This window comes from Psittacula echo (genome assembly GCF_963264785.1).
Source record: "Psittacula echo genome assembly, chromosome: 6".
In the NCBI taxonomy this organism is placed as follows: Eukaryota; Metazoa; Chordata; class Aves; order Psittaciformes; family Psittacidae; genus Psittacula; species Psittacula echo.
Window position 1 is genome coordinate 15,316,410 of NC_137743.1, and position 143,754 is coordinate 15,460,163.

A 143,754-nucleotide genomic window follows, 5' to 3' on the forward strand; every position below is an offset into this window, starting at 1 on the left:
CAGGCTCTGTGTTGTCTTCATTTGTATTACCTTAATTTAATGTTAATTATGTTCTTCATTTACAAAGAACAAGCATTTACACTCCCTGTCTGGGGATTTTCCACGCTCGCGGTCTCCACAGACGGGGAGGAGAAGCGGAGCAGCGGAGGCAGTGGTGCTGGGGAGGAGGCTGTTAGCAGGGCCGTGGGGATGGGGGGAGCAGGGGTGCCACCCCCCGAATGGACTGGTAATGATGAGCACTACTGCCATTCGATTTATGGAACCCTATCACCGACCGTGCTTAAATCCCCCCTAATAAATCCTTTTTAAAAGGTCCTCGGCCAATGGAGGGCAGTGATTGATGGGGTGGAGGGAGGGGTTAGCGGCAGGGTTTGCTGCTGGGGGTGGCTGGTGACCTGGCCAGGGATGTCATAGGGGTGGGAGCCCGGACACCTTTTCTCTGTTGTCTGCAGACTTCTCGGATGCTGTTGGTGATGGGATGACAGCATGGATGAGGACTGCAATTCCCTGCTCTGTTCCTCAATTTCACCTGGAGATAATTTCACCTCAGTCAGCACCTGGAGGTAATTTCCCGCTTCCCAGCTCTTCCCATCCCAGAAACTCCCAACCTGGGTGACACCTCCAGGCACTGGCTGGGGAGCCAAACTTCTGAGTGCAGGCACAGAAATGACTTGGGTGATGTGGGTGTCTGTGTGTGCGTGAGTGTGTATCCATGTGCACACGCGTAAGGTGCATGGGTCTCTAAAACTCCATTCACCTCCTGCAAGCCTGATTCTCCTGTGCACAGACCCAGTGTGTGGAACAAGGAAGGACATAAAAAGAGGAAGAAAAATATGAAGAGCAATGAAAGTGCTGGGACCCTTCCTGGGACATGAGACACTTGGCCTCCTTCACAGCCTGTCCCTGCCATTCCCTGGTATGGTAGATGTTGGAGTGAAGGCTCTGTGCTGCACACCCCCCTTCTGCAATAAGCAGGGTTTGAATGCTGACCATGGCTGCCCGCTCCCTGCCAGTGCCAGATCTTCTGGCACCGTGTCCAGCCACAGGTCAGGAACATCAAGGACTTCTAAGGGACCTGCAGATTGGATGTGGGCAGAGGAAGGAGCATTTCCGCACTTCTCTGTGCTGCACGAGCTCCTGGAGTCACATTTTACTGTGCCAATAGGGGTTGTACCAGCACACTGTGGGATCTGGAGGGCAGCAGGTAGAGCTGGGTGGAGACATCCACCCAAAACCATCCCAAACACCCCAAAAGATAATTAAAAAGGGAAAGAAAGGAAAAATCCCCAAACCTTCTTGTTCTGTTTGATAACGGGAACCCCAGAAAAGCACAGAAAACAGACTCCCCCATTGTGGAAACTGAGGGTGTCCATGCTCCTCCCCATCACTATTACCCATTTCAGTGGCAACAGCCAAATATTATGGGGTGTGAACCTGAACCCCTTGCTGCTGAGCCAGCCTCACGGCCTGGGGCAGGTCTCCTCAGTGGCTGCTTATGGGGGTGTCACAGGTTTGGACCTCCAGACTTCTGTCTACATGCCCAGCTTGCAGCTGTAAAGCCCTGTTTGTGGGGTGCTCAGCCCTCTCTGCCTTGACCCCACTGCACCCCAATCCTGTCCTTTCCCAGTTAAGGGGCAACCCCACTGCAATGTCACCTCCACACACACTCCCCATTCCTGCTGCCATGTAGGGCTGAGGCTGCTCATTTCAGGACACCAGTGGCTCAAATACACCCCATGAGACAAACAACCTCCCCAGGGGTGGGGGGGACCATCTCCACCATCATCCACCAGCCATGCCTGCTCCCTCCTGCACGCTCTCCCTTATTAACAATGACCTTTCCACCGTGCTCGCCGCTGATTCCCCAGCCCCAAATATCCTTTAAATGGGTTTCAGGAGCTGATGCACGCTCTGTTAAAAGGCCACTGCATTGCACCCACGTCCTCCTGTGCTGCAGCCCCATCCCCATCCCCATCCCTATCCCCATCCTCATCCCCATGCAGCGCCACCCGCACATGCTCACACTAACATTTTAATTAATGACAACGGCTTTCTTTCCCCCTCTTTTTTTCCTCTCCCCTCCCCTCATAAGCACTTTAATGTGTGTTCGCAGCCCGGCTGATCCCCACAGCCATGGAAATATTAGGTTGACGGATGTGGTCTGTCGCCAGTGCTCCCTCAATGGGTCTGCCTGTCAGCTCGCCGATGATGACATTAACACGGGAAGAAAGTGATGACAAATGCCCGTTATCAGGGAACGAGGCCTGTGACAAATCGCACGGCGCCTCGCGAGCAGCCCCATTACGCTGTAATAAAAAAAGATGGATGGCTCAGCGCACCGGGGCCCCGCGCTAATGCGATTTTGCCTGGTCTCTCCGGGTTCTAATTAAGGCAGAAAACGGAGAATGAACAGGAGTCCCCGGTGCCCGGCCCCTCCTCGAGTACCCCGTGGTGATGGGTGCTTGCCCTCAGGGATGATGTCCCCCAGCCCCTTGGGAAATGGGTTTTGATGGGGATGCGAGCGGACAAGATGTGCAGATGTTGGAGGGTGGCTCATGGTAGAGGTGAGGGAGCCCCCCCCCGGCCTGTCCCTGCCCATCCCGCCTCCGCTGGGTGGGCTCAAGGCTCCTCCATCCAGGGTGAAGGGAGGAGGGGGGCACATGGCCACCACCAAGTGTGTCACTCGCAGGCAAATGTCACCTCCACCATCTGCTGCAGCATGTGAAGTGGTGGGGGGAGCGCTGCGTGATGGAGAGGGGCTGGGACAGCATCAGCCTGGGAGGAGGCTCAGTGCTGCGGTGTGGGGACACCAACACTGGCCTCTGGGTCCTGTGAGGACAGGGAGTTGGTGGCCATCGTGAGGGGAAGAGGTGGGTGAACAGTGCATCAGGGTTCCTGGGGTGCTTGTGGGAAGCAGTGATTTGCTTTATGACAGGAATGGGAGGAGGCAGCTGCAGGGTTGCAGGGGGGGGGAGTCAGACCACTCCCCACCTGGGAAATGGGCATCTCCTTGTAACCAAGGGCACAGCCATTGGTGTGCTCAGTGGGTACCAACATCATTGTCTCCCAATGGACCACCACATAAAAGTCCCCTCTGTCGCCCACCCACCTGCCTGTGCATCCATCCATGTCATTTCCCCAGGGACCTAAAGAGCATCCATAGATGTGGTCGGAGTTGAGGGGATGTCTCAGTGGGATTTACATACCCCCCACATCCTTCAGTACAGGTGCTGTGAGAACAGCATTGTGCTTCCATGGGGTCTGTCTATGTGGCTGGATCTGGCCCTGCAGACACCTTGCAGACACACTGAGAGGCCACACTGGTGGGGTTTTGCCATCTTCTGCATCTGGGCAGCACCCAGCCCTTGCCAGACCTGATGTGCGTGATGCCAAGTGGACACAGCCCCCATGTGCACTCTGCACCCCGCAGGCCAGCATGGAGCAGCCATCTCCTGCTGTGGGTTATGGATGGATCCAGTGTGTGTTATTGACCTTATGCCAGGCAGTCTGTGTGCTCAGACTCCATTTCTTTTGCTTTGCAGTGAAAACTCCCACAGCCGCAGGCAGGACACAGCAAGGCATAGGAACCTGCCAGGGAATGTCGCTGTCTTTGGGTGATGGAGGAGTTCTCAGGTGCAGGCTGCTTCCTGCCCAAGCACTACATTGTGCTGCTCTGGCAGTGCTTCTGAAGGTACTTTTCAGTGCAGAACTGTGTTCTCTTCAGGAGAGACCCATGAGTGATTCCTGTCATGTTCTGAGGGATTTATTGGTCTCTTCAGGGAGTTTTTTATAGCTCCCACTTATTTACAGCTCCCCATGCTCTTTCTACCTGCCCAGGTCTTTAAAGGGGGTTTGACAAACTTGAAATATTGCTGGAGCAAAACTGACTCCGAATGGCAACCGTGTTCAGTAGGAGCATCCCAGCTCTGTAGTAGAAGCCGCTAATCTAGATCCGGACACACCTATCTGAATGCATCAACTTTTACATCCCAGATCTATTTTTAGGCTTGTTTAGAGTGAGAGCTGAGCAACATCGTCCAACAGCTTCTTCCGAAGGAAGCTTGGCCTCTGGTGCTGTCCAGCAGCACAGATTCAACCTCCTCTCTTGCAGCCAAAGGAAGGGCAGAGGCCATGGAATTTATTTCAAGCAAATCACTTTTGCTGAGAGCCAGCTGGGAATGCACTGAGCTCCTGCTGCTGCAGCGGGTTCACACCAGAGGCCATGCTTCCCTAGCTGGGATCAGCTTTGGATGCTGCACATGGACCTGTCAGTGGGTGATGCTCCAGGCTGGTGCAAGCCACTTGAATCTGCTTGAATCTGGCTTAGATCTAAGAAGGAGCCTACAACAAAACAAAATCACCCACATAATGTTGCAAAATGACCTGTAATGGGATCATGTGAGAGACTTGGTAAACTTGTTAGGGAGGGCTGCATGCAAGGGTGCGAGCTTTCACCGCAGCCTTGTAAAGTTAACACTTCTTGGTTGAGAAATGGGGAGCAGAAATAAGTGTTATCAGCTGGAAAGAGCAATGTATCAGCCTGGACTCCTCAGTCTGCAAACTGCAGCAGGGAGCCTGATGGACTGCACCAGGCCCATTCATCTGTGGGGTGGCCCCATGGCACCAGGAGAGGCTTGCAGCCAGGACAGCCCAGCCCTTCTCAATACAGCCCAGCAGAAAAGAGCCCTTCCCACCACAGACAGATGGATATTGCTTATCTCTGGGAAAGTCCTAATGTCTTACATGATATGGTTTGCTACCTTCTCATCCTTCCCCAGCAGAGAGCACAGGCAGGGTGTCAGCAAGGCTGCACCACACATGCAGCATCGACCTGAAATTTGGGTAAGACCAGAGGTGTTTAGCTGCAGTCAACAGCAGCACAAACATAGCCAAAACCCTGGCACCATCCCTGTCTAGAGGTGACCTGAATGAAGAGCTGAGTTTGTGCGGACATCTTGTGGGGATGCAATTTTCACCCCAGGGACCATCTCAGCCTCAGGACCCTGCTCTGCCCCTGGGATCACACATGCCACCCTGTGGGTGAGTCCCCAGCCAAAACAGCACATGCTGGGTGCAAAATGCACTGGAGAGAGGAGGACTTGTGGCGAAATAAAGCCAAATCAGGAGGATCAGGAGACTGGGCAAGCAGGGAGCTCCTGCAGTGCAGCCCACGGGTGGGAGCCCTCCAAAGAATGGGACTGTGGTTGGGTTTGTTTCTGCTTTTGCCTGGGCAAAGCTGGGTTCCTGCTGGGGCAGGAAAACCCCAGCCTGGGGCATACCAGTGACATTAGCCATGGCACTGCTACTCCTGGGGGACACACAGGTGCAAGCACAGGACAGCGAGAATGTCACTGTGTTGTGCAAGTGCTCCTGCAGAGCTTCAGGAGCCAGAAACCTTGTTCACAGAGTCACAGAATCAGGTGGATTGGAAAAGACCTTTAAGATCAAGTCCAGCCTTTACCCCAGCACTGCCAAGGCCACACTAAACCATGTCACTGAGGGCCTCATCTACAAGGCTTTTGCACACATCCAGGGATGGTGATTTTACCACTGCCCTGGGCAGCCCGTTCCAATGCCCTTTTGGTGAAGAAATTTTTCCTATTATCCAGTCTAAACCTCTCCTGGCATGGCTTGAGGCCGTTACCTCTTGTCCTATCACTTGTTACTTGGGAAAAGAGATCAGCCAGCTCCTCTCTCCATCCTCTTTTCAGATCGCTGTAGAGAGTTGCTCTTGTGCTCGTCCATTTAAATTTAAAGCATCACCAGATAGTGAGAAGCTCTCAGTGTCCAGACAGCCTCCTTCAACACACTCATGCCAACTATGCTTTCATCATCCCAGCATGGGGAGCAGCTGCTTGGTGGGTACATGAATATCAAGGTTTCCAGCTGTGCTGAGGTCCCACCTCTGCAGTTGCTCGGGCAGGGACTGGGGTGGCAGCTGATATAGCTGTCCCCAGAGCTCAGCTCCCTTAGTCTGGCTGTGTTGCTGGGCTGGTTATCCAGACCAGCTGGGAAAACAAACAGGGCTTACTGCTGAATCACAAGGAGCCACCCCTCCAGCATTGATGCTGCTGACCCAGGACCTCCTGTGGTTGAAAAAGGAGAACAGTCAGGAAAAGCCCTCAGGAGTGTGGAACAGGGACAGCGTGGAGGGGAACAGGCTGGGAGCTCTGTCTGCGCCAGCCCTGCTAGCCCTGGCTCTGGGTAGCTGTTTCATTGCATCCAGGTGCCTTGGTAGGCCCCCTGCCCTGCGTCCTCCCTCCTCCACTCCCCTACCAGCCACTTCACTTTCGCTGTAGCTCTGCTGACCTGCCATTAGTTATAATGCCTGAGCCAAAGTAGGAGGTCAGCATAGGCTGACCCAGACATAAATCAGCTCCCTATGGGCAAGACAACTCGTGGATGGCCAGTGACAAGCACCCAGAACTGCAGGACTCCCCCTTGGCCCTGGGATGCTTCCCAGGGATGGAGGCTTATACCTTTTTATATCCAGCCAGGCTCCCTGGGGACCCTGCTGTCCCCCCAGCAAGTCCTCAGGCTGATGGGAAGCACTGTGCCACCCTCCCTGGCTGGTTAGGGGCAGGGGGGAACAAGGAACAAAGCGTACTACAGCCAGAGAGAAGCTGCCTGATCCCCCCAGACGAAGCAGGAGGGCTGAGCCCCTGAAAGCCCAGCGAGGGAACTGAGGACCAGCTCAGGAGGCATCTGCAGCAGCGCTGGGAGGTGGGTCAGAGCCAGAGGGGTGGCACCACGGGGCAGAGGGGACGGTTCGCAGGCTGGGGGAAGCTTGACTGAAGGGAGGGGGTGTCCCCCACACGAGGCCGGCTGCGTTGCTCAGCCCAGGGACTCAGAGCAGGCCCTGGATGCCTGCAGCCCGCCCATCCCTGCCCATACCCGGTCCTCCAGCTCCCTCTGCTGCCCGCGAGGGTGCCAGCGGCCCGAGCACACGGCGCCGAGGCTGCCTGGGCCAGCCGGGAGCAGCCTCTCAGCCGTCCAGGGTCCACAGTGAGGTCCCCCGAGACAGGGCGGCTGCGCCAGCACCCCCACCACCCCGGACCACTGCCCTGGAGAAGGAGTGCGGGCAGGGGATGCTGCGGGGGACACGGGGCACCTGCCCCTGAGTAGCCCCCGGTGCAGTGGGCAGACCCTGGTGACCCTAAGGAGGGACAGACCGCGGCGAGAGCTCAGCCTCAGGACTAGACACTGGAGACTCTACACAGGGAGTGCAGCTTCAGGGTCCAGGCATTTGTAAACCTCTCCTTTCAGCTTAGGTGATCTTTTCTTTCCGGATAGACATGTGTGTCCGTGCACACACTCTGTGAGTGTCAGAAGCCGCAGAGCAGCCAGTCTATTTCTTTTTAAAACTTGACATAAGTAGGTAAATTATCCCCAAGTAACACATTTACCACGAGAGGAGAAACGTCAGCGCTGCTGCCGGAGAGGGAGCTCCTGCCTCCCATTCCCCGCAGTGACGGGAGCCTGAGTTATGGTCCTGTTGGAGAGACAGCGGGTTTGTAAATGTCTCTCTGCCGTTTTCCAGCCTGACCGGAGCCCATTGATCACTGGGAGCAGGAGTAAAGCCAGTGAAGAGAAACAGGAGTGGGAAAAGCAGAGGCATGTGGCCGGAGCCGTGCCAGGAGGTGGACATATGCAGGGGTGCTCAGATCTGGCCTTCTCCAGGACCTCGGTGTCCTTTCTCCTCTGGGATATCCCTGGTCAGAGGACAGAGTCGGCATCTTTCATCCCTTGAACAAGCTGGTTTGCTTGGATCCAGACAGCGATTGCAAAAGGATTTAGATTAGAACCCCATGGTGCTATAGGGGAAGGGCCCTGTTCTAGGGTGGTACAAGCAAGCAGGGAGCTTTATGGCACATACATACATTCAATGTGAAAAAAGACCAGTTTAGAAGTGAGGACTGAGCCTTTGTTTGGCCACATCTCGAAGTCCCTTGATGCTACCAGGAACTGGTGGCATCCTCGCTGGATCCTCAAGAACTGGGATGCTGTTTGTACACAGTGAAAACCAGACCCTGACCAAAGGTTCGAGGCCAGGTTGGACAGGCCCTTGAGCAGCCTAGTCTAGTTTGAGGCGTTCCTGCCCATGGCATGGCGGTTGGAACTGGATGATCTTAAAGTCCTTTCCAACCCAAACCATTCTATAATTCCAGGATTCTAAAGAGCAAACAGCCTTAGGAAATGCAAGAAAGGGAGAAACTGAGGCAGAGGGTATCACTGGAGCAAGTGGAGATGTCAGGACCCTTTTACAACTTTACAACTCACTCAGGACCCTTTTACAACTTCAAGCACTCACTGGAGAACAGACAGTGTTGAAAGACTTCTCTGAGCAACATATAACCTGCTTTGAGTGAACATAATCAGAGACAGGCAAAGGAAGGGTTGTTTGCCCAGTGTCTGACATGAACCTGAGCAGCCTGGGGACTCGCGTCTCCCAGTCTGCAGCAGCTCCAGAGCAGCATCCCAGATGTGAGCACAGAGGTGGCATCTCCGCAGCATGGGGCAGGGCAGACATGGGGGTCATGCTGTATCTTCCCCAAAAGCTGTTCATTGGGAGGGGTGGAGCAGAACATGGCTGCTCCAGGCACAGGAGCTGTCCCATAAGAGCTGGCTTTAGGCACGTGGTGGCTCCACCACCGTGAAACCACCCATCCTCTTCCTGAGCCCTGCACAGAGCTGGGCTGCTTCACACAAAGGTAAAGGATGGCCAAGGGGCTGTGTTGAACCAGGTCACTCAGGAGATCTTACCTGTGAGTTACAGACAGGTTGTTTCCCATTGTCCAAGTAGGGAAACTGAGGCAGGGAGGGCTGCTAGGACATGGTGAGCAGGGTAAGATGCAGTGTGCCTGTCCTTGCTGCACCATCACTGCTAAGCCATACAGAAAGTCACTTGTCTACCAAGCGTGAAGCCCCTTGTGCAGACCATCCCCACAACATTGGGGTCAGCTAGGGAGATGATACTGGCATGCTCAGACGGCACCAGCTGCAGGCTTTGCTCCTCCAGACACAGGCTCATGCTGACCACCATCCTCTGATGTGGTGTCCACCATAGGCATGGCACAGCATCCTGCTGATATCCATTCCCCATCTCCATCAGGGCATCCCTGCCACCACCCAGGCACACCTTCCTCCAGCTAGAGAGGGACTTGCCACACAGAGCACTGATGTGAGATCTGGTGCGTTCCTTGCTTCATCCCACACACCTCCTGCCCTCTGGCTGCCCGGGCAGGGCTCTCACTCTGCATCCAGTGGCCCTGAGGATGCCCCACAGGGAGGTCTGCCCCCAGCCAGGCCCCCTCAGCAGCACCCCAGCAGCCCTTCCCTTGCGCTCCACACCGCGCCGACATTGCCCCGGCCATCAATAGCGCTTGGTTAATTAATTTGATGGGAACAGCAGGGACCGCACTTTGCATTTAGTGAACTTCCGAGAACTTCCAACCTCATCTTCATAATTGGCCTCATAAATTTGAGGAAAGAGAGAAATCAGCAAAGCCGGAGGAGCGCGGGGGGTGGCAGAGGCCCCGCTTGTGGGAGGGCGGGCGCCTGAGCAGTGACTCTATCTGGTGTCCTTATTTAATTTTATTGCAGAGATCCATCTTCGCCCACCCCTCCCTGCCGAGCCCTCCCTCTCCCACTCTCCCTGCTGGGTTCACCTAATCATGATAAATTCATATTCATTTCCCTGCCTGCTCCGGCGGGGGGAGAAGCTCCCTCGCATTCACCCGGCTCTGCTGCCATTAGCAAATATTTACTCATGAACACGAAGCACCAGTGTTAGGAGGCAAACGTGCCACTCTGCACCCCTCTTCCCCCATCCCTGCATGAGAACAAGTGTGATGGCTAACGATGGGTCAGTATAGGGAGCAGGGGGGAAAAGCTGCCTAATGCTCAGAGCTGCAGTGATTTGTCTTGGGGTTTTTCTTCCTTTCACCCCACAGGCACAGATGGCTGGGAGGGTGGAGGGCAGACAGGAATTGCCTAAGCCCCCAGTCTGAAACACCTTGGGGATGCAGAGATGATGGGGCTCTGCAACAGGATCCAAGTGTCCATCCGAGCTCCCTGACTTTCCACTTGCTCTCTAAGTGCTGCTGTGTTTGGGTTTATGTTTAATTTTCAGGATGATCAGACTCACAGCCAGGGAGGGGATGTGCTGCGGAGAAGGAATAGCCAAAGCCCCTTCCTGGGCAGCAGGAACCAGGCAACACCTCATTAGCGATGCCAAAAACCATCTTTGCTCAGCCTCACCCTGCCCCTATCCTGGGAGCTCGGCTCCCACCTCCTGCCAGGTACCCCAGGAGCCCATCCCTTGTACCTTCATCACAAGTGTGGCATCCCAGGGTTTAGAAGACGCAGAAGGTGTGCTGAGGTGGAAGGGTGGCCAGGGCCTGCCCTGCTGCAAAGGCAAAAGAGAGGTCTCAGTGGAGACCCCTGGCTTGGGGTCTGCAGGTGACTGGGAGAATGGAGGGCAGGATTAGGGGCACAAAGAGGAAACTGTGTGGGAAAGCTCTGTCCCCTCTGTCCAGCACAGGAGGCACTGCCCAGCCCAGGGCTGACTCATGGTGTGCAGCACAGTCCAGTCCCTCACATTTCTTCCCTTGCACTAGGACGAGGGAGAAATGGGAGACTTCAGCATCCACGAATGTCACCTCCATGGACCATGTGCTTGTCGTGCTCCTTCATCTCTTGCCCTCTGCCTCCAGAGATCGTCCCCATACATCCTTAACTCACCTGGCTGCTCTTGGCCACAGGAGGGCACTCTGCCCCCTCCAAAGCTCTCGGGCGGGGATTTGTGGGGTTGGAGGGAACAGACATCAGGCCCCTTCTCTCATAGAGCAAGAGGCTGGCAGTACTTAGCCCCAGCAGCTTCCACAAAACATATATGCACCAGGCCCCCCCTCACTGCCATTTCCCAAGGGATTGGTCAAAGAATCCTGCTCCTGAGCAGCCCCACACATCCCTATGTCCCTCCCCACTGAGTAAAAGCAGCACAAACAGCAGTCTTTGATGCGCTGCTGCAGCACCCACTTGACACCAGGGTGTGAACTGTGGCCCTGGAAAAGTGGGGTGACAAAGGGAAAGGAGTGAGGGGCAAGCAGTGCCACATCTCCCATATCTCCAGTGATGTCTCCAGCATGTGGTCCTGGTGAAAGGGGCAGTCCCAGCCCTCCAGGAACAGCTTCTACACCCCAGTCCCTGGCCCCAGACTAGGCAGAAATAGGCCCATGCCCAGGGCTGCCAGTCATAAAGCTCTAGGACAAGTCCTTCAGGACCATCCCAGCACCACTGGAAGGAGAGGGAGCTCCCATCCAACCTCCCTTTGGGACAGCAGTATCCCCAGTCCTGGACAAGGCCAGCTGTGGCCCTGCCTGGCTGATCCCAAGGATGGGGACCCCCTTCTCTCTGGGGCTGGTCCCTGGGCTGCAGAGCCCTCCTTGGCAGAGCATGCTCCCCTTGGACCTCCCAGGCCGTGGGCTGAGGCTGACATTGGTTTGCTCCTGGATAACCCAGTCCAGTCCCCACTGGCTCTTCCCCAGCAGTCTCTGGCCATCTCCAGCTTCTCCATCTCCCTGTTGAGCCAATCATCCTTGCTGCTCACCTCCAGGTGCTCCCTTGGCTTCCAGGCTGTTCAGATTCCCCTTGGACCAACCAAAGCAATTCCATGCTCAGGAGGCTGAGCTGTGTTCCAGGTACAGGACGAGAGACAGAGCAGCAGCCAACTCTCCTATACCCTACTGTTTGATGAATACGGAAAAGCTGACAGCAATCCCTTGTTGACTCCACACCTGAAGTAAGAGCTCAGCTCAAGGCTCAGAGCTTGGGAATCGCTCTTTGTTCTGGGCACAGCCAGCCCCAGCTCAGCCATGTGGCCAGCTGGATGCCAGAACAGAGCCAGGTCCTGCTCTGCCATGGGAGAATGGTGGTCAGCAACTCCCTGCCCCAAGAGCCAGAAGTGGCCATCCAATAGCATGAAGATCTCCACTGCCTTCTCCCTGCCCCTACTCAAAACAGGGAAACTAGACAGCACAGAGTCCCAATCACTGCAGGGCAGAGAGCAAGACAACAGAGATGCCAAGGAAAAAGAGAGCAGGGATTTATTATACTTCAAATTTCCAAGCACCAAGACATGCCAGAAGACATTCATTTCCACTGTGTGTTCAGTAAAGGCTGGGATGACAAACGACACTGCTGGGGTCAAGGCCTCCCCAGCCCCACTGCTAGTGCCCAGCACCAACAGCTGAAAGTGCAGCAAGAAACCGTGGAAACCCAATGCGTTCAATGCCCTTGTGCCTGCCCTAGCAGCAAACACACAGCTTGTCACAGCAAGAGAAGGAAGCAGGACGCCAGGCCCAGAGAACAGCCAGAGGCTGGGGTCCTGGCACAGAAATGCCCACCATGGTGTTCTGGCAGCCCATGCCACAGTGCAGTGCTTCTGCCAGGAGGCATCACTGCAATACCCATAATGCAAACAGAGCACTGAAAGGCTCTGGGAAATTCATCTCCAGAATATAAAATAGTTGAGGTTTCCTGAGAAATAAAACCTACTCCCATGGAACTGATGGGGCCAGCCACATCCACATGCACGTACAAACACACTTGCTTTGATTGAAGACCAGATGACTCCATGGCTTCCACACAAACACAATGGGAAAACTTCACCCAAATTAGAACTAAACTATCTCCTTGTGTTTCTCTCTGCCACCTTGCCTTCCATGCACACACAGCCCAGCTGGGTTACATTCTATGCCATTACATTCAAACCCTTCCTGAGCTGTGAGGTCTGCTCTTCTCCACTGAAAGGAAATGAACCCTTAGGGCCAAACCAGGGAGATCACAACTCTCTGCACTGGAGGATTCTTGGCACATGACAAGCTGAGAGCCAGCAAGAACACCATACTGGGTCCCTACACCTCCTTCAAAGCTTACTGGGCACAAGGGAAAACTGGTGGCACTCACAGCAGCCTGGCCCTGTGCAGTGAGATCCACCAGAGGACACAAGTCAGCTCAGATGGAGGAAGGACACAGCAGCAGCACAGGGGAACCCTTTGTGATTCCTGTGGTAGTGAGAAGGGGAAAGGCCTGTCCCAGGGCCAAGCTAGACCCCTGCCGCCTTCATGCACAGCTCAGGACGGAGCATTTGGGGTGTCTGTGCTCAGACACAGAGGAAGATACATCCCACTTCTCCCATTCACAAGCACTGGGAGGGGCTACATCACAAGGCTCTGCAGCCCAGCCTTCTGAAGCTTTCCCAAGGAGAGGAGGGCCAGGATAAGTGATGGGCAGCAAGCCCTTTTGGTAGGCAGTGAGGGGCTCCCGTGGCATTGGGTAGTGATCCAGCATGGCTCCAGCCCACAGCCTCCTCTGGGTGAAGCCACACAGTTCAGCCAGCAGCAAGGCCCCATGTTTGCAATGAACCCCACTTTACTGGGGTATGTCCTCCAGTTTGCAGTCACCACAAAGCAGCACTGGGGAGACCAGCACCCTTCAAAACAGCAGCACAGCAATGGGCCCATGGTGCTGGGTGACAACCAGGTGTCACCAGTCCCGTTCGGAGGGCTCCCGGTAAGGCAGCCCCAGCTGAATGAAGACATCTTTCTCAGTGGGAGTGGGCAAAGTATGACCAGACGTCACTCTGACACCTCCAGGGCCCCGCACCACAGCCGAGCTGAGGGCATGCTCAGACAGGCTCATGCCCTTGGTCTTGGCCAGGGCCCGCATGGAGCGGTTGAAGTGAGCCGAGCCAGTGAAGTAGAGCAGGGCACAGGCAAACTCTCTGTAGGGCACCACGATGATGTCGAGCCGGCGGTGACGCCGGGCTGGCCCAGGCAGCCGACACACTCCCAAGTACTTCTTCTGATCACCATTGTCCTCCTGACTCAACAGGTCATCTGTAAGGAAGCCTGGGGAGAGAGAACAGGCAGAGAGGAGCTGAATGGTAGAGACTGACATTCCCACCCTGAACTCCCCACTGCCCACACAGCAGCTGAGGTGTCTCATAATCTGCTGTGAGATCCCAGCCTCAGCCCTGACAGCCTCACACAGACAGAAGCCATGTTGAGCTGCAGCAGTACTCCCTCCTTAACAGTGGGTGTGGAGCTGTCACTGCAGCAGGGCCAGGACCAGGGGCAGTACTCTTAAGGACTTACAAGAATTCCAGTCCTTCAGAAAAGTATTCACTCGCCCTTCAATGAATGCCATTCACCTCATCACCTCCTCAGCCTGGCCTTGCTAAGAACAGCTTTGAGCAGAATATGCCAGCCCTCAGCCTCCTTACCGCTCCTGTGGAGGCTGTCAAGCAGCTTGCTGAACACCCCACGGTGAGACTGCCCATCTGGGTGAGTGACCAGCACATCCACGTCTCCACAGGTGGGCTTCCCCCGGCGGTAGGAGCCACATGCCACACACACAAGCCCAGGTTTCAGGGCCAGGGCAGCTTGTCTGACCTCCAAAAAGAGAAAAAGGGATGTATAGTCAGAGACTTGTGTCTTCATGCTCTTTCCAACAAGACAGCAAAGGATCTTGTGCCTGCCTTGTGGCCTGTCCTGCATCTCCTGGGTCTGATACAGAGCAGACACTTAGCAGACATGGCAAACTGTACCACCCAGGAGCTGGCCTGCTGTCAGGAGCCACAGGAGTCAGGGTGATCACCCTCCTGCAAATGCCCAGCACACTGCCACACAATACAATCATCTGCTACAGTGCTACCTGCCATCGGTTATCAGCTCTTGGGGGCACTGGGCTAGAGCCGGGTTGGGACAAGAAGCAAGATGCAGCAATGCTGAGAAGGGAAAGTACAGCACAACCTTTCAGGGCCTTTGGTTTCTGAGAGAGCAGGAGTGAAGAGGTTTATCAGCTCTTGTGGGCAGAGTAGGCAAAGCTAAGTAGCCCACAAAGAGGATCAGTTCAACATGGTCACAGGTCATGTTTCAGAAGCAGAGATGGGTTCATGAAGAGCCTCCCCAGCAGGGCCCAACACAGCAGAAAATCTGCAAGTGTCCCTTGCAGTTCACTCCTGCCAGGAGCTCTGCCCCTGCAGGTGAGCTGGGCTTCCTGACCCAGGAAAAACACAAATGTCCCAACATTTTAGACTCAATGGATGCCAACAATCATGATGCTGCCAGCAATCAGACACATATAATCAGAACTTTCCCTAATGCAGCCACCTCCAGGCTGGACCCCAGCTCCTGTTTTGTGCAGGATTCTGATACTTCAGTGCTAATTCTGATGGCTTAATTCATTAAATGCTTAAGAAAGGCTCCCAAGTCCTTGGACAGGAGTATTCTTAGTGTGATTGTGCCAATCACCCTGCTGGCAGCAAATAATTAGGGTCTCAGCAATCCCCAGTGACAAGGCCATCAGATGCTGGGGTTCAGGAAGGTAGCATCCATGCCCACAGCCTCTTGTCACTCTTGCGGATCATCCTTCATTAGCAAGAGCTAAACCCATTAACCTTTGCCCCAAAGGTGCTCCAAGAAGCCACAAGCCTTTCTCATGCGGAGCAAGCCCTCCTCTGGTGTCCTTGCCCCCCTTCTGGCTTTAAATGAAGATTTCTAGAAAACTCCCAGCCCCACCCGAGAGCCTAAAAGCTCCTCAGATCTCACTGTGACAGGCAGCACAGACAGTGACTAATCCCTCATTCTCTCTCTTGGGCCTGGATCAGAGGTGTGTGCCTGTGTATGGAGGGGAGTGCAGTAATCCCATCAAGATAACAATAGACCCACCCCCAAGAGCCTGCTCCTCTACCCAGCCTGCCTGGGAAAGGGCCCACTCACCACCAGGATGGCTAATCCAGCACACGGGACTGACACCCCAGCAGGAGCCTGGCAGCAGTGTATTCTTCGTGGCCAGGCCCTGTGGCCGAGTGACAGGGTCATGCTGGCTGCTGCTTCCATGGTGATCAGAGAGCACAGGGGTAGCAATGACACTGTGTTCCCCAAGCTCTCTGCTCACATTAGGGTACACTGACTTAGCACCCCATAATCCTTGAGCACCATGGCTTACTAGAACAAGCAAAACCCATCTGCAACATAGATCCCCTTTGCTTCCAGCAATGATATCCATGGAATCTGTCCCCCCACTGACAACCAGATCATAGTGGGCTCATGGCTTCCTTTGGAGAAGCAGTACCAGGGAGATATCTCAGGGGCCTTGGCTGAAAGCACACATCTCAGAGAAGATGAGAGGCAGGAAAGAAGACCTAGGAACCTACTCATTCCACCATGTCACATGCAGCCTTTTTCAAAGCAGTGTGTAGAACTGACACCTGTGAAGTATTCTCCTCGCCAGGCATTCAAACTGAACCTTCCTAAGGGGCAAAGTAGGCATCTCATGTGCCCATGGCCAAAAAGGATCCCCCAGGCACTGACCCTGCTCAAGAGGAGAGGCTGAAGAGCTCAGCTACAGCAGTAAGGGATGTTTCCACAGCACACACCCTCCTGCCAGGTCCCAGCAGGTACAGGTACTCCACGCTGAGGTACTCACAGTGTGTTCTATTTCTGCAGCCTCCTCCCGAGGCATACGCTCCTGGAAATCTGTGTAGTGCTTCAGCCCCACAGCCTGCTGGTGGGTGAGGGTCGCCTTTGTGCGGATATCATCCAGTGTCCGGAAACCCTAGTGCAGAACATGTGGTGATATGCAAACACCTACCAAGGCTTTGCTCTTCAAATACTTCCAACGAAGACTTGGGCAGAATGTGTTTAACCTGACCCAAGTCCAGGCCAGTCACAGCTTCTGAGATCACATGCAGATCCATTTCTTTTGGAACCAGATGTACTGCCTGGTTCCACAAGAAGGGATTTAGGCAATCCCACTACTCACACACACCTCTAGTTCCCACCCTGCAATGACTAGGAATCTTAACTAAACCAGACAGAAGGCTACTGTTCTTAAGGCACTGTGTTCCTACAGCTTGAAGGAAAACAGTAACACAGGGAAATGAACAACACCCAGAATATCCCAATGAAGGAAAGCCTACAGCATGAACACAATCCTATTTCTAAGACAGCAAAGAATCCAGTCACAAACCAAGCACTACAGGAAACCAGGCTCCATCAGCTGTGTGCTCAGAAGACAAATTGTTTTTAAAGAAGGAATCCACTCAGTGGGATGGGTTGCTCCTGTTGGCACCATTACGTCAATCCTATTTTTACAACTTCCAGATAAGGTGGATGGCTGCTCTGACAGCTACAAGAGCCAGCTGGGCCAACAGGACAGCAACTGAATCAGGAGCTTTCATGGCCAGGATGCCCTGATTCAAGCCTGGCTCTTAGCAGCATCATTGCCATAAGAAGTGTGAGAAGAGCTCCAAGCAGTGATGCTAAGGGAAAAGTCAGTGTGTCCCCCACTCCTCCAATCATTCAACTTTGTCCTCAATGCCCACTCAAACTCAAGTCTTAGCTGGGTGCACTCCATTCACCCTAAACACACAACAGGTGCCAGCTTCATAGCTCCTCCCATAAAATCAGATTCAAATCCCATCCATGGATATTGGAACTGGAAACTATTTGCGCAAGTAAGCCTCCTACACTGAGCAGCAGTCTTCAAACCACAGCCTGAGAACCTCTTGTATAAGGCACTAAACTTACCTGCTGGTACCACATCTGAGCTGTCTTAGCCCCTGCTCCCCAGATGTTGGAAAACAACTCCAGCACTGGCACACTCTCACTGATGTGATCCAGTTTGCGCAGATGCCCACTCTCCAAGATCTCCAGGATCTTCTCTGCCATCCGCTTCCCAATTCCAGGGATTTTACAGGCTTCCTAGCAAGAAACCAGAGCCGCTACTGGAAAAGTGAAGATCACAGACAAGCTGGGAAGCTGCTATCCACTCAGAGCCTGGTATAGCCATTTGATTAGTGACTGGTAAACAGCAGGATTAGCTCTGCCTGATGGTCTCCTCCTAGCCCAAGCTTACATAGGTTACATTGATTCAATGCTAAATGGAAAAGGACATGCATGCAGAACAGGACTGAAACACTAATACACTCAGTGGCTGGACTGTCACAGTCAGTAAGACTCACATCCAGTTAATTTGATATATTATCTCGAATGGTGGCTAGCTGCTGATTTATCTCATGAGTGCTCAGGTCTGGCCCTAAAAGAAAAGGCTTAGACTGCACTTTTCTGCTGCTCTGAAAACACTGCAAGTGGTCAGTGAATCCCAACTCACACTTGCTACACATCTTACATCGAAGTCACCACACAGGAAGAAATTCCCAAGACAAGCCATTCCATGTACAGAAAGAGGAAGAGATCTGGCGCATAACTGAGCTAGGATGCTGAGTTTCTCTCCCTGCTCAATCACTCTGGGAAGGCGTTTTACCTGGTAGGAGGTGACTGGTTTGTGGTAGCTCTTGAGTGCATTGATGGCTTTGGAGTAACCCAGAGATCTCCACTTGTCCCCCTGCACAGTGTAGGCCTTTGCCAGCACTTCCAGCTTCTCTGTGATGCACTGGTTGTGATTCTCCTTCTTGCTGTTGGAAGACTGGGCACAAACCCACTTGCTGGAAGGCTGGACCACTGTGGAAGAGCTGTCACTGGTCTCCTCTGACGATTTCACAGGGTAATGGCCAGAAATCAATGCCTCCAGATCTCCCTGGGTGACACCAGCATCTTCTCCTTCACTGTCTTCATCATCAGAGTCTTTCTTTAGGGAGAGGTAGAAAATCAGCCATGTGAGAATAAGTACATGCCTCACATATGTCCCCTTGGCACAGGCTGCTCCTGAGAGTATGAAGTCAGAGCATAACCAGCCTCCCAGGCATGCAGTGCTCCAACTGCCATCTCTGGAAGTGGCTGGCTATACGCACACCATAGCTCTTCACATCTCAAGCTATACATGCACATCTCACAGAGCGTAGGAGACAAGACACTGCTGTCCACCTGTGATCCAAGCTCACATGGATCATCTAAGTTAAGCCCCTGAGACCTAACTGAGGTAAGACACTGCTTAAGCGAGCAACTGCTGCCAGCAGCATGGTATAACAATGCTGAAATGCCTAGCTAGGATTGATCCTGACTCCTTGCTCGCCCGGGAAACCTTTTGCTGGTCTGGTGGCTGCATAGACACCTCTCATATTCAGACTCCGTGCCTTCCACCCCATGATGCAGATGACAGGAGATAGGCACTGAACTGTTTTCACATTACAGACACAAAAATCTTAAGAGGGTAGTAAATTACAACCCCCTCATTTTCCCCATGGCTATCTGCAAGAGAAAAGGGGGAGGAAGGAAAGACACAAAGGACTCCACATTCCTCAGTGACAGAAGAAAGAACCAATGTATACATTTGCTGATACCCTCAGCATTAGGATGCCTCTGTGTAGACTTAAGAAACAATGAGCCTTGGCTTCAGGTAACGAACAAAAGGGGATAGAAGTGGCAAGCTGCACAGAAGCTTTCCTCACTGGGGTCCTCCTCTCTCCTGATGTATAAACACAGGAGCCCACAATGATCCAAAGCTTCTGTGTTGTGGAAGTAACCCTGAATGGCACAGGGCTGTTTGGGATCAGTCCAGCAATTATATCCAGCACACTAAGACCTGCTGTGAGTTTCTGCAGTGCATCAGCCTAACATCAGAGCCATTTCCTTAGAACCTGTGGTTCTGCTGGCTAAGCAGGTCTGCAGACACAATTCCTGCAAGATACAGAGCTGAGCCTTTAGGAAGAAGAGGCGGGATGTTTCCCTGTAATCTTGTTTTGTAACTGAAAACTGGGTCAGACTGAGGATTTGATAGACTAAAGTAGTTTTATTCTCTCTGAAACCCTTGAAACACAACTCCCTTAAGACACTGTTCCCTCTAAGGGCAGCAAAGCCTCAGAGTGTTGTTGGTTAGTAAGCCCCTTAAAAGCATCTAAGTAGCATGTTATCCAACAACGACAAAAAGAACTCTGCAGCTGGAGCATGCAATTCCCATCCTCTTGGTCAGCATTGTCACATAAGGTGAAAGAGCACATAAAAGGCTGACTCTCTAAGCTTCATCAACAAAGCTGATGGACTCTTTACAACCACGTGTGCCAAACCAACTAGTCCCATTAGCTTCTAAGATACTTCAGCACCCTACAGACACTGACTTACTAGAGCTGAGTGAGACTGGGATGTGCATGGTTTATCCGGAGCACAGCACAGGAGCCAGGATAGCAGCTGAAGCCCAGTAACTGAGACAATATGAGAGGAAGGCAGGTAGCCTGGGATAACAGCCAAGGGCTCAGCCAGTGAGGAACTGGCACTGCTTGCAAAAGCTGCCCTGCATAAAGCTACTGCATCCAGATGCCAGTCACAAAGCAGTTGCTGCAGTCTGGTAACAAGGTTTCCTTACAGGAGTTTACATTCAAACACAGAACTCCCAGAGGAGCCCCTGTTCACTATGAAACACGGGCACACTCATCACCTCATAGTGAAAAAGCATCCACCCAAGCTAGAAATGACTCTGCTTAAATGGAGGCTACTTCTAAGCTGAGATTTCAGCTTCACTGTTGTAGCTGGGTTTCAAGAGTGGTTGGAACTGTTTTTAAAGCATATTCCATGAGTTTTCCTCTCCTCCCCAAACTCACATAGTCCTAAGCTTGGGACAAGGGATTTTACTGAAATGTCTACAGATATTGCTTCTGTGCACTGACTAACAGAAAATATCATTGCTTGAGGGGGTTTAAAAGAAAAAAAGGCAACAAGGCTTCAGACTAGCGGCTGTCTGACCATCCAACATAAATGTGAGCAGAAAGCAGGCCAGATACCACAGGATCCACAGCAGTACAAAAGATCCTTTCTCCCATTAAGTCTGAGATTTGATAATAACAATTGCCACGAAATTAAGAGTTAGAAGAAACAGCAAAGATGGGGTAACTGCAAAGGCGATGGAGTTAAGAGGCAGCCAGCTCTGCCTATAGCACACTGGATAGTAAGTCTGGGGAGAAAACATCCTCCCCACACACATATTCAAGCAAACACCTAAATCAAAGGAGCCCTCAGTGGGCTGCCAGCTAGTGAGTAACCACAGGGGTTTGTGATACAAGATTTGGGACTGTGTTAGAAAACAGATGCCAGCATTACACAGCTGCTGCTGCTCTAAGAGGTCTGGTGTAACTTTGCTGCAGATAGATTTGAAGCCAATGCCCAAAAAGAATTCAGCAAACTTGAGTAAAAGTACAGAGAAAAGCAAGCTAACAGTAGGCTGGAGAAGCTGACTCACAGCACAGGTCACTAATAACCCAACACAGATATTTTAAGCACACCACCACAATTGCTCAAGTGGGAACCTGATCCACTGCACATGTGTCTGAACAGGGTGCTGGGAGTGGAGAATGGGTCAGCATGGCTCAGGCAGGCACACAGGATGAAATATCAGAGACAGCTTCCTGAAAAGGAGATATTCTCGAGCAGGGAATATTCCTCAAAAAAATGCAGGGAAAACATGATCACCAGAGTGAGCCTTGGCTACTTCAGCTGGAAATATTCTGATGGGGACAGGAATTTAAGGGATGTTTTTTTCTACTTTTATCATCTAAAAGTGACAAAGAGAAGCAGTACCCATGTGTACAGCCCAAGTCTACCAGCACCAACCCACTGAAACATCCCAAAACCTTCCATTTGCTGAGAAAATCTGGCATTGGATCCCTGCAGGGATGCTCTTAGCTAGGAAAAACTGCATGCAGGATCTGTTCACAAGCAGAAGGGTCTGTGTGGGAAGCCTCACCTCAGCCAGCTGCTGTCCAAGGGTGCCCAGGCCTTGCTGCGATGAATCCTCCAACTGTGCTTCAGTATTTGGTTTCACTGCTCCCTCCACTGCTGGGGGCTGGATCTCTTCACTGCCCAGGACCTGCTGCTGCTCCTTTTTTTGCAGTTCTCCTTCCTCCAGGTACCTGCCATGAATCAGATGTGTTAGTACAGGAGAACTTCTCAGCCCTCAGAAAACTGACTGAGAGATAGTTCTGAATGTTTTGGAATGGAGCAAACAACTCATATGAACTGGGTCACAGATTAATTGCTCTGGTTTTGGGTCAATTCCCCAATTTTCATCCACTTCACTGGCCTGCAACTTCCACTCTTATCTACCTCACTCTTAGACTCTTCCTCCAAAACTCTGCCAAAACATTTTAAGCCTAACCTGTGGCTGCCTGCTGCTCCATTCCTTATTTCCTCTTGTGACTAGATGTCAATCCTCTCTCTGCAATTAGTAAGAAACAACATTTAATTCGCAACATTTTTTAAACAAATCTCCTTGTGTCACTGATGGATTAGGAAGAGGCGCCTTTAGCACTTGTAGCAAGTGACAGGACTCCTGTTAGCACTTCTGGGATATATTCCATGTTTTGCTACCTCACAGAATGGCAACTGGTCACAAAGTCACTAAATTTCATGCTCTGTATGGGGAAAAGTGACTTTGAGTCATTCCCACAGGAGCTGCAAGGAGTTGCACTCTGAGATTTTGAGCAGAGGTCAAATTTTACTACTGTTCAGTTTAGGACAGAAGTACTGTAGTGAGGAATGACACGTGGCATTTGCGTACCTGCGAGGGATAAAGACACGGTAGCCAGCAGTACTCAGCAGCTTCTGGTCTCTAATACAAGCACTCAGCCAGGATGCCTTCACTAGCTGCAACCCTGAAGGTAGCTTGGTTAATTTAAGGAGCCGAAAAGCCCGATCACAGTCCATGTCTTCAGCCACAATGACATGTGTCACCTCCCAGGAGAGCCGGTTGTGTACAGTACCCCCATTCTGGATAATCTGCTTGTGGAAGATCTCCGCCCTGGCTTGGCCAATGCCAGCTTGCAGCACATAAACAGTAACTGGATTCAGCCACTCTGCTGAGGAAAACACAGGAGCAGGAGCTCAGTGACAAGAGAAACAGTGTCCCAGACCGGTGGGGCTACATATCTCACACAGGACTTGATGGCATCCACAGTGGCAGGCAGTCTTTTGGGGGGCACCAGTTGGTCACACCAAAGCAGGCTGGCCACGACCTCTACAGAAAATACACTCAGAGGCCAGAAAAAGCCTTTGAGGGTATAGCACATGGTTAACAACCTGGGGTAGGAGTATTATATTCCATGTTATGGGCATGCAGGACTTACCATCAGGTATTTCCGTTCCTTCCTCTTTTGGGATCTTTGAAGGGATGCTTTTCCCTAAGTCATCTCTCACTTTCTTCCTCTTGGGAAAGGCTTTGACAATCCCCTGTGGCTCCATAGGCCTGGTGGGAAGCTTAGCTGCAACTCCTGAATACCAATAAGAAAGAGAGAGGTTGCTTAGACCAGTGTTACACAAGCACAACTTAAGCTTCACTCATTTTGCTCACTCTATTTGCTGGTTTGGAGGTTTGGGTTTTTTTTTGCTCTTGCTTTCCCAAAACACTTGCTCTGAGGGAGATACCTGGAAACAAGAACCGCAGCCCCCAAGGTCAGAAAAATCAAAGTTAGAAATCACCAAAAAGCCATTTAAGAAGATCCCTGCTAAGATGACTAATGCTGAGTTCTTACAATAGAAAGTATTCAATTACTTTAGCATTGTGGAGCTCCTTCCCGCCCAGCCAAAAGCAGCAACTTAATTTCTCTGATAGTTCTTAAGCATGTTCCCAGGAGGGAAATGCCTCTCCTGCCAAGGCTGAAATCCAGTCACTGATGAGAAGGGATAAACCAGCTGATTGACATCAAGTGTTTTATACAGCCACGGGAGGAAACCCCCAATGTGGCTTCAGCTGGAAACAGCAGACTAATGAAGATTAACTGGCCAAGTTCAACATAGGTACAACTGTACTTTTACCACCACAAGCTTTGCAAAGGCAAACTTTGGAGCTTTAACTACCATCCCAGGCTATGGGAAATTCAGTTTTCCATAGCCTAAACTACCCCCTGAATCACTGTATATGCCAACAGCACCTTCCACCCGGCTGCAGCATCAAGTTAATGCCAACCTGGCTTCCTCTCTCTGCAGCACCTTGCGTTTTGCTTTGAGGTTTCTCACACACACAGGTCAGCACAAACGTATCACATTAAACCTGGAAGAGCTGAAAATCATCCCACCTGACTGTGTTTTCTCCCTGTGGTCTCCTCCTCTCCCCAGCATTAAGTCCCTGGAATACTAACACAGAATTGGACTCAAGTGCTTGCTTCTGCAAGGAAGATTTTAACCTTCAAGGGAGAAGAAACCCCACTATATTTCTAAATCAGAGCTTCACACAGATGTTCCTGTTTTCAGAACATTCTAACTAAAAAACTGCTCTGAAAATAGTAATATTTAAAGAAAAACACCCCACAGTAAACTCCCCCAAGCTTCTATGTGCCCCAGTCATTTTTAGGGCTTAGAAGAGCACTTTTCCAGTGTTACTAAGTATTACTACTTAACTGCCTAAGACCAAACACACGTGAGGTTACCAAGCTTGCCTTGCCAGCACCCTCAGGCCGCGAAGGCTTCAACACCTCCAACCCAGCGGCACCCAGAGCCTCGGGGGCAGGAAACGATTCCCTGGAACCCCGCGGCTGTGCCCAGGGAACCGAGGGCCAGGGAGGGAAACGGGACCCCCCGCGCCCCGGCCTGAGAAGGGCGGAAAGAGGGCGAGACCCCCCCCACCAACAGGAAAGCAGCCGGAGCTCCCCACGACCGAGAAGGGAAAGATCCCCCCCAAACGAGACGCGGGGCGAAGTGGGAGCTAGGCCCTAGGGCAGGACCCGCGCTCACCTACGGGCCGGGCCGGGGCGGTGGGAAGTACTTCCAGGTGGCGGCCGGAAGTGTCCGCGTTGCCGTGGCGACAGGGCCCAGTCGCCATGGCGGTGCGGAGCTGGCTGGAGAGGCTGCGGGCTGCCAGCAAGACAGCGCTGGTGCAAGACGGTAACCGCGGAGGGAGAGACCCCTTCTGCCCCAAGGCGTGCTTTGGGGTGACCCAAAGCTGGCGGAAAGGGGTGGGGTGGAAGCTCCTGGGGACTGCCCGGCCCCCGGAACAGGGCACCCGGAGAGGACACAGGGCCATCAGCACAGGGACGCGGTTCTAGTCAGCGGGACGGGGCGCCAGACAGTGGGATAGGGCCATACATCCGGGGCAGGTGTATTCCTGCTTAGCCTCACCACCCACCTTGCCTCTAGGGAAGCGGAAGATCCACTACCTGTTCGAGGATGGGAAGGAGATGGCTGAGGAGTACGATGTGAAGACCGGTCAGTTACTGAGTAAGTTGCTCATAGCTGGCCCCAGCAGACGTGGATCTGCACTCCTGGGACTCATCAGGAACAAATTGCCCCTGAATATTCTGGACATACGCATGCCTGCAGCTGAATGTTGTAGGGACATAAGTATGGTTCAGTTTGGACCCAGGGAGCTTTAACTTCCATGGCTTAGCAAAGCTTGGTTTATGCCAGCATCTCTCCTAAACAGCTCATCTGACCGCTGAGAGAACTGAGGTTGTTTAGTCTGGAGAACAGAAGGGTAGGGGGGACCTTATCGCTCTCTACAACTACCTGAAAGGAGGTTGTAGTGAGGTGGGGGTAGGTCTCTTCTCCCAAGTAACCAGTGATAGGACAAGAGGTAATGGCCTCAAGCTGCACCAGGGGAGGTTGAGATTGGATATTAGGAAAAATTTCTTCACAGAGAGGGCAGTGAGGCATTGGAACAGGCTGCCCAGGGCAGTGGTGGAATCACCGTCCCTGGCAGTGCTCACAAACCATGTAGATGAGGCCCTCAGTGACATGGTTTAGTGGTGGACTTGGCAGTGCTGGGATAATGGTTAAACTTGATCTTAAAGGTCTTTTCCAGCTGAGTTGATTCTCTGATTCTGTCACAACAGACTTGAATATAATAAATGGGATTGCCATCTTCTCTGTGCATAGCCAGGCACAGAATCTGTAGCACATGCTGGGATGAAATAGTCTTTTTGGTGCCTTCTGCAACCACAAACAAATAAGGTGTCAGTTATAGCTCTTGTCCAAAACTACATCATCTACAGCATGAACCCCATCATGGCTTCAGCACAAAGTAGAAAAAAAAAGCACTCTTCAGGAACAGGCCAGCTAACAGATCCACTCACACCAAAGGGGAAATGGCTGGAATTAAAATTCTTATCACCTCAGTGCGCTGCACAGCTTTGCCAGTCATCTGCTAGAGGAGTTCTTATAAAGCAGAATAATGAAAACCCTTCTTCTCCCTTCCACAGGTAGAAGATGGCGAGAGAAGAACACCCTCGGGGGCTCTGGCAAGTGGCAGGTTGAAGTGGGAGAGCCAACCTCGCTGCTCTTGGGAGCACTGGAATCAGAGCTCATAAAGGAAAGCAGCTCCAATGTATGTAGGGTCTGCAAGCACGACTGCATCAAAAGCTACCTAGCATTTTGATTACATCAGTAGTAGCAGTAGTTGGTAGAATGCAGATCACTCAAAGCCCAAAAGACAGCCTTAACCTGCCCAGCACTCTACTACAGATCATCCCAAAGCTGTGGGGCTGGGAGAAAAAAAGGCACAGCTTAGGCTTTTTTAGGGTCTTGAAGAGGTTTGTAGTTTCCTTAAGTAGAGAATCTATACTGCTGTGTCGGCCAGCTGCTATTCTGGCTTCTGAAAGAGCAGGCTGAAAGGAAGGCCAGTGCCAGGATAAGTCAGTGGATGGAAAGCAGAGGTCATGACAATGAAAGGCCGACAACAGGTGGTACGTAGCAGGCTGCTCCTTAGCATAGCATGGCTTGTTTCATCTTCACATCCCAATAGAGCTTAGGAGACAGAGGTTTTAGTCTCTCACCACCTTTTCTACAGACCTGAAATGAGAGCACAGCCCTGGACACCAAACTGGGGGAGAGCCAGGATTGAATCCAGCAGGTCCCTAGGTAGGCAGAGCTTAGTATTCATTTACTTGGGAGGGAGAGGCCTGGTTTATCTGTAAGCCTGTACTTAAAGACACACTCACTGAATACTTTCAGCCTGCTACAAGCAGGGCAGGCAATGCCCTGGGTAAAGGCAGAGCAGTGCTAGCTCTGGAATAGTGATGCTCAGGCAGTTTATAGTTACTCCCTAATGCTGCTGTGTGAAAGAAGAGCTACTCCCATGTGGTGCCTCTCAAGGTAGTACAGGAAGAAGGGGACAGGGAGGAAAGGAGACAGCTGGAGGGGCCTTGTGTCCTGGGTTCAGCAATAGCAGTCATTTTTCTCCTTCTTAGTAGCTGGTGCAGTGCTGTGGTTTTGACTTTCAGCCTTATAGCGCTGAATAGCACTGATAACACCGATGTTTTTAGTTGTTGCTTAGTAATGTTTACTCTGACCAAGGACCTTCTGAGTTTCATGCTCTGCCAGGGAGGAGGGAAAGCTGGGAGGAAGCAGAGACAGGACACCTGACCCAAACTAGCCAAAGGAGTATGCCATACCTCAGCACATCATGCCCAGTATATAAACTGGGGGCAGTTACCCAGAAGGGCTAGATCACTGCTCGGGTCAGGCTGGGTATTGGTCGGTGGGTGGTGAGCAGTTGTATTCTCTTCCCTTGTTATTTCCCTTATCATTATTATTATTGGTGGTAGCAGTAGTGGTTTGTGTTACACCTTAATTACTGGACTGTTCTTATCTCAGCCTGTGGGAGTTACATTCTTTCCATTCTCCTCCCCATCCCTCCGGGAGTGCAGGAAGAAAGAGGGGAGGGGAGGGGGGAGTGAGCAAGTGGCTGCATGGTTCTGAGTTATCAGCTGGGCTTAAATCACAACACCTTGCTAAAGGTACTTGTTTGCTGTAGCCTGTCTTTGTGAGGAAGGATACCCTGAGCAGCTTCCAGTGGCGGATCCGTAACCTGCCTTACCCCAAGGAAGTCTACAGCGTCTCTGTGGAGAAGGAGCAGCGCTGCTGTGTCATCCGGACCACTAACAAGAAGTCAGTAAGGACAGCACTGCCAGTGCTGACAGTCCCTTGGGATGGGCTGGCACAGAGGGCAGGCCAGTGGTTACACAGGGGGTGTCCTCTCTTGTCTTCTATCCCCAGTGTATCCCTCAGCAAGGGCTGAGGGGCCCCACCTTGCAGCTGTGTGTCTCCTGACATCCAATTTCCACTCCCCACTTCCCCAGATGTGTTTACAGTAGAGTCCCTCAAGCTCTGTGCTGGTCTTTGCAAACTTACCTCACAGCTCCAGTACCATGGTGTTTGCTCTGTTCTTTCTCTGTCAGATATTGCTCCCTTAGAAAAATAAAGTAAGAGCCTTGCAGACCTTTTGAAGCTAGGCCATCCCATCCTCTCCCTCTGATATGATACTTTGATCTAGTCATTGTATCTGTAGGATTCACCAGGTTGTAGGCACTCATTCCGACAGCTCTCCCTGCATAAACCTGCCCTGTAGTCGCAGTGCCAATGACCTGGAGGTAGCGAAAAAAAGGTTGAATCTGGAAAGGAAGCGCCACAATATTCTGCCAAAAGAAATTTGAGATGAGAGGGAAAAAAAAAAAAGTAAGGAAAATGGCTTTTAAGTATTATCTTATTCTGTGTCAGTACATGGCATCTCTCATGGCACGAGACACACTGTGCCCCAAAGCATTTACAGGTTCTGTGAGATAAGGCTGAATGAGCAGTATTATTGGGAAAAGATAGCAAGGAGCAAGTATTAGGAGAACAAGGGAGGATATTGGAAGAGAGATGAAAGCTATTTACAGACTGAGATGATACACCAGTATGGAAAGCTGGGCAGGATGCTCTCTGTTCACCTTCCCTCCCGGCATTGCTGCGGAACAGAGAATGATCAGATCCGTGGGTAAACGCAACTCGTGTTTCCCACCCTGCCCTCTTTGTAGCTGGCTGTAGGTGGTGCTGTTGGCAAAGAACTCCTCCTCTTTGGCTGCTAAACGCTTTTCAGATCGCAGCACCCGCAAGTCTTCAGGCAGAGCGATGTGTGAGCTCTGCACATGAGCACACCTGGATGCTCTAAAGCAGGAGGCTAGACAGGAGGAAGAGAGAGCCTACTATACGAAAACAGCAAGAAGTTACAGCTCTAAATCAGAAAGATTCTGACCTAAATGCATACAAAGGGATTCACAGGACGAGTGTTGCTTTAGTAGGGAGACCAGTGCAGAAAAGATGAAGGAGATTGCCATCAGCCACACATGGATACACATGGAGCTAGGACAGGAAGGGAGTATGTTAACTGAAGTCCAACCACATACTATCACAGACAGGCTTAGCTACTCCCAGTCCTACTAATAGTAGTGTGTATGTGGGAACTTCCTTGCCCAAATAAGTGCTGTAAGGTTAAAATGTAGTACTAAGGCTTCACCCACATCCTACCTGACTTAAAGCTTTTTTGTATCCCTCTCAGGAAAACAGAGTCCCCCGCAATCAGTTGGCACCTACACACTTGTAGACTAGTTTCAGAGAGAGTTGAAGGACCTGACGGGCTTGGGGCCTGCATATGAAAGTTAAGGACTTCTGGAAATAAAGCTGAAAGTCACCTCACTGGGGACAAGAATGACTTTGCTGTCACTAAGGGGCAGGGACAGATTCCAGCACCAGAACACTTAGTACCGGCTCCAGGATATCTTACACAATTTCTCCTGGGTCTTGGCCAGGGTAAGACACCACTCAGCAACTAATTCCAAGATAGCAACAAAGGCATGGAGTTCAGAAAGAGCATGCAGATCACTACGGGAGAGGAAGGAAACCTCGGAGTGTCTCCAGCCCTTGGAAGTCGGCCACACTGCTTCTGAGCAGCAGAGCTATGCTGACCGCCAGCCAGAGGCACAGCAACGGGGTGGGTTGCCAAGTCACTACTGAGTAGCTCAGCTCTAAATTCTCAGCATACCAGTAGCAGTTTTCCCTACAGGCTGACAAAAAGTGGGTTTCCAGTAGGAAAAATAGTAGAGGTGACTTCACACACGCACTGTGGATCTTGGGCCAGGAACTATGCTCAGAGTGCAGTACTGCCCTTGGCCATGAGGTGAGAGGCGAGGGCAGAGAATCCGCCTGCCTCGGCAGGGATAACCCATCTACTACCTCCACAGCCCAGACAGGAGCTCTTCATTTCTACCAGTCACTCCCGTTCCCTCTGGCCACGGCAAGGGCTGCTCAAGTGGGATTTGCTTAAAACCTCTTGCTGTAAAATAAATCCATTAAACTAAACTCTAAAAACAAACCCAGAAAGCCACCTCCCTGAACACCAAACTTGATTCAATTATTGTAGCGAGAGGCAGTGGTAATGTTAGGAGGAGGAGGGGGTGGCCAGGCAGATCTGGTTTCCTTTGATCTTGTCACAGATTTTAGTTTGAGGCCAGCCATTCTTCTCCCCTTCTCCTTAGTCCTGGGGCAGCAGAATGCTGCTGTTTCATTGATGACTCCCAAGGCCCTTTGAAACAGTGGGGTTTTTTCTGTGTACTGTTTTTTTTTCCTTTTTTTTTTTTTTTTTTTGTCTAATCGGTAAGAAGTTAACACTTCCTTAACATGTCTTTGTGTTCATCTAATCTCTGCTGTTTAACCTTTGACATCTCCCTTATTATCCATGTCTGCCACCTTTTCCAAATACCGACAGCAGTGACAACACAGAAAGGTTTGAGCCCTGCGGTAACAAGCTGCGTACATTCCTCCCACTGCACCAGGAGAGCCATTTGCCCTTTGTAGCTGTTTCCACCGTGACTTGGAAAATAAACTGCAATTTGGGCAGAGGTAGCTAGAGAAGCCAAGCCTTACAGTCAGCTGAATGCAGAACAGCCCTTCATGGTATGACAGCAGCCGCTGCCTGTTCGCACTCTGCTCTGGGCACCTTGGTACCAGCTACAGGCCAAGTTCTTGCAGAAGATTGCCCATGAGAGTGCTGTAAGAGAGAAATTTAGAACACAGCTATGCCTCTAGGTGGGAATAGGACCACCAGTGTATTTGGTGCAGCCCCAGAGAGAAGCAGCAGATGCAGAGCAAGCAATGCCAAGCAAGAAAGGTCTCAGGCAAACAGATTCAGGCCTACAAGGTTCTGGTCCCCAGGTCTTAGGAAATCTTTTAGCTAAGACACACAGCAAATAACTCCTCCCATTCTGAGACATATTCCCTTTCTGTCATACTGAGCAAAGCCCAAGATTTGGCTGGTGAAAAGGCACAGGCTGGATAGGTAGGTGGCAAAAACCTCTCTGTCCTCTACTTGGATGTGAGAGGTAACCAGGATACTGGGATAGAGACCAGGAAAAGAACTACTAGGAGAGCATGGAGTGAAGAGGAGCACTACAGCCACCACGGAGGCTGCATGGAGATGTTGCAGAGCAGAGGCTCAGGTAACTGTGGGCAGCTACACCTGGAGCTCTGTGCCCAGGGGTATGCCTGAGAACCACCATGTCACCAAGGCAGGAAATCATTGAAGAAGCATAGGAAGAGGGAAGAAAAAAAGGGTTTAGAAAGGGTTGCAACACAAAATGGTGCATCACACAGAAAAGTTACTGCCCTGTGTCACAGGGCACAAGGGCTTTAACAGCTGTTTGGACGAGAGCTAATGGGAGCTGATACTTAGAGGGAATGAGAGGCCATCAGCAGGGACAAAGACAAGGGACACCTGTCCCTAACCATGTCTGGCACTACTCAAGGACAAGCTGGAGGGACCAAGCTTACTCTCACACACCACAACCCTTCAGGAGTTTGCCAGCTCTGATTTCCACTTTGGAGGTTTTTTCCTAGTGCTTCTGCCAGCCTCGGGGCACCAGAAGGCACACAACATGGCACAAGGTCTTCTTGCCAACTTGAGAGGTCTGTTGTCCTCATCTACACCTTGTAGAACAGCATTCTGTAGTTCAGCACTGCTAACAGGGAATAGGAACCCTACCGTCCTCATTTCTGTCTGATCTTTCATTTGTAGGTACTACAAGAAGTTCTCTATTCCTGACCTGGACCGATACCAGCTCCCCTTGGATGCAGCTGCTCTGAGCTTCACCCATGCCAACAACACCCTGATCATCACGGTGAGGTTTTACCATGCAGAACAGCATTTTGCCCTTATCTTTATGGACAAAAGAAGTTAAAAGTCTTACATGTGGGGAAATGAGGCAGAGCAGGGTGATGTGCTGAACACTGACGAGTCCCCTTCTCTGTACATGGTCAGTGGGAGCTTCAGATTACACTGGGCATGCTGACACTAGCCAGGACAGCCCAGGCTGCAGGAGGGGCCCTGCTTGCTGCTCAAGGTGACTTGCAGATGGAGATGTGTCGGCCATGGCCCCTTTTCCATGTATTCCCTTGCTCAGACCTGAGCAAGCATCCACTCTCAGTGACAGGAAGTTTCTTTTGCCTCAGAGCATAATAAGGGTTGAGTCCAAGGATCTGCTGCATGTAGAGGTCTCAGTCTTAAAGTTTAAAATCACCTGCTGCTTTGTGTCAGAGAGGACACACTTCCACACACGTAGTGGAAGTGAGAGACTAGCAAAGCGGGCAGTTCCTTCTTGTTGCAAGGAGCAGACAGACGCTTTTGAGCAGCAGGTGCTCATCTTAAATGTAGAAGTCAGTTATCCAGAGAGCATCCCCTCTGAGGGAAACCTTGCAGCAGAGCTGGGGGTGCACATGCAGGGGAAATAGGCCAAGAGGAGCACCTTGAGTCTATCCAAGCTTCTGTTTGCTACTGGCCAAACCCTTGCCAAAAAGCACCTGCATCCACCACTAAACTGCAGCTGGATGAGGGCCCTCTGAGGACAGAGGAACTGCAACTCTTACTTCTCTATCTGCCTTTAAAAAGCAGGCATATTTTAGATATATATTTATACACACACACACATATATATTACACATGTAAGCATACAGTCAGTGAGCACACCAAGGAACTGCATGACACAGGTTGCCAGGAGATTCCAGAGGGGTTGGTGGGGGCCAGGACTCCACATCTGATTGGAAGTTTTACTTGCATTGTAAGACACCCCAGATTTGGAAAATATGCCTAGCTTGATGATACCACCTCTCCAAAGGGGCTTTGGAGGCAGCCGGTGGCAGCAGGGCCCCAGCAGTGCTGGCAGCACATGGCTCCAGTTGGTCTGCTTGAAGCAGAGGCTCAAGAGGAGTTCTAAAGACATTTCTCTCTGTCCCACAGTACCAGAAGCCGAAGGAGATCCTGGCTGCAGAAGAGCAGCTGCAGAAAGAGCTGAAGAAGGTAAAGGCAGCTAACAGTGGGGATGGCGACTGTAAGACCCAGTAGGAAAAGGCTGCTAAGAGGCTGAGGTGGGGAGCAGCTCTCTGGCACGCCTTCATGGTATTTATTTTGCCTTTTCTAATAAAAATTAGTCCTGTTGTTAATAGAGCCATTTGGAGGAATCTCTGTAGGCCCAGGGAGATGACAAGGAGGTCAATCTCTTTACTGCATGGTCTGCTGATTTACACAGACATTTATGATCCTTCTATGAGTTGTGGGAAACTGCAGCATGCAAAGGGAGAGCACCACATCCACAGCCAGCAGCAGACCTCTCCCCATCCTCCACGAGAAGTGCATGAAAGCTGGGTAGTTCCCCTTGGGAATTCCCTCTGCCACCATCGATGAGGGCAGTAACATTTGGGAAACAAGACACACCCCCCTCACCCTGTTACCTGTGTGGGATGTGCTTGGCAGCAACTCCCTCCTGCACTGTTGTGCAAGGTCCTCAATACAGTGAGAAGGATGCTCTGGTATCTCTGCACACAGCATCAATGCTTAGACCTGACTGGGCACAGGCTATAAAACAGCGTTTTGAGGAGGACACCCAACTGCTTCCTTACCACCAGTGGTAAGGACACCACAGTGTGCTGTGCAGCATGCAGGCGCTATGCAAAGCTGCCTTCATTTGCATGGCATGGAGGAGAAAGCAGCGACAGGGACTGCTGAGCAGAGCAGGAACTGAAATGCAGCTGCCTTCATCTGCATGGCATGGAGGGAAAAGCAGTGACAGGGGCTGCTGGCCAGCTCCCGAGTAGCAGGAGCACACCCCTTCCATGAAGGCACAAACAAGCCTTGCCACACAGACCCCATGCACAGCAGAGAGACAACCCCTGCAGTGCTGCTTTAGTGACTAGCCCTCCAACCAGCTGCTGTCCCTACCCTGCACCAGCATCCTGTGCTTTGATTTCTGCATGTCCTTACATCCCGGTTCATATTTGAACAGCTCCTACCCAAACAAACACTACTTTTAAGTGATCCAGTCACAGGTTCCTAGTGTAGCTGCCCTGATGAGGACTGCTTTCAGACAATGAAAGCTTAATGCCTGGGTGGCATCCCCAGTTAGAGCCTCACTGCTGGGTGGCTCCAGGACCCAACAAATGACATGGTCTTCCCAAGACAACGGAGGCACCATCAACTGGCAGAGCTCATCAGAGCCAGTGCACTAGCCCCACTTGCAGCTTCCCCCTTCCCCAATGTCACCCAAGATGTGAGGGTGCATCCTTCTACCCACCAGCGCTGGCACCACCACTGCACTGCAGCTCTGCTCCAGGCTTCAGCCAGGAAACACCTAAAAGCAGCTAGGAGAGCAAAGGACCCACCAACGTAGGCTGCAGGAAAGAAATGGCAGGACTAGCAACAGCAGTGTTGCGGGCAGGCCTGTCATGGGAGGAGTCTCCTGCAGCACTGATACTTGTTCACATCCTCAGCTGACATGCTCATTCCTACTCTGGGCCTTACCCAAGTCCCAGTGTAATAAAGAACGTCTCCTCCCACCCCACAGTTACTCTGGTTCCTTCACAGCCTCTCCCTGGGGACACTGCCAAAGACATTTAATATCTCCATCCCTCTCCCTCAGTTTTATTAAAGGACCTGTAACGCACCAGTACATGAGAAAAGCCAGACTTCCCCCACTCCCAATCTCTGCCAGCTCTCCCTCTAATCTTCTATCTCCTGCCTAATCACTTACCTAAAGCTCTCCTCACATGCACAGCCCAAGGTACTCCAAGCAATAGAGCAGCACTATTTTGCAACCTTGGATGCAAAGCACCATCTTTTCAGCATCAGTATTACCAATAACCCAGAGACTCCCCCAGGATCATTATCTTTGGGATCTACGGCTTTGAGCTGATGGAAGATTGTTCCAGCCATAGCATCTTTTTACAGCAGTAGATCATTGCTTGGGGCACTTACACATCAATTCTGCTACTTAGACAAGGAGAATATGTAGCACTGTGGTAGCTACAAGGGAGCTGGCAGCAAGCAGGCACAAGTGGCAGCAGAGGAACAGGCACAGATCAGGAACCGTGACAGGGAGCTGTGCTGGAAAGATCCTTGTGAGCATATAATCCTGCAGGAAGGCCATGCTTTTAAATTACTTTGCACCCTGAGATGATGTCTCACATCCACTGGGAATGGAGGACTCCCTTCAAGAAGGTGAGGATCTGGTTCCACTCCCTCCCTGCTCTTGCAGGGACTCCAGCAAACATCTTATTCCAATTTTTGTGCATCACAAGAGAAAGGCAGCCTCTTGACACTGGAAATTACCTATTAAGTTCCAACAAACCACCATGCTGGCTGCTTTGCCCTAGAAGTGCTCCCCCACAAAACCTCTCCTTCTACCTACCCAAGATACCCAAACTCACAGGTAAGTAGGGTTCACACACGTCCTTCCACCCAAAAAGGACCAGATCTCAAACATCGCTGCATTCACCTACAGCACATCCGTCCACAGACATCCCCATTCATCCAGACAGAACGGAGCACACTAAAAGCTACAGTTGTTCCAAAATCCAATTTGGATTGAGATGGCTAACACAAAGAGGAGTGGAGCCCACTTGCGTGTGCCTACAGGATCCTTCAAGGTCTCAGTGTTTGCTGCTTCATCATGCAGGCAGCAAGCGAGATGCAGATCCTAATTTTGGATTCTTGTTTGGAAAAGTGACATGAAATCCAGGATCCCAGGAACTGCCTTCAATGCAGCAGTGTCACAGGATCTAGTTAGGGAGAGAGATCTGTAAGACAGCATCTGAAAATAGGCCCAACCTCCTCCACCCAGCCAGGCCTCTGCAATCAGCCCCTTCTGAACTTGAAACAAAACATACAGTCTCTTCTGTTTCCCTTCAGACTTTTTATTTAGCAAAACGTGAACACTTCAGCCCTGCCAAGTGCACAGCCTGACCTGACGGCCAGCTTGGGGAGGCATACACTGAAAGCAGGGCTGGCTCTGCCTTTTAGTTCAATTCTTGCTCTTAGTTGCAAAAGACAACACAAGCAGCTCTCAGGAGAGCAAGCACAGGTGAAAGTAGGGCCTGGCTTCAGGCAACTTTCCCTTCCACCAAATCCATCCACCCCACACACAGCCTAGACTTCCTTCACATGGCTTAGAGCTTGGCTGATCCTAGCCTGACCAGCACACACAGCTGATAGGGCATCCCAACTCAACTGCCCCTCAAATGCTGTATCCCCAGAAAAAAAAAGAATAAAAAAGAAAAATAAAAATGTTAAGAAACCAAACCCTGACTTACACAAAATAAAAAGGTTAAAAGGTAAAGGACAACAGGCTGTTATTTCCACTAACAGGCAGGTGAGGTTGAGAAAGTCTGGCCCTTTGTGCACTCTTCATTGTAGCTTTCTGGTAGGCAAAAAAATAGATCCCTTCAGAAGCCTTGGAGGCCATTCTCACCTCTCCTGCCCTGTGGTTCCCTGAGCCAAGTGTTAACTCTGCTTTGAGGTGACCAGAAGCAGCTGTGGTGTCCTTTCATGGGGCCGTGAAGTCTAGAACGTGTAGGGCTGATGCCAGGGCAGCATACAGACAGGTGGTACTGAAACGGAGGCAGTACACTGGGCTGCTGGTGGGTGAAGATAGGTGAAAACTCTGCAAGAAAACAGGAGAAACAACCTTTCAAAGAAAGGTCAGCACAAAGACCACAACCAGTATTACAGAACCAATAGCTGAGATGCCAGAGGCTTTTCCCTGCATATAAGTTAGGTTCTCCACAGTGGGCTTGCCACAAAGACAGCCCAGCAGCCCCTCTCCCTTCTTCTAGAGAGACATCAGCACTGGGCTGCCAGAGAACAATACAGAAGCTCTGCTGCTGCCCGGCCTCCAGCCAGCTCTCACCTGCAGGCACCGAGTCTGCCGCTTGTCCCAGAGGCGCACCACGCCGTAGTAAGAAGAGCCACTGGCAATCATATGGTTCTTATCACTCCTTATGCAGTACAGGGCGCTGTCATGGGGCTCTTCCCACTCTTGGACGCACTTCCTGCATGGGCAACACAAATCGGAACTGAAACTCCACTCCTCCCCCACTGCAGCTAAGCCCTGGTTTACCTGAAGGAGCTAATTCAGCTGCAGGTGAGTCCCCAGATACTGCACAAGGAGAGCCTCAGATGCCAGCAGGGTATGCTCACCTGGTGCTGGTCCTTAGGTCCCAGTAGCGGATGTAGGTGTCATACCCACAAGAAAGTAGAAGGGAGGGTGTTTCGTAGAAGACATCAAGGACTCCAGCTCCACGGTGGAAGTCAGTCCCTAAACAGGTCATCAGCTGACCACTGCAATTAAACACAACAGGGGAAGAGTCATTCAGAGCAAAGTGCCCTTCCAATTCAGCTGGCCACAGCAGAGGTGGCATCACAAGAGTCTCCTAGATCTTATTTCTGTGATTTAACAGAATGCAGAAGCTTGCACAGTCTTCCCCTCCCTCCCCCAGCTTCTGCTGCTGGTTGGGCCACTAATCGTCACGAAGGGTGACCAGCAGGAGCCACAACTGTAAGAGGACAGGCACAGCTGACCCCCAGCAGAACAGGATCATTCTCCTTGGGAGAACTGACCAGTACTCCATGGAAGACAATTATCAACTTAGTCAAACTCCAGGACTTTTGCGCAACAGCCACTAACCTGGTTAGTCCCAATCCATCTCAGACTCCGTCCTTCAAAATACTGCCTGCTGGGCTTTTTCCCCACATCTTTGACACACAGCTCAGACCCACAGGCAAGTCAGACTCTCCTGGCCCAGTCTGCTATGGTTGCTCTCCTCAATTCCCTCCAGTTACACTGGCTACTGCAACCACTGTTCTCTGGGGTTGAACATGACAGGTCAAGAGTAACCACTGCAGGACTGCTCTGGAGATGACTTTCCAAAGACTAGCTTTTCTTTTATGACCCCCTTCTCCTTTTTAATTCCCCCCTTGCTGTGAAGAGCAAAAGCAAGATCTCCATGAAGCTCTAAGCCAGATGCTTTCTCACCATACCACTCTGCTGCTTGTTCATGTGCAGAACCAGCAGCAAACCAGATGGATGATGCCTGGTGAGGGCGACCCCTGCTAGACTGCAAGAAGGAGCTTGAAACCCTTCCCTGGGCCATACGAAATTGCATTGGGCACATGGCACAGCCCGTCCCCAGTATCACTTCACTTGCTCAGCAGCCAGCAACACTCAGCCATAGCAGGCTTTTGGAGGGGACAATCTGCCCAGCTGCTTGAAAGGGCCACCTATTGCAAACCCTCCATTCCTTCCTCCTCATACCCTCCAAATCAAAAATGCTGGACACAATAAACCTTGAAGCGCCTGCTTTTCAAACCCTGCTGCATGGCCACCCCTGTCCAAGAGCCTCTTGGTTCTCAGGACAATGAAGCGGTCCTGAAAGCCGACAGCACGGATCCCGCAGTGGGGTCACTCCCAGCATCTCCCCCCATTATTTTGTTACTTTCTGCTCCTTGATCCAGCATCACACAGTTCTGAGGCACATCGCCAAATGCCTTAATTCTGTCTGTAATCTGGGCTAAAGCCCTCGTCGGGGGATAAAGACCACACAAAAGGAGAAATAGAGTCCCGGGAGATGTTAAAACAAGTAAACACCTTTGTGTCAGGAGAGAGAAATCGCTGATAAAGCAGATTAGCGCCTCAAGCCCTGGTGTCCCCAGATCAGAAGGCGAGCCCTGGCCGATCTTTGCAGCCAGCACGCTTCTATGATCACAGAGCTGGCGGCATGCTGGGGCCAGCCTGTTTCCCCACAGTCACTCTCCAAAGAGCAGATTATGTAGAATAACAATTTCTTTGTGGCTGTGTAATTCCCTCCGTGACCGTGGCTGTGGGCAGCTACATTGGCCCTTGATGCCAGGGCCCTAGCAACCATTTAGAGAGGCCAACCAGCCCTAGCGATGGCCCCCCCGTGCAAACCTCTCGGACAAGCTTTAACATCAAGTGCATGAATTAATCCCCCCCAACACGAATCCAGGGGTGCTGGCTTATTGGACTTTGTGTTTCTTCAGGCAAAGGATCGAGGGGATTCCAGGCTTCAGCCCTTTGCAACCTTCTCACAATACATTAACCCTTGGAAGGTTACTTACAAACCAATCCAGCAGCAACTCTGCACCTGTGTGCAGGTCGAGAGGTTGAAGCATTTGCAGTTTGAGTGCTGGAAGCAAGAACTGTGGGGTTTGCCTGCGGGAGATGGGTCCTCAGCTCCACTATGAGAGAGGCATGGATGGGCATCTCTGAGCTCTGGCACTTCCCTGCTCCTCCAAGCACACAGATCTCCTCCACCTGCCATTCTGCAAAGCCAACAGAACAGATGGACATGCACACAACCCTTCTCAAGGCTTCCACAAAGCTTTCTTCACCTAATAGGTTATATGTGTGATCCAGAGTTGTAAGATATACAACAGAAGTATGAGGAGTCAGCTGTTCTCCTAAACAATCACTACCTGTGAGATGCTTAAGAGGCCAGACAGTCCAACAAGCCATTGCTCAGGCAGGAGCAGGGAGTTACAGGTGATAAGCAGCCTCAGTGAGCTTAGACCCCTCTCTCCCCACTTCTGCATACTACTTGCATTTGTTTTGTTTTGCAGGGTAGCTCCTGGACTGATGCTCTGAACAGGATGGTAAGCTGCACATGGGCCGTGCAGATGCAGCACATCTGGTATCTTCTGCTCACTAGCTGAAGCCTATTGATGTTACTTCCCCTCCACCATTTTCCCTGCTAATACACCTTTAATAAGTAAAGGACTAAGTGAGCTCAGGGAGAGAGGAGCATTATGCTGGGGAAAGGTAGCACAACCTCCCACCTCTAAAAAAGCAGCCATCACACCCAGAGTGAGCCTGGCCATACTAAAGCTTGTCTTCCATCTCCCATACCAGATCAGACCTTGTAATGCTGCAAGATGGCAGCAATTTTTAATGGCAGCTTGGTGATGTCTCCAAGCGAGACATTTCAGCAACAAATGGACAGGAGAAACCAGATTCTGGATTCCCACTTCCAGAGTTCCTGTGCAATACTGAACACCACCCAGGTGCCTCGCTCCCAGCGTTTCTCCATGCCTTCACACCTCACTGCAGTGGTACCCAAGTATCCCAGAGTCACTCCTGTTTTCCTTCCTTCACTTCCCTTTCCAGCCTAGGCCACAAAAAAGAAGGAAAAAAATAAAGGGGGGGAGCATTAGTTTTTCTTTATAGGCAGGAAAACCACACAGATACTTGCAAGTTACTGCAGCAAAGCAAACCTTGCTTAGCTGGTTTGTTCATCAGTTCGTCTTCTGCTCCAAAGAAGAATTGGTCCGCCAAATTTTGGTCAGCCAAAGCAGCTTTCAACGGGGAGGTCCAGCCCCCGCACGCAGTAGCGGTACTTCAACAGTTTACAGAAACAACCCATTAGTTGCTACAGTGAAGCACTTACAATCTGACACCGGGGAAAATCATACTGTGCTGTACACTGGGCACACATACCAAAAGACCCGAGTGTTCTAGCACAGGCACACTTAAATTGATGAAGATGCAGAACACGATTAATATTTCCCTCATGTTTCAGCAGATTAAGTTGTCTCTGGACCAGCTACCACCACGCCAGGCTAGATCCATGTCCCTGCAGCATACATGGCCATGCTGAGCCCATGCTGGGAAGGGAACTCTGCTACCACAACTCTCACAGCCTTGGGATCTCAAGTTAGTACTCACAAATTGTCCAGTCTTCATTATCCCAACTACTCTCTGCCATCAAACCCCAGTCCCCAACAGGTTCCACATCCTAGGGAGCAAAGCCCACAGCTAATCCTTAATAATCCATAAAGGATCAAGATAAGCCATCAAGGAGCAACAGAGAAGCAGCAGACACACAAGCACATCACCCATTGTTTTCCAACTTACATGGGCAGAAAACATCTACTCAATGAGGGATAGAAAGAGATGTGATAGTTAACTTGAACCTTAGTTCTCACTAGGATCACAAACATGACTGGTTTCCTGGAAAGACCAGTCTAGAGCCAGAGCTCTTGGCTTCAGCACCTTAACCACAAAGCACCTGGGCCAACACACTGCCTACAGACATACAGGTCCTGCTGAGCCCCCAGTGCTCAGCAGGAAACTCACAGATATTCCCAGTATCTTCCACTTTCTCTTAAGCATCTAGACAGACTGAAATCATACTGGCAGTAATCCAGTACCAGCCCACAGGGAACAGAGCCAGAGCAAATGCAGCAGCCTGTTTTGTCCCTAGCACAGGAAAGCTGTGTTAGCACCAGGCTTTGGACTTGTTGCTGATAGAACAAGATGTTTAAACAAAGTCCCTGTGCCTGGGAAATGTATCAAACCAATGAGTCCAAAAATGAAAGGCATTTTGTTCAAGCACTATAGAGAATCCTTTGATTCATCTCCACCAATTCCCACGTTCTTCAGAAAACAAGACTTAAAAAAATTACTTTCCAAATAAGCTATTTGTTCAGGATTTCCACATTTCACTCTTTTAATGCCGGAAATCCAGCAATAAGCACTGCTATCATGATACCCCCAGAAGACAGAAGTCTTCTAGGGCTCTATTTCTCCTCATCCCAGCAATATGCAGACAAAATAAGATTGGTCATGGCAGAACCCAGATGGTTAGTTTCCAGATGACCCATTGGATGCTGCTGTCACCACGTTAAAGCCATCTACAGCCTCCCAAGCTGCTGCAATTATTTGTGTTACCATAAAAGCTCAGATTTCCCCAAGACCTTGCTGATAGCTGGAGTCCAAAAGAAGTCTGCACCTTCCTCTCTGTACCCTGCCCATTTTCTGCAGGTCTTGGCCAGCTGTCTCGAATACACATGAACTACACTCCAAAAGCTGGGATGAAACAATAAACACATTTCTCCCTACCCTCAATTTCTGGTGACCCCAATTCACTAAAACTGATATTACACAAATATGCAAATTCTAGGAAACTGCTGAATCCAGAACATCTGCTGAAAACAGATGTGTGAAATTAAGGACATACTCATTTGCTCTGGAAGCCTCATCTTACTGTAAACTGTGATCATCTGCTGAAGACAAGTCATTGCACATGAGGTGACTGTTCAGAAACTGAGCAGAGCTCTAAACCAGTATTTTAGCTCCAACAACTACTTGCAACAAGCCAGGTGAGAAGCATATACTTTTAAAAAAGTGGAAAGAGCACCATTCAGTTCAAAACACTGGGATATCCACACTGAGTATCAAGCAGAGGAAGGAAACAAAATCCATTTAAAAACCATTATCCAGAGTGCAGCATTTGCACAACTTCCGTCATTCAAGTTGGAGAGTTCACCAAAACCAAAGGGAAGAGCTGAGCTCTTGACTCTTCCAAGTCATTGCAACAGCAGCTGGGGCACCCAGGGAATGCAGCATCTTACGCTAAGAAGGGAAAGGCTTGGTTAAAAATAATGTCTTTAACGTAAATAGGGCAAAGCACAGATCCTTGGCAAATACATTCTTCATAGAGTTATCCTATGCCAAGGTTGCTCCTGCACTTAGCCAAGGCTACTAATTCCTGAAAGGAGATGTGAGATTGGCTTGGGGAATTTTGAAGAAGCACCTCGATGTGAAATGGCTCAGAGATGCTTTTGTAAGTGATTTTCAGAAGAAATGCCTCTCTCCGCTTCCCCAGCACAGCTGAAGGGACTCGAGGCAGTAGGGGGGAATGACACCAACGATGGTTTGAGATTGTGTCAAGAGGAGACAGAAGAGGGAGTTTTGCCTTCTTTTCTTCTGCTTTCTCTGAATTGGCCCACACACGCTTTAAATGGTCCAATAAAAAGATACAATTTCTTTACCTTTCCAGCTTTGGGACCCTGTGAGTTTTTGTTGTTCAGGTTCCCGTAAGGTTAAGTTCAGAGGATAAACTGACACGCTGGGCTATGGGAAAAAGCCAGTTTCTTCAAATAAAGCCACAACGGTGCAAAAGAGACCCTGCTGGGGCTTTTATTTGGGAAAACAAACAGAAATGGCACCAAGCCCTTCTGCTTTACGAACCAATTTAACTATAAAACCAATGTTCTCCCTCTTGGGGGTGAGGAGGGGAGAGAGACAGGACATGACAATAGTCCAAAACCTTGGGGGGAAAAAAGAAACTAAAAAAAAAAAGAAGACAAGACAAAAAAAGGTTGTCTGTCCTCTTTTCTTTCTTGTCCATGGCTCCTTTTCTTAGCACACGTGTGTTCTTGTAAAAACGATTAGATTGCAATTTGTATAACATGGTGACCCCCAAATTCAGACATTTAACCCCTTTTCTCTGCAAAGAATGTCAAGAATGTCTTCTCTGTCTTTCTTTCCAACAGGAGGAGTAGGGGGGAATTCTCTCAAACTGTGATTTCTTGGGGGAAGAGAGAAAGAGGGAGGCGAGGAAAAGAAGCAGGGAATTCTCAAAGCCTCTCGCCTTTCGCCCCACTTGTGTGGGAACAGGCGGCTGTATTGCTCCCTTTCTGGACAGAACTCTGCAGGTCTCCTTTAGTGGGGAGACAAAAAAATGGAGAGTCCAAATCAAAACAAAGCCATCTGTTTAAATGAGCCACTGCTAGCCAGTGGCAGAGGGGGTTCCTCATTCACTCCTTCCCATTCTTCTCTCATGCCACTGTTGATTCTCTCTCAACCCAGGGAAAAATAAAGATTGCTTTTGCTTTGGCTCAGAGGGATGAAACTGATTGATGTGCTTGGAGTGTCCAGCCCCCACCCCACACTCTCCGATTGTTCAAGGCCTTGTAAAGTTGTCATAAATACGCCTGAACAGGAGTGCAAAGGCCACAGCATGCCCTGGACATGCACACATCCAAAGGGCAGTAGCTAGCCTCATGCTCATCTCTAATGAGACAGGGCCAGACTGCCATAAGGAGAAAAGGACTTGGGATAAACACCTGTATGTTCTTCCTTTTTATGATGGCTTTACATTTAGGTTAAGATGCACCAGAGCCCTCTTAACGGAAGGAAAGCAGAAGATGTCCAGCTTATGTGAGAAGGTTCAGAAAGACGATGTCAAAAAAACCTCCAGGAATTACTAAAGAACCACAAGGCCCCAAATAGTTTTGTGAACACATGCATACCATGGGAAATACATTACACATAAGATTGGAGCTATCCATTTATAGTTAAGAGACAGAGCTCTGAACACAACAAAGTCTGTTAAAAGGAACAGTCATCCGAGATACCACCACTTAAGAGGCTCCCTGCAGCACCAAGCTTTCTGCAGCATTGGCTCAGTTTGTCATAGGTCTGATACTCTGCCTCCAACAACGCCCAAGAACTCAGAGCAAGGGAATCAAACCCTATAGTTCAGAGTTGTAGAACTGGACTAGGAATTTCCTCCTGGCCTTTTCAAGTGACTAGTTCATGCCTGAAGGCAGGAGACCTATTTATATCTAGTCTTGCTGCTCAAGTCACAAGTGGGATTGTTAGCTCCATGAAGAAGGACCTGCTTTTCCCTTTGCCTAGATCTACATCCAAAGTCTCCATCCTATCTACCTTACTGCAGAGGGAATGGTTCTCAAGGACCAAATTAGAAATACAAAGACAGCCATTGTGCAAAACTGATTTAACATGAACAGACCAAGAAAGAGTTTGCCTGAAGACAAGAATTTTTCCCCTATGACCAACTCCAGACTGTCATTTTACCAACCCTTTTTCCTTTGAATTTCAGTAAGAAGGCATGACATTTGTGTTCCTGATTAACCCAAGGACATATAAATGGGAATAGCCAGAACTGATGCTTTAAAAAGAGTAACCAAAGCCATCTGTGGACAGGATGGGGAAACAGCAGGGCAAGAAAAAAAAAGCAAGAGAACCTCAGAAACAGAGAACAAGCAGCCATCTGAGGAAGGGCAACTATCTGTGGATCATCACACTGCAGTGAGCAGAGGCAGCACAAGGCACCCATCTGTATTCACTTACCTGATGTAAGTACAGCCCAGGAAGCTGTTTAGCTTACTGTTAGACAAGTTTTGGATTGGTTATTGTGATTTAAAACGGTGTTCAGCTAAGATAGAGATGCTGAGGAAGAAACCCAAGCCTGAAAAGAGTAGGGAGCCTCTTTCCCACAAAGCCTGGAGAGAACTTCCTTGGCAAAAAAAAGATATTTGGCATAATTAATCTACAGAAAAGGAGGGTAGGAGAGGGGATTCTGCATGTACAACATGGTATTATGATTCTTCTGCCCCCCAAATCCTGTGAAACTGTTATCAGTGCCAGGGTAATATTTGCTATTGCTTGTCTCTCCTGCTACCAGAGATAAGCACCCATGTCTCTGTGCCTGGATAAATCCAGTTTAAATACCTGGGTGAAGCAGACTTCCCACAACTCTAAGTGTAACTTCCATTTTCTTTCAATTTAGCAACTCTAGTTCGGAATCCATTGTCTCCCTTCATCCAACAAACTCCTTTTGTTATTAAATTAGAGAGTCTCAAACTTGTTTAAACCTTGGAGTTCCAAGCTGTGGAGAGAACGACCTTCTACAGAGCTTGTTTTAGAACACAATGTTAAGAAGTCTGCTTGTGCATCCTGGGCCAAGCTTCTACATTAAAAGCTTTAGTTGAAAACACTCTGCAAGCTTTATAGCAAAGAACTAGACCTGCAGATTCTCATTTTATTTATCCACTTCCCCATATAAAAATATCTGAGCATGGCAAGTTGCAAAGCCAAGAAGGACTGGATTTAAACAAGAAAGCATCAGTAGTGACCAGCTAATACAGTACTATATATTGCAACTGTCAGACTGCACTTGCCGCTTAAGAATATCACAGAGAACTCAGGTTTTATAGCTGTCCCTCTCTGTTGACAACTGTTCATGTTCACTCACTCAATGGCTCTAAGAGCCACCAAAGTGGATGCACATCAACATACACTGAAATCTGAAAGACAGCAACTAATTCTTGCCCACCCCACTGCACAGACAGATGGAACCTAAGAAGGGTCCCATGGAAGCACATACCAGAGATCAAGCAGCAGAAAGTTAGCAAGCTTCAGCTGCTTATGATGGCAATGCTCATGCTAGCTCTTGGAAAGAAAGAGCACAATGTGATAGCACTAAAAGTAAACACGGATTACTAACCTGCTCCACAGCTGCCTGGCTACCCTGGAAGACTCATCCCCTCCCCTCTACTGAGGGCATCAGTCACACACCTGAATCTCCCTTCTCCTCCACTCCCAAGCCACTGTCATGAATCCTCTACCTCCCACCTCCCCAAAACTTGCAGACATCAAAGGCACCTGCCTTGAACACCTGAAGAGCAGAGGGGCCTGACGGTCAAGAAACGCAACTATCTTCCCCTTCCATCCACTATTTTTTTTCTCCCTCATCCCTTTGAAAAAGGTGGCAGAGATAAATGGAGAACAAAGAAACAAGAAAAAGCCACAGCTTTGGCCCACACCCTGCCTATTACTTAAGGGGGAAGGAACTCTTCCGAAAGAGGAGGAAAAAAATGTGCTCAGACACAATGGCTCAAAAGGCCAGGCAGCAAACCGGGCCACTTTGTACTGCTAACAAGGGAAACCTAATTACAGGAAGAGGGCAAAGAGGGACAGATAAAAGGGATACAAAATTTCAACATCTGTTGCCATAAAGGGATAAGAAGTGGGGAAACGCAAAGTGTCAGTTTGGTGTCAGTGACGGCGTAAAGCCACTTTCAAAGGGCTCAGGAGAGGGAGAAAAACCGAACAAGAAATTAGAGGGTTCTTAAAAAAACCCCAACAAAATACAAAAAAAACCCACTCTGCCAAAAATGCTTTCAAAAGGGGAGAGGAGATGGACAAAGACTGGGTATTTAAAAGGTGGAGGATCTGGGTGGCTTGCAGGGCACAGCTAACTTTGGCTCAGTTTTCACAACAGCTCTTGTGCCCTGCATCTGTCACGTTGTGTCACAGGAAAGGACAATATAGGACTTGTGCATTTAAAGTGTTTACAGCATAAGGACTACCATGCTAGACAGATCACTGGTCCATTTCAAACATCAGGCTTGGCAGAGTTGCTGCAAAGAGACCTCTGGAATATCCTACTTTATGGAGAAGCATCCTTAAGGCAGGGGCATGTGTCACCTAAAGACATGCAGACCACCATGACAGGCTAGGGAGCATCAATTCTCTGCAGGCAAATGACAAATGCTGACCTTGGAGCTGTTCTCAGTGGTGCATCACCCTCATCTCCCAGGGAGATACACTCCCAAAGGAGACAGGAGGCGGGAAAAAAAAGAAAGAACATGATCTGAAGAAAGTATCCTTTTCTCTTTCTTGCCATTAGCTGGCTGTTCTGCTGAGCAAACACTAGCACTGGCAGACACGACAGGATGGTCTGAGAGAGAAAGGGAGCAGAGGTGCCTGACCTGCATGAGGCAGCTGCCATCATATTCTTCATTGGCACTGAAGAGCAAGAGGACTGCCAGGTGTCAGCAAGGCCTGATACTAGATGCAAAGACAAAGGTTAGTATCTAGTACTTCATACTGCTAATTGTTCTCCTTTTCTGTGCAGACCCCTAATCACCAAAGCTATTCGTAGCCCCCCTCCATGAACACACCTTGATCCTGAATGGCAATAAGTGCACAGCAACTTCCCCACATCTAAAAGCAATCAGATGGCATAATGTAGCATGTGTGGGATGAGGTATGTCCTACAGAGGTGCAGCTAGCCAGCTTCAAAAGCATAAGAAGAAAAAAAACCCTCATTCATTACAGGAGAAAGGGCCAGGTGTAGCAGCAGCTGGAATTTCAGCCATCAGAGACAGTGTCTTGGCATTATGCGGTCATTCCCCTCCTTTAGACTCCTCTTGACGATTGCTTGTTGCTGCCTGTTGCGGCTTTGATCCAACACCATCATCTCAGCAGAGTCAGAAATGAAAGACAGTTGTGGGGGTGGGATGCAGCAAGAGGCGTTTCCTTTCCCCAATAAAAATTTCCTCACTGCCAAGCCCAACCAAGCCCTTTTCAAAGCCCAGGACATATTTCCAGGTGAAGACTTTATCCCTTTCCTCTTGGAGGGATGAGAATGGCTGCCCCAGGGTCAGGGAACTGCAAAGGTCATAAATACGAAACATACCATGACCAACAGCTACAAGCACCAGCCAAGGACTTATCTGGCCTGGAACTAAGATGATCAGTACACAAAAGGTTATTTAAGCTTTAAATCCTTTTGTAGCACGTTCCAGCTCTCAGCTATTGGGGAAAAAGACCACCTACACCAAAGGAACAGAACGCCACAGAAACTGCTGCAATGTTACACAAACACCCATGGATAAAACAACCAGCTAACTGCACTAACTGTTCTTGGACAGCATTAAACATCTAAGTGGTTCTAAGGATCCTGCAGTTTTAAAGAACATGTCTTAAGCACTACTCTACCCTGCCTCATTTCTTTGACAGAGCAGTTGCCTGGATTCTGCTCTTGGAGATAATGTCCTTGCCATGTTCAGGATCTGCAGGTTATACTCTGGCCCTTAGTGGCCACAGGAAAGGGTAAGCAACAAATGCAAGAGGCCTGGCTCTGTCTTCCAGATGTTATTAGGACACACTGGGCACAGGAGAATCTCTTCAGTCCTGGCAGCTTTAAGATTTTGAGTTTCCATGCCATGCAACCACTTCTGGAGTCTGACCAGGGAGACAACATGCATAAACTTCAAAGGAAGAAATAGCATTTCCCTATGAGATCTCTCCTGGAAACTACTGGAGCCTTTGAAAATCAATCCAAAGCTCTTCTGGGAAGAATGGTTTATGGAGAATTCAAGACCTGGAAGGACAAGTCTGTACTTCCTCACTATAAGTGACCACAGCAAACTTCATGTGCTAGTTTCCCAGCCATGCTTCCTACTCAGCCTCCTGCCCTGCACGTGCTGATGAGACTTCCAGCTCACACACAGGCCCCCAGAGAGGAAAAGACCCAGTGGCACGGTGCATTCCAGCTGTGACAGGTGAAGAGGGAAGAATAAGTTTGACACTTCAGCCATTGCAACAGAGGCCCAGTGGCCTAGGTTGCCTTGGCTTTTTTATTTGCCTGTCAGTCAGGCTTTGACGTTATTGAAAGATCAAACTTCGTTGTGCCTGTTCATTACCTTAATCCTATTTTCTACACAGCTTTATTATCTCTTCAGGATTCCTTGGGAAAGGCTGTCAGAGAGGCTGAGGCAGGGGGGAGCGGGTTGCCTATCTCCTCACCCCTGTCAGATGCCTCTATTCAAGAACAGCCAGAAGACTTGATGGGCAGGGGTATCACAGCACAGCCCTCATCCTTCTGGGTTACTCCAAAGGCACCATCAGACTAGGTCACCAAGAAACATGCACCATAGCTGAATGTGCTGGTGCTGCTTTTCCTACTTTAATTTGTCCTTTGTGGGATGCATCCTTTGCAAAGTCTCTTTTTGTTACACTTCAAAGAAAACCAAGTTGGTTTGTATTGGATGCACCTGACTCAGACAATCTGATCTAAACTATAGATTAGAAGGCAAATTGGCCTCAGATGAGCCCTGCACACACACCGATCCTTCTCTACTTCCTTTCCCCAAACACAGCTCTGCTGACACCTCTCAGGCCCCTTCTGCCATTTCCCCCCTTCTCTCCCCTTCCCAAGCCCACCAGCTCACCTCAGTCCTGATGACCCTCCATTGATAATCTGTGCTGTGCCACTCCTACTCAGAGCATACCAGTCCTGGAAAGCTGAGCTGCCATTCAATAATCCTGCCAAATATTTGCTATCTTTCCATCACTACACAAAGACCCCCAGGCTGAGAGTTTCAAATTTGTCAGCAGTTGAGTCTCATGTCAGGATTTGAGCTCAACATTTCCCCAGTTGCTAAGGTCAGCACCTTCAGCAAACAGGAACTACTCAAAGGCCCCAAATCAGAGGCCACAGCAATTAACCTCCTCAATGCTTATTAAGACAAGGAGAAGACAACATCAAGACAGGGAGAAGACAGCACTTCCATAGACAACCTGTTGCCACCACTCACCTCCCTGAGCTACTAGAAACACCAGTCAAGACGTCTACAGAGCCTGTGTTTGCCTCTGACTTCTGAGCATCACAGACAAGTGAGTGAATGGGAAGATGAAAACAACCTTCCTCACCCCTCTGGCTCAGGCTAAAGCACCAACTCATAGATCAATGAAAAGGAAGGTGGCATGTGCATATTCTGATTGTACATGGGTAATGGGAAGAAACCAGGGTAGCTGTGGAGAACTGGAAATGTTGGGAAGAAAAGTCGAGCTGCTCCCTACTGAACCAGAACAACACACTCCCCCCCTCCCTGTCATCTTTCCACACCAGTTTGTTCCGTCCCCCACTCCATCCTACATCTCATATTTAAACATAGAATCATAGAATAGTTAGGGTTGGAAAAGACCTTAAGATCATCTAGTTCCAACCCCCCTGCCATGGGCAGGGACACCCCTTGCCTTCATGGACAAAAGGAATGATTTTACACCATCTCCAATATTGCATCTCTCAACGTTACTTACTTTCCCCATCAAGTCTCTGCTCATAACCTGGAAGCTCACTTACCTCTCCAGGTCCCAGATTCTCAGAGGTGAGGTGTGTCCACAGCAGGCTGTCCCCGTCACAAATGAGCTGTTTAAAGAACACAAGCAAACAAAAAAACCTTACTAATCCTTGTGTTCTGAAGAAATAGTGCATAAACAAGACAGAAAACAGGCTACAAGACAGACTGAATTTTGGTCCAAGACTATGTCAGCATGTTCCACCACATTTCACGAGGAGCAGGCAGCAGCAAAGGGAGAAGTGCTCCAGAGCTCTCAGTAGTTGAGCTTCCCAAATGCAGCAAGTCACAACTGCAGAGAATTGGCAGGGCATAAAAATGTATTTGCATATGCAAGGAGAAAACCTAAAATAGGAGCAGCTGTAAATTGCAGTGACATTTTCTAAACAGTTAGCACAGTGCTCAGCACGTTTCATGTGAGTGAATACATGTCAGGGAGGTAAGCTCCAGAAAGACCTCATGGAAAATTCCCTGTTACTTCCTACTCATGTCTCGGCTTCTGTTTGTTGGCAACTTCTGAGCACAGTCATGAACTGGCTGCAGCATCACAGGCCTAACCAATCACAGGAAAGAAGTCTCCAGTTCAGGTTGCTCAAAGCAGGGCCAATTTCCAAGCTGGATCTGGTTGCCCTCCCCAGCACTCAAGCACTGTTAGAGGCTGGACAGTCCTCCTGCAGCAACATCTGGCTCAGCAACATTTGGCTCAGCTCACACTCTCCAGCAGGGTCCATTCCAAAGTCCTCTGGTGATGCTATGTCCCTCCTGCACGTGCTGGCTCCAGAGGCTGCCTGACAGCCAATGGCCTAAAGCTAGTTGATAAGACAGGAACAAATCTTCAAAATCAAGCAGCAGGAACATGGGTGCTGTGGCTCTCCACATGACACTGCTGGTTTTATGCCAACTTCCTATCCTCAGTCCAAATAAGAGAAAGCAGCTTACACAAAGGTTTCTAAATAAGCTATAAATGACCTCTCACAAAGCCACATTTATTGCAGTAACCAAGAATAAAATGTCAAAACTATGTTTAAGACATTGCAACAAGGATAGCACGAATGCAGGAAACGGAACCTGCTTTAAATAAAAGCCAGTTCTATGCTTTGCCTAAACATCTTTTGCAGCATGACATGGAGCTAGCAGCTAAAAGAGGAAAGCAAATTAAGGAAACAATGTCACATCTCTAAGAATAGCATTTTTAAACATTTCTTTGATCCTCTCAAACATCCTTTCTTTGGAAATCAGGTGTCTCCAAACTTGTACTGTACCAGGAATGGATTCTTGCAGCATTCTTGACTTCTGTAAGAAGCACTACTGCTGGTGTTACAAGACACCCAGCAGCAAAGTAGTGAATATGCACTCACTCACTCAAAGCCAGAAAAGAGCCATGTGGAAGCAGGACCAGAAGTCAGGACTTCTAGCTCTGTGATTTAGGTGAACAATTGGTTTCTCCAAATCATAAGGCCAAAGCAGCACTGCCAATACGCTCTGCAAGAGAGGCAAACGGATATGTCAAGCTACCTCAAAGAGCTAATGGAAACCAAGGAAGACCTCCAGCTATGAAAACTTTCACTTTTGTTGGCTTTATCCCTTCTATCTACACTCACATAACTGGAGGAGTCCCCAAGTCCTGTGATCCTTAACTGCCCTTTAGGCCTAGTCAAGGCCTGCAGCACCAGAGCTATTTCAAAGTCTCCTCAACAAGGCTGTCTTACATGCAAAATCCCAGGTTCATTAGCAGTGCACATGCAATTGGCCCAGTGCACCTATAGCACAGGGCTCTCTGCTGCAGGGTGTACACATTCTTCTCCATGGATGTCTGACCAAAGTCTGACAGTCTAAGGAAAAGCCAAAGGCAACAGCCATGAGGACCAACTAAGAAAGCTTGCAGCATTTCACATTTGGAAACAGGGTTTCTGCCCCATACCTGCTCCACCATAATGCAGGACAAGAGGGAAGATATCCCTTTGGCCAATGTGTCCTATCTCCGAGGAAAACAAGCAAAAGACACCCACTCTGACAGCTCACCAGTCAAACCCCATGTCTGGAAAACAGCACTTTGGTCAGGGAGTCCCTCAGCTACAAAGCTAGGTGTTTGGTTCTGTCCCTCCCTCCCCAAACATAATCCATTAATAAGTACTAAAGCCAATTACCGTGGTTAGAAACATAATAGCAGCCAAGGAGTCAGTCAAGCAGGCAATTGGGTGCTTAAGATTTTTCTTTTGGGGGACAAACTGACTGTCCCAGCAGAGAACGCCCTCACGTGGGAGACAGGCCCCTTTGTGCAGAAGGTATGCACAATGCTTTGATGGTTGCCACAGGTTTAAATTAGCATGGAGGCACACCAACAGGGAGAAAAAGGTGGGAGGAACAGCAAGGTCTAATCCCTGCTCATGCTGTCAATTCTGGACTTCAGCTTTCCCTCCTCAGTTCTTACCCCCCACCCCTCCAAAGAAAGAAGAAAAATAGCATTAGATGGAGAGATTTGTCTCCAGGATCACATACGGGCCTCAGGGCCACAAACAAGTTTCTTCTAAGTAAAGCTGACTCCATTCAGTCAACAGGAATTTTGTCTCATACTTCAGCAGGATCAGGTTTGCAGGTCTTATCTTTAACAGGCTGGAGCCCATTAGCAAGCAAAGATAAGACTTCTCCCAGAAGAGCAGGGCACCTTCACTGCCTGGATTAGAAAGCAGCATTCACAAGACATACACAAGAAGTGGTGCCAATGAGAAATTTCTAAAGCCTTGGAGCAAACTGACCTGGAAGTCTGGATCCCCAGGGCCCCTCACCTTGAGCCTCGTTTGCAGGAATACACCTTCCACCTCCAGGCCTCTCATAACTGGGAACCTCTCAGAGGTGACAGTTTCATTCCAAGCAAAAGTGCAACACATGTCAGCTTTGGTTATGTCTAAAACAATATTCAAACTGGAACTAAGCATGTAAAGTTTGGCTCCAAATCTTCTGCAACATTGCTAAGCCACTGGCCATCATATATGAAAAATCATGGCAGTCAGGTGAAGTTCCCGACAACTGGAAAAAAGGGAAATATAACCCCCATTTTCAAGAAGGGGAAAATGGATGACCCAGGGAATTACAGACCAGTCAGTCTCACCTCTGTGCCTGGCAAAATCTTGGAGCAGATTCTCCTGGAAGGCATGCTAAGGCACATGAAAAAAAAGGAGGTGGTTGGTGACAGCCAGCATGGCTTCACTAAGGGGAAATCCTGCCTGACCAATTTGGTGGCCTTCTATGATGGGGCTACGAAACTGACGGACAGGGGCAGAGCAGTTGACGAGTTGACGTCATCTACCTGGACTTGTGCAAAGCCTTTGACACTGTCCCACAGGACATCCTTGTCTCTAAATTGGAGAGACATCAATTTGATGGGTGGACCACTCGGTGGATAAAGAACTGGCTGGATGGCCGCACGCAAAGAGTTGTGGTCAATGGCTCGATGTCCGGCTGGAGAGCAGTAACGAGTGGTGTCCCTCAGGGATTGGTGTTGGGATTGGTCTTGTTCAACATCTTTGTCTGTGACACGGACAGTGGGATCGAGTGCGCCCTCAGCAAGTTTGCCGATGGCACCAAGCTGTGTGGTTCGGTTGATACGCCGGAGGGAAGGGATGCCATCCAGAGGGACCTCGACACGCTTGTGAGGTGGGCTGATGCCAACCTGATGAAGTTTAACCATGCCGAGTGCAAGGTCCTACACCTGGGTCGGAGCAATCCCAGGCACAGCTACAAGTTGGGCAGAGAAGAGATTCAGAGCAGCCTTGCAGAGAAGGACTTGGGGGTGTTGGTCGATGAAAAAATGAACATGAGCCGGCAGTGTGCGCTCGCAGCCCAGAAAGCCAACCGTATCCTGGGCTGCATCAAGAGGAGCGTGACCAGCAGGTCGAAGGAGGTGATCCTGCCCCTCTACTCTGCTCTCATGAGACCTCACTTGGAGTATTGTGTGCAGTTCTGGTGTTCTCAACATAAAAAGGACATGGAACTGTTGGAACAAGTCCAGAGGAGGGCCACAAGGATGATCAGGGGACTGGAGCACCTCCCGTATGGAGACAGGCTGAGAAAGTTGGGGCTGTTCAGCCTGGAGAAGAGAAGGCTGCGTGGAGACCTCATAGCAGTCTTCCAGTATCTGAAGGGGGCCTACAAGGATGCTGGGGAGGGACTATTCATCAGGGACTGTAGTGACAGGACAAGGGGTAACGGGTTCAAACTTAAACAGGGGAAGTTTAGATTGGATATAAGGAAGAAATTCTTTAGTGAGAGGGTGGTGAGGCACTGGAATGGGTTGCCCAGGGAGGTTGTGAATGCTCTGTCCTTGGCGGTGTTCAAGGCCAGGTTGGACGAGGCCTAGGGTGGCATGGTTTAGTGTGGGTTGTCCCTGCCCATGGCAGGGGGGTTGGAACTAGATGATCTTAAGGTCCTTTCCAACCCTAACTATTCTATGATTCTATGATTGTTCAGCAGAACTGAGGCCTTCTACCAGGCTTGCTTCTTCTAGTTTACCTTCAGCAAGCTTTTTGTCTTAGAAAGCACAGAGCACACACCAACACCCTGTGACCTAGAGAAGTGCAACCTCTTCACAACTGTTTTTGCCAGCTGCCCAAGAGAAGCAACTCAAGCTGAGCTACTGGTTTACCGGATGTCATTTATTTTGCCTACAATGATCTCAGGAGTAAGAACCACTGAGGAGAGATGAGACTGGTAAAAAGAGAGCAGAAGATACCCTAAATATATTACTGTAGGGATGACCCATCTCTCTGATGTATATATGATACTACTGATGTACACAGACACTACCCAGATGTATCTACATGCTACATAAAAAATGCTATGTCCAAGCTTCAGATGGCCTTGGAAGTGCAAAGTCCTCTCCTCACTAAGCTTTCCTCTGCCCTGTGAAAGCTGTTGGGTATCATGACTACAAACTCCCTCCAAAAGATTCCTCTAACAGGAAAATGAGCACCACTGCAGAACTTCTGTAACATGGCATGTTGTCTTCACTGGGATCTTCTAGGAGGTAAACCAAAACAAGCCAACATACCATTTCCACCTCTGGTGTACCAGGAAGATGAGGATTCTGCAGACCATTGAGACACACATACTTCATATACAACATGGTTCTGTTGTCCAAAGTAAGGCATTTTCCAACTGATCTGATAGTTTGATGTTCTCTCTCCCATTTGAAACTCCCTACTGAGAAGGGAGAGGGGGAATAAACCCGCACAAAATCAAAAAAAAATCCCTGCTTCTCCTGAAGCCAGACCTTCTCTATGCTGTACAGGAGACATTTCGTTAGAGATCACCCCCCCACAACAGAAGCTGGGCCGGGGATGAGAGAGCACACACATCCTGGCAGTGCTTTTGGAAGAAACACAAGAACTCTGTCCATCTGACTGACTTGTGGTTGTTGAATCCCATGGCATTTCTGGCAACAGCAGTAGTGCTCTGGCTACAGTCCAGCTGCAATGATCCCGTGCCTGCTCGGAAGGTGCCAAGGACACCGTTTCACCCCAGCCGTAGCATCCCTCTTTATCCTGTCCTGGACTGAATACTGCCAGATGTGGATGAACCAGAGGGAAAGAGGTAGCTGCCCATCAGTTTTTTTGGGAAGAGGCTGTTTGTCATGAGGCTTGGAGACAGTTTCAGCTCCAGAGACACAAATCCCATTCTACAAATACACACCTTGCTCACTGTCAACCTAGCCTTCAGAGCAGGCACTGCCTGAGCTGGGAATCCTGCAATGCAAAGTCATTGAAGGAACCTGGGTGAAACAGGCTCTTTCCAACCTCTTCTCTCTAAACTTCCCCCATGCCCCAGGCTTGCGCCCTTCCCCTGTACTGTAAACAGATTGCTTCTCCAATCCCATTCTGCTCTTTGGGGATTTCAAATCCAGAATCTACTTGACGTGTGCAAGAGACTGTTCCTTCCTCCTCGCACGCTCCCCTGCCCCCTGGAATTGGACATCGTTGTTCCATTTTGGAGACTATTATATACAGAGACTCATCGGACTGCGAAACAAAGAAGTTATTACTAGACAGAGCCCTGCAGCTGGGAATGTGGAAGACAGGGGGGAGAGGAAGGGGAGCACTGAGGGAGACAGGGACGCAGGGGGCTGGTAGCAGCATTATGAAAGCTATCAACAGAAAAGACAGCTCAAAGATGGGAAATATCTGTTAGAAAGTCTCAAGTGAGATGAGAAAAGAAGAGAAAGCAAGTCCAGGATGGAGAGTGGATGAGAGAAAGCAGTTGGTGCCAATGGTGCCGCGGGTTAAACACACGGGTCTGTGGGTTTGTGTAGCCTTTGATTCAGCACTGACACGCTTTGGCAAGGGAGGCCACCGGAGCTGTCAAATCCTTCACCAATGTGCCCATCAATTGTATTCAGCTCTCCCCGACCTGCACTGGCATTTTAATTACTGTTGGGTAAACTAATTTGTACAAATGAAGGCAACTCTGCCTAATAGAATATGCAAGCTCTCTGACCTCTGACAAGCGATGACACAAGATACAAAGGAGGCAGAGGAAGGCTTTTTATCAGAGCCTTATTACTCTCTATTACTCCAATTAGTTAAGCTCCAGTGCTCCTAATTGGGGGAAAAAATTGCAATTAAATCAATTTTTGATGGGCTGAAAGTGGGTTACCGAACCGCCCTGCCTGTGAAACACTGATATTATAGCAGCAAAGGTCAAAGTCTTTGTCGGCACCTGTGGGGCCCCCACCTTCCCTCTCTAAGCGCCTCTGTGCCCCCCCCAACACACACGCAGCTCACTAAGGCGAATCATTAGAACATGTCATGTCTTATCGTGGCCGCCACCATCCTGCTAACCTCATCAGTTGACATCATTATGGAAGGTAACTCCTCCAGCATGAATACAGTGCTAAGGTCACACAAACTTGATGGAGCCCCTGCTGAAGAGCAGATGCAACAGTAACAACATTGTGAAGGGAAGAGGAGCGGGTCAGAAACTCAGCGCAGGGAGTTTCGGCACCTTCAGTGTGAGGCTTCTCCAACAGACCAGATACACAGAAAGGGAGGGAGACAGAGTGGAGAAGCAGGTGCTCCTTCCTTCCCCAGGGGCATTTAATTTACAACATCAGTTTAGCATTTTGATCTCCATGAGAAAGTGGGCACCACAAACATGCAAGAAGTCCCACCTGCCTTTGATTCAGGCAATGCTGGATTTGGTGGTCATGTAGAGCTGGTGCTACCCCTTCGCTGGCCCTTTAGTCCTACTTTGTGCCTCTTGCAGGATGACCAGAGAACTGGCAGGATCACCTTCAGTAGCTCGAAAGCAAGTCAGGACAGCTAGGTTATATGCTAACAACTCAGTAACCTCAAACCGAACAAAAATCAGCAGGTAAGGAAGTTGCAACAAAAGTCCCAGCCACTGCTACTGGGTCAAAATTACATCTTTCCAGAACAGGGAACATGGGGAGTGGAAGGCTATTTAGAAGATAAGATTGGAAAAGCTAAAGAAGCCAATGACACATGGTATAGCTGTTCAAAACCTAGAAACATGCAGGTTGCATCCAATTTACTACAGCTCTGCAATATCCCTTTGGCTTTTGGCTCCAGACTAAGTCTTCCCATATTCCTCAGTTCTCAAGAGCTTTCCTATCCTTCCAGTCTCGTGTACCATGTTCCTCCTGAATCCTTGGCATGCAATGGTTCTGCTCCAGGCCTTCAGTGCAAGGCAAAGACAAGGTCCATCAAACTGACTTAAACATATTATTTCTGTGTTGCTGGCTGCTGTTCTAGGCTCAAGGGTACCCACACTGCACTTTGTTAAAGCCTGGTTTCAGCAAATGCCCAGGACAGGACCAACTCTGTAAAAGTTGACTGACATTCCTGAGTGTACCCATACAAGAGAAATATTCAAACAGTGTTTTTCACAGAGCTGCTGTGATTTTTCAGAACCTCAAATGGAATTGCCTTTGTGGCTGCACAAGTATTTTTACTGGGTTATCAGCCCTACTCCTTTATTAAAGCGAAAGGCTTGATAGCCCAGGTTTAACGATGCAAAATACTTGTTTGCATGGTATGTCCAACACTCTTCATCATCCTTCCTCATTCCCTAACCTCTGGGCTTGCTACGCATGGAGCAGTTGTACAGGACAAAGACCTCTATGATAACTCCTGCATCTGTAGATTTCTCCAGACCCAGTTTATTCCCCAGCTGATGCTCAATTTGTTACTGTTATTACAGGAAAAATGAGACTCCTTGAGAGAGAGGAATGTAATGTAGTACGTAACCAAGACACTGGTTTGAATAAAGTGTACCAAACATCAAGTGGGACAGAAAGCTCAAAAGCCTGTGCCAAAACAGTTTTGACTGTGTATGCTTTCGAGGCCTTACTGTGAACAGAGTTTTCTCTGGAGGCATCCACTGGGTTTACATTTTGGAAGACTAATCATAAAGAAACATGACTCTGCTGAGATACCACTTCTGAATCTCGAAGCTGGGCTGTGCAAGAGGTACAGCTCTCTATTCCTACCACAGAAAGCTTTCTGGGGAGAAAGAGAAGGGAAAAAAAGAAAAAGAGGAAGTCTAGGGACTTCCATGTCAGCCCAAGACTATGTGGCTAAACACTCCTACAGTAGGGTTATTTCAGCTTATCAGAACAAAACCTCACAGGACATTTTTCATTCTCAGAAGCTGAAACACTAGAAAAGCAAAGAAAGCTGCTACTAAGGTTGCATTTATACTTTGAGGAGTTTAGGGTTGGGCTGCTGGCTTTTCTTTTGCAAAGTGCAGGTGAAGTAACCACAGCTGGTACATGGACTTCTTTAACTGCACTACGCATTTTCCCTTCCAGTGTCACTAGGGCAATCTCAAGCCATTTGCAGGAACTTCATCCTACACTCTACTCTTGGCTCTATACAAGAGAGCAGTCATTCAAATACAGACAGGCAAGACTCTTGCTAGGTACCTACCAATAGAATGCAAGGTGACTTCATAAAATCTCCATCTTGAGTAAATACACTGACTTCTTGGAACCAACTGAAAGGAAGAAACAAGTGAGGCTGCTGACTGAGCAGCAACAAAGCATGGTCCCAAAGATACTAGGCATTGGACACCATCTGGGATAAGGCAGGCCATCTACAGACTATCACACACCTCAGGCAGATCTCTGAAGGTCTGGCACTCAGATCTCACCCACCTGCACACCCACCTGCACATCCACTTCAAGCCTTCACACTCAGCACAGTGCCTATGTCCTCCCTACTAGTCTCAGCACCATCAACCTTCCCCTCATACCAATGGGGCAGACACCCTGCGCTGACCCTCACCCACTTCCCCAGACCCAGCAGCCCCCTCAAGTGCAGTGCCAGGGGCCCACACACAGCCTTAGAAGAAGCTCTGAACTCCAGCCCTTGCTTTCTCAAAGCCTGCCCAGGTGTAAAGCTCCAGTGATTCATTTTTCTTTGCCATTTTTCCTCCCTCCTCCCTCTACTCCCACCAACACTTCCAGGCCACACAGTGAGCCGAGAGGTTGGAGTACACGAGGACCACTGCAGCAGTCGTGCTGTTTCAGGCCCCCCCAACTCAAGACAATTTCTAAGAGCCATTTCTTATTCTCCCCTCTGTGGAATGATTTCTGTTAATTGCCTGGTGGGAATCAGTTATAGGTGGCAGAGACTCTCTCCACACACACACCCTGGCCCCTAATTGGCTATTGAAGTTTTAACGGGGCTTTCACCTGGAGAAGCTGGTAATTATTCCCTTCATTCTCCTCTTGCTTGTACCTGTAGCTTCACACTTAGGGCCTGCCTGGCTCCACGGGGGGTACTTTGTTCCCTCTAACTACAGGCCCCACACAAATGGGCCCAGCAGCAGGAGAACTCGGCAAAGTGGTAATTTTCAGCCTAGCGTAATTAGCCAAGGTTCTTTCAGCCCAAACTGCTGAATGGGGAGGGGGCTGCTGGGGAGGGTGCACATGTGGGAATGGCGGAACAGCGGCTGCTCTCAACAGGCTGACAAAGACCTCTGAGGGGCTTCAATATGGGGTGACAGGAGGAGGGGGCTGGAGCGGGACACAGCCTGCCTGGCAGAGCAGGGGCACAGCCAGCGGTGGGACACATGCCGAGAAGGTCAGCTCAAGACAAGCATCCTTCCCCCAGCCCATGGAACAGGGCTGTGCAGGATGCCAAAAAAAGGGGTAAAGGAGAAAAGAGATCCAGTGATGCACAATAGGAGCATGTGAAAAGGTGCAATGCATGACAGATTCTTGAAGGCCTGATGTAGCCTACGTTCCCAGGGCAGGATTTCTAGTCTAGTACCTTTGCACTGAGATGAAGGCAACAGACCCAGGTAGGGGAAACTGGACAGCGCAGGTCCAAGACAGGACAGCAAAAATTGTGTCAAGGACAGAGAACTCTTACTGCTGAGAATAAAAGAATCAGGGAAGAATCATTCACCTCCTCCAGCATCTGCCCCAAAAGCCAGAGAACAAGCAGAACCAGGAGGACAGCAACGAAGACTCCAGGCTTTTTTCTGCTGAGCCATTTCCCATTAGCAAAACAAAACTTCTTTTCATAGTGGGACCTCACTTACTCCACCCTCCTCTTCTGCTACAAGCCTATGGTTCTGCAAAACCTACCAGGAAGCTTCCTGCGTGTGGGTTGACCAAACCACTTGGGTCCTAGTGTATTGCTCTTGTGTCGCACCAGGCTGGCATCAGTTGCCCCACAAGCCAGAAACCAGCATCCTGTGGCTCAGTGCTTCTGTAGATTTGCAAGACTTGTCAGCATCTTTGATAGCTTTCTTTGAAATATCACCATCGCCTTCAGGATAGAAATCCTTGTCCTAGTTGGTCAACTCCAGAGCTGTAGACAAGTTAAACCTGCTCACCTGACTTGACGGTCTCAGCTCCAGCGCAATGTGGTCTTTTTTTGTTATGTTAAACTATGTTTTGAAAAAACTCATCTTGTGTCCTTTGTGACTGCAGCATCCTACTGGAAAGCAGAACTGTCACAATCTAAAGGCTTGATCCTTATTCTGCAATTCAGACTAACTGGCAAGAAGGCAAGTGAAAAGATGCTCATTACTTTCATCAGATCACCAGTTACATAGCCGTGCTGAGCAAGCCCTAGGAGATGACAATCACTACCTTCTGATAAGAAAGAAAGGAGATCCCCAGAAACTCCATACATGTCAAGGAAATGGGCAGCATAACTCCTAGGGCACAGACTCATAATTTCTGAGCTGCCCAAAATACACAAACATGGCCCAGTGCTGCAACAGGTTGCAAATTGGAGAGGTTGCCCAATTCCACCCCACAATGCTCTGTTTTCTCTTCAGATCATACAAATCTTCCACATTATACTAAGAACTTCCACAGAAAGGTCAATTTTTTAATTTCAATCCATTTTTTTTTGCAGCCTCGCACAGGCTGCTGTTAAGTACTTGCCACAGACACAAGTTCAGCTAGATACTGTGTGCCTTCAGCCCATTAATGCTCAAAGCCTTTCCCTTAAAAACAGCCTTGGGCACTTCTGAACAATATATGCTTGCCATGAAATCAATGCCAGCATCTGAGAAACAGACCCCAAGAATAAATATAATCAGACCCAAGCTGACCAGGCTAGTTTCAAGACTACACAGACAAATATAGCAAACGTTCCCAGCACCAGTGGGAACAGATATGTTGCCTATGCTCATACCTTATCACAAACCTTTCAGTGTCCAAGGCTTTTTCTTCTTACAACCCCACAGCCTACAAAGGGACATATAGAACTGATTTAACTAAATACTCCAGCTGTCATTGCTGTGGACGAAAGTCTAAATACATGCCCATGCGTAGAAAATGCTTAAAGAATCATGATGCAAAAGAAGAAAACTATTTTAAAAATATCTCCTTTCTGTTTTATAAGCTTCAGGACTGCCAAGTCCAATCCCAATATATTTTCAGATGTGACTGGCAGGGTTTTCAGTTAACAAGTATTCTTTTAAAAATGCATATATATATAATGACAGCTTATCTAAACTTTTCCATTAGAACATATGACTTTTGGAAATGAACACATGACTTATTGAAAATGACTTTTCAATAAGCCAGCAAGCCGTGCATGCCAGTGAGGTCAGGGGGAGGGGAGAAGCCTTTCAGGTTTGCCAGAACAACTAAAACCCAAGAATGTTTCAGTTTAAAAGCAGGAGTGGGAAGGAATCTGTTTTTCTGGTGCCACAAGCCACGAGTTATTTTTGTCTTACTCCTTTTGCCATATGCACACACATGTACACCAAATTCAAACTTCCCAATTTAGGAGAATTTTGAAAAAAGAGATGAAGGTGGTGAGGAATATGAGGACTTCTTAACAAAAAAATCTTCATCATCTTCCCACAAAGGGACAGCAGTTCTTTCTCCACATCATGCAGAGGCAGGAGCTGTGCTTGTACACACTTCTAGGGAAAAGAAGCCAAATCACTTAAAACCAGAGCGTTTGATCTTCCTCCTCTGCTCTATGATATTCAAACAATTTCCAAATTAAGTCTAAACAAGTTGTTTAGAGGGTTTTAAAAAGCAAAAGATGAGGAAAGGTGAAAGGGGAGAAGTGTGTGTATGTGGCACATCCTGCACATAGAGAAGTCCAGGACGCTGAGCCATGGAGACACAGGTGCTCTGTGGAGGAGATGAGCGAAGCCTCATCTGTGTTTAACTCAGCCATGAAATGACTCCTAGAGCTTTCCTGCTCTGATCATTCCAGCTCCGACACGGACATGCTTACAACCACTTCAGCTCACTTGCCCTTAAAGTTCTGGGCAGCTTCCTCCTCCCCAGCTCTCCACTCTACGCAATATGATTTGCTTCAGGGTTTTCATGCTAAGTGTTTGGAACGTGTCAACTGTTTGCCCCTAAGTGGCCAAGATACAGAATAAAGTCCCTGCTCTCCATCTGCAGGTTCAGGGCATACTTGCTTGTCAGCGAGCACCAGAGAGAAAAAACCTGCCAGTCAGGGTAGAAAGCCCCAGCCCTGAAAGCAGATAAAGGCACACAAGATATCATTAAATGGTGAGACAACACACATCTAGGCATAAGAATGTTTAGTCACCACCCACCCCCCCTAGATCCTGCACTACCAAAGAAACTGCTGGAAAAGTTTTGCAGGAGCCAGAGCTCAAACAGAGGTTTACAGCACAAGTTAACATCTTCAGTACCTGCAATCAGGCTGGCCTGCAAGGCAGACCAAGTAGTATTGAATTTTAGTGATAACTGAAGTTAGCCAGATGAAGACAGGGAAGGGATCAGGCAAAATAGATGCTGCAGAGACTTGGAAAGAACAAGAAGGCAAAGAACAATTTAACATGATGCTTGATGTCAGTATATTGAAAAAAAAGATAACAAAAAATGGAGTACGAGGGAAACGACTGCACTGAAAGGACTGCAAAAAAGCCCCTTCAGGCACATGTCTCTCAAGTCCACAATGGAACAGAGGATTCCTGAATACACATCATCCACTGAAGTCAAGAAGTAACTGATAAAGGGATATGAAGCACCACACTGCCTCCTGCACCTCAGTAAGTTGCTTCTAGGTGAAGCAGGACAACCTGCTGTCAGTTAGTCCTACACATCAGGGAACAGAAGTCTGGAAGCTTTAGATGCACAAGCAGCTTTGTAGGTAGGAGTGTGAAACCACAGTTTCCTCCTTTCCTATGGCCTGCCTTATTCCCATGTGCTCTGAGATTTTAGGAAGTCTCATCCAAAAACAGTTATTAAAAGAACCATTTTTGTTTGGCAAGTCAAGCACCCACATGAAGAAATGCCAGAACCAAGCTCACACATCCGCCACTGAAACAAACACATTACTAAAGTGACAGTATTTGATTCTGCATCAAGTTAGGAGTTTCCCAGTCAAAGCTGTTACTGACCTTTACCGTGTAGATAAACAAGATCCAATTACATGCCCATCAATTCAGGTTAGGTTGCATCTCTATGGACTCCAGTCAGAAGCTGCACTGGGAGGAAATTAGGATCTTACCACATCTCAGGAATATCACATGCAAAGTCCACTCTAAGAAACAACTGGCCAGCAAGCACTCATAACAGTCGTGGATTGCTGCTGCTTTGCACAAGGCCATTGACAGTTGGGGTGGCTTGGAAAAAACACTAAAATACTAAACAGAGCAGAGGGTATCCAGAGTATACTCCTGTAAGATGGTCAGGCAAAAGGTTTAAAAACAGAACTAAGTGTTTCTTCCTCAGGACATAACACTGAATTGAAAAGGAGCCTATAAAGACCAGAAGAGGTTCAGAAAGAAGAGATGAGTGGCTCACAGAGCTAGCCTTTGCAAGTATGAAAGAAATACTGGTCTGGATGCAAACTCCAGTGAGGGAAACCCTAGCCTCCCCATCACTGGAAGCTGGGAAGGAACAGGCAGGAACAGATCTTTCTGTGCTTGCCTTGTTTCTCCTCCTTCTCACAAGACATCTAGTACTGACCACTGCTGGACATCAAACACTGGGGCAGATGAGTGCTGGACTGTCCCACCGTAGCCAGCAGAACATGAGAAATGCCCACCTTGGTCAAGCCATGGCCCACCTAACTCACTGCTTTGTCTCCAGCAGTGGTACTAGCACATGTCGTTTAGGAAGGACATGTGAACTTTGCAACTTTATGTGATCATTCTGTTTTTACTACCCCAGCATCCACAATTGCTTATACTAAGGTTTTTAGAAAGTGTATGCCCATATAGTCCTTCATTACAGACCTGCTATCCATGAATTTACCAAATCCCTTTCAAAACTGCTGGCATCACCCATCTCCACAACCTTCGGGTACAGGAAGTTCACTACACACTGTGTGAAAAAATACTATCTTTCATCCATTTTAAAGTAATCTCTCAGTAGTTTTAAATGTCTCTAGTTCTACTATGCAGGATTTGGTGAATAACACTTTTAAGCTTACCTATTACCATCTTACTCTCCATATTTCTTTCCAGGCTGGTTTTACCAGAACTGCTTAATGGAAGCAACCAAGTATCAGCACATCAGTAAGTTCTGCAGAGTGTCTGACTTGGGACCAAATATGGGGAAAGACCACAAAACCAAGATACAAGCTAGTAATGCAGCCATTTCTTTAGTACAGAACAGTGTTCTTCTGCTGTATCTCCTTTTCAGACCTTGTTGGTTCATTGCCACTTCTGAGGCTTAACTAGTCTCAGTAACTCATAGACCATATCACTGGCTTCACTGTGAGAGCTAGAGAGCCAGTACAGGCATGAGTATCTCGCAAACCATAGTTTGGGAAGCAGAGGACAGAGACACTGCACAGTGGGAATGGTACTGTTCACCTGCACTCAATACTGCTAAAGTACCTGATAGGCCTGCTCTGCCAGGCCACAAACTTATCTGAGGTGGTCTGCACACAACTATGTCCCCAGATTGCTTGAAGACCATCAGAAGACAGATGCTAGAGAAATACTATTGCTTTTCAAATTTCTGGAGCAGTCTCCCTTGCTTCTCCACTGTCAAAGAGGAAAAAAAATCCAGGGGGAGTATATGGAAAAGGAAAACATGCTCTAGGCCACATGCACTAATCAATACTCAGTGCAAGACAGAAAATAAGAAGCAAGGGAAAAACTGTTCCATCAGACAGTCCTGCTCCATCACCATCCCTCACTAAACCAGGTGAAGCAGGTCACTGAACAAAGTGCAGGTGCAAAACTGAAGACCAAGCATAGCAATAGGAGCAGTTGCTGCTTGGCCCAGCTTAGTCTGTAATTGCTTCCTCTGATGACTTTATTTCTTTCTGTAGTCTCCTTTTTTTAATTCCTTGATTTTTTTTCAGGGTGTGCACGGGGGAAGAGGTACACACACACACAGGTGATCACCAGACTTCTTTTCCTCCTGAAAAAAACAAAGCTGTCGAGTTCCAGTTTGGAAGCCTCTATCCAGCCCCCACACTAATAAACCTCTGGGACTATCAATCACCTTGATACAGGTCTCTCTTCTCAAAGGAAATGGGTTCTCTCTCTTCATTAGCTGCCTGTGTCTATCAACCATAGCAGGGCCTCATTTCAAGTCCTCTTTGATGGACAGCTAGACTTAGAGGAATATGTACCTCAGTCTCAGAGGAGAGAGAACAAGGATTTACTAATTAGACAGGGCAACACACATTAAAAGCTGGTTTTAATACCTGGCCCAAAATTAGCCCTGCACCTGTGAAGTGTCAGGATGCCTGCACAGCAGCAAGAGTACACCCCGCATGCAGGGCATGTGCAGAGACAGTGAATGAAGCCTCATGAACCCACAAGACCTCTTTAGAGCAAGAAAGTGTTTGTAGTGGTTATGCTTCATGCAGGTGGAAGGAGCAGAGAAGACCTGACAAATCCTAGATAATGGACCACAGAACACTACAGGCCAACACTACACAGAGAGAACAGACTTTCCAATCTACCTTCCAGTCTGGAGCAGTCTCACACTGCTCTGAAAAGAAACCAGATGCAACAGAGCCAAGGAGAAAGTCATAGCCACACAGTTCTGTCCACACATTTCCAGTGTCTGATTCCACTCACAACAGAGATGCAGGATGCCAGCCATTCAGGAAAGCTGAAGCATAGCTACAGGCAAGAAGCACTCTGGCATGCTGTATTTTAAAGTATATTAGCACACAAGCCAGATGCACAACCGCACACATTAAGGAGAAACTTCCATTCTTCAGAGGAATCAGTCTCCCTTCAAGCCTGACTATCTCCTAGTCATTTGCTCCTTTCCAAACTCCAGCCCCTCTGGTTCTGCTCTCATCTTCTCTCTACCTCCCACACTGTTTCAAAAGTAGTTTGCTTTACTAATCTAGAGCCAGACTGATGCATTTGCTCATTTTAAACTGTCTGGCAAGCATCTTTTGTGAGAACTGAAGCGACTGGAGAAGGCTGGGATGGGAGACATCATCCTGATGTGTGCCTGACTCAATACGGGAGAAGCCCATCTCTGAGCCATGCTTTCATTTTTAACAGTATTTTTTCTAGATATGCCTGAAGATATTCCTGTGGGCAGTGCTATGCTCTCTGTCAAAATGCCAGAGTTAAATCAGAGATTTACATTTATGAATTCTGTAAATTCATATCATCTGCAACCTTATCCAGGGCATACAGATGACAGAGCCTGCCCAGGATGAAGGCACTGCTACTGTAAACATCCTCCCACTCTGCTAGGAACCAGCCTTCTGTGCAGACAGGACCCTTCATTCAGGAGTACCCTACAATCTACATTCCTATACTCGTACATTGCCTCTCCTGAGCTGGAACAGGAGATTGTAACTGTAGATTGGCAGAGCAATATACATTGCACACCACACACCTGAAGCAAGTCTGCTTTTCTTTTTTTCTTCCTGAGAGCACTGGCTGATAAATAATCCAATCCCTGCTTGGAAGAAATAAACTGTTTTCCCCTACTGCTAATCCAGAGATGCAATACAAAACCTTGTCCCAGGAATTCTCTCTAAGTTATTCTTCACACCCATTTATAAGTAAAGATGCACTTATAAGAACAACCATGCAGGCCTGTTCTCAAGTTGGCACAGGCTATTTGGACCACAAAGCTACACACAAGCCCCAGTGCAGCCCCAGACATGCTGTGCTGGAAGTTGGCCATTGCCTTCCCGGGGATATCTCCAAATTCCTGTTGGATGCAACAGCCCTAATTCAGAGAAAGAATCAGACAGAGATGACCTGAACAAGTGCTTTGCACAGCATGGACTTGATATGCAGTGTAACACAGGCTTGAATTAACTCCACTGATCTTAGTCATAAAACATATATCCCTACACTTCAAACTAGTGCATTTTGGATAAAGTCCACAAATTTGATTCAGCAAGTACTAGCATCAAAAAGTTACCATCACCTGCAGCCTCCTATAAACTTCTTAGTTTTCTTCAGGAAAACTAGGACTAGCACCTGACTTCATGTGCACACAACCATCACTTCCTTCCCTTAACAAATAGAGAATGATGCTTTACTATTATTCCTCTTCCTGCAGCAGTCTGAAACCTTCACTCTAATAAATTCAGTCCTTTCTAAGTTCTATCCCAAATGTATTTTTTACTTTTAGAAGAACTGAGGGCAGGGGGAATCCCCCAAAGAGGCCCAGTGCTTCCCTCCATGTAATGAAACCCTGTAATGGAATGCCCTGCACTCCAATTAGGAAGAAATGCTAATTTTCTCCAGTTGAGCACCCCCTCTAGATGTATCTAATTTGTTTCACTGCTTTCATCTCTCCCCTCCATCACATTTTCATTTAAAGGTTATGATCTGTTTGTGCCCTCCATGCCGCGCCCTGACAAGACACCCCTATGAGAGGTTGCAGGGGCCATGTCGCCTTTCCTAACCCCCTTCCAAACAAAAACCAAAGCTCTTTTTCCCTCTGCTGCCTCTTTAAGAAATGCAGCAAGATGAAGGGGAGGAGCAGGGAATTGGGAAGACAATAATTAAAAATAAAAAGTAAGCCTTCTTGCCAGTTGGGTTGTTGGTTGTTTCCAACAAAAGGTTAGAGACCTTCGCACCATGAGCAACACCAGTACGACCAGCGCAGGCCAGCTGGGAGAAACAGCATTAGAGAGCTTTGCTGCTTCTGCAGATCCATTTTAGGAACAGCTGCCATGCAAGTATACCCTTTTGCAAAGGTTCTGAGGTGCAGAATTGTTTAGCTCCTTGCAGGGCTGGGGAATACATTCACTCCCACCTGTCACAGAAAGCACCTGGTCAGAAAGGACGAGTAAAGTTTGCTCAGCTGAGGAGAAAGTCTCAGTGAAGATCTTCCCATTCCTCTCTAAATGGGTTATGCCTTGTTCTGGGAGCTTGCATTTCATAAGTTCCTTCAGGAGAGCAGAGGCTTGAGCTGGGTAGCATGGGCTTTGGAACAGCTCTTCATGGCACTTATAAATTTGTGCTACCATGGCTCTGGCTGGCTGCTGGCAGGCTTGTATATCCACAAGGCAGAACCCATCTGGACAGAACACCTGCCCAGACAAGCTTTCTACAAAGGCTGTATTGGTAGCAGAGACGAGACGGGCACCCAAATCACCGTGCTGGTGACACACCACTTCCCACAGAAATTTCAAAGAGCATTTTCACCAAAAAAGTATTATTTAAAAAGAATAAAATCCAGCCACCAACCTACCTCAGTTTCCTCCAATGAGGCCCCTTTGCAGCCTGCCCCAGTATTCTCAAACAAAACAATATCCCTTGAGCTGAATCCAGGGTCTTCCCTACATGAACCACCCTGCCAAGCCATTCATTACTTATGTTCAGCATCTTCCTCCCTTCACTTCAATTCTCTCCTTCAACTCCTATCCATTAGAAAGGAAATCCCTGATCTACACTCTGTAGACACAAGTTTCACCACACATCTGTTGTCAGCACAACACTCTACAGTTCAAAGTGCCCGAAGAACCTCTTTGGAGGCAACACAGCTAAGCAGTCCCCATCTGAAACAGAGTAGGAATTGCTGGATTCCACCTGTGGCACAGCCTAGAACAACTACCCTTTTGGAAAAAGGAGAGAACCAGCTAGATACACAGCCCAGGCTGACCATTGAGCAGCCTGTTCTTGACAATAAGATGAAGCTGGAAACATACTGCAAGAGTACTTTCTGTTATTAATAGGCACTTTGCTAATACTGCCCAAGATAGCCAGCTCCTTCCCAGTTATTTCCTGCTGCATCCACTGAATCCTGTCAGAGCTATATGCCCATTACAAGCTATTTCCTCTCTACGTTTGCAATGCCTTCAAGAGCTTTTGCAGAAAGTCCTGATGATCTCCCTCTCTTCCCAACTTCCCTCAAGAATCAACAAGATTCCCTCATAATGCAATTTTGTGGGACCACAAACAGGGAAAGAGTAGGAGGCACACACAGATTTACTTTACATAGATAGCATCCTTGCTCTTTCCTCCCACTCCTCTGTCAGGCCCCCTCCTCTATCTGGTCCATGCAAACAAACTCCAAGTGAGAAAGAGTGTTTGGAAGAGGCCTGTGTCTGGGCCAGATGCCTTTCATCCAGAAGATGCCTCTTCCCGTTAGAAAATACAAGCATTGTGTGAAAACATTTTAATATATTCATACACATTCCTATAGCTCGCAGGAGCAAATGGGTCTCAGCACCCTCCCCTCCCTGTCTTCCAAATGATTCTCATAGGCAGTGATGCACTGGGAATGCCACTTGTTTTCTCGAATGCCCATGAGTATGTAAATTGTGGGAATATGCGGGCCAAGGGCCGTGGGTTTATTGTGCTGCAGAGAAGATTTTACTAATTACTTGCCTAAACTCCAAAGCAGTACGCCTGCTCTTTTACAAAGAGAGCGGCTGGTGGGAAGAGGAGGAGGGGGAAAAAAAAGGGGGAGGGCGGTGGAAGAGAGAGTAAAGGGAAAGAGGGAGAAGGAGAGAGAGCAAGAGATGCATTTCAAAGTTTCTCTAGCAATTGGATGGGGGGGAGCTGGGCCCAATGTGAAATCATAGAGGTCAAAGGTGGGTCTCCCTCCCTTGTGAGAAAGTGGTGAATCAGGACGGTTTATCAAACGATCATTTTCTTTTGAAACTGGGAGGCAGCGGCTGGGACAATTCTGCAGATGTGCTTGATGAGTTCGGGACAAAAATGGGCCGCCTCCTCCCCCCCTCCCCCTTTAAGGTCTCCCATCAGGGGTTGCTTCTCCCTCCACTGCTTCCAGGACCCTCCCCTCCCTTCTTCAGTGGTCAGCTGAGACCCCCACCCACTGACCGCCTTTGTATTCCTGGCCTTTGGACACACTGACAGGGCCCTTTATGAGACCCCAATCAAGACCCCCATGTCACAGGTACCTAGTAGAGATACCAGACCCTTTTCAAATGAGGAACAACAAGGAAAATATGCTGGCCCATTGTCCCAGCACGGCACCAAGGGAGATGAAAGGGACAGGCTGCTCCCTCTCTGCAGACCGCCTGCCAATCAACCCCAGTTATTAAGGTCACGATGTGGAAATTCTTTTGACCTACACCTAATCAAAGATGCACCAGGGCCTTTTGAGACAACACAGGGGAAGGTGGGAGGGCAGGCATCCCCCTGCCCTCCCCACCCATAAATACAGTGTAGCTTCCAAAGAGAATTTAGCAGGAATTATCCCAGTTAGTACAGCAGCACACTTGCCCCAAGCACCGCTGGGGCAGCCAAGGTGGGCTCCATGCTGGCATCCGGCCTCAGGAGGGCTAAAGTTAAAAGCTTTCCTTGTTGAAAAGTTACAGACTGAGCAATGCTGGAGGTGGCTCAGAAGTCATGATCAAGAGCCCTGCGTGACTACTACTAAGCATCCTCTTTCCTGCTTCCAATAGCTTTTGTTTGTTCAGGCTGTGGGCTTCACGAAACATGTTCAGCACTATCTGACACTGGACCCTGAAGAATAAAAACCCAGTGAACATAGAATCATAGAATAGTTAGGGTTGGAAAGGACCTTGAGATCATCTAGTTCCAAGTCCCCTGCCATCGGCAGGGACACCCCACACTAAACCATGCCACCCAAGGCCTCATCCAACCTGGCCTTCAACACCGCCAAGGATGGAGCATTCACAACCTCCCTGGGCAACCCATTCCAGTGCCTCACCACCCTCTCACTAAAGAATTTCTTCCTTACATCCAATCTAAACTTCCTCTGTTTAAGTTTGAACCCGTTACCCCTTGTCCTGTCACTACAGTCCCTGATGAAGAGTCCCTCCCCAGCATCCTTGTAGGCCCCCTTCAGATACTGGAAGACTGCTATGAGGTCTCCACGCAGCCTTCTCCTCTCCAGGCTGAACAGCCCCAACTTTCTCAGTCTGTCTTCATACGGGAGGTGCTCCAGTCCCTTGATCATGAACCTATAAGCCTCCAAAAGCTGAAACACCTGGAAGAGTGGATAGATTTTAGCAGTGCAGAGCAGTCATTCTGAATCCCCCTTGCATTATAAAGGATGAAGATACCAGTATGACATTGATGGTGGCAGTTGTTGGGACTATGCAGAAATCTATCAGTGAGAGGAGTTAGAACCTACCTGCAGTGATAGAGCAATCAAATGGGTGGTACAAAACAGAGCATGGGTCAAGATAGGATCAGAGAAGCAAAATGGGATCAGAGAAGCAAATCCCACCACACAGCTCCAGAGTAACTGAAATATGGACAAGATCACCTGCCCCTAAAGAGCTGTTCTGTATCACTCACTGTCTGAGTCATCACCATACACTCAGTAACAGAACAGTTAGACACAATATTTCAACCTGACAATAGTGACAGACTAGTCTGTGGTAGTTCACACAAAAAAAGGCAGAACAATCCAAACCCCAGAAAATAAACATTTTAAGTATATATAGGAGGCTTCTGCAAGTGCATGATTTTGAATTAGGTCTTCCAGAAGAGCCACGTGGTGTAAATCATGGCCACCTAAGACCAGTCTTGAAGAACAGAAACTTCTGGCACACCTCTTCACACACCATGCAGGGAACACCCTTCCTGATTTCATTGCCAGCTTGCTGCCCTCATCCTGTTGGCATCCTTCAAAGCCCATGGGGATCAAGCTCTTAGTGAAAAGCAAGCAAATTTGGGGTGGTGGTAGACTGAAGACATGAACAGCGTGAAAATCACAACCACCAAGACGCAGGTTTCATTATGCTAAATACTTTGCTGATGTGTTGGCTCATCTCCTCTGCCTTTTAATCCACCTTCAGCTCATGAAAGACACCAGTTCAGTGCTACTGAGTTCCCCAACTCCCATCAGAGAGCCTGCAGAAGATAACAGCCTACCAGCCAGAACCAACTGGGTGAGACATGAGAAATCAAAGATTCCAAAAGAGCTTTGGGACAAAGACTCACGTGTTTACATAAATCCTGCTATGCTGCTTCTCCAGTGCCAGTTATTGCCATTCCTTAAACTGTTCCCTTGTTCCTTAGCGTTTATGCTATTGTTGAAGCAGGTGGAAGACGGTTTTTTCTTCCTGATGTTAAACCAACTAGCTCTTATACCTGAAATCACTTAGCAACAGCAAGGCATGATCTGGTTAAGGCTGCTGTGAGCCAAGATTCAAAGGGACATTTCAACCAGCTATCTCCTCTAACGTTACAGTAAGCTGCAGTGCTCAGAACAGACATTACTTCAGCGCTGCAGCACAGAAGACAGAGGTGAGTTTCTTACTTCAGGGCAATATCCTCCACTATCGCCCTCCTTTCAAATGTCAATGGCAGGCTGCGGACCAACCTCCTGCTGTCCTCGGAGTGAATCAACACTTCTTTAGAGGGCTAGGCTGCTATCTTAGGACACTACAGCTCCACTTCCTACCTGAGGGCATGAGCTCCCATCCTCTGACACCTCCAGCCTCATCTGGGAGGAGTAACAGTAGAAGCTGAGGCTGGTTAGAGGCATCTGCACCTGGGGCTCTCACCGTGCAAGAGGTCCATCCCTCTGTGCCCCTTCCCGCCCCGAAAAGCAGCCCTTTGAAAGGCAGGGGAGGGAGCGGACACCACTCTAATTGTAGGAGTGAAACCTGGCATTCTCCTGCTCATCTACCTTTGCACTCCGTTCCCAATTCTCTTTGAACCTCTGGTACAGCTTGTCAGGTCGCTGCCCTCCTGAGAGATCAGAAAAAAAATTATGGCAGTGATTACTATTGTACACTGATTTGCAAGCTGGAAAAAGAGAGAAAAAGAGAGAGAACAGCCTCCATGTGTCAGGCTATGAAAGGGCTGTGACTGAAGCCGCCTGAAAAACAAACCCTTAATTTAAATGTTAATGAAAGTGCTGAAGAGACATCAGAGGCTTTGGTTTCTCTACAAGGAGCAGAATCACCAGGTCCAGAATTTATGGCCCCCTTCACCTCCCCTCTCCCCTTCTCTGCTCCATCAGCCAGAGAAGTTAGGAAAGGAAAAGAACCCTAATTTTAACATTAACTCCACACTTCCACCCTGGGATGCAATTGCTAAATTATCTGTTGGCAGGACACTGATCAAAGGTGGAAAAACAAAGGCACGCTGCACAACTGAGCAAAGGTAAACAGCAGCCAAGGTCTGGTGAAGTTCCCTTCTCCCCCTGCAAAGAAGCAAAGAGAAAATGATTGCAAACTGGAAATGGAAACCTCAAACCATAAGGCAGCCAGCCCCCTCAACTCAGTTTCTTCTGTCACATTGATTAAACAGACATGGATTCTCCTGTGCAAACCAAGCAGCACAAGATGCTTCCTCCAAGCTTGCAAAGACAGACTGTCCCCTCAAGCAAGGGAAAGATGAGAAAAAACTGCAGAGGGAGAAAGAAAAAAAGATTCAATATGCAACACAGCTCGATAGGATTAGAAACAGATGTCTGGGTTCTAACGCATTAGCTAATGCCTCCTGAAACCTGCTCACCTGCCCACAAACACCAGTGAGCCGATTCAGTCACAGCAAATGTATACATTAAAGTATTGGCCAAAAGTGACAAAAAGGGAGCAAGTCATCAGTCATATGGACTTTAGAGGGCAAAGGAAAGAAACTCAAGTGCAGAAAGGTAAGCTGAGTTTTCTCAGCCTACAGAAGTGTTTACACATGTGTTTTGTTTCTAGATGAGTGGGAAGAGACACATGTGTGTTCATGTGTTCATCCATGTGAAGAAGACCAGAATCATCATCACGCAATTAAAGAACATAAAACAAAGTCTTCCTCCTCCCAACATCAAGGGAATACTCAGGGCACATGGATAAGACACAGGTGTCATTTTAGCTCCAGAGGGGAGAAACTGATACTCATTTCCTGCTCTTCAGCTTTGGGGTGAAAGAGCACCAAGTCAGTTATGACTATTGCATATACCTAGAAACCCGCACCCAGATCACTCCCTGAGGTCAGCAAGAGATGGTAGTTAATGCCACCACTAACTCTGCAAGTCCACCCTGGGATCTCACAGTTGAGCAGGTTCTTCCTGCCCCTGCTTAAGAAACAGCTGCAGGTCAGAGTCCCCTCTCAATTATTCGAACCGACCAGGCTCTACAAGGATCCCCAAGGACAGCAGAGCTATTGCTGCCTGATATTTTGCTGGCAATGCACAAACCAGAATAAACCCCAGTTACTTGTCCTAACTCCTAGCAGACTCAGAGAGGTTAACTGCGCAAAGCTAGGTCACAACAGAGCACCACTACAGCCAACAGCTCATCTTGATATGCAGTAGGGGATATCTGCTGATAAAAGTGGAGCAGGAAATGGGGGGGGAACATCACCAAACATTTTAACTGCTACACATTAGGGCTTCAATTATAGTTAAAACTACTGCAAAGTTTCTCTGACTCAAGTGGGTTGTTTTGCTCTAATGCAATCTGCAAGATCAGATTGTTTCACTTTCACAAAAAGTTTCCAGATAACCATTAAAAAGAAGCACTCAGAATTAATCATTTTGATTGTCCCCAGTGGAAGAGAGGCCCATTCAGTCAAGGTGCCTGTCAGTAACCCTTCTCTTCCCTCCTTTCCCCAGCAAGTTTTGGGTATGTTTTACAATTGGTCTGAGGTTGTCCACAGGGGCAGAGGTCTCCCCGGATATTACTTCCCCATAATATTCCATGGGAGAAGCAATTATGTTAACAGAGATACAAATTAGCATGTTAAAATACGAGTCAGGTCTCAACTACAATGCTGCATAAGCAGAAGAGAGAGAGCAAGCCTGGCTTTTTAAATTCAGCTGCTCACAGACCTACTCATTTTCCTTTACATAAAACATTCAATGCAGATAGCTATTGTCTTTGGTACAAGCTTCCCTCCTCTCTGGAGTAAACCTGCACTTCACCAAAGCAACATTCGCAAGAGGTCACCGCAGTAAACCAATGATGCATTTGGAAAAGGAGAGATCATCTTTTGGGCTTACACACCCAAAGCATCTCTGCCACAACTGGCCACTTGCCTGATGTTGCCCCACATTGCACCAAAGGTTTCCTAGCTCTTCATCTATACTTGCACATTGAAAATCATTTTTGTGCCTCTGTCATCTCATTTATTGGTTTAAAATTTGAGACACTTTGAGTACAACATGGGAAGACCAGGTCTCATGATAAGTACTTTAAAATCTAAATAGCAAGTGTCTGTGGCCAGACCCAGCAGGAGAAGCCATCTTAGACTTGAATACTTACTTTAATCCAACACCAAATAATTTCTGAATTCAAGATTAATAATTAATGTAACATCAAGGTCCACTTTTTCCTTCCCCCTCCAATTTAAAAGCTTCTCTATCATTATGGAAAAAGAACCAACAACTTGCAACTATTTTTCCCCTAAGCAAAGGAACATTTCAGTAGCACAACACATATCATAAGCCTTATGGTTCTGCAGCCATAAGTGCCAGCCAATCAGACCTCATTCTCTCCATAAACCTATCTCTCAAATTAAACAATGTACAGTGGTAACTTCTCTTCCCTGGCTACTGCCACCTCAAGGAATCACAAAGCATGAAGGTGCCACTAGTCCAAAAGAAATCCCTGGGTTTGCGTCACTTTGCACATTTGAACAGGTCCACTGCACTCAGGCTTGCCCTGGTCCCTGAGCACACATAAGTCACTGCAGTAAGCACCAGTAAATGAAAGTTTAACATCTGCATGACGCAGGGCTCAGAATGCAAATAACTCAGAGGGAAGCGGATTACAAACAACTAAGAAACGGTTTAGGGTACATAGCCTTTCTGTAAGCACAGCATTTTACTAATCCATGGAGGAGAACAGCTACGGAGACCAATTAAATCAGAACAAGTTGAGGCATCCTTATTTTAAGTATCCTATATGACCTCAGACTCTTCCCTAGTCCCTGATGTGACAAGCAATGTGGGACCTCCTGGCCCAAGTACATCAACCAGCACAGCTATGCAGAAGACCTCTTGAAAACCCAGAAGAAGCACAATGCCCACCCTATCCCCACTACCCTGCAGGGCACTGTTAGGGATCCCCAAAGCAATGAAGCTCCAGTAACACACAAGAATGTCCAGGCACTCCCATGGATGAAGAGGTCATACAAAAGGCTAAGCGCAGTTCTCTGCACAGTAAAAGCAGAAGATCCAGTACTACCCTTTTACTGTCTTTTACCCTACTTAATCTCCCTTATGGGCATCATTCAGCTTGCAGACCCTCCAAGCATCCAGCCCGCCAATCACTACATCAAGAACAAAGCAGCCTCCTCTTTAGCTCAGCATATCTGTAACAGTATCTCTGTAGTTAACACAGAAAAACTGTGGACAAATCAAAACAGAATATCCAAGAAAGATGCCAAAAGCCAGAGGAGCTGCATTTTAAGAGCACAAGCCTCTGAAGATCAGCTTGGGTGTGCAGACACCTTCCATTAGAGCAGCAACCAGCAGAGCAGGACTACAGCAGAAAACCCAGCTATGGGTCAGGTGCATGTGGGATACTTTCTACGAAAGCTTCACATGGAGGAAGACATCACTGAAAAGCAAGTTTTGGTCTACAACCCTGACTACTCTAGAAAGTCATAGTCGTGGCAAACCTCCAGGTCAGGAAGCCGCAGCCTCTCCAAAGCACTTTTGAATAGCTAGAGCTAAAGGAGCACTCCCTTCTTCTGCCCCACCGCACACAACTGCTTTGGGCCGCTCTGGATCAATATGTGTCCACAGTGGTGGGTTCTCAGCAACACTCGGCCACAATACTTAAGTGGTTGGAGCCTCATTCTACAGCAGTTTGACATCATCAGAACTATCTGTTCATACGGAGGAGCTCTCACTTTATACCAGCACAAGTGAGTAGGGAGAACCGGGAGGACATATCAGATGTTTAGGAGGAAGTGGAGGTTATAGGCCATGTTCAGCCTCACTGAGGAACAAATGCATCCAAGCTCAGGCAAGAAGGATGGGGACTGCAAGGGAGGAAAAGCTTCACGCACAAGTGCATAGGGAAAGCATACGAGTGATACATGGGCTCTTGCAAGTAAAACAGAAACCACAGAGCTCCCCAAAGCAGACCTTGCTAGAAACCAGATATTATCTTTTTGATACTCACCCTCATTAGACAGCAAGCAATAAAACCTATTAGTGAAAAATTCATCTCCCCTGCCCCTTGCCCTGGCCCTCCCCCACCACATGCCCTCCTGCTCTGATCTCCTCTCTCTTCTGGGATGGCTGCGATTTGTTCTGAGCAGCGACAGGTTTATAGGTTAGCCGACACCTTCTCTCTGTGGAATTTTAATTAACTTCACCCAGCGTCCATACGTGAAGGAGCAGGGCTCCCATTATACGAGGTCAGCAGCGTGTTTCAGGCTCTGCTATATCAGCCGTCAAATTGAAGAATTAATGACGTGGCTAATTGGCTCTAATTCTCCACCCACCCAGTCCCCCTCCTAAAACACAGAGGGATGGGGGGGACGGTAGGGAGGGCTAACAGGGGAGGCTGGTACAGTCCACAGTCTCATAAGAAAACAGGAGTGCACAATTTAAGCCCACTTGTCCATGGGGTAGCTGTTCTACCACCTCCCATTTATCACTCTGCAGGGAGGAAAAGGGGGGTGGGGAGACTGTGAGTAAATATTGTGACAGAGAGTGTGCACAAGCGTGCACACCAGGGAGAGGAACAAGACAAGAGGCCACCTCAGTAGGTCATCACTTAGGAGCAGGAAGCAGCATGCCACTGGGCTTTAACCAGCCACGGTGCTAGAGCCAGACCCTGTCTGCTAGAAAAGGAGCCCTTGCAGCACAGAAGACAGCAAAGGGCTTCTAACAACTTGCAACAGCATTAATGCATATGGCACTTCCTCAAAAACACTATCTCAGTCACAGCAATGGGACAAGGGAATGGCAAAATCATAGCAGGTCTTGAGGGTCATTTCCCTGATAATGCCGTTATTCCCTGATAATGCCGTTATTCCCTGATAATGCCATTAGCTCTGTACCACTAAGTTTCTGCTGACTGCAAAACAAGCCTGGAAGTCTAATGAGGACAGCAGTTGTGGGAATTACTTTGGTTTTGCACAAGCCTGAAATTCAACAGTTGCAGACAGCACATGGCCAGAAACAGCAGCTCTTCTTCTCCTCTTCCTTGAGAAAGGATGAGGGAGAATCTCTGTTGCACATAGAAGACCAGTTTAACCATGAACCGAAGAGACAGATTGTTGCTGGTCAGTGTAAGATTTTAACAGTGAGCATTTAAGTTTCTCAGATTTTCACTTCAAGAATGGGAGCACTTTGAAAACCACTGTAGAAGACACTGGTGTAGGTACAAATTTGTGGACAAATCAAAGCAGAATATCCAAGAAAGATGACAGAAGCCAGAGGAGCTGTATTTTAAGAGCACAAGCCTCTGAAGTTTAGCTTGGGTGTACAGACACCTTCCATTAGAGCAGCAACCAGCAAAGCCTCCCATGCTGAAGCTGCAGCATTACGCCCATACTAGAAGCACAGGGCTACAGGCAATAGAGGCTGGAACACTTCATCCCTGAACTCCACCTTAATCTTTCCCAGTTCCACATGCTCAAAGAAAACTAAGCCCTAACCACTGCACACAGCTCCCAAGTGGGGACCTTTATGGTTGGCATCTTTTCTGCCAGAGAACAGAAATACAAGTTGGCATCTTTTCAGCACAGAAAACCTCAAGAGGATCTGATTCATTCCTTCTAATTAACAAGTCAGAGAGGTTGCTCTGCAAGTAAGAACAAACACATATCACCTGAGACGGTAACAGGAACTTAGCGCCATTCTGACAGCCTCTTTATGAGGGAATCACGCCGCTGTTATGAGGAACAAAGACCCCATGCTCCTCCCTGAGCAACAACTGCAGGCACAAGCACCTGATCAGCCTCCACCCAAATCAAGTCCCTGGAAGCACCACACTGGTGCCTTGGAGAGATGTGTGGACACAGCCTATCCAAATCCTTTACCTCTCTCTGTTGGAAATTGGGAATAAAGAGATCTCAGTTACCTTAACAATGGGCTGATAGCAATGGACCAGACTCGATCCTCTGTCTGCACTGTATGTAGACACTGCCCAACTCTGCCCGCGGACAGGGACCAAACCTAAAGAAAGAGATGCATGTTATGCCACATCACCCAGAAGGTGCAGATGGTAGGATGCACACTTAATGTTGTGTTGGAAGAGCTGCCAAAACTGCTACTCTCACCTTCCCTGAGATGCTCTCCCTAGTTCCCATGACTTATTTCTGAGGAGCCGAGCCTTCAATCACTTGCAGAAAAAAAAGCACTTAAAAGTCACACAAAGATTCAGCTTATGAGTATGACCTTCCATCCCACTGGTAACAGAGCGAGCACTCCAATCATCACATGCTCTCTAGGGCAGCACTCACAACAGCAACTTATCATCTTCTGTAGTTAAATAAACAAGAAGCGGGATTTCTTTAAATCACTGTTGTTCAATTGAACAGTGTGGGAAGATTTTGTACCAGCCCTGAAAAATCTCCATTCATATTATCTATAAAATTAATCATTCGCTACCATGTAAAATAGTTTTTTTATAAACCCATGCCCTTTCAACCAAGTTTCTTATGTGTACCTCAGGCTATTTTCAAATAGACTCCCCTTGCCACTGACAATGTGAGAGAGTGTCTTCCCTCCCCCATAAGTGCATACATGCACATCCCCTTCCACCAGTTCACCACACACCCCGTTGTTTCTAGGTCCTAATAAACCGCTCCAGATTCTTGCTGGGACCTCTGCTTGTGGCCCTCATTTTCTCCACCTCGCCTTCATTCTTGGCCCATAGGGCTGGAGACCCCCAGTTCTATGTAACCCACCCCTGATGTTTTACTTCAAGACTTCAAAGCTGGGAGTGCCCTATTTGTTTGTTTGTTGATAATGCCCAGGATTGCAGGCTATTCTTGTCAGCGGGGAATTTAGCACCTAGTGTCAGCAAAAGCAGCAGAAAAGCTTAAGTCTTTTAAGGCATCCCTATCTCCTACAGGTTAAAAATATTGCTCAGAGCACACTATCTGGTGCCTATCACACAGGAATGTACATTAGCAGCTCTTCAGGGCTTACTTCTAATCAACACTCAGCAGAGCCCTCAATAGCTTAGACACTTAGAGCCCCTTTAAAAGGCTGGTAGGGATTCCCTTCCACCCTCCAAGAGTCTCATTCACACAAACAAGGCAGCCTACAAAAGAGATGATAAAAAATGAGAAGTGAACATCCCTAGAGCCTATGCTGTGGTGAGCACTGGGTGGGCAAGATCTCACACTAGCTCCAAGAAAAACAGCCTTAAATTCCCCTCTGGCCTTCAGGAATTTGTTCTCAAGGTCGGGGAGGTCTGTCCTCTAGCTGCCAGGGAAGCAGCAAGAAAGCACTCTCCCACCAAAGAGGCTCCACAGAACATAGAGAAGCAGCCTTGCTTAAGTGTGGAACAAAGCAGCATCAAGGCCTTGCTCCCAAAAGACAAGCAGCATCCCCAGCAGTGCCCTTCGCATCTGAACACTGCTCTGCTTGGGAGTGATTCTACCCAGGAGTACACCTATACAGAGGGAAAAACAAGAACAGATAAGGTCATGCTGCTCAGAGAGTTGCCCACTACCACACTTATAAATCTTTGAAAGAGACATTTAAGTCTTCTTTGCCTCACCTTCCGCTTTTGCAAAACAGGAATAGAAGTTTTTCCTCTTTCTTTCATTAATACTCTACAGTATGTACCAGGGGCCAAGAGTATCTATCGGCCTCGCCTGAGCAACAGCCAAAGCTTTCAACATACAGCAACCACTTCCAACAATGAAACAAGTGGTTGTGAAGATGTTACACCATGCAAGCAGAACAAGCGCAAGACACCTACATGCAGTTTCTTAAACTAGTAAAACAGAGCTGGTTACAGCTCAGGAGAAAAATTCCCCAGGAATAGAGTACTCCCAACCAGATCCAGAAGGACAAAAGTTAACAGGTGCTGCCTCAAAAATAAATAGTCAAAAATACTGTGATAGGATTAGTGACGCCAGCTGGAAGAGAAAACTGGGAGCTAACAGAAGTCATAGTCTAACTTCACTCCTGGTTTGCAAACCAAGAATGATTAAAAAAAAAAACCAAACCCAACAATAAAAAAACCCAAAGCACTAATAATAATAATAATAAAAAAAACCACCACACCACCACACCCCACAAATAAACTACAGCCCCATAGATTTGGAAAAGACATCATGCTATGCCTTAAAGAGACTGAATATACAACAGAGAACATGTGAGGCAGAACTGCATCACAAAGCAAGGATGTGCTTCAGATAAATACAGCAAATTTCAGACTAACTGCATGGATCCCTACTGCAGTGTTAGACACATGTACAGCAAAACAAGCAAAACATCAGCTGCTGCCTTCTGCACCTCCTAGTTTAAACTAGCAGCTGATGTCATGAAGTGACAAATCTCTTTCTTAAAAGCTTGGCACAGTAAGCATCTTTTCAGAGACCTGAGCCTACAGCAAGATGCCCTGCACTCCTTTGCAGACACACAAGACAGGGCTCACAACAGTTCTGCTAACACTTAAACATTCACGGCACAAGACCTCTGAAGTCACCTCTGCAGCAGCACCTGCAGCTGCTGGAACATCACTGCTTACCTTCGCTGTTCTGTCCCGGGAGCCGCTGACAATGAGGCCACCTTGGAAGTCCACACAGTTCACCTCCTGTTCATGTGCAGAAAACTTGATGCTGTAGGAGCCATGGATCTTGTGAAGGACAATATTTCCATCTCTGAAAAACAAATCCCCAGGCAGGGAGTCTGTATCAGCTGCATCTCCCTTGAACATGCACCTTCCATTAGTGCTTAGGAGTACCACAGAAAGACTCGGACTGATCTCTCATGGGAGCTGAAATTCATGCAGCATTATTAACCCTCCACTCCTCACACATCAGCTGTTCTCTTACATTCCCACATCTGGCCAGTCAAAAGCTGATCTGCTGCACATGAAAATTTTCCTGGCTCTCTTTCCACCCTCCACTTGGTGTTAAGCTGCAGAAACTAGCAGAGCAGCCATTCTTCCTCCTACTGCTTTGAGTTTGCCAGAATCCTGGCTGGATGCTCAATGACTGGAGTCAGAGAAAAAGTGAGAAGTCATTCTCACCCATGTCCAAGCCTCAGCTTTTCATTCATTTCAGAGCAGCCGTGCAAGGTGTTGTGCTTTGAATTAACTAGAAAGGTATTTAGACTTTTTTTTCAACCAATACAGTTACTGGAATTTTAAATGCATGTGTTTGTTTTCGCCTGAATTTTGGGTTCACAGGGGAGAGTCTCAAGATATCCAGGGCAGACAGCCATGCCTGCATCTCCCAATTCTGTGCTTAAGTGCCATGTATTTTAATAGCTAAAACTTCGTAAATAACAGTTCTGTTATTTGCTGTAACTGAAAAAGACCAGTCAAATGCAAAATTAACTGGAGAAGTGTGTGTGTGCTGGAATGCTTGGCAGTTTTCCCCCTCTCCACGATTATACCAGTACTTCTAATAAACATACACTTGTGTCTAGAATGCTTTATGCACCACTGCGGTCCCAGTTAACCAGCAATTGTGAATAACAGAACACTGTTGGGCTACCCTGACTCTAACAGGGACAGAAATTAAAACCGCCCATCAGTTGGGATTGTCTGATCAGTCAATCCTGATTCAACAATCCTGTAGACATATACACAAGTTCAAAACAGAAAAGGACACTTGAAGAGGTCAACAGCAAAAGACTCTGCTCCTCTACTGCTGTAGTAGAACCTTTTTCAGGACAGAACCAAATCATGACAGGAAGCAGCAGCAGCTGAACACAGCCAAGTATGAGGACACCATGTAGCAAGATTGACCTCTCTGCTCTGGGCTGAAGTTACACAAAGCCTTTCCAACTTCACTGTCATACTCCTTGGGCTTCTTCATTCACTCAACTTACCCCCCTCCACTGACGATGTGAGAGTTGACAAGAACAAAGCGACATACGTCCTCCTGGTGGCCAGAGAAGATAGCTTGAGGGTGACGCTGCAAACCTGTACCATCGGGACAGAGCCCATAGGCCTGGATGTTCTCTGCTTGAGACAGGTAGAGGTACTCGCCATCCAGCTCTATCCAGGGCATCAAACTGCAAACAGACAGCAGGTTGGAAAGAAAGCTAAGAAGCCACTAGGAGAAAAATTAACTCTATCCGTGCTTAAACCAGGACAGGAGGTATAGGAGCAGGCAGAAGACAACAAAACAACTTCACAAATAACACACAAAAAGGAAATAGAAGATTGCATACGTAAACATATCAACAAAAGCAAATGCCCACTCATGAAAACTGGGAAGTTGGAGCTGCTGCTCACATGCAAAGGCAGGGCTTAATATAGTAGCACAGCTAACAAGTGAGGCTTCTCCAGCAGCATACAAAGCAGATCACATTGCTGGCATTTTTCTAATCAAGAGCTGAAGTAAAGGAAGCACAGAATCTCTGAAACAGATGACTGCCAAGAGTCTACTGAGTTCAGATAGGAAATACTTAAGGCTCCCTGACCCCTCTTCACAAGCCCTGTACTTTTTAAGAAATGATGCTATCAGGCATTTGTGAGCTATGCTGAGCATTTCTAACAGAGCCTTCAATATGAGGCTCCTGATGCAGTCAGTCAGTCTTGATCCTGCACATTATTTACTGATGCTCAGCAGAGACCACAAAGCTGCCAGTATTTCACATGCATCTGAGCAGGTCACATCAAATAACACACATCTTCCTAGAAGCAGAAAGTCTTCCACCTCTTCCATTCACTGTATGCTGATATATAAAGCAGCAGGGTAAGTCTGAGGCTACCCAAGCACTTTGTGCTCATCATGTAGAGGAGGTATTTTTCTACATTCACACCTCTTCCACCTCTCAAACAAAAGCAGCTGCAGAGCAATCTCTTGATTTCTGTTGTCTGTCTTTCAGAAGAGCGTATACACCCTTTCTGCTGCATGCTATCTATGGGACAGTGGCAGGTTCCTACAGACAGGTGCCATGCCAAGGGCACTGGACTGCTAAAGGAGCTGTTCCAAAGTATTCTGAAGATTGAAATTAGAAGGGGAAAAATGTTTCACTTCCTGGGAGACCGAGAAGGAGACACTCCAGCAACGTCTGAATCAAGTCTGTCATCACAAGTTTTGTTTATTTATTCTTGAAACAAAATCAAAATACAGAAAACAGAACAGGCTACACTGCACATTTGGGCAGAGAGCTCTTTGTTCTTAAGCACCAGAGAATCAGCAAATATGCCTTCTTGCATCTGGCCATGCCATATCCAGAGAGACATGGGGCTTGTGTCCTATGGGGCATGGACGTGTAAAGTTGTCTCCACTCTGCAGACATTGCCGAGTGCACCAATAACCCATGCAAACTTTGAGCAAAATCAGAGCCTTTCCACGGAGCAGACTTTCAATTTTCAAACTATTCAGGAACAAACTGTTTTGAAAGCAGAGGAGCTTCTCAAAAAACTGTATCCCTCTTTTTTGCAGATCATTCATTCTCAGAGGTCACAATTTTCTTTGTCAGCAGAGCCATTACATATAGCCGCTCCACATAACATCACAATTTAGAACCAGAAACAAGCAAGAGGACAAGATTACTTATCAGATAGAAGGTTCCTGCTTGCCTGCATTTATCTCCAACAACAGGCTTTTAGTCACATAAAGGAGTCAAACGTAGGCTATAATGTTCCTTTGAGACTTGATCATACACATGGAAAAAGTAAGAGGCATCTCTGGAGCAGAAGCTTTGGTTTTAGGTAAGCTTTGATTTCCTTTTCCTTCCTCCACTCCTACGCAGTCCTCTAAAAGCAAGTGAATATCCAGCTTACTTAGGCTACAGCCAGTTTCTGTGGCTCTCCTCCTGCCACAGTTTAGCTTTTTACCTTTTTCTATGGCTTTTTCATAAGGAGAAGCAACAAATCTGAAGCAGAACAAATGAAAATTAGAGGATGACATTCGGATGGTGGCCTCATTAAATCAGTCCTTGCTTTTTCACTTGGGAAGCTGGTTTAGTAATGATCTCTAACATCCACAGAGCCTGTCTTCACAGATGGTTGCAAGCACTTCAAAGGCAGGTATACAACCTGCACCAAAACCCATTCTGTTCATTACAGTTGTTCCCAGGACTTTAGACAAGCAGTGGCACATTATCCTCCACTTCAATCTACATAGCACAAAAAGCATGAAAAGCTCAGTAGAAGGTCCCTGTTCTTCAGCAGCTAACAAATCACAGTCTTTCTCATTTTATCTACTGTCTGATGACGTGAAGACTGAAAATGTAGATGTGCTGTGCAGACAAGAGACCTACTTTATGCTTTGCTTTGAAAGCTGAGTATACCTTTGCAAGAAAGAATTTAACAACAATCTCTTCTCACTAATGTCAAATACACTTTCTTTTTAGTGAAGGAGGAAGCATAAGGTAGAAGAACAGCAATTAGCATTTCAGATTTGTACAGCCAAATCAGGCACCATGATAAAGCACAGCAGACAAAGCAAGTATTTTGAGGGGACACAAGTTCACATTTGGGATCAAAGTATGCTCATTGTGAGAGCAGGGCAGAAAATTGCCCATGGTATACAGCAACAGAGAGGAACATAACAGCTTAAAGCTTGTAGTAAAGATTGCTAAATCCAGCTAGAACTGCACAGATCAGAATAATGACAAATTCAAGCTCTTAGTAAGAAAGTAACTCTCAACTCTCAGAGTGAATCTCTAGGGCAAGACAGAAACTCCTTTTACCCCACGTCCAGCTACTCAGCAACACCCAAAACAGGCTAGCAACATCACTTGTGATCCACAAGGTCTTACAAGAAGCAGGAAACATCTCATTTCAGGGCACAGACAAAAACTCAAGACCTGGCAGCAGCTGACACAGAACAAAGCAGTAGACAAAGGAGCCACTTGCTTGCATTTCCATTTCAGGACTGTCTCCCTCCGGCACCGTCCGTGCCTCCAGTTCTGAGATACTTTCACCCTTTCCTTCACTGGAATGCCAGGCGCTCTGCAGACAGAAGAAGAGAGATGAGATTAACAACTGGGACTGATGCTGTATGAATAACAAATACACTCAAGCTGGTCACAGGTTCTACAAATGATGAGCATGCAAACACTGGTGGTGCCTGAGACACACTAGAGTAAGCACACTCCTATGAGTTGACAAGAAAGGAACACTGAGCAGGGTGGGCGCTTATCAGCATGGAAAGCCATCCCTCATGATCGTTAGTGTACAAGCCTTAAATCTGATCAAGACCTATCTAATACATTGAATGCAACACAGGTTGAGACAAAACGTAATCAAAGCAAGATGACATGGAAAGAAATTACCAGAACAACCAGAGAAAAAGGACATCACTTTTCTAACAGAGACGAAATTAAACCAGTTAACATAAGGACACTACCACACAAGAACAGATGGAGGAAACACTAGTCAGAACACTGAAACTAGAAGCCAGGAGAGTGTGTCTAGACAGAAGACCAGTAAAGAAACTGCTCCAGACCCTGACCTGCCTAACAATCACATAGGCAGATACAATAATTAGAAATCAAGATATGTTCAAACTAAAAATAAAAATCATACATCTGTATAACCAACCACCTGATGCACACACGCCCCAAGACAGACTTTCTTTTGCAGCAGCTCACCGAAGGATAGAAAATTCCACCACATTGCTGGAAAATTCTCTATTCACAGTCAGACAAACTTATGAACTGTAGTCTCTCTTTTAATAAGCAGTTGCTGGGATACAAATCAAAGTTATTGGGATAAGCTGGGAAAAGCCAAGATCGGGACAGCTCAAGAGGTGACAAAAGGTAGGTACTACCGAGACCTGGGACCAAGGTCTCAGAGTCTACATGAACATAGTCAGTTCAAGCAGCTGTTCAACATCTGTCTTGCCTTCATGATCCAGGGTGGATTAAAGAGGGAGGGAGGGAAAAGACAGCATTAACTTCCACCTTTGTCATATCATAAACTTAATTATTAAATACCTTTGGTGGAGCTACTTAGGTAGGAAAGATCAGAAAAGTACAAGAAAAAACTCTTGAAGTTATGCTTTGTAACCAGGGGTTGTGAACCACTAACTAGATTATAAAAGTTTATTCCCCATTCATTTCTCAAGATCCAATGTTCTCAGATTTATAGAGATGAAGGGAAGATCCTTGAGAGATGGGTATTGGTGCCTGGTCAGAACAAGTTCCCTTCTCCCATCTTTACTATGCCCTCAACTCACTTCCCAAAAGTGGGATTTTGAGACACTGTCATTTTTAAAACAAAGATTACCTCTCCGTAAATAAACATCTCCTGTGGCTGTTAATGGGTGCAGGAATCTCTAACCTGGCCCTGGGGTCTGGCCAGATTCTCATTTTCCCAGCCTTCCTTCCATAGCCTCAGGCTCCTTTTCTTCTGCTCACCCTTCCCTCCCCTTTTCTATGCTTTCTGGCACTTAGTCACCATTATAATTTGACTGCATTCCTGGGCATGTGACCCAAAAACAGCAACCACACATAAAAAAGCTTCTTGTCCCCTAGAAAGCTTTGTGACATAAGTTTATGATCAGCAGAGCCACACCAAATAAAACTGAATTTAGGAAGCTACGAGCTCTTTATTTCTCCTAACCCTTTCTAAAAAATAACAAACAAACCCACAGAGTTAGCCTAGGCTGCAGGAAGAGGAATTCCTGTTTTTAAACAGAGCACTTGAAGGAGCTCATGTGACCAGATGAGGAGGTCTGACATGAGGAACCCACAGCACTGAAATGTCAGGTCAGGTCCAGCAGCCTCCTCTCCTCATCGCTTATTACTCTCCCAGACAGAGCTCAGACTCTCCATCCACATGCAATTCCATTCATTATTCCAAAAGGCTTCTCCTCCCCACACTCAACCCTCAGTGAAGTTCTCCCCATGTACAGATTTTAAGTCACCAGCTTGCACAGTGATGGAAAACACACTCATGCCACAACCCCCTCCTAACACATACTGGCCCATCCAGACATCCTGAGCTCAATGCACAAACCCTACTAAGCCTAGATGTAATTTCCAAGGCTTCAAGAAAGGTGAATCTAAGGTCAAAAAAAGTAGCCTCCATCTTACGCTGTTGGTCACTTTTCTAATTAGGGGGGCAGGTCTTGATCTTCCTGCTGCTGAAAGAGGAATTCCAGAAGAGAGTCACACAGTGGCTTGGCACAGAGTACCAGTTCACTACTGCAGTTACTCCAGTAACAGACACCTCTTCCTTTCACATGAATCAAAAGTTCCTGACTGGAAGGGGCGAGGGTTGGGTGGAGAGAACTATAGCTGACTACGTTCAGCTCTGGGGCCCCCAACATAAGAAGTTGTGGACCTGTTGGATCAAGTCCAGAGGAGGTCATGAAGAACATAATGAGCTGCAGCATTTCTCCTACAAGGACAGGCTGAGAGAGTTGGGCTTTTTCAGCCTGGAGAAGAGAAGCTCTGTGGAGACCTTAGAGCAGCTTTCCAGTACCTAATGGGGGCCTACAAGAAATCTGGAGAGGGACTTTCTACAAGGACATGTAGTGATAGCACAAGGAGGAATGGTTCTAAACTGGAAGAGGGTAGATTTAGATCAGATACTAGGAAGAAATTCTTTACTGTAAAGGTGGCGAGGCACTGGCACAGGGTGCCCAGAGAAGCTGGGGCTGCCCCATCCCTGGCAGTGTTCAAGGCCAGGTTGGACAGGGCTTGGAGTAACCTTGTTTTGTTGAAGGTGTCCCTGCCCTTCAACTTCAGTGGGTTGGAACTAGGTGATCTCTAAAGTCCCTTCAACCCAAACCATTTTATGATCTATATGAGGGAAGGCTGGTGGGCTTTTGGAGGGTTATTTGCTTGTTTTGTCTTTTTGTTTGTTTTACTGTTAACAGATACATTGTTCATCCAGCCTGCCTCTGCCATATTGCAATTCTGGATCCAGCTATTTTAAACATGTCTTAGAAACATCCATCCTTTATTTCTCAGACATTTTATTTATTCACAATAGAGGCAAAAAAGGGGACAGAACATATGGAGGCCATGAGAAATGGAATGTAGAAATTGGACTGATGCATCCTTCCCCTTTACCAGTACCAGGGCAGCAGAGGCTGAACTGCAATGATTTTCATGTTTCTGTCAGAGACATTTGATCCCTTGTAGCAGAAGAGAAGTTAAATCAAGCCCAATGATGGAATCAAGTGCCAAGATATAATTTGATTTGTTTCCTCAACAGCATCTCCCAGAGCAACTCTCAGAATACATCAACAAGGTGAACATCACTGCAATGCACCTGAGCAGTTCTCAGATCTTAGAGTTAAAAATTGCCTCACCATATAAACTTAATCATTTGATAAAAAAGACCCTTTTCTCCCCTGCAAAGACTGTTTTGCTTCAATCATGATCAACCCGCTTTCTATACATGCAAATCGTTAAGAATTGTTCCATGATGACCTGAGATAATCAGCAGACATCACACATCCACACCAAGTGGTTGACTTAACTAAGTACCTCTCACTTCAGCAACTGGATTAAACATCCAAAGAGTCAGGAGACAAAAATACCTTATGAACACAGATGTTTTGTACAATACTGTGGAGGGACTACTATCCACCAGCCAATGAACATCTTGACCTTTCTTAGCATGCAATCCAGCAAAATATGAAGCCACGTGCTTAAAATTCAGTACATACTTAAGTGCACTGTGAAATCAAGATCTTGGCATTCATGTTCACAGAGAAGCCAACCAACAGTGAACTTCAAAATTGCTGAAAGGCTGACTCACTGACGAAGGACTGCTATTTTACCAGGACCTACAGAGTCCTGCATTAGAGAGCAACTGAAGTACAGTCCAACATCCTAGAAAGATGGCAAGAAAGAAAGGATGAACAGCAAACACTGAATGTGAAAACTCAATGAAATTCAAGCAAAATCCACTATCCATCCTATTTCAGAAGTCATGGCAGTCTTGTGAAGTTCTCACTGACTGGAAAAAGGGAAACATAATCCTCATTTTTAAAAAGTGAAAAAAAGAAGACCCAGGTAACTACAGCCCAGTCAGGCTCACCTCAGTGCACAGCACGATCATAGAACAGATCCTCCTGGAAACTGTGCAAAGTACATGGAAAGTAAGGAGGTGGCTGGTGACAGCCAATGTGACTTCACTAAGGACAATCATGCCTGACAAATTTGGTGGCCTTCTACAATGGGGTTACAGAAGTGATAGATAAGGCAAGAGTGACTGACATCATCTACCTGAACTTGTGCAGAGCATTTGACACTGCCCCACATGACATCTTTGTCTCTGAACTGGAGAGACATGGACTTGATGGATGGATCATTGGTAGATAAGGAATTGGCTCGATGGTCTCACTCAAAGAGTTGTGGTTAACAGCTTGACATCCAAGTGGAGACTGGTGATGAGTGGTGCTCCCCAGGAGTCAGTACTGGGACCAGCAATGTTCAACATCTTTATCAGTGACATGGACAGCAGGATTGAGTGCACCCTCAGCAAGTTTATCGATGACACTGAGCTGTGTGATGCAGTTGATACACTGGATGGAATGGATGCCATCCAGAGGGTCCTTGACAGGCTTGAGAGGTGGGCCCATGCAAACCTCATGAAGATCAACAAGGCCAAGTGCAACGTCTTGCACCTGGATCAGGACAATTCCAGACACGACCACAGACAAGGCAGAGAATGGACTGAGAGCAGACCTGAGGGGAAAGACTTGGGAGTGTTGGTTGATGAGGAGTTCAACATGACCCGTCAATGTACACCTACAGCCCAGAAAGCCAAGTATATACTGGGCTGCATCAAAATGAGCGTGACCAGCAGGTCAAGAGGGGTTATTCTTCCCCTCTACTCATCTCTCATGAGACCCCACCTGGAATACTGCATCCAGCTCTGGGGCCCCAACATAAAAAGGGCATGGACCTGTTGGAACAAGTCCAGAGGAGGGCAGCGAAGATTATAAAAGGGCTGGAGCACTTGTCCTATGAAAACAGGCTAAGAGAGTTGGGCTTTTTCAGACTGGAGAAGACAAGGCTCCAGGGAGACCTTAGAGCAGTTTTCCAGTACATAAAAGAAACCTACAAAAAAGTCGGTGAGAACTTCTTACAAAGGCAGGTAGTGATAGCACAAGGAGGATGGTTCTAAACTGAAAGAGGGTAGATTTAGATCCGATATTAGGAAGAAATCCATTACTGTGAGGGTGGTGAGACAGTGGAATAGGTTGCCTGCCCCATCCCCAGCACTGTTCAAGGCCAGGCTGGACATGCTTTGAACAATCTGGTCTAGTGGAAGGTGCCCCTGTTCACGGCACCACAGCTGGAACTAGAAGATCTTTAAGATCCCTTCCAACCCAACCCATTCTATGAGTCTATGAAAATGTTCTTAAAGCCTATCAGAGCAAGACTATCTTTGCTGCTAGCTAATTAACCCCCAAAAGCATTCTATCAGGACCCCAAATCATGCAGTGCAATACATAACCTGAGATAACGCATGCTTTCAACTGCAGACACTCCTGATGGAAGCTCCCTTTACAAAGACTTTGTTACATTAAGAAAGAGAAGCTGAACATTTCTTTCAGCCTGAGAGAGTGTTCCAGGATAAAAGACATCCCAAGCAACCCATCATAAAGGATTTTTCATTTCCCCCTTCCTACCTCACCCCACCCTACAAGAAAAGTTAAAAGTATTTTGCTTAAATTATGGATTTCCTCTCTTTCTTGGCAGAGTTACTAAAAGAAATGTAATATTCCTCCTGGAGCCCGCTTCCCAGCTGCTGAAGCGAGAGATTGCGACTACCCCCCCCACAGCACCACTGACCCAGGTGACCTCAGCCACCATGGCAGTTGTTGGCCTGGGCCCCAGAAGAAAGCAATGAAAGAATCACTCAGCCAGAGACTAAGCACATCTCATCCTAAAGCTTCACCTCCAACAGCTTTTGCCTTCACTGATTCCCTCCCAAGCCAAAGTCCTTTGCCACCAGAAATGCTATTTCTGCAATAGCAAGAGCTTCTGTGCTTTATCACATACTAGGGAGATTTCTACTAGCCATCTACAATTTCAGCATGTGCCAAAACAATGCTGCCTGCAACAACACATACCATGTTACAGAAGAAAACACCAACATGTCATACTGTGTATTTTTCCAGCTGCATGGGGCATCCTAACCCACCAAAGTTCTTCACGTTTTGCTGCATTTTAAGTGTTGAAGAGCTCATCTGGAAATGCAAATCTGCAGAGACCTGCTGAGACCGAATCTCTTCTGTGGACAAAATCTGCTGTGTGCATAAAAGCTGTCACCAGCCTGCCTCAGGTCTGACTGGAAAGGTCATAGAGAGGAACAAATAGGTCACAGTAGCTAAGCCCCGGTTTCAACCTTGGCCCTGTGGCAGGGATGGCTAACGCAGGGACCAACTGCACTTATTTGTGTAATGTGGACACACCTGTTGAGTGGCAGGGTCTCAGTGCAGTTACAAGTCACAGGCCACCAACAGACAGCCAAGAGGGAACAGCTATTTCTGTCAGGAGCTCCTGTTGCTGTCCTCAACAAGTCAGCCAGCTTTCAAAACGGCTCTTCCACGACAAAAATTCCACCTGAATTCCTTTAGCACGTGATCCATACTTAGCTTACTGCCAGGTTCAGTCTGCCTCCTGTGCTCCCCTCCTTCCTATTTGACATGGGTTCAAATAACTGTGCAGACTTCTCTTGCTGTTTCTTGCCTCCTCTAGTGTGTCTACGCTATCTCAGTTAGATGTCACCAGTCTGTGCAGATTTACCTCTCCACCTCAAGCTCTGGTGAACGATTCAGCTGCATGAAGAAGCCAAATCTCTAATCGGAATCACAGATGCAGAAAAAATTCTGTACATGCAGACATACACGCCTTCACATAGGCTTCCCAAAAAAACATCATCATCAAGGCTTACCCAGACCATTCTGCCATCAAACGCCTTCTCCCCTACAAGTGGTTGTGATGGGATAATGGCTGGAAACTCCAGGCAGGGTTTGGCCTCTAACAGGAACTTATGTAGGGTTTTTGGAGATGAAATCTGGGCTGCTTCCAAAAAGGCATGGCCCTGGGAAGACCTGAGAAAATCTGCAGCTGCTCAATGGTTGTCACATATACTCTCATTTGAAAGAGTAGACTGTCAGGGTAGGACTTGGACAGAATGAAATAATCCATAGCTAGCTCACTTATGCATGTTACAGGGATAATAGCAGCAAGCACAGCACACATTTTTTAAGCCCTGAACTAGATAAAATTCTTCCTCCACTTTGAACTCGTGAAGATTTTAAGGGAAGGGTAGGCAGGCCTGAAGAAACTCCTACAAAAAAATTTCAAATTCCCAGAACAAGGAGCAGTTTCAATATTGTGGAGCTGTCCTGGCAGATCTGACCTGCCCAGAACTAACAGCTGAAGACAGAATAGGAACAAATGTTATGGGAGTCTCTAAAAACCACTGACTTTTCCAGCACAAAGCAATAGCTGTGTGTCCTGTTCCAGGATTTTGCCATTATTGCAATATCCTCCCCAGAGTATTCCCCTTTGCATCATCTGCACCAGTTCATTGCCTACTCCATTTCTGACGAAGTAATGAAACCTTGGTAAAACAAGTTTTAAAAGATGAAGGAACTGAAGTAGCTTTACAGGCGTTCACACTCCCTCCCCCACCAGCACTGGAGGCAGAGGTCTCCTGTGATTGCTGCAGTTTGCATTAGGATTTGACTTGCATAGATTGGCCATTTCCTGCTCCTGCAGGTGTATATATTTTTCCAAGATCTGGAGAAAACACAGCTTTTATTAACTCACAGAATTGCTTGCACAAGCTCTTAAATACTCAAAGATGATAAATTCGTAAGTTAATGAATCTGTTTCTCTGGAGAATATACCATGTTCCTAGCAGGCAAGGCAGGACAGGAGACAGAGAGTAGACAACCAGTGGAAGATTTCTCTATTTTGACAACAGCTATTAATATATTACAAAGAGCACACTGCCAGCCTATTTAGGCTGCAACTTTCAAGTTGCCCTCTAAAATTCCTTTGTAACTAAGGGGAAATAAGTTTAGCCCAGCTGCAACTTTATTCCTTTCTTCCATGCTTTAAATAAAGAACCACCTTGCAATGAGCTCTTTGCCTCTCCAATTTCTTCAGTCCAAGGTGGTCCAGCAGGCAGGCACTGCATGAAGACTTAAAGCACCCTCTGCTATTCCTGGCTCTGACACTGACCTACTGCACAGAGGGCAGCTTGGTTGACATCTCTCTGCCTCTTCTTCCCCTCCCAACCCTTGTTTACCCTGGCTATTTAGGCAGCAAGTAAAGACTGCTCTTGCTGGGCCTGTACAACAGCTGGCAAAACAGACACAGGCTACCAGACACAACTGTAATATCACTACACTCACCAAAAACCCCAAAGCCTTTGTGCTACTGCTCGGCCACAGTTTAGCTGCAGAAGGCATTCTTAAGCCTTAACTTTTCTGTCTTATGCTGCCATGCATTTTTGGAACAAGAAAGCTCCTTTCACCTTATGTCACGAAGACGGGGCTCAACTCTTGCTTCAGCTGCTCTTACAACCAAGTGAAGCAAAAAATCTTCAGCGTAGGGATTATCTTTTTACCATCCCCATGACAAGGTCTTGTTGCAGTACAGGAATTAAATTAAATTAACAATACATTAAATTAACATGACTATACAGAAAAAGCAGCAGCCTGACATACAGAGACTTGTAGGACAAGTGCCAAGAACCACATCCATCTAAACCCGCTCTATGCTTCCATAATAGTGACACAGCATCCTACTAAGCATTTACTTACTGCTGATTCAAAGAAGAAATGGCACATTTTTAACTCTAAGAATGTGCTTTAAGAACCCTTCCAAGTCAGGCCCTGCTGCCCCTAACATACAGTAATTCACACTGATGTGATCCCACCCAAAAGGAATGAAGCATACAGAAACATTGATCAAATCCAATTTCTTTCCTCTTCTGCAAGTGCACAGTTAAATCAATATCTTAAATACTTAAGTTTGCTTACATCTGCAGTTATTAGCTGAATCTACCAGAAAGGGCAAATATGAAAGACTGCCAATGTTGTGAATATGTTTTTTCAGCATAACAGCCAGTGTTCGGGATTAAGTCCGCATCTTCCTTTGACAACATTAGCAACTCCATTTAAAATTATTTAAGCCTGTGTCCCAAGATAACCAAACTGGCAATATTTAAAGGTACATAGTCAGGATGAGAAATATGTAATTTTAAAAACCAAAATCAAATCATTTCAGGTATACTACAATTTCTCTTTTCCATGCTGCTCACAGGGTTTTGCAAACAGTAATAAATTTTCCACTCTATTTCAGCATAAAAAGTTTTATAAGCAAGCTGACTGTGCAAACAGTTGTTTCACATACAAGCTAAAGCCTGTTCCCTCCCATCTTCTCATTACAATTATCTGAAGATACACCTAACAGAAGCAACATTTTAAAGGAATGGTGTCATTTTCAAGTTAATCACCCTTTAAAAAAATGGGGAAGTGGGGGCGGGGGGACAAGTTTCACAGCTATCTTACACTCCAGGCTCAAATTTATCTCTATTTACAAAGCATTAGCAGATGGCTTATCAGAAAGCATTTAACAACAGAAATGATCAAACTATTCTGAGATTTTTTTTTTTTTTAAACAGTGAATACTCCCTAGACTAGTTTTTAACTTCTGCCAGCCTCCCAGGGACCATCAGTTTAAGATCTAATGTTAGAACCATGCATGCTACTTCATTAAGTACATTTACCATAAACGGTTCCAGCCGTTGCTTTCTCAACTGCGGACAGTATTGCACAAAAACCTCCTAAAAGGAAAAACCAGTGTTCACCTCATGTAATGTTATCCAGAATGTGCAACAGAAGCTTCAGCTCTTGAGCAAGTCAAAGCCAAGCTTGACAAACTCAAGATTTATGCCGTATCACTAAAAAAACACAGTTATCAAGCAGGTCCAGCTATCCATCATCTTCATCACCATTCTGTTTACCCAGAGATATTTTAGCTTAAATACCTACTCAGCTCAAATCTAACCTTCAGTGAGCAACCTGACAAGTTCCTACTTAGAATTACTATCAAGAAAAACTGCATGCCCAGAAGCTTACTTCAATCCCTTCCCAACCTGTACTTGCTAGTCAAATAAAACATAACCTCTCTCTACAAATCTTACTCCCTCAGTTACAAGAGCAGCAATCTTGAAGACTGCTCTTGATCTTGGAGGATGGAGCATGAGGCGCAAGTGGTATAGAAGAGACATGGCTATTTAAAACCTTCAAGCTGCCACAAAGACTAAACTCTTCTTCAGCTAAGCAGAAATTTTACAACAGTACCACAACTCAACACACGCACTCATGCTGGTTCTTCTGGAGATGTACAGCTATCCAGACCCCTAAGATACAGCAATATGCTTTTGTCTTTTATCTATTGCCAGAACTGTCTACACTACTAGAGCAGAACTCCTGCAACTGCCCCAGATGCTGGAACTCCACACAGGGAACCCAAGTGCTTGACTTTCAGGCACTCTTCATAAGATCTGGCATGCCATTTCAAAGAACTGAAGATCATCTGAGCCTTCCAAGAATTAAAAGTAATTGAAGGATTCATCCTCCAGATATATCTCAAGGTTCCTGCATAACCAGCTTGTAATGGTACTCTGTGAGTTACCTATGACTGAACTCCCTAGGACCAGGGCAGTGCTGACCAATACTAAAAGCAGCACTCAGTACTAGAGTTGTTTAAAGAAAACTTGAAAATAGGACCCAGCACAAAAGCACATCCTAGAATTACTAAAAAAAAAACCAATCCTGTTCATAGCAAACCTAACAGCATTGAAATCCCTGGGAGCTTATGATACTCAAGCAGCCTCCCCTTCACTTAAACCCTCTGACCTAGCAAACTTCTTCTGTAGCTGTTTATAGACCTGCATTCCTTTGTAGGGGGAAGTGGTGGTCCTTACATATGCCGCACCTGCTCTGCTGTACACCTGATCCCTCCTGCAACTGAAGTAGCATAGTATCACCTTATTCTTAATGAAAAATACAGAACTTCATTTCCTCAGGAGACAAAAATCATATATCACAGTAGACAGAGTCCAGTACACAGCCATTCTGCAGCACTCATTCTTGCTGACTTCCAAGGAATCTGTGCTTAACTTTCAAGCTGTGAAGACTGAATCGGTTGAAGTCCTGGCCTGAAAACCCAACACAAGGATTTTCAGCACAACCAAAGTCCTGCTAGCAGAAGCCATAATTATTTCTCTAAAGTCTGTGCCATTAATGAGATAATAATATGACACAGCAAAATAGGGCTCAAAACCTGACATTCCATCTTTCAATTCATGTCAACGCAGTATTTATGGAAACAATACTGAATCACTGGATGACAAATAAGACGCTGGGCTAGCAGCTAAAGCGAAACCATAGGAAGAGATTCATACGTCCTACAAACATAAACAACTTCTCGGTATCCTCTAAGTATCAAGGAAAGCTCACATTGTGTGGCTGCCTCCGAGTGGCGTTTCATAAACTGGCAAGTTTGAGAAAGAAAACCAATCTCTGGGTCTTTACCAACCACTGCCAAGGCTCAAGCCACGAAACCACTTCATCTAGAAGGATGCTGGTGTCACACACAGGAAAGCCAAGAGGGCTCACGCATATTCTCAACCTGTGATGTGCTGCTGAACTGGGGAAAAAGCCAGCAACAACCCCTATCCACAAACCTTTAAAACCCAGAAGCCATAATTAAAGGCCTGAGAGTCTCCTTCTCTACGACAGCCATTACCAGTTATACCAGCAAGCTGCTCCATGAACAGAATCTAAGAAATGTGTGCCTGGGGCCCCCTACCACTAAGGCTCTTGTGCCTAGTAACATACATAAGCCCACTCTAGAGCCTTTACCCAAAACACCAGTGCACGCCTTGCTCCCTTGCGGCTTCTTCCCTGAGGTGCCTTCAACCCCATGGCAGGGACCACTGCTCAGAAACAGGGAGGGAGCATGGTCACACAGGAGTCACCCCAATAGCACATGACAGCTCCTTCTATCTCCTCGTGTTCCCAACTGCCCCAGCTTGAAGCCCCTCACCCCTGCGTGTCTTGTGGGCAGTTTGGGAGACAGAGATGATCTGAAGAAACCTCAGACCCCAGTACTTGATGGGCCACTCCCGCCGAGCTTGGCGCTGCGAGAGCCCAGAAAGCCCCCACCATCCTCGCCCGCTTCCTTGCGGGAACAAGAAGCACCTCCCCACAAACACCCCCCCCAAGCCTCCAGGGCAGGGCCGGGGTCAGGGCTCACCACACACGGTCCCTTCCCCTCCCAGGGGCGGCCCCAGCGCCACGACCCTTCCTTTGCCCTCGCCTCCCCTCTTAGCGCAGACTAACGACAGCGCAGCCGCGTTTCGAGAATAGCTTCCCCTTCCCTCCGCCCCCTCACGGCGGCAGGGAAGCCCTTTTAGCGACTACGCCAGGAGCGCAGAACGCCCCTTAGCAACCAACTAGGCCGCTAGATCCTCGGCCTTTCCCAGCCGCCGCGGCCGCCTCCCCCCGCCCTTCCGCCGGGAAGGCCGCGCTTACAGGTCGGTGCCGAGCTGAGTGAAGCCGGAGTTGAGGCAGCCACGGGCTATGCGCCTCCAGAGGAGATCACGGCTACTGAGGAAGCGCAGGCGGCGGCAGACTTGGCCCAGGCGGCCCAAGGCCTGCGCGTCCAGGTAGGAGCAGATGAGGAGCAGCAGCTCCTCGGGTAAGGCCCAGAGCGGGGAGGAGGTGGAGGAGGCCCGGGATCCCCCCTCCGCCTGGGGGGATCGGGGGCTGCCCTTCCTCCCCATGGAGCAGCAGCTCCTGCCCCTCCTCCCCCGGAGCCGGAGCTGCTGCTGCCCAGGGGAGGCCGAGCCATGGACGGGGCAGCCGCTCCCCAGTCACATGGGGCAGAAGCCGCTGCTGTCACTCCCCCCCTCCGGGGGAGGAGACGGCTACCGGGGCGGAAGGGGGCACAGGGCTGCCGAGCCCACCCTCGTTAGGGAATTAATTCGTTAACGGGAGCCGCTGGGACTCCCCCTGCCCAAATGTCCTCCCCACAGCATCCGGCACTCGGATCTGTATTCTTCCGAGTTGGGATTAGTAACATCGCCTGATCCACGTGTTCATTAGCAACGTGAATAATCGATGGTGAGTACGGTGATCGCAGGTAACCAGAGCATCTGCTCCACCACCTGGAGCAACCCCAGTAGACACTACACCCCTTCCTGCGAAGGGGAACTGCAAGGTGATTAATGCTCATTAATTATCCTTAAGCAGTCGGGAGTGCCTGTCACCCACAAAGTGACAGCAGGGGTCGTCTGGTGCTGCCCAGCAGTTTTCAACATTCCCAAATTCCTGGGCCACATATCCCCATGTAAGAGCAGGCCCTGCTACAGTGAATTTAAGGCTGTCTTTTCACAGGTACCCTTTAGACACAGTCAGTTCCCCTTTCCAGGGCTACGTATGACAGGGTCTGAAAAGTGCTCTCACTTCACACGTTTGGGTACATATATACAAGCACACCACCCCGAAAGAACAGTTCATAATAACTGAGTCATTGTTGCCATCCACAGGAGCCTGGAGTACTGACAACGCAGAAGGATTCTGGTCCAAAATGGCAAAGTAGCCCTCCACAGACAGTGGAACAGGAAAATACGAGTCTAGTGTTATGTTGTTCCTTCTTATAGTACTTTCCACTCTACAAAAGCTTGAAATGCTTGGTGAAATTTCTCCCTCAAAATTAAAAAATAGATAAATTATAAGTTCATCATCTGCTTAGAATGCTTTGAACAGGTATCACTTACCCACCGCAGTCTGCATCTCCTTTTGCACAGTGGAGTAGGAAAATAAATCTCAGTGTATAATGAGGTTACCATAGCATACAGGCGTTTAGACAGTACTTGCATCCTTTCCAGAGGGTCATCTTGTCTGTGTAATCTCAAGCACTCAAATACTCATAAAAATCACCAACTCTGGAAGCTTCATGTTTGAGAGATTCAGAACTGCTGGCTGAGGAACTGTGGTCCATTTACACCAAGTTTCAACACACCCTGGAAGTCAGGGAAGTTCCAGAAGGCAGCAAATGCTCTATCAGCATTTGTGACGAGTGAATCAGATGGCCCAAGTAATTAAAAATTTCTCAACCTAAATTTGAGCTCAGGTGAAGTAACAGCACATCTGGTACTGGACTTAAGTAGTCAACTGAAAGAGAGATAATATAACAAATTTTACTTAACATGAGATTATGGAAACTTGGTATGAATGCAGTTTTATATTAACTTAATATCTTTTTGATGACATTAAACTTAACTCTTTTGTAATAGACTTCAGCAATGTCTGAAACATTAAATTATTAAAATGTGAATGACTTCTCCATCTTCAATTGTTATTGTCAAGACAGATTCCTTATAAAGTTGGTCTTTCTCTAGTAGGATCCCATAGAGACAGCTTATGGACCTTATACTGGCATTTAAAAATACACATATTTTTACTAGCAACCTGAAAAAAAAAATCTGAAATCAGTATTAGCAAAGCTTTGTAGAAGGCACAAAGCATGGGGCAAGAGGCAAAGGGTGCTTGTGGCTGCATAACCCTGTGTTAAGTTTAAGCATAATCAAATCGTATGTATTTCAATCAAGCCAAATGTAAAGTCTCACATCTAGGAACAAAGAATGTAGGTCACCCTGAAAGGATGTAACTCTATCCTGCAAAGCTGCAATTCCGTAAAGACTTCATTAAGATGAATAATCAGCTGAACGTGAGCTCCTTCTGCAGTGCTGTGACCAAAGGGCTAGTGCTGTCCTGGGAAACAAACAAGAGCCAGGAGGTTCTTTCACCTCTGGTTTTGACTCTGTTGTGACTGCTTTGGAAATAATTTGTCCAGCCAACATTTCAAGAAGGATGTTGAAAAACTATAGGGGTTTCAAAGAAAAGAAGAGTAGTAAGAATGATTACAGGACTGTCAAACATGTTTTATAGTGAGACCCAAAGTGCTCAGTGTGTTTAGCTTTCTAAAGAGAAGGTTAAGGTGTGAGGTGATCATACCTTACAAGCACTGAAACAGGAAGAAAAATCTGGTAATACCAGGATCTTCTATTTAGCAAAGAGATAACATCTCTTGACAGAAGGCGATGGGAAACAAATTCATAAATAGAGCATGCTTTTGTAGTGAAGAAAATTAAGTGTTGAAACAGTTTATCAAGGTTTATGGTAGATTCACCATTACTGGATTAAAAACAAACAATACCAGCCTTTTTGTTGTTTGGTTGATTGGGATTTTTTTCCCTTAGAGGGAGAGCCTAGCAAGACCACAATGCTAAATCATAAACCAGGAATGACCTGGTGAATCCTAACTTAGGATATCGGACTAAGACAATCAAAGGTGTTCCTTCTTGTCTTAGACTCTGCTGCTCTACAGAGCCAACATCTGCATAGCGCGTGTTGCTCTGCACTGTGTGATTCCCATATTCCGGTGTACACCAGTCTCCAGACTATGACCATGCCACTTTACCAAGGAAACTCCTTGGTGTAGTCCAGAAGGAACTTGGGTGCAAAGTAACACATACAGGGTGATCCTCTGGGACACTGGGACCAAAGTATGGACAAGTGCGTCTGTAGAAGTGGAGCTCTCCAATTTGTATAAACAAGATATAAACAACTGTGAAATACGTGACTGAGATGAAATGTGTGTTTGCATGCAATAATCATAGGGAGGGTCAAATACGGTCCATACAGGGGACACAGATCAATGTGAAGAAAAATTATGATAAGTTGCACTTAAATGTATCATTGTCTTCTAGTGTGCATAATTGCCTTACAATATACTAACAGTAATTATTCTTTGTCCAAAACATAGATACCATTATTTTCTTAGGTTTTTGGTTTGGGGTTTGGTTTTTTTTTTTTCTTAAGAGAAATGGACTTGCAACTGCATACACTTCCCAGGTATGGGTTCAGCTGCTGTTATTGCTGTGGAGCTTTAAAAGCTCTGCATCACAGGCTAAGAACCCAATAGCCTTCCCAGCAATGCCAAAGTAAGCGCATATGTAGGTGTCTGCAAGAGAAAGAACCAAGGAAGATTCTGAACCATTACTGAAACTGTATGTGTCGCATGATTATTTCCTTTACATTGTTCATACTCTTAATAAAGGACTCAGTGCAACTGCTCACTGCTGTATAATCATAAAATCAATAATGTGTCCTTCCCAAATCTTGCAGTAAAAGATCCCAATCTCTTCATGGGCCACAAGCACACTGAACCTTTATAAAATGGGGTAGGGTTCTGTGCTGCAGTAGTAGACCCTTCCAGCATCATGGCTTGCAAGGTTTCTGAGCTAAAAACTGGGGAGAGCTTATACCTCTAAAGCTTGTGCTTTAACAGTGTAAGTCAATGAAATCCTGCTCGGAAGAAACACCATTTCAATACCTGTCTGTCAATTTATTTTTTTTTCCTATCTTCAAGGGGTTTTATTATTTGCAGTGCCCTCAAATACACCTTTCCAGCTAAAGACACAATCATGTGGACAGCTCTTTGTTTTGTTTTTCCTTCCAACCAATGCTTTTGTGTATTTCTGAAACTTAAGACACCTCCTCTGCTACTACAGTACTTATCTGTAACACCATCGCTTTGAGGGATTAAAGCAGGTTACTTGTTACACACTTAGATCAAGAGTTATCTGAGTAGAAAGTCTATCCCGTTAGGGTTGGCGGAATCTGGTTTTGATCTTGAGTTGTTTTGATTTTCTCTGAGAGCAAGTAACATGTTATTTTAACTTCTGAATAAGGTGTGCTACCTGACTGTGTCTCTTCTGTTTGGCAGAAAGGATTAGAAACCTCCACGGAACTTGCACTCTATTAAAGCAGAGTGCTCACCATTGAGAGCCAAGGAGCTGAATTGTTTTCAGATTATATGTGTGTGTGTCTTTCCCACATCAAAGACTTTGATGGAAGCTGTTCACGCTATTGTCAGGAATGCAGGGATTGGCACAAAGGTGATTAGCAAAATTGCTTTTCTGCAGGAGAAGCACAAAAATTATCGAAGGATTAAAGAGGATAAAATTAAAAGGTTATGCTGAATTTGGGGGTAAATTTTCTCCTTTTTATCCCAAATTATACATATTGATTTGGTTTTACCCATAAAAGGTCTGCCAGAAGAAATCAGGTTTAGAAGCTATTTGGTATGGATTCTGTTAAAGGGCAAGGAAAAACCTTCCTTTAAATAATCCCAACAGACCTTACCCTGTGTGGTTCCAAATCCCATCTACAAGGAGCTTTTAATGAGTACTAAGGGCACCCAGATCCCTACAAGGTTTTCAGCAGCCACAACATCAGGACCTTCAGTCATAATTATGCTGAAAATTATGAAAACAATTCCATAAATCAGTTTGTCACCAGTGGTGCTGTTTGTTTACTTTTCTCATTACACTCTGCTGACAAAGATACTAAACTGGGGGAATCGCTTTCATTATCCAGTTGCTAGACACATGCAATGCTTTTGTATTTTGATCAGCAGCTGAGCTGCTTGAATGGTTAGGAGGAAAAAAAGGCAATAAAAAGGGATTCTCAAATATTTTAGTGTATCAAAATGAGCAGCCATGCCTTCCAGAAGCTCTCTTGCTTGGCAAAACCAGTGCAATAAAAAGTATCTATCACCTCCCAAAGCCAGCAGAATTGTCTCATCTTGCTGGTTCGGACTCTTGTCTGTTGTTCATTTTATTTTGAACAGCTCTCTATGATTTGCTAAGTACCAGCCATATACCTATTTCTTATCTTTGCATTTTGGAGTTTATTTGTTTTACTAATCTGTTATGTTCTGGAAGTCACCCAGAATATTTTATTTGTTTTTAACCTCATTTATCAAAGTATTATCTAAAGCATCTGTTCAGAAACTGTTCATTTTAACTGTTTTCCCAACAATGACCTTCTTCCTCCCCCCCAGGCCACATCAAGTTGTCACTCACCAGACAGCTGTGGAATTTGGAATCATTCCTTTTAAATGCTTTACAATTCCAAATGGTAGATTTCTAATGGCACAATATGATTGCCACAAAGATCTTTAAATTTCCCAATCCTCCAGGCTTCAAAGGCTGGACTGTCCTTGATCTCCTGAAGGAATGCTTTTGAATCTTGTTCTTTTATAGGGACTACCTATGAAGATATTTTAGGGGCTTTTTCCTTTCATACTTAGAGCCTGAGGAACTAAACATTCAAATACCCACTGGCTTTTTTGAGAGTAAGATGAAGACTTACAAAGTTGTTTCTAGAGATTTTCAGCTTTCATTAATTCCACAGGTTGTTCCAAAACTTTTTGGAGCATTTATAAAGCAACATAAGAGTATCTTAAGTGTAGCAATGACTATGATGGTGTTTTATCTTGCATCTGCCTTGTACATACATGACTACTTCATGAAGTTCCTAGCCTGCCATGAGCAAGTCTGACAGCGTCCTGACCCATCGTACATCTGTGGGTGCAGAGGGGTCCCTTACTCTTGAAGGATACTCTGCTGTCATATCACTTACAAGGTAACAATTTGCTCAAGGAAAGTGAACAAATCTAATCCTACAGGCAGTTTTGGGTCTGCCTTGACCAGGCAACCAAGACAGAGCCTAATTACCTGCAACAACTCCAAATTTGCTTCTTTCTCCCTTCCCCTGCAGCCAGAGGAAACATTTCACTAGTATTCCTGTAGGATCTCTCAGTCAGGAGGCTGACATTTTTTATTTCTCACTGGTTAATTCTGTTTTCTCTCATTACTGAAATCCAGAATCTGCAGAGATTTATAGTGCAGCAACAGAAACCTGACTAGTTCTAAAACCAGCCTTTATTTCTATTCAGTTCTATTATAGCCAAGCTATAAGGCAAATTTACCCTCCATCTTATTAATGAAGCACACATGCATATAAAAAAATTACAGAATAAGGTATCCCCCTGCCCATACACTATAGGTCCTAGTCCTGCAATGGAGCACTGCGGGAGTTCCACCTAGCAGATTCATCTGTAGATTTGGGACCTTCAGCTGTAAACCCCTTCAGGAAAGCACTAAGCTAAAAAGCACTGCCACAGTACCTCAGATGACATGACCTCTGTTGTGACTGCAGGCTCTCAGGTATTATTATAAGGAGCAACTAACGCTCTGTCACTGCAGTAAGTGTATGTTTAGATATCCTGTATTGCTAATGCACGTGATTTGTAAATAGTCCCCAGCCTAACCTCGGGTTTTGTGATGACAACAACAAACTGCAGGAACAACTGATGACTAACCTGGTTTATGGGTCAGGGAACAGGCCTTAGATCCTCATTTACACAGGTTTCTTATGATCATGTAAGCCCTATGTCTTCAAGACTATTTTTGTTTGTTTGTTTAAATCAGTTAAAGAAAAAAAAAATCCCAGATCCCAAAATAGAGAATGTTTTCCTTTGGAGCTGGAAGCAAACACACTTGATAGCTTTAACATCTGCTGGACAATGCATGAATGGGTGGTGGGCACCTCACACGGTTTTGTGACAAACACATGTGCGTACAGCGTGTCAGATTATAAATCCAAGAATAAAGAGTCATTAAAACCTCCCTTCTGTAGCCCACCTGCCATGAAAATAGGCCTTTCACTCTATCTATTTAAACTGAAAATGAGTATTGGGAAGGAAAATGCCGACATTCCAGGGATTCAAGTCAAAATCTCCCCCTCCAGTAAAGGAGGTCTGTCAATTGAACTTAAATTGATCTATTGTCCATCTCTCATCAGGACCCACAAGCCACCCCATGCACATGCTTCTGTTATTGCTAGAAACCAGGACCTCACAGTCAAAGACCATCACAGTAACATTTACATCTGGTGCTGGCTTGATATGCAGCTTTGCATAATTCTCAAATACCTTTTCTGCTTTGCAGCCTGTTAGTGCCTAGTGCAATTTTTGGGTGCAGATTCCAGTAAAATTAGCTTACTACCCAGCAGAGCACAAGCCCTCTTAGCTCCACCATGAGTGCAAAACTTTCTGCTCTTGGAAGGGAGGAAAGGAGAAAGAGCCTCTTGCACTCTGGATTGACTCTTATGAGTGCCATGAGTGATAAATTTGGTCCTATTCTTTATCTTTTCCTCCAGGCTTGCAGTGGACTTATTGTTAGCATGTCTGAATTATTAGTAGCATTATATTGAAATGCATCTCAAAGGACAAAACAACCAGGCTGCGCAAGATGTCCATGACCCTGCAGAGGAGAAGGGCTTCTGACTTACAGACATCAGTTGTGACTCTTGAAACTGAATTTACTACAATGTAATTCACGAGTGACAAATCACAGTGCTTCTCATAGGTTATTCCCCTTACCTGTAACTGTGCTTCTTCATCCATTTACATGATGTGAGCCTTGTAACACACTCTTATAACTGCATTAGCAATGCCAGGAATAAAAAATAGCTTTTCAAAAGGGATAAAGCCCATAGCACTTTTTTCCTATTGCTTATGTCTCACCATGCACACAAACATACAAATGTGGCTTTTTTTCAGCATGAACCTCTGTACAAGGAATCAGTGAAGGCATCTACTTGCTTATTTTCTGTCCCCTGCTCTGCAGTGCAAGCCCCATTTGCTGCGTGGATGCCGTAGCAGGTGTTTGGATGTGCAGGTGTGTGCACAGGCAAAGTCCTGAGCGCAAGCACAAACAAAGATTCGAATACCAGGGCCTTTCAGCCTGAACCTGACACTGCCACTTTAAAACCAGAGACATGGACATCAAAGTTTTCCATTCCCCAGAAGGAATGGACTATTTTGCACCCTTCCAAATGATGTCTCTCATCTCTCTGCCTTTCCTACAGCCTTCTCTCTCTCACACACATACACTTTTTCTAATACCATCCCTCCCTCTCCACTTCAAACCATGGGAAAAACCTAGGAAAAGAAGCTTGCCGACTAAGGGACCGTTTCACTGTATTGTGTTTTCCAGCTAGACCTGAACAGACTGAAATCAATTCAGCTCTCTCTCTCTCGCTCTTTCCTTCCCTCTCCCATGTCTTTTTTTGTTTCTCTTAGATCGTGCTCCCTGCCTTAAGAAAGCCCAGTTTAGTTATACCCATCTGCATTGCAATCAAGTGACCAGTGGTTTTTTATTGCTTGTAAAAACACAGTATCTTTTTCATGGGAGTCAGGTTCTTCTTTGGTTTGAAATACCCAGTGAGCAGTGGCAACAACCTGCAGAATCTTTGATCAATTCTCACATATCCATTTGAAGTATCTTTAGTAGACCCATCAAAAGAAAGGGACTTGGTAATTAATATTTTAATACGGTGTACCAGCATCACATTATGTTACTGGCAAGAGGCCTGATTTAACAGAAGCACCCAGAAATACCTGTATCTGATCTGAATTGCTACGTGCTCTAAAAAATATACATTATTAAAGCTGAAGTCCAGCTGTTGCTATATTAATATCCTCTGGTTTTTATTTGCTCCTACCTTTTGGAAGGTTTCAGTTTTCATTCTGAAACTTTCCAGGCTTGCTCCCAAAACCAAGGTTATAACTGGAGGGTAAGAATGAGAGGAGAATGCAAGAAGGTTCACTGGAAATTTGAAGAGGCGAGATTCAGCACAGCAGAGCCAGCAGTCCGAAGAAGGAAGAAGTGTCACTTAAATTTTGATCGTAGCACCTGTTGACAAAGGGACAGGATGAAGATGTGCGTGAGACCTGACTTTTGTGCCTTCCCATCTTTGGAATAGTTGATTATGCAGTTAGTGTTCCCTTAACATACTTTTCCCTTGAGTTGTCCAGAGTCTCAGGGCCAGCTGTGAGATTGCCGTAAACAACAGTTTCACTGCATTTAACAGAATTATGCTGGTTTATATCGAAACATGGTATCACCCAAAGAACACAAAAATTATCTACCCGGCCTATCCAGAACTCCCATCATGAATAAACCCCAGCAACTAGGACTAACCACAAACCAGAAATATCCTCCACCATTACAAAACAGTGTAAGTAAGACAAATAAAGGTGTTGTGCAGTTACAGATTATCACCACCACACAGCAGACCTGAGCCCCAGTGGGGATTTTATAGCTTGCCCTAAAACCCATAAAACTTTCCCAGTCAAATTGGACTTGTAAAGTCCAGCCAGCAGATAATGCTGTTCCAGCAGCTTCTTCTCATGTAACCCCAGTTGAGCACAAAATGGTGAAGTCTTGATATGCTTTAATGATAGCCAGATCAAAACCAGCACTGCAGAAACCCACTCATCACTTACAAGGTGTTCAGTTCAGGTCATCACCTGGTCCCATGCATATTACGTCCCATTTAAACTGAATTATCACCTTCTGTTCTACATGCAGTTTCCAGCTGGAGATTGGAGCAATCCTAAATGCAAGCCATTGCATTTAGTAAATTAGTAAAACCTGCCTTCCAGACTGACAGGCTCATAGGTGGTTGTCTCTGTCACTGCCTGCTGGGCATCTGTGAAAGTCAAGCAGAATTGTTGGGTGCTCAACACCACTGGAAATGTCATTTTGTTTAGATGCCTAAATACTGTTTTCAGTGTCTAGCTTCTGACTCCAAACATTGCACATACTGTGACTCATCTGCCTTTTGCACTACTTTGCTGTAGTATGAGCTTTAATACTACAATTCCGAAGTATTTCCCAAACAGCACAACACAACATGGGCTGGTTTTAACTCTACCACCTCGAATACAAGGGTAGTATCAGGTAATTACCTTGCAACTTAAACTACCCAAGATTTGAAACCAGTATCTCCTAAGTATCTCAATTTCAGAAGCACCCAGAATGTGGCCTAATTATTTTAAGCCAGCTGCACAGCTTTTCAGAGCAATGTTTCAAGAGAAGAGGTGATTAATTGTGACCCTAATTTTGTGTGATACAGACTTTTGGGTAAAGGAGTTGAAGAGCTCAGCCATTCAGGTCAGCAACAGTTTCATTTAGTTTATACATGTCAGTATCATGTGTGTGTTTATAAATATGCTCTGTGTTTAATGAACAGCGTATTGTGCAAATACAGTTTATCAAGTATTTTTCCTATAAATGAGCATATACTAAGTAATAGTATAACAGATTCTATATAAAATTGCAGAAAAGGGCAAATAAAGCACTGTATAATGCAAAAATCCTAGACGATAATAGGTATTTGTCTTAGACCGTAAAAGAAAGTGGCTACAGTTAGTTATCTCTGCTACAAGGTACCTCCTGATTACTGTGCTTAATCACACAAACATAACGGTATCCTGGAAGTTTTAGCCCTGTTTCTTTCTTTCTTTCTTTTGTTTTAAGAAAAACAATGCTATGATAAAAAGAGAAAAAAAAAATAAAACAAAAAGAACTTAAACGTGAGGCAAAGCTCCAGCGAGTTGCCATTGTTGTGGGTGTATTTTCAGGAGCAGTCTCCCAGGCGCTCAGTCTCTTACATGCTGTAAATTCTTCTGACTTTATTTTATATAATATAAGGTTAAAATGTGAATATAAGCTTTACCAAACACTTGTAGGTGCAGCAACTGCCTGGCAGCTCTAGTTGCCCACTTACAATGCTGGTGAACTTTTCTAGCTTGCAAATAATTGTCATGATTGTGTGTAAATGCCATCTCTTGGGACTGCTACGATAGACACTGTAGGAATGCAGTCCCCTTGGAAGTAGCCAAGAGGGATCCACTTCCCTGCACATCTTAAAACATTCTTTGGGGAAAACTCTTTCTGTCCATCCAAACTCTCTATTATGTCCCTGAAAATCCTAGGAAGAGGCTCAAAAAACAGGATACACACTCCAAGAAACAAAAAATATGAAAGTTAATAAGGGAATGGGGAAGAATAAAGATATTTTCCTGCTCATACAGATGGACAGGAATAGCCTTCTGATCAATCTGAACTTTGTATAGGAGTATAAAAGCAGCAAATGAACATTGTATTAGAAAGGCAGTGAACTACAGTGAGAAAGCAGAGAGATTGTTGAGACATTTTCAGGGGCGGGGAGGGGGGGAGGAGATGATTCTTCGGGCCAAGTGACCTTTTCCCATCCAGCAATTTTTTCTGTCCCAGTGCAGAATGACAATGGGAACCCAATGACAGTGCAATCTGACATCCACATCCATACCGAAAGAGATTCAACTCGACCATGCTGCACTGCTGCGGCCATGGGATGCTGTGAAACAAGCCAGACCCAAGTTTCCAACTTGCCCTCTTTTCTGTTGTTGTTGTTATTGCTGTTTGTTTCCATTCACCCCCTTTTATTCTCCATTTTTTTCATGTCTTGACTCTGATGGGGGCTCTTTTTGTGCAAAACAAGTCCTTCTGATCTCTTTGAAAGGCCAGCTCTTGTCATTCTTCCAGATCATCACTGTATGACATGTTTTTATATCAGACTGACAAAGGAGCTATTTGATCAGGGAGTATGGCGTGTGATTGTAAGAAATTCAGCTAGCCGGTGGCAACCATTGTTCCCCAAAGCGGCTCCCTGACCCCATTCTATTCAAGGAAAAACTCCCTTGGAGTGGCCTCTATTCATTGAGTAACACCAGTCCGCAGTCTCACTCCAGGAGTATGCTCAATTCAGAGGTGTGTCACCGATATTGCCCATCAACCAGCCTTTAACTCTTTCATCAGCATTAGGTTTCCAACACAACAGCTGTTATCATAAGATGAGCTGAGAAGGGGGGTCGAGATGCATTCCAGCTCACTGGAGCTCTCCTTATCTTGAAGAAATTTAACCTTCCTTTCAAAAGTTGCCTTGGAAAATATCCGTCTGCTCCTTTCTGCAGAGTGCAGCCCGAGACATTTGCCTTCCCTCAAACATCCCAGTTTGTTACTCAGCTTCTAAATCATTCAAATGATCTTTGGATTTGGCCTAAAATGATCTGTGACCCTCCTGCATCTCAATCCTAAAACCTTCTCTCTCCAAAATAATGTTGTATGCATGTGTGCATCCATGGCATCAGTGCAACTACTGATTGTAAAAAGGAAAACACAGCAAGACTCATCTGTCTCCCAAGGAGACATTTCATCTCATGTTATCAGCAGAGAAAACTAAAGGCATTCCCATAAGGTCTGAGAAGGCTGCTCACTAATTCTGTTCCTGCTTCCCTGAATAGAGCCCACCATGCACTAACAGAGCCTTCAAAACTCAGGGAAATCAGTGCAAAAGCTCACGCTAGGTTTAAAAGCCACAGCTCAGGGCCACAGTCCTGTGCTTACAGAGGTTATAGAGCAGTGCCATGCAGCCAGAATAGGATCAGACTCAGGCACAAAATGGTAAACATGATTTGGCATGGCAGTGATCAATGGTTTTAAACGCTGCTGGGAGAATAGTCTGCATGGCAGGATTAAAAACAGGCAGCCCAGTACAAATGCAGGTACACAGGTCACTGACTCTGCCTTGGGAAAGTCTCTGAAGCAAATTAAATTCATTTCATCCACCTTAACATGGGTCTGCTGCATCTTTCAGTGCAAAACTTTTTTACTTCACGTATGTCCACTGGCTCTTGCAGGTCATCCGTCTCTTGGCATGGTTGCAGTGCCCTGAGAGTAGAGTTACTTGCAGGGCCTCATGGAGAGCCATTAGCTTGCTTCGCTGGTTAGAAGCAGAGCCCTGCTTCAAACATCACCGCTAGACCCCCTCCACCTTCTACAGCCTTCTTCCACCTGCAAGCCTCCTGCCCGGGCTTTGGTACCACCTTGATAGCGGCTATATCCGGGATCGGGATTTGTTAATAAACTCGGGCTCCCTCTGCTGGGACAGAGCACAAAATACTGGGGGGGTCTGTCTGCAGGGCAGGGTTACTTCACTGCTGGGCTTTTGGCTTTTTTCCCCATGACATTTCAGTAGATGTCATGACAAGCCCTGCATTTTTCTCCACTGGGTGATAACGGTGGAATAAACAGCAATGCTTAGCATGCAGCATCCTTCACTGCATGCTCCAGAACCTCTGGGAAACTTGCACTGAACTTCCACAGACCTGTGAAGGGATTTGGCATCATCTTTCTTTTACATAAGGGGCAGGAGGAGCTCAGGTGGTCAATCAGTTGTTCCATGTCATGAACTGAAATGTGTCTGTCTCTCCTCTGTCCAATGAGACACTCATATTCCCACTCCACAATGCTAGGTTTAACCCCGCTGAGTAGAGCCCTTTAAAATGCTTCTGCCACAGACTTGCTGTCCACTACAGGAGACCTTTTGCATCAACCTCAGATGACCACAAAAGTTGCAGCGGATGAGGGAAACCCTCTCCCTTACCCAGGAGCGTGCTACGCAACAAGCCCCATCTCTGTGCACAAAAACCTGCTTTTTGGGGGGTTGTGTCTGCACAGCAATCTCTGTATCACAAGTAGAAGGCACTTCCTTGATCCACCTGCACCATGCTAAACATGATTTAAAGCATGGGAAAAAGATTCAGGTGCAGACCTGCTAGCAAAACATGCTTAGTGTGCAGAGGTGTAACATCCCCGAGTAAATCAGTTAGCATGGCATTAACTGGGGCTGCTAGGATAAATCAAGAAATTGGGAATGTGGGTTAAAACTCAGGGAAAAGTCCGAGGCAAGAGTCCAGAAACCAGCCAAGAAAGAGAAGCAAACCTGGTCCCTGAGTAGAATGGACAAAGCTACAGAGAAGACACTTCAGGGAGACTTTCCCAGTGGATCTAGGACTCTTCCCATCTGCTGCCTACGAATTCAGCATGCTACATTATCTCTATGACCTCTAATCCACCCCCAGTTACTGTGCAGAATGTTACTGCATCAACATGTTTTTCCAACAAAAACTGCAGCATAGATCAAATTAAATGCATTTCCTCAGCAAAGCTGCTGCCTTCATCACTCATGTCTGTGCTTCCTGCCCAGATATCACTGCTGAGGGTAAGCAGCCTGCTCTGGATGCTCTAGTTTCAAGGAAGGTCAGACATTTCCCTAGCAACTCAATACAGGCCAAATAGCTCAAGGAGACCTGTTGCCTTCCATGACAGCAATGACAGCTTTCAGTAGTGATTTGGGCACCCAGCTTGCAGCTAAGTCCCCAGTACTGTCCTACAGCATCGTGTTATTCACCCTGCTGCCTCCAGTCTTATCTAGGTAAGGCTGAACTTTCTCAGTGTAGGCTGTTGACAGAGATATAAATTCACTGCTTTGATGGGGAAAGATTTGCCTCCCCACTTTGTGTGTCCTTGAAACACTGTAGCAGCAAGCAGCTTCATAGAGACCAGCTATAGATTTAAATCTGAGCAAACAGCAACACAGGAAGTTTTCTGGGGATGAGGGCTCCATACTATGTTGACAACTTTCCTCTTCCCCATCCACAGCTCTTCATGCCCCATCAGCGTCGGCCCTTCCTTTTGCCTGGCTGATCACTCTGTGGGCTGCCTGTGGCTTTTTATACTGGGGCCACTTACCAGGTGGCCTGCTTGAAATAACAGCTCCAAACCTGCTGGAGATAACAGCAATGGCAGTATGGATCCCATACATCAAGACCAACAAGGGAGTGCCCTTGGAAACGAGCACACTTGGGGATTTCCTACACAGATGGCAACCAGGAAAGCCAGACCCATAAGTACTGATGGTTTTGCTGCACAGTACTTGTGATGCTGCTCACACAGCGGAGCAGAGTCTGACCTCAACGTGTGACATCTCCCCAAGAAGTCAGTGGAGCTCCTCTGGGCCACGATGCAGCAGTGGGTGCTACCCAGCAAACTAGCCATGAAATAGCAGCCCATGTCTCTGGAGTTTTGCCTTGCTGGCATGTCTCTAAGTGAGGATCCCTGAAGCAGCCCATTAAGGGTTCACTTAGTCTCAATAGCAGAGAGTGCACATTTGTCACCTTTGTGTGCTTTCTAGGTGATAGGAGGACTAAAAGCCCCTGTGCTTCACTGACTGGCTCTAGCTTCCCTCTCCTCCCCATTCATTCCCAGAGAATGTACTTTAGAGAGCACAGGGGTTAGGACCCACAGCCCCTTCTCTCCAATCTTCTCACAAGCCTGGCTGCCTGGCAGGAATGGTTCCTTTGCCTTCTTCTGCCTTTCCAGTTGGGATTTACCCATGCTCCTGCTCAGTTAGTCCCTTCCATGGTTTGTCCCTTTGCTCACATCACCAGGAGAGCCTTCTACACTGTAGGTAGCAAATACAGAGAAATGCCCAATCCTTACCACATGTAAAGTGATCCCACATCACAGCACTGAGGACTTGTCCAAAATCCCAGCTCATGGATGTTTGTCATAAGAACAAAAATGTCAGCTGTGATTTTCTCTTCACTGTAGGGAAATTTCTAATCCTCTTTGAAGCATCAAAGAAAAGTTGGCTCCCTGAGGAAGGCCCAGACTTGATTTGGGGAGCCCTGGCTGGTGATCAGCACGGCTGGGCCCATAATGGCCCAGGGGCTGCTACGTCACACAGCACCAGCTGGCCACATGGCCCATAGGGAGGCCATGTCCACACCACACCGCACCACCCTGGTGTTCAGCCGTGCTCCAGGGATGGTACATCTTCTTGCGAGGCAGTTGCAGGGGAGAGTTGGTGGAAGACAGGCAGCTGCTGCAGTGGAAGCAGCCATCAAGAGCAAGTCATCCCCTTGTGCTGGTGTCAAGTGCACGGCAAACCCACGGCTCTGCAGGGGGAGGTGGTGAAACCCTCGGCTCCTTGCAATGATCACTCTGAGAGGGAGTGAAGTGCGGACACTTCTCTGGGCCCTACAATGGAGGCTGCGAGGGCTCAGCATGTGTCAGCAACCACTGCTCTCCCCTCTCCCCAGTCCTTTAGGGGCTGGGGATGCCCCTTTTACCAGCCAGCAGCTATCAGTAGGAGAGACCTTTTGTTATAATTAACCATGTCATGATAGTGGTGGGATTTGGGTCAGCGCAGCAGGTGATGTAAGTACTGCCACAAGCCACAGCCATAGCGTTGGGATTTTGCAGCTTCCACAGCATCTTTCCTCTCCCTGCCCAGTCGTAGCCCCTCCATCTTTGGGTCACACCTCAGCAAGTGCTGTGGGACAGCATCTGGGGGAAGCAGCCAGCTCTTGAAACAAATTCTGCCAGAACCTTTGAGCTCATGAAAGACCTCCATGCTCACTGCTGTCCCTGTGCAGCTTAGTGTAGGAGAATTGCAGATATGAGCATTGAGGATAATTAGGTCAACCAACCTCCAGCCACAGGTGAACTTATCCAGAGCAATTCTAGTGAAGTCAGAGGAATGACTGTGGCTTTACTCATCACAACTGAGAGCAAAAATTGCTCAGACTTCACCAACTGAACGTTTGAACAACCAGATATGGAGCCCTCCTGGGCAAGCATGAGACTCTGGGTTTCAGGATTCATTATAAAATAAATGCTATCTTTGCTTTAGAGATGTGCTGTAGCCTTTGCAGCGGGAAATAAGGAACAGGAGACTGTAACCATGCCTTAGCTGCACCTCCTGCAGGGACCATCCATGCCTTTCTTCTCCAAAACAGACTGGAGTTACAGCGGCCCTGATCAAATGAGAGTTACAGCTCCACAGTCAGCTTCAATTGCTCTGCAAGTCCCTGCAAGAATCTCTTGGAAGACACCACCCTGAACAGAGAGATACCACTCCAGCTCGTGGCCACTGCATCATTTCTCCTCCTAAGATCCTGGATATAAGCAAACCAACACCAGACTCCATGGCCAGATGCTGCAGCCAAAACACTTGGCTGCACTTCACAAGAGATGTTGACAGATGGGAATCAGCTTTAAAAAATCCCTACAAAAGCTTGGAGGGACCTGGAAAACACACTTGCAGTGCCTACAGAATCTTGGTGAGGTTGGACACGGCACTGTAAGCTGGAAGAGTGCAAGAGCAAGAGCCATGAGATGAAGTTAGGCAACTTTAAACAAAAAATACCAAATAATACTGCAATGTAGAGTCCCTGTGGGATGTCCTTCTTTCCTTTCGTCAGCAAGGACTATGGCTTTCATTCAGAAGGCACTGAGCAGAATCCTTTCATCTGAGTATTGCAGAAGACTGGGATGGACATGCAGAGTAAGCCCCATGACCTTAAAATCTGCTCATGTACAGAAACAGGTTCCTTCCAGTCAGGATATGGGACAGAGCCCAACCATCAGTCAGAACTGGGGATTTGGACATGAGGCTTTGAAAAGGATCAAGTTTGTGGTTTTGCGCTTCATTTATAGCTCAGATTATTGCATATGTACATTGCTTCCCCCATTGGACCACTTCCATACCTTTGCTTGTCTTCCTGCAGATTGATTCAGCTGATTCACTGCTCTGTCAGGATTTCTTTCAGAACTTCATCTTTCTGTGCGCTGATTCCCCCCACTCCTTCTCTAACATGGAGCTATGCCACTTGCTTTCAGCTCCATCTGGGAGGTCCTCAGGGCTCACTGTGTCTGTGCAGAGCCCAGACCAGCATCACCTGCTGCGGCACAAAGTATAAGGAGGAATGAGGATGTGAGACTGGTGAAATTATCCTGGTGAGTCTGTGCTGCTTCTCTTGCTGAATTCTCTGGTGAGGGTTTGGCTCCGTTTGTGTTGGCTGCTGAAAGCTAAGCCAGCTTGATGATGATGGAGTGGTTTTGATGTCTAAAAAGAATCCCCAACAAAACCAACCATTTCAGTTTATAACTGACCTCAGTTATACAGAAAAGGTCTGAGCAGCCAGAGTTCACCCAGCTCCTCTCTGGATGTCACCTTCCAGATAGGCACCAGTCACCACCTCCTGGAAGGATGCATTTAGCAACAACCAGGGGGGAATGAGACACTCAGAAGATGCGTGAACCAGGAGTGCTGTATTCAGCCCAGTTAGATATACAAGCTGCAAATAAAACATTTGCTGCCAGACCTGAAGTGTGGGCAAACTGGGTTGTCAGATCTCCTGCTTACCCCAAACTTCTCATTTTCCCCCTTGAGAGAATCAATTTTTCCTTGTATGGACCAGAGGGAGAAATCCTGTCCAGCCCCTAGATGCAGAAGGTCATTGCACACGTACTGCCCAGCACAGGGGGAGTCCGAGCTGCAACCCAGCATTCCCAGCTTCCTCGATAAGGGTAGCAAGATAATCCCAATGAGGAAAAGTGCAGAGCTACTTTTAATAGGTATTTGATGAAGTCAGCAAGTTTGTCCTGTTTGCACAAGGAATATCTAATACAGCTAACTACTGAAAACATGCACCATGCTGGGGTATTTACTGGAGGTGGGATGACTGCACCTCCCATGAAAGGACAGCAAAAGCATGGCACCAGAGGGGACCAGATCTTGGAGGAACAGTGCAGGAATGTCTTTGAAACATCTACATGGGTCTTAGGTGCCTGTGTCCTGCAGAAAGGCACCAGGACTTGGCTTCAGAAACAGAGCTCAGGCTGCCAGTGCCAAGGCCCTGGCAGGACCATGAGTCTCTGAGTGTCCTCAAAAGCATGAGGATGTGGTGTTGTATGCAAGGCACTCATTCCTTGCCCTGCACCGCTCTGCTACCCGGCACTGTTGGAGCTTACATTTCACAAGGTCAACCTCTGCAGTGCATCCTCTGCATTTTCAAAGTCTTTCCCTAACAGGTGTCTGTCTCCCTCCCCTCCATACGTGCTGCAGCTTGAATCGGCTACTTTGATCAGGGGGAAAACATCCTGGAGGAAAAAGCCCTTGATGTAGCACAAGCAATGTGTTCAAACCAGCCTGCCAGCTCACAGCAGAGAACCAGGGCCTGAAACAGTGGAGAGCAATGGATGAAGACCTGACCAGTGATCTTAAACAAAACCCTGCCTGAACCCTGGGACTCAAAGAGTATTTTACAGCTTTCATAGAGATACTCACATCTGCAGATGAGTCTGCACTGCCTACCAGCAGATTGACGACAGCATCCTTGGCTTCTCTGGAGGCATCCCCAGGCTTGCGTATGCTGATGGGAACTGCTTCCCATCTACAAGCTCCCAGCAGGCTGTGCAGATGGAAATGGCCCAGGTGACTTGTGGAAACACCTGAGCATCCAAACAAATTGGACAAACTAACCTTTGAAGGTTTACTGCTGGAACAGTGACTATGGAAGAGAGCTGGACATCAAACAGTTCCCATCCGTAGGGGTTTTGAATGTCGTGATGCTGGATGAGCACGAGGGGTTGCGCTGCAAAGAATTGTGGCTGCCTCCCTGGAGCATGGTGCAGCAGCAGCACTAGCATCCTGGCTGCGAATTCATCCTAACACACCCCAACAACCCATTCTCTGATCAAAATGGATTGAAATCCTGGCCATCACCTTGCCTGCTCTACCGGTGTGGGACAGCTCAAATGTGTGTCTGAGCCAGATGTCTTCACAAAGTCTTGGCTTTAATGGCGTTTTGTGAAACAGGTTGGCTCCTCCACTGCAGTCTCAACTGCTGAGAAATCAATCATTACCAGCAGTTAGCTGTTTGATGGTTAACAGCCTGAACCGAAGCCAAACTGGTTGTTAATTGGGCTAACAACTGATTTCAAGGGGTTGTTTTGCAGGGCCCAACACTCCCAGCAATTGACTTGGAGTTGTAACTAGCAGCCAGGCAGCAATTAACAGAGCCCGGGGAAATTCGCAGGCCATTACCAAAGGGCTGGCTCCCAGCTGGGCATCTGCTTCTCACGGGGCCATGGGGAGAGCAGCCACATCCCAGGGCCTGAGTGGGCAAGTACAGCCAGCACTCAAGGTCCCACTTCACATCTCAGCAGTCAAAGTTTCCCTATCGATGTACAGCCTTGGTCTCATCATCCTGCATTTCAGCTACTCCAGGACTTGTTTTGGTGTTGTTTGGTGGATTTTTTTATGTTGCAGTTGGAGTTTCCCCCCATGTTTGCTATGGGCTTCCACAGGGACATCTTCCAGCCCTCCTTCAAATCCCTTCCCAGGACTTTCTTTTGCTCAGGGAGAAAGTAGACCTGTGGTTAAGTCTGTCTTGCCAGCTTACACCACCTGCTACAGCTGGCCATATAAAACAACATGTCTTTGGGACAAGGGTTGCTGTTTACTCTGCAAGCAGCTCATAAAATAGGAGATTCCAGCCACCAAGATGTGCTACTACAGCAAAAGGGTTGGCAAAGTCATCACAGCAAAAACAAGGCTGAACTTTTCCTTCTTCTGCTGCTATAAAAGCTGTAAGAGGGGAAAAAAAATAAGAGAAACTAAAAATGAGAAAGACTATTGGCCATGTCGGCAGGAGAAGCCAGCTCAGGAAGTGGGAACCCTTTGCAGTGCCATGATCATGGCTGAAAGGGGCTACTCCATGACTGAACAGAGGACCTGAATGTGAGCAGGGATAAAGATCAGCCGTGCTACAAACTTGGCAGGCTCTGGCAGCCCCCTCAATCCCATTTAAAGTCCACAAGGATCAAACACAAGCTTAGCTAAGTGGTAATACCTGAGCACGGCTGAAGCGGTTCTTTTGAGCACAGCAAAGTCTCCCCCAGCCTTTGCAACTGCAGATTATATCCTGGTCATCACAAGACAGCCTGGAGGGCTAGTGCTACAGCCACTATGAACATAAGAGAGATGCTGTAAGTCACATGAAGCCCAAGATCATCCTGTCTGCTTCAAACACAGAAAATTTAAAGTGTGTTTCATTGCAGAGTAGCCTGGGCCATTTATCAAGTAATCTGGAGTAATGGCTTTAATCTTCAACCTATCCACACAAGAGCCCTCTCTCATCCTCTAGCTGACCTGGCACAGAGCCACTGGGTGGGTGAACAGCTTTGCTAGAGCCTGGCATCAATTTCATGCTGACTTTGACCCAGAAAAGCTACAGGTTCCCATTAACAAAGTCCCAAATACCCTTCCAACATCATCCAAGAGCTCCTCTGCCATGCTGCTGTGTCTCCTTAGGCCCATGGGTTGTCAACATCAGAGGACACAGATCATATGTTCTCACTCCAGGAGGAAGGCAAGCAGCAGACTTGGTCACCAAAGGTCTTCTGTAGCAAAGCCACAGCAGCCATCCCAAACTGCTTACCACAGTCCTGGAGGGCAGCCTTCCCCAAAGCAGACTGTGGTTACAGCTCCATGGGACCCTCTACTAAAGGAGATTTTCAAGAGCAAACCTGGGGGGCTGGCACCATTTCTAGGCGAGAGCTGTTGCTGTAGGCGTGTGAGGGGAGGGGGCAGAGACACTGCAAATGGGAAGAGGGGTGGTAATGAGGAGCAGATGTGTAGGTGCTTAGAGTATCCCAGGTGATACTGAAGTGCTAAGTGTTATTATCATGGCCAGGAAACGGACTGTGAAAACCCACTGTACTCCACATCCCCTCCCTCTGTGCCTTCTCCAGGATCGGGACCTGACTCTCCCCATCAGCCTCAGAAAAACAGGAGTCAGTCAGGAGGTGCCTTTGGCTGCAGCCATGATGGGGACACCATGGTCAAAGGGGCTGTGAGGAACACAGAGAGACCAAGGCTCAACAGGAGTTGGATCTGGTCCACATGTGGACAAGAATACTTTGTGCCCTGTCACAGTGTGTTGCAGTCCCCCAACACATGCAATTCCGTAGCAGTGTGGAAAGATGTTTCCTACAGGAGACTCATTTTATGGCCACCCTGCCCAAAGTTATCCATCTTATGAGCTCCTGGTCCTGAACGGTCATTCCCTTGGTTAAACACTGAGTTCAATTCTAGTCCACTCTGCACCTCCCTCCAGGATGCTCCAGTGGCACTCGGGTCCACAGCCAGGTCTTGCTGGCACCAAGCAAGGTGTGGGGCAGTGCTGAGCCCTCCTCACTGCCAGGATGTGACCCACTGACAAGCCAGTTTGATTTGGAGCATCTGTTAAGAGCAGAAATATAGGATCTCCCACTGAGACCCTGAGCATTCCCTTTTCTGGCTATAAACCCCGTTCCAAGGAGGGTTCTTTAGAGGGCGGCCGAGATGATACACAAGCCGTGGCTGTCCCCTGCCCCCTCCCTGAGAGGAATTGCTCTCACACAAATGAAATGTGTGTAATTAATGGGCAGGGGGCTGGACAGGTCCGAGATGAAAGCGTTTCCTGGACTTGTCCTTCATTTGCATGGTATCAGAAGCTGTTCAGAAGGTGTGACTTTTCCCACAGGGAGCCCTCAGCTCGGTGGCACAATAAAGCCAGGACTTCTTACCCAGAATTAATTAAAGGAGGGGGAGGGGGATGGCAGGGAGATGTTTGAAAGCTGAGCCTGATGCAATAAACAAACACCCCAGCCCTCCTTCCCAAGCCAGGGCATGCCAAGGGGGTCCGTGCAAACTCCAAGCCTGCCACAGCATCACACAGCCCACCCAGCTCAGTGGGCACCCTTCCTGAGCAGACCTCAGTTGTAAAGTGAGAAAAGGACAGAAGTGAAGACAGCACGTGCCAAAAGGTTTGGGGCTTGGTGGACCAAGCCCTGGAGTGACCCTTGCGCAGGCAGCACAGTCCCCTTGTTTTGCCATTTTGATTTATTCTTGCCAGTCTACTGTTGCTCTGCCATAGCCACATTTAACCTGAAAACAGCCCTTCTCCCTGCCTGGTGTTGCCCTGGTGTGCTCATCGCGCATTTACTTTCTGCACTGGATCCCATGTTGGCTGACTGGACCAGCCCCAGTCTTGTTTCACTAGGCAGACTCCCAAATGTCCCTCAACTCCAGCCTTGTCCCTGCATCCAGGTGGCATCACATTACAAAGTCCTGTATGTGCAGGGTCACGCACGCATTGCTGCTTGGAGCTCAGGATGGGGTAGCCATCCCTGCACCAACAGCCAAGGCAGTACAGCCTCTCTCCTGCTTCATCTGCCACCTCCCACCAACGAGCCATTGGCAGTGAGGGGACTGCAGGGTGACACTGGGAGTGGTCATGCTAGGGACAGGCACATCCCTGTCTCAAGGCCTTTGCTAGCTTGAAGCAGGGATTTCTGCCCAAAACACTCATGTTAACAGGATGAGTTGATGGAATCAAACACCCATCTCCAAAGCCTCCCTTCCCCAGCATCCTGCAATCCCCAGGGTCTTTGAGTGGCTGTGATTTTCAAGCTGGGTCCACACACTCACTTATGATGAAGGAGAAAGGAAAAGTCCCAGATTCCTGGACTAATGATTGACCCTGCATGTTTGACCAGCAGCCAGGGTTTCTGTATCCCTGGAAGAATAGCAGGTACCAACAGGGATTGTCCCAATCTCCCTATGGGGAGATACCAGCCCTGGAGGATCACGCACTCAGGACCCCGCAGGGCCCAGATCACTGGGAAGAGCACGCCATGCCAGGGACTAAACGGTATCAGTGCAGAGATAGGGTATGAGGAGCCATTAATTAATTCACTTACTCATTAACTAACTAGTAGTGGGCTCCTTAATCTCCCAAACAAAGGCAAAACAACTTTTGCTGGCTGGAAGCTGAACAAATTCAAGCCATGAACAAAGCCCCAACTTACAGTGCTCCATGGCAGCTTGGCCACCCAAAAGCCCTTTAATGAAAAGGGGCTAATTAACCATGGACCAAGCAAGCTGGGAAAGCAGCTTCCCAGGAGCCAGTACTGGGTGTCTTTTGCAAAAGCAGGCTGTGGCAGAGCCAGGGGCAGGAGCTGGGGATGGTACAGAGTTGTGCAAGACACAGAGGTGTCCATCTCCATCTCAAACCCAAAGGGTGCTGAGTACCTTGTGTTCTAATCCTCGGCTGCACCTGGGGATGGCAGGGATGGGAGAACAGCCTTACTGGAGGATGGGCACTCATGCTATGCCATTCCCTACCATCGCTGTCCCCGGAGGACAGATAAAAAGTGAGGAGACATCTGCTGACCTGCATGGAGCCACTCTGCTACCCTTACCTGGAGCTGCAACCAGCACCAACTCATCCAGGTTCACATAGCCATTAGGAAAAGCAATTAAACAAATTACTGAAAGAGAAGTACCCATTAAGGACCATCAAACACCGTCTATGCCTGGGGAAGGGCTAGGAGCCATTCACTTTTAGTTCCTGTAGTCTGGAAACCACAACATGGGCTTGGTCCAGGTGTTGGCTCCAGGCTTCTGCAGTCCTTGGGTCCTTCTTGGAACAGATGGGCAAGCGATGCCCATGCTGTCCTGCAGCTCAGGCAGCATCCATGAGCTGTGTGGTGCAACAGCAATGCTCAGACGTGAAGCATGGCTGAACACTCAGCCCCTGGGCTTCCCTCCTTGAAATGAATGATATTTATTGACAGCTCAACTGAGCCTGCTGCATCAGCTAGGGGATGGCTCATCCTTGCACCCTGTAGACAAAGGGCACCCTGAGCACTAAACAATGTCTCAGGCATCCCATTAGGATGGGCAGCACCAGCAAGACTCTCACCTCACAAGGCTGCTCCATGCCTGCAATTTGTTTTCTTTTCTAGGCATATATAACAATTTTATTGTTGCATCTTTCCATATCTAAGACCACTTCATTCATGAATCCCCCATCAGCTCCTGAGAGCAAGACCCAGCACCCCAGCAGGGCTGTGCATCCACTGAAGGATGGGACCCAACAACCTGCAGATCGCAGGTCGCAGGTGCAACCCAACAACCCCAGACACCAAGCTCATACAGACCAGAGAGAAGCAAATAGCAGCTTTCTCTCTTGGAAAGCCTCATCCCATGCTTACAAATGGCAGCCAAAGCTCTGAACCCATTCAATGGTCTTTTCTCCAGAGAGTGAGGAGGTGGCATCTGCCCATCAAGCCTGGAATTTGCTGTAAGGAAAACAGTAATTTCTACAAGACTCATCTGGATCCAAGATCTCCAGGAATCCTTTCACTTCCCATCTCTTCCATTGGCAAGGGGCTCATGCCAAGTGGCAGCTTCAACCGCATCCTACACCTCAGTGTCCTTCTCCCCTCTGCAACCTGCCTTTTGAGCCCCAGCCCCTCCCTGGAAAGCATCAGGCTCGGTTAGACTAATACAAATTTTTAATGCACATATTAAATAAATATTTCAATCATTTCATATTCAATTTGTACACAAACAAAACAAAAATCCTCAAGGAAACAGGAAAAAAAAAAACAACAAATAATCCAAAAAGGTTGGATGAAAAGTCACCCCTGGTTCTGGCTCCTATCCAGTGTCTTTGTTTGCCCTCCCCTGAAGAATAATTGCTTTAACCCTTTGGAGAGAGCCACAGTCCCAGGGCAGCATGTGCAGAGCAGGGCTGGTTGGGGATATTCACTCAAGAGATTTAACGATTCCTTTGGGTCTTTTTTCCCCTAAATAGAAAGTTTGGCATCTGTCAAAACAGGAGTTTTGAAAGAAAACCTCTCCTTTCCTAGGAGGACAAGAACAGTGGTATTCCTCATTGAAGAGCAAACCTGGAAGAGATGGTTGACAATGGAAGTGCCAACCACAAACAATGTTACAACAAAACCAGCCTGAAGTGGCTCCATTGTAATTTGTAAACTTTTAATTTTATGGATGAAAACTTCCATCTGAAGAAAAAAAATATAGACAGGAAAAAAATATCAATTTTTGGTGAGTTGTTCACATTTTCCACATGGAAAAAAGAAAATACCAGTTAGTAACCAGCCCACTCTATGGCAGCCGTCAGCTACTGCCTCACCTTAGTAGTTTAAAACAAATCAAATGCCAAAGATGCTCTCGTGGGTCAGAGGTACCAAGTCGGTTCAGGACTTTCTCTGGGGCACCCATCACTCCGTGCCCTCCTGAGAAAAAGTAAGTCAGGAGTTGTGAAGCCAGCAGCGTTTTTGGAAGGATGCTGTTGGCTTCCAGCAACCCTTTGCTCAGCTGAAGAAGGAGGCGCATCTAAGGAAGGAAAGCATTTAGTGGTCCTCACCCTGGGGCATTGCAGGCCCCCCACTGGCAGTGCCCACATATCACCCAGGCTGCAAAACCCACCTGGGAAGCCTCCAACCTCTTCTGATATAAATCCCCTCCCCTCAGTTGTTTTCCAACCACTCCAGCTTATCCAGTAAGCATTAGTCCAGTTCATTTAAGTAGCACATTGCTCCCAGATTTGCATTTCCAAGTTTTCTTGTTCAGTTTAAATGGTGTTATTTTTCCCCTCTAGAGCTACAAAACCAAAAAAAAAATTACAAAATAAAGCATGATCCCAGACTAGAACATATCTAAGTGAAGGGCTCTTCCCCCTTCACCAGTCTTTGAATGTTTCGTTCCTTTTAAAGCTGGAGTACAAAAATAGAGACTCTCTTTTTTTTGCCTTTTTTTTTTTTTTTTTTTTTTTTTTGTAAAACCCAAACACCCCCCCCCCCAAATTATCAACAACTAGAGCAGGTAATCTGTTATCCTCCCCCCTCTCCCCTTTTTTTTTGTTTTGGTTCTTTAATACCCATATGGGAAAGTCTCTACATATAAGTCCACTGAGCTCAGAGGAGAGTCCTCTGGGAGAGGTGCAGGGGCAGGCACATCAAGGGCCTGCCCTGGAGCTGGAGTTTCTAGTCCTTTTACTTCTCCGGTTGAAGGGGTAGTTGAGGAACTCAAAGCGTCTGTGGGGCTCGGTGGTCTGGTGGCCCTTGGGAAGCCTCTTCATGAAATGCACCTCCCGCTGGTGCTGCCGGGTCTTGGAGCCCTTGCGCGGGCGGCCCTTGCGGGTGAAGGCCATGTACCAGCCCTCGTACTTGGCGTTCTGCAGTGCCGTGTAGTTGTTCTCCAGGACAATCTCCGTGAAGACACAGTCCTTGCCTTTGCCATTGCTCTGAGGAGGGGACAGAGGGGGATATTTGAGCAATGGGTGCTTGGTCAGAGGGGTTCCTCTCTCCCTCAAGCTGGACTGACTGGTGTGGTAGCAAGGTTTGCAGTTCTGGTAGACAGCCAAGGGCTCACTTTTCCCACCACTTCTAAAAGGCACTATTGCCCAAAGTCTGCTTTTCCTTAGAAAACTGCAGGAAGCAGGCGTTGTGGCATCAGCAAATGCTGCTCATTGCAGCTTGCATCCCCATCATGATGCCAGCACTGGGCTGCAAGCCCAAATGCAGCTTCTCCCAGCCTTCACTTCCACTGCACCTATACAGTGGGATTTTTGCCCACTCCTGTCCCCATCCGTGCCAGGGGCTTGAGTCCCTTGCCAGCATGACCACAAAGTCTACATCTCAGTGGCTATTCACCCACCCATCCTAACCCCTCTGCAGTCTTCGGTATAGGAGAGTGGCATCAAGGGGCTGGAGAAGTGACGTGTGGTCCATGGGGACGATGCCCATAGATGAGGGTGGCAGGGTGCACAAAGGCAGTTGGGGGCTGAGCTCCCCCCCATTACAGGCATCAGCAGGACCAGGGAGGGGGCCTGAGTCAACCAGCCTCAGGAAGGGAGCTGCCACCGGAAAACCTCCCAGACAATCGCTGTCCCAGCAGGATGCTGCACATCCAGCCCCTTCTGCTCCTGAGGAGGGTGCATGGAGGCTCCGAGGGAGCGTGACTAACCGCTGGCCTTGGGGCCAGCCCCATGGAGCATCTTAACATTCCTGGCACTTGTACCATGTAATCAGGGAGAATAGCCCAGCAATCTGCCTATTTGTTAGGGTAGATACAAGGATCGCTCCCCACACAGCACACACCCATCTCCCTCCCTCCTGCCCTTCCCTCCTGCTGCCCAGGCTGCAGGACAGCTCATGCTCTGGCTGAGCCTGCAGCATCCCCATCTTGCCTCCCCATTCCCATGGATGGGCTCCTTATCCAGTAAGAGCTCCTGTCCCAGCAACACTTTTTCAGTGCCCATAGCACTTCCCCAGATTGCCCTTGACCCAGGACCCTACCTTGCCGATCAGCTTCCCCTTCTTGTTCATGCAAATGTAGAAACCTGTGGCTGCCCCCTTGATGCGCACACGGCTCCCAAAAGTGTCCGTCTCCACGATGAGCTTGGCTGGGGAGAGCAGTGGGAAGAAAGAGAGGGAGAGGTCAGAGGGGCTCTGGGTTGGGGCAGACACAGGGATGGAGACCCCAGCAGTGTGCCCTGGCACGGGGCACTACAGGTACATGCTCTCTGGTGACTGTGTCAGAGAAAGCCCTAAAATCAGAGCACGAGACAAAGAGCCAGCCTCAGCCCCTCTACCCTGCCATCATGTCTCTGCATGACCTTGGTCACATTCCTTTGCCACCCTGAGACTTGCTGGAGAGGGAATAGCTCTGCTTTGCCCCACTCGATATGACTCAGTGGTTCGGGTGCCACAAAGATGTCACAGAAGGGAGGCAAGGCTGTGAGCAGGGCACACACCAGCCAGTGGAGAGCAAGGCAGCTGCTCTGCAAACCAAGGCAGCAAGGAGTCAGGTATCCTCTAGAAAATCACAGCATGCTGCCAGCTGTCCCCAGCCCAGGGGACACCGCTCCATGTCTCCCTGCTGGGGCAGGGCTGCAGGAGGAGCAGTGACTTTGCAGCTGGCAGGGGAGGCGTGAAGGGTACGGCCATCCTTTTAATGCCTTTCACCTTTCCATGAGTCGAGAGGGCGTATTGATTTGGTCTCGTTTTTTAATGGAGGCATCGATCGACTTCCGAAGGAGCTATGCAAATCACCGGGTCAATGTGCTGCCTATAAATAGACCTGTCACCTTCCCTCCCTGCTTTCACCCTGGGAACTGGAGCCCTGAAGCCCATCCATCCCCAGGGAAGGGGGAGGATGGGGACAGGACATCCTTCTCCCCAGCCCTGCAGCTGCTGTCCCCAGAGCCAGCTGGGCAGGCCCAGGGTAAGCCCCAGTGAGGATGGAGGGTCCAGTGGGGATGGAGGCTACCAGTTCACACCTCAAAACGGCTGTGCCAAGCATCAAAGATTCAGTGATGGCACTGAAAAGCCAGCCAGGACTGTTCTATCTCGCCACCATCACCTCTTGCCCAGCATTAGCCATAAGCTGTTAAAGTGCCACAAGCGAAATTTGGCAAGGAAATCAAGAGCACAGCCTGCAGTTTCCATGTCTATAGCCTTATTATGGGAATAAGCGCACTGATGCCTTTTTTTCTCCTTCTCAATCTCTGCACAAGGGCTGCTTGGTTCCTCAGGACTGTGGTCTGCCATGACTTGCACATATGCTCAGAATATTCCCCAGAATGCTCAGTTACTGGAGAGCCCCAGTGAGGGCAGCAATGTGGCTCTGGAGCAGGTAGCTTTGCAGGAGGATGCTTTGAAGGGCAGAAGACGGCTGCGGGCACATACACAAGCTAAAATGAGCCTCAATCACACTCAGAGAGAAACAAACTGAATTCTTTCTGTCTCTATGATGCCCTAATACTGCAGCCTTCATGTCACAGGCACTGCTGAGGACAACAGCACAAAGGCTGAGGGCACTGCTGGCAGCAGCTGAGTTGAGCAATGGAAAGGGCATTCTAAAATTTGCTGGGGCCAACTGATTCAGTGCTGCTGGGCAAGCCAGGCTCAACGCACATGCAGACACCCTCTTCCCACACTCCTTCCTTGCCAATGTCACACTCCAGCATCTCTCATCCCCAAACTGCCCTGTGCCCAAAGCCACCAGGCAGGCACAGACTGAACCCAGAACTGAGACTTTTAGGAAGAGATAACTCTAGTCTGTGCCACACCAGCACCAACACCCAGACCCTGGCACACACCCAGGGTCCCCAGAACCAACCACTGGAGCTGCGGCACTCTGCAAACGAGACACTAAGACAGTGACCCCCTATTTATCTATATTGGGGAAAGGGGGGGGCGGGAATTGATCACGGAGGCAGTAAAAGGTTTGAGGAGAATTGATTTTTCTCTCCGAGATAGAAAGAGTGAGGAGGGAGGGACAGAGGAGGGTGGGAGGGAGCAGGGAGGCCCCAGCGAGCACAAAACCCTCCTTTAAAGATGCACATCCCATCCCTCTTGGCCTTTTTCTTTTTTTCCTCCTTTTCCCCCTCTTCAAAGAGCAGCTGTGATTTACAGCCCCCAGCCGGGTTTGCTGCCCTGCACAAGCTCAGCCAGCATGTTCTGTCACCACCAGCCATGGAGGACAAGGACAACCTGTCCTCAGGGACCTGCACCCCTAGACTCATGCAGGCAACCCATGAACCCTGCAAATCCCAGCCCCAGTCAGCAGAAAAGCCGGGGTGCAGATGAAACCAGTAAGTCAGCAGAGACTTGTGCCAGCATCCCAGCCGCCCACAAGGACTCAGTCCAGGCTGTGGCCAGTGGTGGGTGGTTTGCTCTGTGGCAAGCACGGCCCAGGAGAGATGAACTGTGCTGCACCGGCTGCCCACCTTCCCTTAGAATTAAAAAAGTCAATCAAATATTGACAATTAAGACAGACAACTGAGAACACCGGACTCCATGTTAAGTCGGCTGTAAAAATGTCAGTGTGGGGAAAGGGGTCATCTGCAAAAATAAATCAAGCCCTTTTAAACGCCCACCCCCAAAAATGAGATAAAAAAAGCAGAAGGAAGGGCTCGGGGAGGGGGTTCTGCTGCAGAAGTGTATTTCTAAATAACATTTTGGGGCAGGTTTCTTATTATTTTATTCCTTTTTTTTTTTTTTTTGGGGGGGGGGGGAGCAGGAAGCTGAACATTTTCAATTCTATTCTTTCCCTTAAGTGACAGATTTATCCCAGTAAAATTATGTTTCATGCTCAAACTTTGAAGGGAAAGTGGCTACGTAAATACAGAAAAAATGCAGCGAGACACACTTGATCCCCCAACTGGACTGTGAAGAGGAGAAAGTATTCAGGAAATGTTAAAAAAGGTGAAAGTAAGAAGCGTTTTAATAGTTCTTCCAGACATGGGGGCCTCCCTAGAGATTCATATAGAACAATCCTGAACCTCTATTTTAACATTTACAGACTTGCAACTCTTTTAAAACTTTACATCTGAAAAACTGCTTGTTCTCTTTCTGGTTTAGATCAGTCTTCGTTTTCCTCCTTAGCTCTTCAAATGCTTAACCTTTCTTTATTACGTTTTAATAGAGTTTTTCGAGCCACCACGAGTCCCCTCCTCCTGGCCTTATTTAAACCTGGTCGTTACTTAAATATGCACTAACTGCTTTTTAAAATCCAAGCATTATAGATCTAAAACAAGATGGGATTTTTTTTTTTTTTTTTTGCTTGGGAAATTAGCTAATGCCCTTTCAAGCCGGAGCTGCTCCAGGGTGGGAACAATTCAGTTGAAAGACAAATGCTGAACGTGTGCAATACCATACAGATGCTGCGCTTGCACTGCTCGTGTCCAGTGTGAAATTTTCAGCAAAGCAAAAGAAAACACCCACAAAAAACAGAAGAGGAAGGAAGAAAAGTGTTTCTACTGATCTCCCCAAGCAAGAAAGGGAAATTGCAGCTAATACCAAAGAAAAACAGTCATGATTCCTACATAGAACACACGAGTGCTACAGAGTGCACTGATCCAGGTGCAGGATCAGGCCTCCCAGCAGCTCTCTGGCCTCGCTGACCCCAGCGCAGCATTTGACCATCCCAACGTGTCATTAGCACATGCCACCAAAGTATTTGGGCTTCAAGTGTTCCCAGCAGAGGAATTGGTCCCCTTGCCCCAGGACTCATTGAGATTTTGGGGAGCGAGTGCCAGGGCCATGGCATAAACCAGGCTTTTGTGCTTGCAGAGTCCCTCTGCTTTGTCTCCACAGCATCATCACCCACAGCCAACTGCCTCGATGACCCTCTGCTTGGAATTTGTTTTGAGAAGGGAAAGATGGAGGGGACACATTGGGAAAATGATGCCACTTTGGACAATTCTAGTTTTGGGAAGGCTTCCAAAGCAACCGCACACCTTTCCACCCTGCCCTTTCTTTTTCAACTTTCCTTTCTATTTCTTTTCCAAAAGGAAGTCCCACAGATTCCGAGCCTTGCAAAGAGAGCTGGGCTGAAATGACCGATGCTGCTCATCATACCACAGCCCCGAGCCCTCCAAGTCAGGTGCAAACCAAGAATGAAAAAGAAAGGAGAAGGGCCCATCCTGCAGACACCAGTCCCCTCCTTCAGCACAGAGAACCTGCCCTCACCTTGAATCACAGAGCCGCTGATTGCTGACCCCTATGTTCTCCCTTTACAAGCCCCCACAAGCCGAACGATTTTAATGATTTCTGGCTAACAAACAGGACGGAAATCATCAATCGCCACACTGGGCTTTGAACACCTCCCCAGCTCCCCCCCTGCCCACCCCATCACATGTCCTTACCGTGCACATCCCCATCCTCTGCCATCGCATTGATTTTCTTGTTGTCCAAGATCTGCACATGTTTCCCGCTGGTCCGGCTGTACAGCTGGTAGGTACGGACGAGCCGCCGGCTGAGCTGGTCCGTCACCAGGCTCTGCTCCCTCACATGCTGTGTAAAATTAGGTGGGGACTGAACAGTTACCTTTAGGAAATTAAAAAATATACAACACACCATTATAATCTCTACTCCTCAGAAGGGCAAATGGACTGAGTCGAGATCACCGGCCTCCAGCCGGGCTTTGCAGGGAGGCATGGAGCCCGGACCACAATGCTACCTGCACCAGCAAAGCCTCCCAGAGAGAAGGAGCATTAAGCTCTGGACACAGCAACCAGAGCCCTTTACAGAGCTGTGCTCGCTACAGACATGCCTTAAGTAGTAGGATGCAAGTGACTTGGGAGCATGGCAGGGCTTGGTGACCCCAGGGCTCAGTGAGTGCCAGCTGGCAGTGGGTACCCAAGATGGGCATTAAAGCTTGGAGCTGGAAGGGATCCAGAGGAGGCATGCAGGGTGGCACTGAGCTGCCATCCTCAAGGGGCCGACATATTCATTCCACACATCTTGCCTCTGCAGGAGTGTACTGCTGCTCAGTTGCCCCATATATATACCCCAGCCTCTGCTACATCAGTTTCAAAAGCTGTCTTTCCTCTGGGTCCCAGGCTCTTTATTTGCTCCCAAACACCCCACTTATTGAGCTCCTTATATACTGAGAAGGTAGAGCTACAAAGGTATAACAATTATAAGAAAACCATGCCCCTGCCCAGGTATTCAGTGGCATAATAACCCAAGGATACCAACGTGCTACCCACGCAAACACATGCCCCATCCACAGCCAGCTGCGTGGTGCCAGTAGCGGGATTGTCCCCAGCCCTGGCACACCAAACCCATTAGCCCTGAGCCCAACCCCTCCAGACCTGACACTGCTGCTCCTGGGCTTTAAATGCTTTTCATGAGCAGCCAAACCTGCTCCCCCCTCAGCTCCAGCTCACGAGCTTGCACAGAAGTCTTTTTCCCCTCCTTGTCCCAAATCCCTCTTTTAAGTCTGGAAAGTTTCGCTGCTCCCTGACATTTATAAAGACGTATTCTGAGCAAATGTTGGGAGATAGCTCCTTTCAACATCAGAAGGCTGGGACTACCCCCCGCCACCCCCACGTCAAATGGGAAGGTTTCCTCCTGTCTTAAACAACAACAGCAGAAAAACCCAATAAAAGCAAAAGCTGCTGCTCTCCCAAAGCTGGCTTTATAGAGATATCTCCCCTTGACAATGTCATCTCTCTGCCTCCGCTTCTGCCTGTGCATGTGTGTTTCCTATAGACGGGTTTTGGATAATGCAGCAGGATTCTCTCCCCGGCTCTGATGAGGGTACCATGTGGAGGAGAGGTCATTAGCCATGCTGCTATTTGGTCTCCATCTCATACTCCAAAATATTACAGCTATGTTTTTATACAACTGCACACTCCCAGAGCTTCATTCCCTTCGCTTTTCGCCTGGAAACTTGATAATTTTTTCCCCAAAGCTTCCAGGAAAATAAAAAGAAGCAGCTTAAAGGGCATTTTAAACAAAGCTTCTGCACCTGTGATCTCGGGGGAAGGGGGACTTCACCCCGGTTTGAAGGCGCACTGCTCCCAGCGACGGGTCCCAGCGACTAGTATGCGGGTGTCGTACAAGCTCTGCCCGGGCTGTTTAATCTATTCACGACACTTACATCTCTGGCGACACAAACCAGCGATGCTGAGGTCTGACAATTTTAAGCTGGACCAGAACCTGCGCTTTTTACTGAGGTTTTGGTGGGGTTTCTTTTCCCCTTTTTAACTACTCTTTACTTTTGGGATGAAACAGTGCAGGAGAAAAATGCCGCAACGGGGGCATCTACGGTGCCATTTAGAGCTGGAGCGGGCGAGACCTAAATCTGCTTAAAAATAACCCTGCGCAATTCCTTGAACCCCCGGGTGCTTTCTGCCTCTCAGCCCGAGTCCTCCGCACCTTATTTTGTGTCTCGGGGGTTCCCCTCTCGGCCTCGGCTTTTTACAGCCGGGCCACTTTTGTCTCCTGGGTTTTCAACCGTTCCTCCTCCTTCCCTCCCTCCGTCCCTCCCTGCCGAGCCCGGGGCGCTCGGCGGCAGCGGCGGGGCACCCTCCATCCCCGGGGGCGAACAAAGCCGGGCTGCCCGGCGGGCACTTACCTGGGCTTGCAGGCAAAGGACGAACAAGTGCATTAACCTGGGAGGGGGAAAAGAGAAAGCAATAGAGAGGTGTGAACCGGAGCCGGGGGTTGGCTGCGGGCCCGGGGCAGGAGGGCCGGGGCTGCCGGTACTCACACGTAGCTGAAGAGCGAGGAGCACGGGTCCATCGCGGCGCCGGTGCGAGGCCGGGAGTCCAGGGCCCGGCGGCGGCGGGGAGCGCCCGGGGGAGCGCGGCGCGGCTCTGCCTCGGCTCCGCTCGCCCTCCGGCGCGTCCTCGCCCCGAGGAAAGGAGGGCACAAGCTGCTACAGAGGGGTAAGGCTCCCGCCAGCCCGCCCGCCCGCCCAGCCCCCGGGGCGCACGGCCGGCAGCCCCCCGCCGTGGGGTGCCCCCCGCCCCGCGGCCCCGCTGCCGCCCCGGGAGCCGGCGAGGCCGGCCCGCAGCCCCGACGGCGGGGCGGGCGCGGCCGGGGGACGGCCGCCTCTGCCGCAGAGGGAAGCCCGTCCGGACCGCCGGCCCCGCTCCCCGCCCGGCGGTACCTGCCGAGCGGAGGGGCTGCGGGCCAGGTGTCGCTGGGCTCGGGGCTGGCACTAAGGGCCGGGCTCCGCGGCCAGCCGCCGGCGGGACGCCCTCCCAGCCCCGTGCCTCAGTTTCTCCATCCGTAAAGCGAGGTTTAAGGGCTGGGAGGAAGGGGAAGAAAGGGGCGGCGGAACCACGGTTCCCCCTGTGGGTTCGCTGCTCCGCGGGCGCGTTGTGGATTGGGACCGAGCGGGTGAGCCCTCCCGGGACGTGCCAGACGTTAAAAGGATTACCGGGGGGATGGAGGAGTTTCGAGGGGGAGCGAGGCTGAGCAAATACCGCAGCCGGGGCGGGGAACGGGCAGCGGGACCCCCCCCGCGCATCCCCGCCGGGCGCTTACCTGGTGGGGCGGGCGGGAGCCCTTAGGGCCGGCGGTGAGGGGCCATGGGGCCGGGCGGCAGCAGCGGCGGGACGGGGCTCAGCCCCGCAGCCCGGGCAGGGCCGCCGAGGGCTGCATTGTTCCGGCGAGCCCCGGCGCTCCCGGCCCCGCCACCTGTTGCGCACCGGGGCGGGGGCTGCAGCGGGGTTGCGGCGGGCGGCCCCCGGGGCCGGTACCTGGCCGGGGCCGGCGCCGCCTGCTCGGCGCTGAGTGACAGCTGCTAATTTGCCGGCCGTGCCCCGCTGCCGGTCCCCGCGCTCCCCGCGCCCTCCTTTATCTTATCAGAGCCCATAATTACAATTGCTATTTTGTTTCCTCGAATCAGCAATCAGCGCTATCTGCCGCCGCTGGAGAGGCAGCTCCTGTCAGCGGCCTGAGTGACAGAGCGGCGGGCTGCACCGCCGCACACGCACACAGCCCTGCACACGCCTGTGCAGCCCTCCTGCACACACATGCATGCACGCAGCCCTCACACGTGCACCCGTGCAGACCTTCCCTGCACGCACATACAGCCTTTCCCATGCAGCCCCCTTCATCACGTTCACATCCCTCACACACACAGACCCCCAATACACATGCAGCAGTTTGCACCCTCCAGCGCAGACACACATGCTCCTTTTTGCTTCCTCTTACCCCCAAAATATACCCCCCTCACCTAGCACACATAGGCACATGCCAGCTGCAGTCACAGGGTGTTTCTGTCTCTCACACAAACACTGACATACAGCTGACATTTTCCTCCTTGCTCTGGCACTCGGCAGCCCCAGACACATGTGCCCTGTGCCTCTCCTCACTGCACACTCTTCATTTCACCCCAAAGCACTGCCTACTGTCACCTTACGGGATGGATCTCTCTGGGGTGCTGAGAGTTTCACCTGATCTTGCACAGCATTGTCACTATCAGGGGGTGCTGAGAGTTTCACCTGATCTTGCACAGCATTGTCACTATCAGGGGGTGCTGCAGGCAGGTAGTGGAGCCCAGGCACTGCCCCATCCCTGGGCTGGCCCCACAGGGCTTAAGGAGAAAACTAGCCCCTGCATCAGTATCCTCAGAGCTAGCACTGCACTGGGCAGGCAACTGCATTGTTCTGGCCAAAATCTCCCACGAAATCTGTCCCTTGTGCATTTCCCTTCCCTTTCTGTCAGTGCAAATGGCTGGAAGGATGTTTCTGAGGGATTTTCCTGCATGTCGAAAGAAGTCTTGGGCCAAGCCTTTGGGAGCACCACAGAAACAGGGAGAATAGGTACTGAAGGTGCTCAGCTGAAGCAGGAGCGGGTTTCCATGGGAAGCACACTGTCAGCTCATCAGTCCAGCACATGCTCAGGAGAAAAAGCCTCTCTATCAGGCTGTGGGAACAGCTGATGTGCCACAGAGTAAGTGAGGTGGGTCCCGATATCCACCTCTCTAGGTTGCCTAAGGAAAACCAGGCAAAACCAGAGCAGGCAGCACTTAGATATTCCCAATGCTCTAAATTCAGGCAATCCTTGTTTTTTTATATAGGAAAAACAAAGGTATTTAGGTACTGTCTATTTTCCAGATGCTGCTTTTGCTCACCAGCAGCAACCCCTGCTTTACCCCTGGTGGGCACAGTGTTGGGCTGCACACCGTGTTCAACAGCACCATGTCCAGAACAGCCCAGGCTGCCTTAAACAGGGAGATTTATGGTGCCCCGTATGGGGTCAGAGGCAGCGGCAAGCTGACAGCCCCGCGTGCCCCCTGCCCTCAGCAAACAGGCTCAAGTGCCAGTCATGGCTGTAATCAAGCCGCTGCGGGATCACCCACGGGCGGCCACACTTCTCCTGACAGCGGATGACAGACGATGCTCCTGCCAGCCTTCCTCGGTCCACAGCCAAAAGCTCCACAGCTCCCATCCTACCCCACCTTTGGGCAAGGGAGAGACGCAAGCAGGTTGATGATGGCAGCATCACTGCTGCTGGGCTCGTCCCACCTCTGCTCCTGACTTGGCGCCCTTGCAGGGAGGTCAGGTGTACAGAGGCATTTGCCTTCTTCCCTCGGTGCTTCCCAACCCACCACGAGGTCACCCATGTTTGCATCCAAAATTACAACCTCCCCCTCCCCACCCCTTTGTTTTTTAAGTAAAAACAAACCCTTTTGGGAAAGCCTCTCTCCTGTGCAAGGCACCACAAGGGACGTCAGCTTGACTCTCAGCTCCTTTGCAGGCTATTGGAGCTAAGCCCATGGGGTGAGGGTCCCCTCCATCCCCAGGCGCTGAGGCTAGATGGCTTGTCTGTCTCTCCTGCAGAGCAGAGAAACCCCAGCCCTGCACTCCTGAGACCAGCTGCTATGGAGCTGGTGGGAGAAATCCCCTCCTCACAGAAAGACCTGGGGACCTGCTGTGTCCCCAGAGCTCCAGGCAGCCATCAGGCTGTGATCCCTGAAGGAGGCTATCAGCAAGGTCCTGTCAGGTCCCATCCTGGCGCTCCACTGCTCCATTACCTTCTTTGGCAGATAGGCTGGGCTGGCACAAGAGTGTGTTACCCTCAGAGAATAGCTCATGTATTTTACATCCTTCAGGGATGTTAAATGCTGCAGATGAATCATCGAACACCAGAGATGTGAGCTGCAGCCCTCTCACTCCTTTTTCCATAAAGCTGCAGGTGCCACAGGGCTGCAACACCAAGAAGCAGGAGCTAAGAGAGGAACCAGGACATGGAGATGTCTGTCCCAGCGTGGTGGGGGTCTGGGCTTCCTCTCAAACCTTCCCCACCTCCACTTCCCCCTTGCACCCACATAAAGCCTCCTGGGGGCTGGGAACCATAGGGGCAGCTTCTGGAGCAGCCTAAACTGCAGTGTGGCAGTGAGCAGACTGGGAGAGGATTTGAGGGAACAGAGGAGACAGCAGAAGAGGGATTGTGAGACCTTGGAGTGGGCTGCGTGTGCCACTGGACAGCAGAGACTGAAGAGAGAGCAAGGGCTGCTATGGGAGCTTCTCTCCATTCTCCTTCTGACCCTCAGCACTACATCCCACACTCAGGACCACCTCAGCACCATCCTTGCTTTCTCCCAGGATGTCTGTTTGCACATCTGCAGGACACAGGTCCCAGATCCAGCTTCCAGCCTTCTTTTTCTAGGGCATCATCACTGTCTGGCCCAGCCCAGGTCAGAAGTGGTCCACAAACAGTCGTTTCCTCCTGCAGGGCAATGCAAGCCCCTGCTCTCCATGAGAGGGCAAAGCCAGCAAGGTGTAGCTGTTACCAGCTCCTCCCTGAACATCAGCCTAAAACCTCACTACTGGCATCAATTTCAGAAAGGCAAAGCCAAGGAAAGCAACACAAACCCTAGCTTTGGGGGCAACTTGTCCAAAGTGAGTGAGTGGAGACAAAGGCAAACTGGGGCTTCACATCACAAGAGGAGGCTGGAAGGATTTGTGGTGACAAGGAGCCAGAAAAACACCCACAGGAGATTTGGCTTGAACATCTTTTTAGTAGATGAAATGATCAGTCGGAGGAGCAGCCAGGACATTGCTGCCACCCGCAGAGAAGGACCGGCAGGCACAGCTCCCTGCTCCTGCCAGGCCAGGGACATAGACAGGATCACAGTGCTAATCCCGATTGATGGAGGAGAGCAGCACCTGCAACGGCACACACTGCAACACTGAGCCTGCTGGAGGGCGAGGAGATCTGTCTCTGCAGGCACACAGGGCTTCGGGAGACTGCAGCGAAGCTGTCTTTGAAAGGGAACAGGCAGTGCAGGCAGTGGGGTGGCTGGCATGGGGCTGGGGTTAACACAAAGAAGAGGACAGCAGAGTGCAGGTAGCACTGTCCTGCACCCAAGCATCTCCCTCCCCTCCAGCACCATATGATAGAGAGCCACGAATACCAGGATCCTGTAGCACTTTACAGCCATGCCTGGAGGATGCTTGGCCACAAGGCAGGTTTTGCCCCCAACAAAATAAACATGTGAAGGCTTCCCAACAGAGCCAAAGGGATGCTAACCCATTCCATCCTCACCCTTCCCAGCCCCACGGCCCAGCACCCCCAGCCCTGCCTGCTGATCCTTCACAAAGGGACCACAGCATTAATGGGGCGTTTCAGAGGCAACAGCAGCTCCTCCATGGCTGAGCAGCACAGAGCAGCCTGGGGCAATCCCACCGCTCACCATTAACCTGCACCCCTCCCGAGGGGAAGGAACTTGGCCAAACCCCACCGGGATGTGTTACATGGGAATGACCTTGTCTTCGCTACCCACAGCGCCAAGGCAGCCCCGGGGCAAACGAGGAGCGGGGAGGGCAGACAGAGCCCGCTCACAATTAATTCTCCTCTCTATTCAATTACTAGCAGCAGTTTTGTGGGCGGTGGGAACTCCAGGCCAGGAGACTACCCCTGTGTTCTGGTCACAGCCCCTTGGAGCTGTGTCCACCCCTGCACAGGACAAACCTGGGTGATGTGGCCCTGTTAGGTCCCTCTGCAGCAGTCTGCTCCCACAGCTTTGTTTCAGGGAACTGGGCTCCCTCCCCTGCCCTTTGCAGACCGTTTCATCACCTCCTGTTCCTCCTGCCCAGCAGCTTTCTAGAAACGGGGCCTTTGGTTCCATAACTTCAGGCTGAGCTCCTGGAAGTGCTGGTGTCAATATTGGCTCCATCACCCTCTGGTGACCCCGTGCTGCCTTCCCAGGCAGTGATGCTCCTGTGGATCAGAGGAGTCAAATCTAGGCTCTGCTTTCCATCCAGGCTGGGTGATTTGGAGGAGAGCTCACCACTCACATCAGCAGGGCTACTAGTATGGTAGGGGCATCCTTGGGTGCCTCAGCATATGGCAGCTTCACTTCTGGTTCCAGACAGAGCAGAAGTTCATCCAGGGCAGTCCATGGATGCATGGATGGATTTGCCATTGATGTCAAGCCTCCGTCTCATGGCTACATTTGACTCTGATGAGACCAGTGTTTTTTTCATCTCTGATATCCACACCCACTGCATGGAAGAGGCTCAGAGGTGAGCCAGGTACATAGGTAAAGATCTGGCATAGCCTGGCAAGGCCAGGAGCCTTGTGGAGTGCACTGAAGGGTAGACTCACTCCCAGACTGCATCCATCTGCATGGAGAGAGAACTGGAATGGCTTTGCAGCCACCCAGCTTGGGAAGGGGTCCACACGGAGTCCCACAGCAGGGCTTGAGTTAGGCAAGCCAGAAACAAAGACTGAAGGCCCCCAGTGAGGGCAGTTGATGCAGGAGCAGCCCAGCGAGAAGGTGGCATCCCCGGCCCTGCATCGTTTAAACCCAAGGTTGAGCTTTTTTGTACAAACCTGCTCTGCATCTAACGGGGGTCAATGAATGAGCAACCTGAGCAGGAATGGCCATGCCACATGTGCACAGGAAAGGGGTGAGACACACGGACACGTGGCTGAGGATGTGCATGCTCATGTGTTTAGCCAGCTCCACCTAATCCTAACCTCACTGCACAGACCAAAGAGCATCTCCAAGACCTGATCCCAAGGCATTCCCTGCTGGCACAACTTCCCCAGCACTGTGGCCCCAGCCCAAGCAGCAGCACCCTCCTTGGGGTCTCCAGCCGCACACCATCAGGCAGAGCTGGGAAGAGTGGTCACAGCCAGGCTGGGTGGGAGGGGGCTCCACTGGCCACCCAGGAGGTTGGGAGCTGTCACTCAGTGCTGGGGGTCACTGTCCTTTCTGTGGGACAGGCTCAGAGGCTCCTTCAGGGCCACGAGGATCTGAGGCAGAGATGCAAAATGCTGGCCCTTTGCTGCCCAGCTCCAACCTCAGCTCCCTCAGCTGGGCCAGGCAATGTGGCTTTGGTTCAGGTTCTCTTAGGAAAGGACTCCTGCTCCCTGTGTGCTGGATGGGAGGGGGGTTAAGCCTAAAACCAACAGCAGTGGCTGGGGGGGGGCTGTCCATCAGCTGTAACTCTACCTTCGTTTGTTTGCTTACAGCATCCACCCAAAATGCCCATGTGTGTCTGCGGGCCCCTATGTCGGTGGCAGCTGAACTGCTGACCCCAGGAGTTTGCAAAACACCAGGGTTATGGCCTCTTTGACATCCCAGCCCTGCAGAGCTGCAGCTCATCCTGACCCTGGCCCTGGGGAGCCAGCCCCCATGACACCCCACATGGCTCTGGGGGGACAGGGAGAGGTGGCAGGGACAGCAAGAGTGAACTGCATAGAAGTGGCGGGGTGGACATGCTCCCCATGGCACCTGCTGCTCCCCCAGCTTGACTGCAGCCCTCACCTTGCTGGCCATTCCTATGGACCCCACTGTATCCCTTGCCCAAGCCCAGCCCTCCTGCTCCTGTCAGCCCTATAGCTCCTACCCCCTGCTGGGCTGGCACAAGGACCATGCCCCTCTCCAGCTCCCATGCCCAGGGCTATGTCTGGTCTCTGTGCCACCTTGTACACCCCTGTTTTGGGAAGGTGTGGAACATGTGGTCCCAGGCATAACCACAGCCAGAGACTGAAGACAGCCTGTAACTTGTAGGGGACTTCACACCATCCTGGATCATAGTCATGGCATGCACAAGATGCCCAAGCTCCCACCACGGTGTAAACACCTTCTCGAAGGTGTGCAGGGATGGGTCAGGTCTGCAGGGAGCCAGCCTAGGCACAGGAGCAAGCACCCAGGGGGTTCAAATGGGGGTTAAGAGCCCCCCAAAGATTCTGCTCCCACCTTTTCCTCAGTAGCCAAAATCTCATTTCCTGGGGGCCCAGCTCCATCACTAGACCATGCTGTCTTCCCCCATGAACTGATCACCAGGTCTAGCAGGGCAGACCTGCCACAGACAAGATCCCTGTTCCCTATGCTCTTCCCATCCTCTGCTCTGCTTGTCAGCAACAACCATTCATATCCAGCCCCAAAACCTTGTGCACTGCAGCTTGGGGGTTTCCACCCCACAAAGAGCCTGTCAGGAGAACAGGAGGCATGGAGGCTGTATGGATTGTCCCACAGCCCCTGTGCAGAGCCATCACCAGTAAGGACACCACAGAGGCCACATCCTGCCCATCCAGCCTAAGGCTCTGCTGCCGGTGGGGCTGGGAATGGGGGACTACGAGGTCCCTGTGCTCCCTGCAGCAACATGCCTCTCTGGGCCGACCCTGTCCCCCGGCCGCACCAGCCCTGGCAGGGGTGTGTGGCCAGCAGTGACCGTCCTGCCAGTGTCAGGGACAGCCCAGCCTAGAGCATTTAGATTTGCACCCTGGAGGCCAGGACCTCCCTGTATCTCTGCTGCGGCTGTGGAGCAGAGCTGCTGACACCACCCTGATGTGGGGCTGCACTGGGGATGTGGGAGGGATGGAGCGGGATGGCTGTGATGGAGCCTCACCCTGCCTGCCTTGCACGGGGCTCTCTACCACATCCCAACCATGGTCACTTCTAGCACATGCTTTATGTGTCTGTGAGTTCAAACCATGGCACAACCCCTGCTCCAGTGTTACCCCGTGCTCCTCCAACACCTTCTCCTGTGCTTGCACTGCAGACCATAAAGCCACAGCTGCTGCAGCAGCACCTTCATGAAGACACACACCCCACACCTTGTATTCTGGGAAGTGCTGTGAAGCTGGGGACACGTGTCCCCACTGCAAGCAGACACACTGAGCAGCTATCACAGCCTGCAAATGCCTGGAGCACAGCCTGGCCGTAAGCAACCTCCAGTGTTGGGATGTGCAGCTGGGAGCAGCCATGGTAAATCAGCCACTGGCACCCACTGTGGGGCCAAGAGCTGCCTCTTCTCCTCCTGCAGAGCAGTCAGTGGGATGAACACCAAGGCACCCTGGGGAAGACCCAGCACATGAATGAGCACCAGCAAGCAGGAGATGAGCCAGGATCCAAGTTTCAGCTTCTCCATTAGACAGGGCTGCTTCCACACAGGGTACTGGAAGCGTTTCCATCTGCAAGGCATCTTGATGGGAAAAAGACGGGAATTACCAGCAGCCTGGCCCTTCCAGATACTGCCGCTTCCTCTTTTGGCTGCAATGCTCAGCTCTGCCCTAACCTTTAAGGTGGGGTGAAGCAATAGCAGAGGTACCTGTGCCCACTGCCTGGCAGGACAGCACAGGGATAGCAGAATCAGCTAACACCACAGAGAACAGGACACTCGCCACGCCTTGTCCTGGTTTACGCTGCCATCGAGATGCCACGCACCCCACAGCTTTCTGCCCCATCTCACAGAGCCCCTGC

The 143,754-nt window shown here is 48.4% G+C and overlaps 4 protein-coding genes across 6 annotated transcripts; 1 reads left to right on the forward strand and 3 right to left on the reverse strand.

The window, feature by feature from the left end:
- Positions 1–12,082: 12,082 nt before the first annotated feature.
- POLL (DNA polymerase lambda) lies at positions 12,083–25,211 on the reverse strand. 2 transcript variants are annotated; one of them, XM_080622206.1, is made up of 9 exons: positions 25,075–25,211; positions 23,081–23,224; positions 22,516–22,810; positions 21,703–21,868; positions 18,334–18,657; positions 17,598–17,771; positions 16,495–16,623; positions 14,288–14,456; positions 12,083–13,913 (listed from the first exon to the last, which is right to left on the reverse strand). In XM_080622206.1, the coding sequence occupies exons 2-9, from the start codon at positions 23,193–23,195 to the stop codon at positions 13,549–13,551; spliced, it is 1,737 nt and encodes a 578-aa protein (XP_080478332.1). In that variant the 5' UTR covers positions 23,196–23,224; positions 25,075–25,211; the 3' UTR covers positions 12,083–13,548. The 2 variants fall into 2 exon arrangements, with proteins under 2 accessions (XP_080478332.1, XP_080478331.1); XM_080622205.1 differs by having other exon boundaries at positions 22,516–22,813.
- DPCD (deleted in primary ciliary dyskinesia homolog (mouse)) lies at positions 24,770–33,125 on the forward strand (the record flags this gene model as incomplete). Of its 2 annotated transcripts, none has more annotated exons than XM_080622210.1 (6): positions 24,770–24,833; positions 25,062–25,166; positions 26,147–26,271; positions 27,700–27,833; positions 31,774–31,876; positions 32,992–33,125. In XM_080622210.1, 6 exons carry the CDS (start codon positions 24,770–24,772, stop codon positions 33,094–33,096), a joined length of 636 nt encoding a protein of 211 aa, XP_080478336.1. In that variant the 3' UTR covers positions 33,097–33,125. The 2 variants fall into 2 exon arrangements, with proteins under 2 accessions (XP_080478336.1, XP_080478335.1); XM_080622209.1 differs by having other exon boundaries at positions 25,086–25,166.
- Positions 33,126–35,720: 2,595 nt separating this feature from the next.
- On the reverse strand, positions 35,721–100,405 carry FBXW4 (F-box and WD repeat domain containing 4). Its single transcript, XM_080622207.1, is given in 10 exon segments — positions 35,721–36,685; positions 36,932–37,073; positions 37,222–37,362; positions 50,562–50,627; positions 80,418–80,512; positions 83,046–83,178; positions 84,356–84,541; positions 87,342–87,437; positions 100,021–100,204; positions 100,207–100,405. Coding segments are annotated over 10 exon segments (1,293 nt in total). The 5' UTR covers positions 100,340–100,405; the 3' UTR covers positions 35,721–36,568.
- A 25,691-nt stretch (positions 100,406–126,096) lies between these two features.
- FGF8 (fibroblast growth factor 8) lies at positions 126,097–134,822 on the reverse strand (the record flags this gene model as incomplete). Its single annotated transcript, XM_080621773.1, has 5 exons — positions 126,097–127,027; positions 128,082–128,188; positions 132,437–132,617; positions 134,656–134,692; positions 134,791–134,822. 5 exons carry the CDS (start codon positions 134,820–134,822, stop codon positions 126,740–126,742), a joined length of 645 nt encoding a protein of 214 aa, XP_080477899.1. The 3' UTR covers positions 126,097–126,739.
- Between the last annotated feature and the right edge of the window lie 8,932 nt (positions 134,823–143,754).

What these genes read in the sequence shown, in the direction of transcription:
- POLL (XM_080622205.1), bottom strand. Translation starts at nt 23,195, where the DNA reads ATGGAGCCACAGGGGATTGTCAAAGCCTTTCCCAAGAGGAAGAAAGTG. An exon ending in AGGAACGGAAATACCTGATG is followed by an intron (nt 22,814 to 23,080) that starts GTAAGTCCTGCA and finishes TGTTTTCCTCAG; the next exon opens with CAGAGTGGCTGAATCCAGTT. An exon ending in TGACAGCCTCCACAGGAGCG is followed by an intron (nt 13,914 to 14,287) that starts GTAAGGAGGCTG and finishes CTCTCTCCCCAG; the next exon opens with GCTTCCTTACAGATGACCTG.